The sequence below is a fragment of the Caloenas nicobarica genome, chromosome 1, assembly GCF_036013445.1.
Source record: "Caloenas nicobarica isolate bCalNic1 chromosome 1, bCalNic1.hap1, whole genome shotgun sequence".
Taxonomy (NCBI): domain Eukaryota; kingdom Metazoa; phylum Chordata; class Aves; order Columbiformes; family Columbidae; genus Caloenas; species Caloenas nicobarica.
This window is the reverse complement of record NC_088245.1, coordinates 125231399-125375577: the sequence shown is the minus strand read 5'-3', so window position 1 is coordinate 125375577 and position 144179 is coordinate 125231399. Positions and strand designations below refer to the sequence as shown.

General features: G+C 44.4%; 1 protein-coding gene across 2 annotated transcripts; it reads right to left on the bottom strand.

Moving 5' to 3' along the window:
* Positions 1–53209: 53209 nt before the first annotated feature.
* TIAM1 (TIAM Rac1 associated GEF 1) lies at positions 53210–138549 on the bottom strand. Of its 2 annotated transcripts, none has more exons than XM_065630828.1 (25): positions 137575–138549; positions 121732–122179; positions 119192–119364; positions 114865–115089; positions 112949–113134; positions 110347–110493; positions 108168–108242; positions 106980–107150; positions 101053–101157; positions 96815–96896; positions 91922–92008; positions 88301–88525; positions 77650–77753; positions 69401–69580; positions 68888–68956; positions 68449–68574; positions 66731–66839; positions 64478–64657; positions 64240–64358; positions 62328–62436; positions 60719–60777; positions 59651–59753; positions 58825–58912; positions 57550–57722; positions 53210–55583 (listed from the first exon to the last, which is right to left on the bottom strand). In XM_065630828.1, exons 1-25 carry the CDS (start codon positions 138541–138543, stop codon positions 55096–55098), a joined length of 4800 nt encoding a protein of 1599 aa, XP_065486900.1. In that variant the 5' UTR covers positions 138544–138549; the 3' UTR covers positions 53210–55095. The 2 variants fall into 2 exon arrangements, with proteins under 2 accessions (XP_065486900.1, XP_065486891.1); XM_065630819.1 differs by having other exon boundaries at positions 77650–77756; positions 137575–138546.
* Between the last annotated feature and the right edge of the window lie 5630 nt (positions 138550–144179).

Genomic DNA, 144179 nt, shown 5'->3' with positions numbered 1-144179 from the left:
ATATATTTAAATATATTTTGTATATTTCAATATTTAAATATATTGTATTTATTTATATACCACATATGTAGTATTTAAACAAATGTACAATAAATTCTCTGCAAGATATTTTAGCAAAGGTGATCACCACATTCAAAGCAAAGTCATTTGCTCACCAAAAGGCATTTAAAAAAAAAAAAAAAAGTTGTACTTTGGGGCTAACCGAAGAGCTGGAAACAAAGACGAAAGGAAGGGAAGGGAAGGGAAGGGAAGGGAAGGGAAGGGAAGGGAAGGGAAGGGAAGGGAAGGGAAGGGAAGGGAAGGGAAGGGAAGGGAAGGGAAGGGAAGAAAGGTATCTGGGGAGGCTGAATTGTGCTGGGTTGTAATTTTTTTCTCTTGAATTACAGTGGGGAAGTCATTGGCTTTCAGGGAGCTCCCCTCTTGGTGAGCTTACAAGCTTACAAGCCCTGGCTCCTTGAGAGATGCAGCTCCTTGAGAGATGCAGCTCCTTGGATTTCCATTCCTACCTGTCCAAACCCTTTTCTCTTTCTAAGACATCTGCAGGTACATACCCAAACTACCATTCACCTCACTCATGTTTCAATATACAGCTGTTGCCCCCACACCCTACATATGCGCACCGACTGCTACATGTTGAGAGCTTCCCATCTCCCCTATTCCCTGGTCTGCTTGCTCTCTGTGTACCGAGCTGGAAAGGACACTCTGCCTGAGGCGAGAGCCTCTTCCCAAATTCGTCTTTGTTTCCTCTTGGTGTGAGTCAGACCTGTGATATTACAGAGCATGGCCAACAGCTCAAGGGAGGTGATTCTGTCCCTCTGCTCTGCTCTGACCTCACCTGCAGTTCTGTGTCCAGCTCTGGAGCCCTCAGTACAGGAAAGACATGGACCTGTTGGAGCAGGGTCAGAGGAGGCCACAAAAATGATCAGAAGGCTGGAACACCTCTCCTATGTGGACAGGCTGAGAGATTTGGGGTTGTTCAGCCTGGAGTAGAAAAGGCTCCAGGGAGATCTTACGATCTTACTGTGGCTTTTAGTACTTAAAGGAGGCTTATAATAAAGATGGGGACAAACCTTTTATTACAGCCTGTTGCAATAGGACAAGGGGTAATGGTTTTAAACTAAAAGAGGGGAGATTTGGACCAGATGTAAGGAAGAATTTTTTTTACAATGAGTGTGTTGAAACACTGGCACAGTTTGCCCAGAGAGGTGGTAGATGCCCCATCCCTGGAGACATTCAAGGCCAGGCTGGACGGGGCTCTGATCTAGTTGAAGACGTCCCTGCTCATTGCAGAGGAGCGCGGGATTAAATGACCTTTAAAGATGTCTTCCAATCCAAACTATTCTATGATCCTGTCATCTACGAACAGCACTTTGGCAATGCAGAATGCCTCTGCATATTTGGTGACATTTTTTTATATTTGTTTCCAGCCTTCCCAATGGTGTATTTTAGATTACCTCCTTCTCCCAGATTTGTGCTAAAAGCTTATGCCAGCAAACTCACATTTGAATTTGGTCTATTAAAATGTAAACCATCAGATGGCATGGGTTCAGCTGGCACAATGCACTCATATTTTCATGAAAGTACTGAACAAAAATACTTTTCAAAGATATAGCAATCATCCTGAAACATTATCAGTGCTATGACACTGCACCTCTTCTGATAAGTTAAATTTATCCTCATTGGAAAAATGTTCAAATATCTCCAACATTTCTTTGTTTAGCTCTGTGACCTGTTCTGTTGGAGTGCAAGATTGGGATGCACACATGGAATGCAAGAAGAGCCGGGTGCAATTATTTCAAGGACAATATTTTTCAATCCAAGCAGGGTTTGGCTTTTAACAACAACATATGCTGCAGCAAATGTTCTTTTCTGTCAGTGTAATTCATTATCAGATGAAATTTCCAAATGAAATATTTAAACAATGACAGAAATTCTAAATATTTAATTTAGAATTTTCAAAAGTAAGTTAAAAAAGAAGTTGTTAAATAGAAAGCCACCATTTTTCTCCATGTGATCTATTTAAAAAGCTAAAACCTTTCTCTCTGCACACTGAGAAAAGTATTATTGAAGTGAATTTTGTATTAAAATTCCCATGAAAAACAAAAAAAAAAAAAAAACAAAAAAAAATTTTAAAGGGAGTAATTTGTAAAAATATATTTCTCCATCTATATTGCAGAGATACTTATCCTTTTCTCAAAGAGGTAAGCAATTTGCCACACACAGTGCTTTCCTTCCTTCTCCCCACATACTCATGTTTTTTCCTTTAGCAAGGCAGGCTTTAAGAGCTGCTGTCTCTTGGTTATGTCTGCAAAGGAAAAGGAAAGCAGGAACACATTGCCACAGCCATGTCCCTGCCTTGAGCAGCAGACCTGACTGAGAAAGCAACTGCCTTAGGCCTGAAACTATGGACTATTTATCTAATTCTGATCTGCCAGTAGGTATATGCATCTCCTGGGCTCTAAGTAAAAAAAAAAAAAAAAAAAAAAAAAAAAAAAAAAGCATTAATCTATTCCCTCCCCCTAGACCAGGGCAGTGGAGAAGTCACAGACTGAGCCTTCACTTGGTTTCAACCACCCAGAATCATCTGCAGTCACAGAGTGTTCTTTCTTCAGTATTAAAAACTTACGAGAAATCAGGAAAGGACGGCAAGAGACCACCATGGGTGAGTCAAGACCTGCTGGTCAAACTGAAGGGCAAGAAGAAAAGGCACAGGCAGTGGAAGCAGGGACAGGCATGCTGGGAAGAGCCTGGGGACACTGCCTGGTTGTACAGAGATGGGGTCAAGAAGGCCAAGGTGCAGCTGGAGCTGAACTTGGCAAAGGATGCAAAGAATAACAAGAAGGTCTTCTACAGGTATGTCAGTCAGAAAAGGAAGGTCAAAGAAAGTGTAGTCCCTGATGAGCAAGACTGGCAAACTGCTAACAATGGATGAGGAAAAGGCTGAGGTACTCAACAACATTTTTGCCTCAGTCTTCACTAGCAAGATCTCTTCCCACACCTCTCAAGTGGGTGGACCTCAAGGCAGGGACTGGGGGAGCAAAGTCCCTCCCACTGTAAGAGAAGATCAGGTTCAAGACCATCTAAGGAACCTGAATCTACATAATTCTAAGGGATCTGATGAGATGCATCCCAGAGTCTTGAGGGAATTGGCTGGTGTAGTTGCCAAGACACTCTCCATGATATTTGAAAAGTCATGGCAGTCAGGCGAAGTCCCTGGTGACTGGAAAAAGGGAAACATAGCACCCATTTTTAAAAAGGGTAGAAAAGGACCTTGGGAACTACTGACCTGCCAGCCTCACCTCTGTACCTGGGAAGATCATGGAACAGGTCCTCCTAGAAGTTGTGCTAAGGCACATGGAGGACTGATTTGAGACAGCCAGGGTGGCTTCACGAGGGTCAAGTACTGCCTGACCAACCTAGTGGCCTTCTACGAGTAACTACATCAGTGGACAAAGGAAGAGCTATGGATGTCATCTATCTGGACTTCTGTGAAGCCTTTGACACCGTTCCCCCACAACATCTTTCTTTCTAAAATGGAAGGATATGGATTTGATGGATAGACTGTTTGGTGGATGAGAAATTGGCTGGATGGTCGCATCAAAGGGTGAACGGCTCAATATTCAGATGGAGATCAATGACAAGTGTATTCCCTCAAAGGTCTGTACTTGGACCAGTACTGTTTAATATCTTCATCAATGACATAGTGGGATTGAGTGCACCCTCAGCAAGTTTGTGGTTGACACCAAGCTGAGTGGTGAGGTTGACACACCTGAGGGACGGGATGCCATGGACAAGCGTGAGAAGTGGGCTCATGTGAACCTCATGAGGTTCAACAAGGCCAAGTGTAAGTTCTACACTTGGGCTGGGGCAACCTCCGGTACCAATACAGGCTGGAGGATGAAGGGATTGAGAACAGCCCTGCTGAGAAGGACTTGGGGGTACTAGTGGATGAAAAGCTGGACATGAGCCAGCAATGTTCACTTGCAGCCCAGAAGGCCAATCGTATCCTGGGCTGCATAAAAAGGAACGCGGCCAACAGGTCAAGGGTAGTTATTCTGCCCCTCTACTCTGCCCTGGTGAGACCCCACCTGCAGTCCTGCATCCAGCTCTGGAGCCCTCAGTACAGGAAAGACATGGACCTGTTGGAGGGAGTCCAGAGGAGGCCACAAAAATGATCAGAGGGCTGGAACACCTCCCCTATGAGGACAGGCTGAGAGAGCTGGGGTTGCTCAGTCTGCAGAAGAGAAGGCTCTGAGGAGACCTTGTTGTGGCATTTCAGTACTTAAAAGGGGCTTATAAGAAAGATGGGGACAGATTTTTTACCAGGGCCTGTTGTGACAGGACAAGGAGTAATGGTTTTAAACTAAAAGAGGGGAGATTTGGGCTAGACGTATAAAAATTTTTTTACGATGAGGGTGGTGAAACGCTGGCACAGGTTGCCCACAGAGGTGGTAGGTGCCCCATCAAGGCCAGCCTGGATGTGACTCTGAGCAACCTGATCTAGTTGAAGATGTCCCTACTCATTGCAGGGGGGTTGGACTAGGTTCGACCTTTGCAGGTCCCTTCTAACCCAAACTATTCTATGATTCTGTTCTATAAAGCCAAAAGGCAGAAAAAATCTGTTAAAAACAAATGTTTGGAATACGTGTTCAGTCTATCTCTGCAACAGCGCAAGTGAAAATAAGCAGTAGATTTTCAATTAGAGTGTCAAATACAGCTTTACTGATCAGTTATTACAAAATTTCTCCACTACCAAGTGCCATGTGGGGTCCTGCTCCCACCCCTATTGAACATACATGCAAAATTCCCTAATTTAGTGCAAGCTGTCTCTGTTTCCGAAGAAAGTAAAACAAGTGGCCTCTCAAGTTCTAACCAGAGGACACACTGGACACACTGGATCATTTTTTGTCTTTGCACAACTTGCCTGGATATTATGGAGCTCCACGGAAACAAGTGATATGTGAGGGCATCTCCTCAAGCCTGACTGGGAACGGTACACCAGTGCTGGTACCCAGGAGTAGAGATGCATTCCATCCTCTGCAGCCCCCTGGACTCCTAAACTTAAATGCCCAGAGACTGCAGGGTTGTAGGGAAGTGGCCTCCAGCACAATGTCAGGGCAAGTACGAGCTTCCTCCAACACAGATGGTGAACTGTCACGGGGGGAAGTGATTTAGGGGCCTGCTTGCCTCAGTTTAGATCACTCAAAGAAAAGTGTGACTTAAAAGAGTTTGATGGCAAGGTTCACTCTATTATTTAATGCATGGAAGAAATATGCCAAGCTGAATCCTACTTGCTTTCACTCCAGGGGCCTGGTGTCAGGTCACTCCGAAGCATGGATCCTAGGACTCACGAAGCAAACTCTCAGGCATCAGAGTTCATAGAAATAAATAATTTAATGGAGTAGAATAGCAGGAGGGCTGGATCAAGATGGGTGCCAGCACAGAGGTCCCCTAAGCACAGAAATCCCTAGATTTTATGTCTTTACAGACTATTTAGTGAATGTAATTTAGGACTGGATTACACAGTTACATTTATCCAGTCCTAAAATTTATCCAGTCCTAAAATTACATTCGGCCCTTTGAAGGCAACCACAAGGCTGATGTGGCCCCTGGTGAAAATGAGTTTGACACCCCTGATTTAGCCGTTCCTCACACCATTATTCAGTCCAACAGCAATATTTGAGTCTGGGATCTTCTTGCTTCTCACTGGACCTTCTTCACTGATCTCGGATGGGTCTCTGTTTTGCTTAGCTGTAGATATTGTTTATAATCCATAGCCTTGAAGATGCTGTTCAGTCTGAATGAATCTTTTTCTTCCCAGCTAAGTGCAGAACAGGCCCTTTTTTGCAGGTGTCCATGATGCCTTGGCATTAGCCTTGAAATCATTATTTTCTCCCCAGTCAATTCTGTTCATCCCAGCAAAGTGCAAACTAGACCTTATCTCAGAGACGTTCTGTGTGGTTTTTAGCTGCTTTGGTAAATATGAGCAGAACTTTACAGCACACAGCTTACTGAGTAATACAAAGCAGGTAGTATATTAAAAATCACACAACCTTATAATTCTATGTGATTCATTATACCTAGTATGCATTTACTTAAGCTAAATGATTGATATGAAGCTTAAATTGGGCTCATTCAGTGATTTGTGAGTAGCAAAAAGCCATCGCCATACAGCCACACTTATTTAGTAGAGAGAGCTCAAAGAAGACTCACCCAGGCTGTCATATTTACAGAATAACATGGTTGACTTGTAGTCAAATCACACACAGTGGGAGAGGTATGCCCGAGACTCCCTTCACCCACAACTCATCAGTGTCCAGCAGGCCGTTCTGCTTCCTTGTGGGTTTCCTAACAGGAGTCCTTGGCCCAGCTGCAGCTCAGGCCTTTCCCTCATTTGAAGTCTGTACCAAACTGCTCCTGGTTTGGCTGGGGGGTGTCGAGCGCATCCGCCACGTGAACCCATAGCAAGGGCCATCCAAGTGGATGCTTTGTGTCTCTGTGCCTCCGGATGAAGAGAAAAGCCACCATGACACATGCACCAAGTGCTCTGCCACCACAACCCTGCTGAAGGGGAGCACTATAGGTAGATGCTGGTGATAGCCAGATACAGGTGCAGCTTTGCAGATGCCCACAGGAGCTATTTCAGCCCCAGGATGGTGATATTCTGGTGCTTGTACCAGCATAGAGAGAGAAGGGATGAATACACCCCTGATCAATATAATTTTGCTAGAGTGGACATTTATCAACCAGTGTTCCAAGAGCTGAAGGTGAAGGATTTCTGAATCCATCGACTGCTGTCCCAGAAGTGTTCCTGCCCTCAGTCCTGCCTGGATTCACCACCTCTCTGTTGGCTGCTGTTTCTCTCCCCTCCCAGCCAGGGATACAAGGATGAGCCCTTAGATTATCACCCAATATCTGGTGTTAGGGTATATCTCTGCTACACACCAGCCCACAGCGCAGGGCCAATGGAGTGCCAAATGAGGGAAGCTGGGTGTCCCAACAGCTCCAGGTGAGCTGATTTCTGTTGTGACTTGGCTGCTTCGTCTGCTGGGCACCCAAAATTATCTCCATGTGGTCTGTCACTCTGCAGGCTACACACATGCTTCAGGACATGTGCTCCTTCAAATCTACTGACAAATAAATGGAAGGGCCTGTACAGTATTGTGGGATTTAATTAATGTGATATTTCTTATAGCCAAATTCTTAAGTCTGCCCTTGGAAACATGTAAGGCAAGAGAGCTGGGTAAGGCCGCACTCAGTAATAGGTTACCCCTTCTAATCAATATCAAACCAGAAAAATAGAGTTTATAGGCATAAACGGTTGCCTAAATGTGCAGTTCAGCAATATTTAAGTGATAGCAATCTGTCCAGCCGCTTCACACAGTTCTCACCTCACTAGTATCTGAGCATCTTCCAGTTTATGGCTATAATGTCAGGTACCCCTCAATTAAGTGTGACAATACCTAGTTCCTGTCAACAGCACCTGTCAGCTGGTAAGTACATAACAATTATTAATTAGGCTTTGCAATATCTATCAGATGCAGGTTGCTAAGTACAGTATGGTTATCTCTGTTCAGTAAGAAACAGCCACTAATGCAGCTACAGCTGTGCAGCCATCGGAGAATTATGTATGTGGTTCACTCCTCAAAATTTCAGTGCTCTGTTACATCGTGGTTATCATCCTTTTCAAGGATTGAGAAGTCTCTTCTCTTCTGTGCTTTCCTCAAATACAGACCTGCACTGTCAGCATTTCCAGCTCATTTTGCCTACACATTAAATCATCATCAGTTCAGAAGCCATTAGAATATAAAAATTGCTTACCGGCTGCCTGGTTTCTGAACACATTGGTGAAACAGACTTTCAAGCCCATGCACAGAGGGAGGGAGCTGGGCTGTGCTACTCTTAAAAGTTTCTGCTAATTTAGGTTTGAAATGCTACATGGTGCCTGTAAACCAGAGTTAGTGGTTGCTGAGCTCCTTCTTTATGGACCGGCAAATGGGGAGTGCACCTAAAGAGTAGGAGAGCATACATCTAAAGGTAATAGCTAGCATCTCTTCAGAAAACTAATGGGCCAAAAAGTCTGCACACATGTCAGCCCATAAATGTGCAGTGTAAACCTCTGGGACATGCACTTCAGCAACAATCAAGTTGTTTTTGAATAGGCATTCAACAGGGCAAGAGTCAAGCAACCCAAGCCATTCAGGGTAAAATCGGAGGCATCACTTGATTCCTGCTTTTCTGCACAGAAGCACTGGTGGAATTTGTTGTGGGTTGGGATTTTTTTTGTTTCCATTTCTTCTGGTTTTGGGGCATAGGGGAAAAAAAGTCTTAAAAACTGTGCTGAGATGTCTCCAGATTTGGAATACCTCCCCTGTTTCGACTGTTATGAGGCACCCAGCAGCTTCAGGACAATGCAAGGTTATACATTGGATCATTTAGAGAAGTCAAACTTGAAAAGACATAAGTCTTTACTTTTATCTAAGGCGGAATAGCGTTCTCTTACAATCCCGAAGACAGGAGACTGAAGAGTATGCCTGCAGCAGTGATTTAAGCTGACCTTTTGCCTTTGCTCTACAACAGCCTAGAAGGTATCACGCAGTCACTTACAGCTGTTCCTGGCATCCCACTGCAGACCAAGCTTCCCGTAACTGAGAGAGAAGGGGTTCACTTGAGCCTGCAAGCACAGAGATGATATTCTTCTGCTGAGGAAGGGGCAGGGTGAGGTGAAGAAAATCCCTGGAGAGCGAGCACACCTGCTCCTGCTGCTTCCAGGCATGGGCAAGGAGCCCAGCAGTTCCCTCCAGCTCTGGGACCTGCCACTGCTGGAGTCACCACAGGGCATTTGGCTATCCCCACCATCCCACTGATGGCCACCAGCAGCTTTGCCAAGAACTGTCCTCCAGCCAAAATATCCAGTGTTCTCTCTGTGAATGTCCAGGCAGCAAAAACGGTGCTGGCAGGTCCCCCAAGAGCTTCCCCACTGATGTCCTTAACCCGGGGCCGGGAGCTGCCCTGTGCCAGGGCACCTGGCGTGCAGGTGTGCTTGGCGGCCACCAGCTCAGGGCCAGGACCAGCTTGGCTGGGCCCATGGGGCTTGGGACCTCATAGGGATTAAGGGCCTGATTATACTAAGTGCTACTGCCATGGCAATGAACTGCTTTGCCAGCAGAAATAATTGACCTTGTTAAAAAAAATATGGTAACTTAGTTACCAGGTTCAGACACTGTGTCTTTGGGAAGGATTGGTTTGAAGCATGAGCAAATACTTCCAGGATCTACTCTATGCACACTAAACTACATTGTGTACTTACGCCTGATAATCAAGACTTTTGCATCAGGTTTGGATTTAAAGCCTCTAGTAACTGCACCCATTTGTACTATATATAAACAACCATTTAATACAAAATAAATCTTCTATCAGGGCTCTTGCTGAGCTCTTGGAAGATGTTATACTGCAGCTGTAAAAATTACTATTAGCTTTCAAGTGGGACCATCAGGTTAGTGTCTTACAAATGACAGCTCCTTTGCCTTGGAATATTACTTCCCACATATTACAGCCATTTACTATAAAATAACAATGATAAGGTCACTTCTGGCAACACCAACAAACTCAATTCGAATTATTATTATTATTAAAAAAAAAGAAAGTAATACCCCTAAAGTCACATTCCCATACAATTTAAAAAATATTATGTAACTTTTGACCAAAATCCTTAGACAAAATCAATAGGCTTGGCTTCCCTTCAGAAATTAAAGATGCAATACGTAATGGCTGGAAAACATACTACAAAGCTGCCTGGTCCCAGTGGCACTGAAGGCAAACTCTCATCTAGCTTGGTTTTGGATTTCTACAATAAATGTACGATACACACATTGCTAAACTAGAATTTACCCTTACTGGAAAGGAGTGTGCAATGATGACTCTTCTTTCTTGCGAAAAACAACCCAGGTCAGACTTGTTTGCAATGGTGTGTTCTGCAGCACTGTCCTTACCAAGTGACAGACACTATGTTAGCTGTAAGGAGAGACTAAGCAAACAAATGTGATACAGATGTATGAAGAGGAATGAGAAACAGGGGGAAGAATTCAGTGCGATGACAAGCAGAGCTCTTCAGTTCTAATCCCTTCTCTTCCCTCCTCTGCAGTGTCTCAAATAATCCTTATCTAAATATTTTATTCTGAAACTATGTTGTCTTTTATCTTTTTAAACCATGTTTTTGTATTTGATCTTAATCTTCTATTTAGCTTGTACCAGCCTTGGGCGTTTTCACATTTAAGGATTTTCTTTCTGCAGAAATTTCATATTAGAAGTAGAAAAAACAATAAGTATTTATGTGGGTAAAAAAGCACATAGGATCTAATGTTATATGTAAGGAAAAAAAGATATGGACATTTTAGCATGAATTCATTTTCTAAAAGTTAAAGACAATTCACATCGGTTTTTTTAATAATATTTTCTATAGGATGAAGGCATGCTGAAGGCAGTGCAGTGAAATTACACCAATTCACAATATTGCAATGCATCAGATCTCCAGCCTACTGTCTCAGGAGTGTGCCTCTAGCTCCCATAAACAGTTCTGGAGTTCTTTGGAGGAAACATTTGCTTTATAATTTCACCACAAACTAGAAAGTCAACATCAGCTATAGTGTTGTTAAATTATTCCCCCTTCACAAAAGCAGCTGTGAAAGAACATTATCATTACAGACCTCAAACACACTTTTAAATTTTTTTGTTAAAAATTCTCATTTAAGGATGTCGATGAATATTAATTCTCATTATCCCAAAATACCGCTGAATGTGCATTCAGTCATAAATTCCTCATAAGACAATCAAGACTTCATATTTTCTATTGCCACTTGAGTTTTTTCTGGTGGATGAAGAACTCCTTTTCAGAGCTGGAGTCTGAATATTGGTGGTAATTCATTGCTACACCTTTCGAAGCAGAAACAGAATGCTGGTTCTTGTGGTTTCCTGACTGCTGTAAGGCCATTGCCAAGAGAGCCTGCATATCAAACCAGCTTTCCTTTTCCTCACACATTCCAGAGCAGGGAGCGGGATAAATAAAAATAAGCACTAAAACCCACTTTTCTTTAGCAATTATGTATTTATTCTGACCTTATCGTGCTGCAAAAAAGAGATGGACTTGGAATATAGCTCCACTGCCACAAAGCTGCAGCTACAGAGCACGGATGTTGACCCTGGCTGCCACAGGTAACAACCAAAATGCAAGCACGTCCTTGGCTATGGGATGTGTAGGTTCAGCAGGGGCCTCAGATTCAGTTTGGGAGCTCATTCTGCAGCTCAAGCCACTGATGGGCCATTACTGCCATTACTTTTGCTAGCTAAGTGAAAAATCAGGATGTGTCCTAGTGCTTTAATCACATTTCTGTTTGAGTAGAGATGGCAATTATTGTACAGAATTATCTGCGAAAGCTGTGCAAAATATTTACAGGGAGTGATGAGTCCGCGGGCTTATGTTTCCAGGAACTTGGCCTCAGGTTTACTGGCTTCATAATTATGACAGAAACCTCCTCCCACTCAGCCACCCTCACACCATGCTGCCTGAAGTTTTCTAAACTCAGATAGAAAATGAAGACACCAGGGTCAGGCAGAGCTGAGAGAGAAAAAGAAAATCTGCTGTAATGAATTCATCCTGGATATTTATTAATTTTCCTCTTGCTAAACACCCAAACAAACCCACACAGGATGTTTGCTTTCAACCAGTGCAGACTGCTGGGCTTAATTAGCTGAAAGCTCCACAAATTGAGCCCTGCTGAGTTTGCAGTGCTGTGGTTATAACCCAAGTTCTAATGGAGACAGAAATGGCCGTAGGGTATCTAATTATGTCCTGGGTCAAAGTGAAATGGTGAACACCCAAGTTCAGGTGATAATATCATCATTTTTTTTTTTCTTTTTCATGCCACAAAAACTATCATTGTTGTCCCAGGGTGTCTTTGAAGCTGCTGAAGTGTTGCACTCCTGGAGAGCAGCAGAGACATGCAGCTACCCTAGAAGTAAGCATGGAGTATAGTCAAGGTGAGGCAGCGTGTCACATTCTTAAGACTTTTTTTGTTGCTTTTTAAAAAATATAATATCTTGGCAAGCTCAGTTAACAGTTACCTTTGTTTCCCTTTCTTGTATGAAAAATGAATATAGAAGTCTCAGAAGTAGTGCTGCTGCATGAACAGTTTTAATAAACAGGACTTCACGTTGCCCAGTGTGGCTTGTAGGACTTAACATTTCTTTAGATTTAATAATATGGTTATTTTTACCAGTCTGTTCTTAAAACACACAGTCACATACTGGTTCAGGGTGGGAATGCAATCCTGATCCCTCATTAATATGATGAAATATTGCACCATTGTTTGGAAAAGACAAAATGAGTCAACCCCACAGCTTTGCTTTTCCTGAAGCCAGCCCTTGCAGGTAAGCCTACTTCCAGGAATCATTCCCTCTGCTCACTGACGGCCTTGCTCTCTTCTCCCTGAAAATAGCCTCAGATTTTCCTGTGTGGCTCTCTGCAGTCCTGGGTGCTGTGTTGCCCTGTCACTCCCAATGATGCACTGGGCTGAAGCCATGAGTGCAAGGGCTCTTGCTTTGGGAAAGCTCTCTGGAAGCCATCTTTTCCCAGAAAATAAGACTCCCAAAGCCTGTCTCAAAAGAGGCATACTGCTTTGTTTACTTGTTTTGGCTTCTCCTGGCTTGCTTCCTCAGGGAACCAACTTATAGCCTCTTAGCTCTTGGGAATTCAGCTGTCTCTTAATTACAACACTGGCTGTCCTCCTAATTTCCCAATGCACTATTTGTCCTCTCTCTGCTGCTTTGAACAGCATCACTCACTCCCCAGTTTGGTTTGCATAGAGGTTCAGTACATGGAAGGAGAAATTCCTACCTGGGACCTGAAAGATCTGCTCTGGGAACTTCTGCCTCCAGAACCCACACTGTCACCCTATTACTTTGTGTTCTTACTATATATATTTTTTTAATTATCATTTGTTATGTTCTGTCTTTTCTTTCAAATAGCCTTAACTTGCGAAAAACTTCTCCAGCTCAGCCAAAGGTTGGAAAGGATCACTTACAAAGCTAAGTTAAGAACTGAGGGGTCCCTAGATTTCAGCCCTGGGCTATAACCTGACTAAATGATCTCCAAGTGAATGGCAGCTCAAGAAGTTGAGGCTAATTCCCATCTGTGTATGTCTCAAGTTTTAACACAGACTCTTATGGAAGGTTAATGCCTGACTATGGCACTGCATCATGCAAGCTATTACTAGATTTGCTTCAGTGAAACCACAGAATTTGTACTGAGGTAGAGTTAGCATAACATAAGGGAAAATGAGGTACATGATTGCTGATGTTCTGGTCAGTACTGTGATTCTTAACAAACTCTGTTTTGATTAATTGATCCTGGCAACAACCTATCCATTATTTCTGGATTTTTCTCCCAGTGCTTTGCATTTTGAGCACTCATAGCTATCTGTGCCAACTACATGCCACTCATGTCCTGTCATCATTTCACATCCACTTTGCATAAAAGTCAGCAGCTAGACAGAGGGATGGCAGGGAGGAGCAGTCCATTTGAAAACAGCCTCCACACCTGTTCCCCTGACACCACCAGACTGAAGGTCCCAGGTGACTGAATCTTACTCAGGCCTTGGGGGCAGGGGGAGAGATGGGATGGTCCCTTGTCCAGCTTCATCCTTCCTATAGCTGTGGGACCAGCAGCACTGGAGATAGCAGAGGGGCTGCCCTCACCATTTTCCTGGAAAACCTTCTCTCTCCAAAGAGACCTTAACCAAAGCCCAGCCAAAGGCATCCAGCTGTGTCTACCCTGTGAGCATCCAGCAGAGCTCGTGGTGGGACAGAGAGAAAATCAGCCTGCCATGTGGCAGCAGATTCTGGTTTAGGCCATAAAGGCTGAAGCCATGAGAAGAAAAAAGCCCCCCTGTGGAGCAGCACAGGGCTGAGCATGGGCCTGAGCTACGTGGACCATTGTGTCAAATGCCGCTTAGAAAAGCTGTCAGGGGAGGTTGTCTTGCTGCAGGGTGGAATAAAGGTGTGTGTATGCTGGGAAGTTAAAACCAACTCCAAGCCTAATGAGTGTTTTAGTGGTGACCTGGAGCTCACATGAAAGCCGGGAAAGCACGCTGAATGTGCTCTCTGGTTGATTACCACCCATTGTCTAAAATAAAGCAAGTCAAAAAGATTGTTAAACCCTGCTGTGGTCTTAAGGACTGAATCAGCCAAACAAATAATTCCTCTGCTTGTTGTTAACACGTCCCAGAAATGTGAAACAAAAAGTACAAGCGATATGTTGCTCCCCTCTCTAATTTTAAACGCAGTTCTGCAGACAAGATGTTCCTTACCACAAATACATTACAAAGCAGCAACAACAGAGAGGCAAAGCGAAATAAAAACTCCCCATCTCCCTGGGGAAGTACAATCCATTTCTAACCCTTTTTATTTTTTCTTTTGTGTAGACAACCAGCATTGGATGGTAAACAGACATAACATACATGCTATCACCAAGCTGTGGTTAAAAGAAGAAAGGCTGATGTGAGGTTACACTGTTCTCCAGTTCACCGTGCAAGAGAGGGAAAGAATGACAGCAGAGCTGGGAAGAGTTACCATTGCTTTCATAAAAGATGGACAGTTGGTTCTCTGAATTACAGAAAGATCCAGCTTAAATATAATAATTATCACAGGATGGAAATAGAAGTTTCTTTCATAACAAATGCAATTACAAAGGGCACCTGACTTTAGAAGCTAATGTGAGTTTATCATGAATAAGGAGCTACAGAGTAGATGTACAGAGAGCAATTTAATCAGCCAAGGGATATAAGGGGCCATGGTCAGCTCTAGTAAGCATGGTGGAATATAAAGCACATATATTAAAATACCAGTAAAGGAAACAATGAAACCATTCAAACTATAGGCTGTTAGTCACTGTGTATTTCTCCAGACTGCATGGTGCTGACGAATCAAAACCTATTCATTCCACTCACCTAGGAAGTCAAAATGAAAAGAAATGCATTGTCCATGTACTGTAAATACAGGGAGGCCTGAAGTCCTCTGTAAGGATGACAGTCACCCTAAATTGCCCAGCCCTGTAGGGACATGGCGGGGGGTGGGGCAGGGGGTGGCACATACTATGCAGCTTCTGGAACTGCAACAGAAAAGAACAAAAGGAAAAAAAAAATTACCACTTGAGAAAAACTAGAAATGAATGAATTCAGAATTAGAAATGCAGGAATTTCTAAGGCAAACAGAGAAAAACAAGTGGTAAGGGAAGGCAAGGACATGAGTGGGAAGGAGGCAAGGCTTTGTAGAAAGGGAGGAGAGGGTTAAATCTTCAAGGGAAGAGCAGAAGAGCAAAGAAAGCAGCAAAAAAACAAAGTCCCACTGAGGGGGAGGAGGACAGTGGTTCTCTCAAATGTTCCAAAATCCCGACAACTGAATTAGTCTTGCCCTGAGATTTTTGGACTCAGTCCATCTGTCTCTTAATACTTATCAGCTATATATCATCTTCAAGCACCTGCAGAAACATTAATCCTAACACCAGGCTTCTCAGGTAGATCTGTAATGTTATTGTCCTCACCTATAAACAGGACTGCAGAAAGATGAGAAATGAGACCAGGCAGAAGGTCTTAAATTGTGTCCAAACAAGGTGTCAAGTGGTGTTTTAATTCATATTAGGCAACACTGGGGGGTTTCTGCACATTTTCTCCCAGTAGGAACAAGTCCAGGCAAGCCATATTTTCCCCTCTGTCTTCTCAGTATAAACTGAATATAGACCAAAATGGCAATTAATAGTAGAGGAGGAGGGATCAGCCTTTATAATTTAAAGGTAAGCAGGGAACGTAATGAAGGAGTATCAATCTGATTGAGGGCAAGTACCAAAGAAAAGTGGGGAATATTGCTGCAGAGCCACAGGTGCGTGACATGAGGCTATTGTAGACCAGATCCCATTCGAGGAAAGGGAGAATTAGGAGCCGCCCCTCAATTGCAGTGGCACATCTTTGCAATTCAAGGCCCGCTGCAACATCGCTTATGCAGGAGCTGCTGATGAGGAAGACTGACTGCCCTGCTCACAGCTGAGATGTGGGCAGCAGTGGAACTCACACTTTCATCCAAATATTTCACTGAATTTCCCTCAAGTGTTTTTAATATCTCATCACTTTCATTGTGAGTTGATTTGATTTTCTTTTAGTGCCACCAGCTGCTCCACACACACACACAAAAAAAGCAGTTGGCTGTGAACTTCAAAGTTTAACACTGATTTGCACTGCAGTTTTCACGGCCAGAATTCCTGTGGTAGAAGGTGGAGAAGGGAAAGTAGCTTGTTAGGGACACATTTCTCTTCCATCTGTCCTGGAAAGGTGTCCTTGAGGTACAATTCATTCTTCTGCATGAATAACCACAGGTCCACTTAGTCAACTGCCTGTTTCCAAAGCAGCTAGCAGCCAAGTGGTGTAGTTGTATAACAGTGTGCCAAGCGTTGTCCTTCCCCAAAATATTCCCAGAAGTTCTCCTCATGCTGTTTTCAGCTTAGAGTCTTTTCAGTAACATTGTATTTAATAGCCCTCCGTGGATTGTGATCCCAATCATTTGCCCAATAACACTCTGAGCCGATGTAGCCAGCTGTAATGCTGTGCAGCTCGAAGTCCCACACCGGAACTGCACCCCGTGTGAAGGATTATCTCCTGCAGAGAGCTCCAGGGGCGGCTGTCTCATTTGACCCCCTCTAGCTCTTTTGTTGGAAGAGTCAATAAAGAACCATTGCCTGTTCACCCTCTCCTTGTCACTAGTAATTTAATGCACCTCTCCCATATTCCTTTGTTCTCATTTGTTTCCCAACCTGGAGAACCATTACTCATACAGAAACTATTCCATACATCTGATTATCCTTGCCCTTCGTATTTTTCTGTCAGCTGCATCCCCTCTGATCTGAGAGGGCCAGATGTGAACACACATTTAGGATGCAGACACAGCATGAGCTTGTATGATGGTGACATGCTGCTTTCTGTTTTGATCTTCACGCCTTCCCTAGCAATTCCTAATTTTCATTGTGTTAGTGTGATCAATAACAAGCGCCGTGATGATGTTTTCACACAACAAGCTATTAGAAACCTAAGAGCTCATTCTTGTAAGGTAGCAATCACCTCAGAGGACAACATTTTATGTGTGAAATTAGGCTTGTTTTTCCCATGTACACTGTTCTATGTTTCCCTACAATGAATTTCACTGACCACTTCATCATCTCATCGTTCACTCTTATAACGTCCTTCTGCAGTTCTCTCAATCGGCCTTGCATTCACTGCTCTGAATAACTTAGTATGATCAGTGAATACCGTCACCTCATTTTTTCCATTTTCAGATCATTTAGGAACACATTGAACAGTATGAGCTCCCCCCACAAATCCCTGCAGGACTCCACTCATTACCTTCTTCCATTATGAAAGCTGGCCATTAATTTTTGCCTTCTGTTTCCTTTTAATTATCCATGCGCAGACCTTCCTCCTCACCCATGGCTGTTCAGAGCTGCAACAGCTGATGGTGAGGGACCTTGTAAAAACAATCTTAGAAAGTCATCAATGAAATGAATCACCCTTATCTTGTAAATAAGTGTGTAAGTATAATAGATGTTTTTTCAGTCTTCTTGAATGTGAAGCCACATCCCAAGGCAGTGAAATCACTAGCAGTGATACACCAAATGTCAACAGCAAGGTTGTCTCTGTCCTCACATGGAGCTTTATAGCTGAGTAATTCTGTAATTGCAGAATGAATCCCTGACTTTCAGCCCAGTTTATGCTGATCCGGGAACTTCCAAAGAACTGCTTTTACAAGAAACACAAGAATAAACCGTGAGATAACTGAGAACGGGTGTTGTAACCTGCAAATAAAATTTTATGCCACAGTTGATATTTGGTATTTCAGTTTGAATTTGGCATTCCCATTTGGCAAAACATTATATCTTCACAGTTATCTAAACACACATATATCACAGCCTTCTCACTGCACTGAGAGTGGTTCATTCATTTTTTAATTAACTGATCGTTTCTATTTGTTCAATAAAACTATTGTAAAGTCTAGGTTCATGTATTGTAATCAACTACCTCTTTTTAACCAACTTTGGGCAAATTGCAAGTAAAAGTAATATATCAGTTCTCTAAAGCACATAAGTAGGTGATTTGTGGTCCCAGCACTTTGAGGATTTGAAAGCCAGTACCTTGCAAACTTTAGGGCAAAGCTTCTACCCGTTACTTAAAGAGTGGAAAACAAGCTTTTCTGCTTCTTCCGATGCCAACTGGCTGCCACATTGTGAGTGAACCAGGCACTGACCTGAACTAGCTGAATAAACTAAAATGAAAACATAATCCCCCTACTGTCAGAAAAGGCCACTCCTGTCAGTATTTATTAGGTACCTCAGTGAGTCAGTAACCATCCACCAGCTCAGCAGTCTGCCTTTTGTTTAAAACATTGGCACCAAAAATATGCTACTTTATGTTATCACCTTGTAATCTAGTCTGACATTGTGGAATAATTTTTTTTAAATATTCCTTAAACTTCACCTTGTCATTGATTTTTAAAGTGTGTCTCAAAGAAGGAAACAGTTAAATTTAAGGAATCATTTTTTGCAGTAGATGTCAAATTATATCTACTGTGAAATCTCTACTACCTCATGCTGAGAGGATAAATATTGCAATTGTGTGGGGAAAGTTTAAGGGGTATGAAAATTTCTTGCAAAGCAAGAGAAGATCAAATTGCGCAAAAAGCTTTTTCAATTAATCCATAGAAAACCAGCCACCTCTGATGGCACAGTATGTCTCTGTCCTCAGGACTGAGATCCCAGTCTGTGCTGTAAGAGGATTCCAAAGGGTGGGAAATGAACATAATTTGGTTAAACAACGCATCTTGTCCCTCCACGCAAATGGCTTGGCAGCAAGTCTGACCCCGTGGTTGTGAGCGTGGCACATGTGGCTGAGGAACAGGGGTGCACCACACAAGCCCCATCAGATGCAAGTGGGGTGGGCTCACACGTGCCAAAAGGGCATTCGACTTCTCCACTCCTGCTGTTACGGTTCTTGTTGTGTCCAGTGAGACTGGAAGAGAACCGGTGCTGTAAATAGCAACAGGCAAGTGTATAAATGTTGCAGAAAACACAGACAATTGCTTCTGACTGCTTATTTCAGGCTAGAGAACATTTAAAAAATGTTCTTGCTTTAAATAAATACTGAGCAAGACCAGGAGAGGTGATGACTGGACATGGAGCGCTCTCAGAGATGTTTAACAACATGCTGTCCCTTATGGTCCTCCATCATGGTATTTAAATATTTGATCTCTTTCCTGCCCTCAGGATTATGTATTAGGAGAAGGAAGGAAGGATCTGGAAGATTGTTTTCCTGTGTTCTTGTTAAGCTTCCCTCTCCCAAGCCTGGTGCCCATATGGCCTGTTAATAATGCAGCACCATCATTTAACACAGTTTGCCTTCAAATAAACCTTTAAGTAAGCGTGGTATAGGATAATGCTCACTTAATATGAAGTGCATGGTCCAAAGGGAACTGACAAGCAAAACAAACTGTAAGTGTGAAAAGACGGAGGAAAAATGCAAGCCATTCCAAGCACTTTAGAAGTTTGTAGTATTATTATTATTATTATTATTATTATCCTCTTTAGATTTCATCCTGTCAGCTTAAATGAAAAAGGGTTAGATCGTAATATTTTTCTGCAGTTCCAGTGACTTCCAGTAAGGTGCAAAGTTTTAATCAGAATGATAATTGGTTTTTTTTAAGGAAAAGCTTGAAATTTCATTCTAATGCAATCAGGTAGGCTGCCTCAAGATGAAGGAAGGAAGGAAGGAAGGAAGGAAGGAAGGAAGGAAGGAAGGAAGGAAGGAAGGAAGGAAGGAAGGAAGGAAGGAAGGAAGGAAAGAAGGAAGGAAGGAAGGAAGGAAGGAGTTGGACCAGCAGTTTAGCTTTGTGTTAGCAAAGCCAGGGGTGAACCAAGAAGATGCCACGGCAGTGAGTATCAGTGTGACACAGATGCAGGACTCACTGGTTTCAGGTCAGGTGACAGGGATGGGTACGTTCCCTTGATTGATGCAGGGCCACCCAGCTGTGCAATGGCTGCTCTTAGAGTGACACAGGAGGAAAGAGGAGCACTTTGGACAATGGTTATGTGACAACCATAATCCCAGACACTGTCCCACACTCAACACACCTTTGGGCTTTGAGACACAACCATTATTTCTTCTGCTGAAGGCTTAAGGAAAGATGATGAGCCAAAGAGTAAGCGAGACATTCAGGCTTGAGAAAAACTGTGTCATCTGCACTGTGTCATGACTGTGATTAAGCCGTGCTTTTTCAATAGCAACCACAGCGTTTATCCACACAGGCCCAGCTTAAAGAGGACAAACAGAAAGCAAAGAAAAGGTGGCCACATGATTCTGCCAGTACATTTAATTTTACCGCACCTCTCTAAATTGTGCCCTGCAAGGTCAGAGAAAGGCCTGGGCCAGCAGCTGCTAGAAGTCTATTAAGACAAATGGAAGAATTTGTAGTGTTCATACGGTTATTTTCGCTGCCAAGAGCTGGCCTGGCCAGCAGGACAAGGGCAGCTCTTGCGCAAGGACGTTCCCTCCAGCAGCCTCGTGTGGCCTGTGCCGCCTGCTCTCACCACCGGGCACAGCCGCCCTCGGGATGCAGGCCCCGCTCAAGTCCACAGGGTTTGGCACACCAGGGCTGTCAAAAGACCTCTGTTTTTTCGAAGGAGAAAGTAAAAAGTTTTACTAAGTGGGGAATTCAATTCACTTAATGTGTTTCCAGTGATTATTCACCAACAGTTACACTTCTTATTTGATTTCTACCTGCAGCCCCCAGCTAACTTAAAGCTTAAGTGTCCAGATGAGACAAAAACAATTATGTAACTTCGTGATATCTAAGCAATAATAATGAAAAAAACCTCCATTTCTATTACAGTTATAGAAAAACAAGACCTACTACTCACATAAGTTAACTCGATTTCAATATGGCAGTACAGTTCTTTTGTCTCAAAGCATTCATAAAATATAAGTGCACCGTACATGCTGTTGAGAAAGCAGATTTCCAGATATTTACTAAAATATCTGAAGCTTTCTGCTGAAGTATGAATAGGTAACTGAAATATCATTCCAACAATGAAACTAATGGCTTTCAAAAAAAAGCTCTTCCCAAAGTGCACATGTTGCCTGAAAAATAGATAGAGATAGATAGATAGATAGATAGATAGATAGATAGATAGATAGATAGATAGATAGATAAATATGAGGTTGAGAAAAGCAATATCAGTTTCAGTTCCTGTTCTAGAGAAATCGAGGGGATTTCTCTGCCACATTACACATGTAAGGAAATTCACCAGGTTTTTGTCCTTCTAATACCTCTCTTTATAAAGGGAGTTTGAAGATCACAGAAGCAAAACAAAGCACATTCCTTCATATGCATCAGCAGCATCTGTCAAGTTGTATTCTGCACTGGTTGGCGTGCCTGAAACCCATAATGTTGGCATGGGCAGGAATTGGAAAGGAGAGATGAAACACCCAGTAGAAAATGAGGAGTTGCTGGCTACACAGGAAAGCTGGCTGCCAGAAAAGATGACAAACCATTCACTAGTCAATAATGTGACGCGGTTTCTGAAAGAGGAAATGTTCTCCTGGCATGCATTTACAGGATTATTGTCCATGAGACTTGAGAAGAAGATTACTGTTTCTACCTGCACTGGTGAGGCCTCAGCTATGCAGAAGGTACATACCTTTGGGAACTGCATTCCAGGAGTGCCATAGGAAAGATGGAGAGAGTGCAGAGGCAATCCTTGTAATAGGTCATTTGATCTAAAAGTCTTCATGAGGAAACAGTAAATGAACAGACTTCTGAAAATATTTTTTAAAAATTTATATCCATACACACACTCACATGTAAATATTTTCTAAGGAGATACCGTGAAAGTCAATGTCAGTACTATATAGATCAACTTTGGTGTCTTACGAATCCCACAGAACAGCTTACACCCTAATGAAACAGTCCAGCACAACACCTAACTGCAAATTTCGTGATGAACCATTTACTGTATTGATTACATGACAAGCTAAATAAAACCCACATTAGCTATCCACAGAAAAGCTTAGATTTTGACTAAGGATTAATCTAAGAGTTTTTATGTGATACAGGCAAATCTACTTTAGCTTTGCAAGACTATAACATTCCCAGGTTTGAGAGAATTTACTGTACAAAAATCCGCTTTTCCCCATACTTAAAGTGTGTACGAGAATATTATAAAGCATAATTCTTCATGATCTACTCAATGCTATCATGACCCAGTTATACCAGCTTTTGTAGATTTTGACTTTGTAGTTCTAACGTTGCCAATAGATATATTTATTTCTGTTTCAAACTTACCTAAAAGTTATTCTCTAAGTTTTATTTATCTTTGCAAGTTTCTTCTAAAAGAAGAAATAGCAACACAGCATCTAGACAGATGACTAGAGAAGGAAGCAGCTTATGAACAGATACAAAGGATTTGCACCCTTAGCGTTTTCACGACTGCTGACTTTTTAAATCTTACTTTGTGATTTTCACAGTTTAGACTTTAACTCACTGAACTGGAAGAACTTGGGGACATGATGGTTTGATACAGATGCTGAACTTTTTTTGCTGAGCACAATCTGCAGAGAAAAGCAGAGATGCATTTAAAATACTTACAAATCTGTATGCGGTTTTCAAATGGAACTATATATCACAAAGACTTCCTGCACTGCATCTACATTGCAAAGCAGTTGAATCAAGTTTAGATGTACATAATGAAACACTTGTGAAGTACAAAGGACATTTCACACAAGACAACTACCAGATGCATCTTTCTATTAACTACATATCTATCTAGTAATGACTTACAGTCTGAAATATTTGTTTGCTTGTTTGTGTTAATATCTGATGGCTGTAAACAGCAGAAGTTACACCACAGCTAGAATAAGCGACTTTTCTGGAATACATCCACGCCAGTTCTGAGAGGTTCAGCAGCTCTATGCGACCATCCCTCGCACCCTGCAGGTGGGCTGCAGCTGCACCAGCAGGAATCTCTCTAGCACTGGTTCCTGCATCCCTTGCACATCCTTCCTCCGCCAGCCCCCTTCTGCTTTCCCCAAAGGCAAGACACATCCTGCCTGTGCCATCATCCCGTAGCTTGATCCAGAGCCTTTAATACCTGGTTAGGGCCAGGATGGGAAAAAGCCGCTCTCATCTGTTTATCCAGTGCTGAGAGCCCAGGGGAAAGCAAGGAGATCATCCTCCTTATGGTAATTACTTTTACATTTCTTGTTTGCGTCTTATTTGTGAAATTTCTACCAGCATCGCTAGGACATTTGAACGGCTGCCATTTTAGGAAGCGTGTATGAGAGATGGTTTGTCAGTTACCTTTAATTTTCTAAGCCAGATCCAAAAGACTGGTCAGCTGTCAATGACCCTAGGGGTGTCCTCATGCACAAAACCTGCACTTCACTCAGGAAAGCATGGGAGCAATGCTAGATTATTTTTCAGTGCACATTATCCCAATTTGTAGTAGAGCAGGTTAAATCCTAGCACGCGTTCAGCAAAATGGATCCCACTTCTTGCTATACTTTTATCTATTCCAAGTCCTCAATTTGTGTGTGAATTATGGGTGGTTTTCAATTCTCTCCTGTGCATACAGTGTTCTCCTCAAACATATGTTTCTGCTAGATCTGTGTGGAGGCTTTGTTAGTGGGCATAAAGATGCTTGTATTACACAGTTTACAGTGTGTAGGTGTTGCATTGGTAATGCATCCGCTCATTTATGTTTATGGTACATTTAGTTTATGCCTCTAGTAAAGCATTTCTGAAGTGCCCTTCTCTTTTCACAGGGCGCATTGAAAACAGCGTGTCACTATTTGCAAGTTTTCTGAAGTCCTGTTACATTGATCATTATGTATTCACAATAAATAGCACTGTATTTTAATTGAATTGGAGGACAGCTGGTTTTTGGTTTTGGGGGTTTTTTTTCCATGTCAGAAAGCAAATTTAATATAGAAGTTCATTAAAGGCATGAAGCCAGGGCATGTTGAGGATGGTGCCAACTGCTTGTTGCGGGTTAAATTGAGGCAAAGGACATGGCAAAAATACAGAAGATTGCCTCATATGCGTACACCTGTGAAGAACTGCTGCTTCTCTCAAATCCTGACTGGCACACAGTATTGGTATGCAGGACCCAGCAATTTCACCACTCCTTACAACTCCAGCCTAAAATTTTCTGTTGTTCAGGGCATGCCTGAGTTGCATTCACCTATGGTTTTGAAACAGCTAAGAAAAAATTATGGCTGTGGGTTTCTGAAGCTGCTTTCTCCATGAAACACTAATGATGGGTTATTTGCTCTGCCCTTTTATTTTATTAAGAGGAGTGCATGTGGATTCTCATGCACTTTCCTTCTTCATGCTGCACAGCTCTACAAAAGTGTAAAAATCCTAACTCAAAGGAGACTAAATTAGATTTGGGAAATGACAACTCCCCAAAAAGAAAAGAAAACAAAAACTCTAATCAGTGTATTGTGATCATGGAAGACAGTCTAAAGAAATTTAATGCCATGTAATACATATTTAAGAGGCAGCTTTTTACAGCCGTACATTTTTTCCTGTTTGCTTATGCATAGTAACAAGTAGCACTGAGACACAAAATGCATTAGAAACCACCAGACAGCACAGCCACCGGCAGAATCAGCAAGTTAATTTCACATCAGTTTCTTGTGGTTTTAGACAGAGATGCAAACGGCAGATTCTAGTAGTACCAGGCTGATGCAGCTGATTGTCCTCTGTCCTTTCTCTTAGCCCTTTGAGAAAGCAACCTTGCAGCTGCTCCACTTGGTTGTCGCTCTGATGCATTCACTTAGTTATCTGCAATTTTCTTTCTTTATGCTGAGAAAATGATGGTTGTTACAGGATCCATCTTCTGCAACAAGGCAACCATTGGGATGCAAAGGTAGTTTCTTCCATGACTCAGGGAACTCTTTCTGTTTGTGGCTGTTAAGAGAGGACTGACCAAGGGATGACTCGACCAAAGGATGTTGCTGAAACAATTCTGCGGTGGCTGACCCAGTCTCACGGGTTCCTGCCTCAGTCAATGAACTCACAACCCAGGGTGAGTCCCATGAGCACCCTATTCAACCTCAGGGAAAGGAGTACATATATTGCACTTGGATCCGTGGACATGCTTCCTAATAAAGGGTCAGACCAAGCACAATTATGTACTTCAGGATGGCACCTAATGTACTTGGCCACTAAATGGTATTCAGTTTATGGGACCAGGCTCACATTAATCTGACGTAGTCCTTCCAAAATGCATATAGTGTGGATATCAAGTCCCCAGCACCAAGTGTTTTCAACTGCACATCTGTTCCCACTGGACCACAATACTCACTGATGCAGACAAAAGCATCAACATGATAACCCAAGCTGTTCAGCTGCATTATCCTCCCTCTGAGATTCAGAAACTCTGAGCTTCTTCCTACACGGGCACCTTTGCTCATGAATCACTGGCACAGACAGAGATGTGAAACAGCCACAGACCTTACAGCATCTTTCTCCTAAAAACCCCAGTGAGCACTGAGAAAACAGAGGTACAGAGAAACTTCGGATCTGTCTCCCCACCCCCAAAGGTGAGCAAGGATTTCGAAGACTTATTTTTATCAATTCACAGATCTGTTTCTAACACAGCAGCCTCCTTCACTCTCCAAAGTGAACTTTCCCTTCTGGTACTTAATACCACTGGTATGTGTTCAGTTCTGGGAGATGTTATACTCTCTCCAAAAGACAAGACCATTCTGCTTACAGTAAACAATATTTCCAAAGGAAGTTCAAGCTGTTTCTGAAACTGGGATTGAACAGGGTTGACGTTCATCCAGTGAACTGTGTTATACTCTGCCTGTGCAGAGCTTTGCCTAAACAGGTAAAAGACTATACTAGAAATTCATTTCAGTATGTACATTCACTGCTAGTGAGAATCACAAAAGTCATGCTTTTGCAATTTTGAGGACTTCCATTGAATTACTTACTGCTGCCAAATGCATAGAACAACTTAATTAAGGTTGAAAAAAAAAAAGACCATCACATGCAATCAGGATCCTATTATTACAAGAGAAAAATCATTATTCCAGTGACCCTTCAGGAGAAGATACCAAATTGTTTCTGCAGACAGATGGAAAAGTACTCTTTAATGAGTCACCTTTTGACAATAAAGAATGAAACCTGTCTGGATTTCAAGAATTCCAAAAATTTTTTGAAAAATGTTTTAGTATAAGAGAGTGTAAGACTTAGACATGTTACACATATTGGCTTTTTAAAGCAACGGGGTGAAAGTGAATGAGTAGGCTAGTGGCAAATAAGGTTCTGTGGTACCTCTCCAGGTTCGTTTCAAGAAGCCTTGACTGTTTTTGTTACAGACAGATTGCAGCCAGAATAGACTGTTTGGGAAAAGCTTGCACCCTGAAAATGTAAAAGGACAATAAAACAAAGGATGCATCATCAGATACTAAATCAGATCTCATAGGTAAATTATAGCCTTAGGTCTTATAACTTTCACTTAAGAATCCCTCAATAAATGTATTGATGTAAGGGCACAGAAAACATACATTTTATTATCTGTTATGATCTCAGATAAATCTTTGTATTTATCCTTAACTAAAGCAGGAACCGCTTCAGTGTGTGTTGCCTGTTTCTCTTGTCCTCTTCTGTAACTCTGTGTTGGAAAAGGAAAATGGTGCAGTGAACTGAGCTCCTAACAGTGGTCTTGCTCCCTGTTTGAACTCTACTCTTCCCTTCCTTCAGGACTGAGGTTATAGATCGTAATAAAGAAAATCAATGATTCCTGATGAATCCTTGCATTTCAGCTTCAGCCAGATACAATTTTGGGGAGAAGAGTGCCAGCAGGGGTTGACTGGCTCAAGAACCTGGGAGCCCCCTGGCCTTGGATGGCCCTTCCCATGCTGTGCAGATCAGCAGAGACTGTAAGATCACCTCCATGGCCTCAGCATGAAGCAGTGATTCATGGTTTCTGGAGGCCAGATGTCCCCATGAGGAAGCCCCTGATCAGCACTGGGCTTTCTTTGAGATGATATGGAGAACAGATAACTTACAGACTCCCACTGTTGCGAGGTTTCCCCTTTTTAAAAAAATACTTTGTTACATAATTCGCTTTGTCAGATGCCATTTCTCACCATTATGCTTTAGAGATACGTTAAAAAGCAGCAACCTTTACTTTTCTGCCTTTTGCGGTAGATACGCATTCCTGGAAAAGAAGCAACGGAAATCTTGACAAAAAATGTGAATCAGAGATGACAGTTGTCTTCCTTTAAAAAAAAAAAAAAAAAAAAAAAGAGAGCTGAAGAGGCAACTGAGGCTCCTGCATGGTTCCAGCATAGTGGAAACTCTCCTGCTGATCCAGAGATTAATAGCCAAAGGAGGCTGGCTGCATAAATTTCCTCTTTCATGGGATCTCTGCTCAGAACACAGTGTCTGCTCCAAAATCTGATAAGATTTTGGAATTTTTCCCTTTGATTCAGTTGGCGTTTTCAAGAAGTGTCTCTCTATAGTTCTACTTCAGGTTTTGGATGTGACATTGTGTCGATTCTAAAAAGTTTCCAGAAAATAGTGCAAGCTTTGAGTGATCCTTTGTGACTTTCCTCAGTGCAGAGCTTCAGAAAATATATTGTGAAAATATTCAAAAACAGTAACAGTTGTAAATCTTCTCCAGTTCACCTCCCTGCTATTTATAGCTGAGGAACCAAGAAAGTTTATTGGATCAAATAACCTAGGTCAGACTCTTTCTGCACTCAGCATCTCAGCAGGGTTAATCAGATCTCCAGGATGTAGTTGAGAGCAGAGGTTAGGATTAGAGCACTGCTGCTGCCGTCAGAAACAGAAACCCAGTCCTTCTCCAGAAAGAAAAAATTCTCCATTTCACAGAATTTAACACTCTGCTATGTAGTTAGTGTTACAGGTTTCTTTTGTTCATCCCAGAGTAAAGAACTTACTGTGACAAGTCAGATTCCTGTTAATTCACTTCCTGAGCATTTGTCCTGCAATATTCTTGCTCCTTGTTTACAGAGAAAAAGTCATAGGATTCCACCATGTAGGTATAAAAATATTATCTCAGATGGCTTATTATTTTAGAGCATCCTGTTTCCCACCCACAATATAAATTCTTACTTGCACATTACTCAAACATTAGCAGCAACTACTTAATATTGACATCTGTCCATTATTGCTCTTCTCTTTTCCCCAAGGAAACGAGGTGATGTGGTTGCACTGTCTATCCATCCATCTGCTGGTCTGACAGTTTCCCCAGCACCCCCTGAACAAGTGCTGGTTCTTGGCCAGTTGCAGTGACACTCGACAGAAACATTTAAACCCCCAAATTAACAAGCTCTGTGAAAACGAAAGTCAGGCAAAGGAGACAGACCCAAATTACTGTCACCACTGTGGGAAAGGCAGGCAGAGTGCAATCATCCTCCACCTGGCAGCAGCTACATCGTCGATGAGCCAATGTGTCCTCACCTGCCCATCAGTGTAGAGGGGTCCCTGCCTGACCTCTGCCTCCACTGTCCCTTGCCCTTCCTGGTGGCATAGGAGTATCTGCAGGGAAGAGAGGTTATTGTCACAAAGAAAGGGTCTTAAGGACACAAACCTACAAGAAACTCAGCTACTGAAGCTAGAGGTTTCATTAGTTCCGCAGCTCACGGGACAACTTCTGTCTTATTTATGTGGTGGCTGTGCCTAAAAACCCCTTTTCTGTATCAGACCCCAGTTTTCTCAGCACTATACAAATACAGCATACAAAAGCAGTATCTCCTTCTTCCTGCAAAAGCTTTAGTCATTCTTATGGTAGTTTCTCTCTCCTGATTGTGTGTCAAAAAAAAAAAAAGACAATAAAATTATAGAATAAAGATAATAAAGATAATATAGAGTGGCGGGTGAAACACGTAAAAAATATATAATGAAGCCAAACCATTGCTAGTGCAAAGTCTCAAGTACAATTATTAACTTTGAATATGCCACTAGATTTATTTTGTATCCTCACTGGATATGTCACTGATGATGCCTTCAGAGGGCCTGATTTCTCAGGCGTAGTTGCTCAGTGCTGTGAAATAAAGTGAAAGCTGTGTATAAAGTTCATGCAGCTGCTGATCCAATGTGAATGGCTGAAATTATTGCTCCCTCAGCCAGAAGTTCCCTCCCTGAAGATGTGGTGAGATGAGTGAACTGACCATATGCATGCTCTTTTATAATGTGAAATAGATTAGGTAGCTTTTATCACACTTGGTCTATTTCTGGCTCAAATAAATGAAAATAAATCTGTCCTGTCACCTTAGCAGGCATGATTTTCCCTCTTTCTCATGGGCACTAAGAGCTTTTGACAAGAAAAGTATCTTTTATTTGAGGAAAATGGGATGTAAGCAAAAATAAACATAATGCAATTTCTCAAAAATTCAGTCAACTGCGTAATTCCAAATTAACCAGGGAGCAGCAAAGCCCTTCACCCCTGGCCAACCCAAAATCCTCCCCAAGGCACTGTGAGACACAGGGGAATCGTAAGGGTGCCCACCCCATGAGTTAGCCTCCAGCCAGGATACATCAGCCCAGCTGGCCCATCCAGGCTCAGATATAATGCTAATTTTTCACATCCCTAAATCTAACCATGTTCCTCCTCAAAGTCAGCTTGATGCTGTTTCTGATTCCGGCCCTGCCTGGTCAGGGTTATCCTGTCACAAAAGGGACACCCAGTGCCAGTAAACATCCCTTGCTGGGCTGGTTTCCCTCATCAAAATACCCCACCAGCTCAGGTGACCTGTGTAAGGTAGGTCCCCTCCCACCTGACTTCCGTGCCCTGTCCTGAGGCAACCGGAGCTGCACAAAATAGGAACTCAGGCATTAAAAGCCACTCAGGCTCTGGGGAAAGTGATGAAAACCATGTCTGAAGGACTACAGCAGCTCACTGGTGGCTACTGGATCCCTTCAGCTGTTTATCACAACAAATGCAGTCTGTTCTAAAGCACAAATAAAAAAACCCAAATCAAAACAAACATGGGGTAAGGAAGGTTATGCTTTACGTAAAGAAAATAAGACTGTGAAAGTTGGGTCACCCACTTTTTTCCACATAGAAGCATAGAAAATAATCTCCAAATCCAATGGTTACAGTGTTTGCAGTTACACAAACTAATCTGATCTTGGTCAAGAGGATAGTATTCCCCTAAAATTGTTTTGTCGTGTTTTGTTTTAATTTTACTCCCTCCTTTCTCTGCCCTTCGAGCAGTTCAAGAAATCACATGAGGTGCTGAAGAGTTTCAGTGCTCTATGTCACTCCATGTCAGCATAAATTTCAGAGACAAAACATGCAGGAACAGAAAACTGTCTCTTTTAACCCAAAAAAGGGTTAAGCCCCTTTCACCTACCCACAAATCAGGAAAAATGGGAATGACTTTGAGATATCTTTGCCCTAATCCTTGCTGCTAAGGAAGAGAGCTGTCTGCATCAAGTCACCATAGCGCCTCATACCAAAGGACTCTCTTTTTAAGGAAAAAGAAAATTCCATATTCTTGTTCTTATTCACAGTTTCTGCCAAAACTATTTGTAGGCTCTTTCTGTGGGTGAAGATGAAGAGCTCTTTCATCCACATGTGGTTACTTTGACTTAATTTCCTTCAATTCATTCTATCAGCTGCTGCAATTATTTCTCTTCATAGAAACTCTTTGCCGTCTGTTATCAAACTCCCAGCGCTGTGCAGCTGAGTACCTGCAGCAATACTTACCCCTGGTGTGAGCACCAGCGCCAGCATATCTTCTTCTGAAGGACAGATTAGTAAATAGGCTCTGTTTACTTCTGACACTTTCCTTCCCCATGGCAATAGCACAAGTGAGTCCAACTGGAAAAGAAAGGAAACACCATTCACGCACATATGCTTTATTTTGAACTTAGGGGAAAAAAGCCACAGAGAGAAAGAAATAGGAGTTTCCCTGCAAGATGTGTTTTCCTGTTGCAATTATCCAGTGTGCTATTCTGTGGTATATTTCCAAATTGACTAGGCAACATGTTGTGGCAATGTAAATTGAACAGCAAAGATAAGAGTCTTCCCAGAAAATATCTGGGTAATGCAGGTCAGTCTGTAGTTACTGACTCACAGAATGGTTGAGGTTGGAAGGGACCTCTGGAGATCATCTAGTCCAACCCCTCTGCTAAAGCAGGTTCACGTGGACAGGCTGTGCCCTACATTGCTTAATAAATGCATAAATGCAAATCATCATTTTCTTGGACACAAGTGCAAAAGTCTGATGGTTCTTCCTAATCTTAAAGGTCCCTGTTCGGTCTGGGGAGCGCTGTCTGGAAGGCTACACAGCCTGGCCAACTTTTGTATTAGCAGGTTTCATGTCCTGACTCCATAGAAATCCTCTGCATTGCAAACCTTGCGCTTCTCAGCTGGATTTTGCAGGCTGTTCACCACCAGCAGCGTTCACTGCTCTCCACTCCAGCTCCTTTCTTTGTTCCTGGGGACGTTCAGAAAAGTGGTCGGTAGCAGCAGTGTTGGCCCTGGCCGAGTGCTTTCTGTACCCACAAATCCTGTCTGTAGGCAGGTCTGACAGGTTTGTGGGAAGAACACTTTCACCTTTGCAAGCAGGGGTCTGTGGGAGCATATGGTCTGCATCAGTAGCACCTTGCACATGACAAAAAGCCATGGGAACTGTAAAACTTAATGTATTCTTTGTGTACCTCTTATGAGCACTAATGCCTCTGGGCTATTGACTCTTCGTTTTCCTTCATGTTCTCTTTTACACTCATGGCATTTTATCAGGTTGATAATTCAGCTATATAAGAATCCCCTGGTATCAGCATTAGTTTTGTCAAATCCCTGATCCACTCCATGAAAACAGACAGGCGTTTTGTTGAAACAATAAATCCATTATGTCAACACAATTAATTCTGTTCACTGACTAAAACATTCTGTTGAGGAACAAAAGGCATTAACCTAATATCTTTATCTAGTTGACAAAAACCAAATTAGTTCAGTCTTTGATGTCATTGTGGTTTACGCCCAGGAAAATCCTTCTTGTTGACATACCATTTTATCATCATTTTGTGGGGAGTCAGGACTTTACTAGGGCTCTGCCGACTGACACAGGAAGAGTTATTGCATCTGCTTGTGCCTGTATTTCCCTGTGTTTGTCTGGACCGGGGCTTCTGCAGAGAACCATTTCTAATTATGTACTTGTACCATGATGGTCTGTTCCCTGGGTCAGGGACCATCATTTCTCTGTGTTTATTTTTATAACACAAAAGGAAAGGAATGAGTTCCCTCTCCACTCTTGCAGCACCAACAATAACTGCTTGATTTCTCTTGGCACTTCTTAATGCTATTATAGACCAAATAACTTTCAAAGTCACTGGTGACCACAGGGGGTTTAGGGGCTCCAAGTTTCTAAATGAGATCAGCTATCCATGTATGTCTCCATATGCCTTAAGGAAAGTCCTTCTTTTCTCACATGTATGTTTCTTCCTACAGCCATTGAAAAATAGAGGTTCAAGTTTCACATTATTGCTTCAGGGAATTATTTCACTTCAGAGACCTCAAGTTTCACTGAAGCCCTTAAGAGTGGGCTGCATATGCACAGAGAAAGGAAGTTTTACACTGGGGCAATGTTCTTTTTTTTCACTCTTCTCCTCAGAAGAGGTGAATTAAGCTATTATATGAGTTTTTAAATCAGCAAAGTAGTCAGTCCTGCCTCCCTGGAGGCTAAAGTGCAGCAGTGTTTTCCCTCAGCTCTTCCTGGCACGGGGATGGCTCCTCTGCAGTGGGCCTGGGACTGGAAAGTATGAGAGCAGATGATGCAGACAAACCCACCTTGTTGCAGAGGATGGCCTCCATGAGCTTGGGTGGGGCTGGGATGCAGATAGAGGGCAGAACCACCACCGGCAGCACTGCAGGAATTTAGTTACCACCCATAGGTGCATATATCAGGACAGCAGCCCTTCTGGCCCTGGAAGCAACCCACATGCAGAAGTTCAGATTTGTTTTCCAACCAGCACAAGGTTTGTGCAGCACCTCCAGCATCCCATTTGGCCATGTCTCATAAAGTCAGGGGCTCCTTTGTTCATTCTCTGAGGAAGTTCGTCCTTTAGAGATGCCCATTTTATTGGCGCTAACAACAGTATACACAAGCATGCAGATTGGCATCGCCCTTTTGCTGAATGGAAAGGCTGTTACAGAAAGGACTCTGGCTGAGATTTATCAAACCTGAGATTTACCAAATCAAAGCTAAATCTCTAATCTGCCAGGAAAAAAAAAAAACAAAACTGTACGTGTTCCAGGTTTCCTTTTCTTCAGTGTCCATCTGGAAAAGGCCATAGTGGCATTTCTTTACCTCCCAGTGAGAATAAAGATGTCTCTTGAAGGCGGAGAGGTTTGTGAAGTGCTACTGACTGCAGTAATCTGAGTTAGAACTAAGCACAAATATACTTTTAGAAGATGGACAGTTTGCAGGGATCACTTGGCAGTCCACTCCAGCTTCTTTACACACCCTGAAAGCAGCAGCTTGCCATCACTCTTTAAAGTGCTGTAGGTCCCACACAGAAGACTTCAAACACAGGTCAGGGCACAGGGCTGTGTGACATTCATCCTAGCTACTTGCTTACTAGGAAGCTACACTTGCCTTGTTTCTGGGACTAACATTTGGTAGCAGATTTAAGAGGTTCATTTTAAAAGAAAAAATAGAAATAATTTTAAAGATGCTTACAATAAACATTCAAAGAAAATCCTTAAATTATACTTCATCATATGTAAACCTCCTTCAGACTGCATGGCTAAATTTATTTTTCAAACTCCTGGTAGCTAGGTTTTTCTCCTTACACTGCCTAAAAGACAACAGTGTATCTCCACGCAATGTAGATAGAATGATTGTGAATTGTGTGGTTATCAATAGATTCCTGATTAGCAATTTTTCTTCCATTTATGCCTGCAGTGATTAAGAAATATCCAGCTCCTTCTTTCATTTTTAAGAAACCTTTTATTTTGTTCTATTCTGCAGGAAAATAATCTGTTTGAGTTGATCTGTGATTTGGCCCTCTGCTGTGGCCAGGCATTGTTTTAGAGTAGCTTATGAATCACAGTCGTGAGCTGAATTTCTAATGTACTTATGCATATGGTTACCTTTAAGCTGGCAAGTGATCCCTGCAAGATCAATAATGCTATGTTTAAGTACGTGCTTAGGGGCTTTGCTGGACTGAGATTGAAGTGATCAGAATCTACAATGTTGAACTCCTGGTGGATAAGTTCTGTAATCTATAGATTTTTCATAGTTTTAATTTAAAAGTCAAGACTTTCTCATTTATTAGGTAGCTGCTGTCCCCTAAGCATATTTGCTATGACTTTTTTTTGAGTGATTGTCTCAATGTTCCCACAGACCTCACCTGTTGTATCAGCTAAGGTAGTCTGCTCTCTGAACTTCAGAGGTAGTAGAGAAGTTAGCAGCAGGATCAAATTATGTGGTAGCTACTTTGCTGATTTGGTTAATGAGATACTTTTCCAGTGTGAAACAGATGTTGCCTATACACACAGGCATGGAGAGAAACCTAGATCTCTGGAAATAGAATTACTGTCTTCGGGAAATATTCTGCTCAACATATTTGCAAATGCTCGTGGGAAGCCATCCTGTTTTACTTAGCTGAACTAAGATAATTGGCTAGGGATTTTCCATCTCCAGTTTCAAACTTTCCTGATACTATCTGGAATGCCTCACTACTCGGTCTCTGAGGTTTTGCTGTGATTCCTAAGCTACGCTCACTGAAATCAGCTGCAAAATCTTATTAAAATCTTGCTTGAAATCATTTCACGGTCAAAGCCAATCTGTCTAATGTACTGTCATAATATTACAGATAGCATCTGTCCAGAGGTCCCTTAAAAAGGAATAGCCTTAATTGTGTATTGTTCCTCTGTTATCATTTTCCACCTACTTGCCCAGTATATTAAATCTGCTGTACACAAACAATTCATTCATCCTAAGCAGAAAAAAAAAAAAAAAAGTTAAACTTTCAACACAAAACATTGCCCTTCCAGTCACAGAAACACCTCTTGCTTTGTAGCAAAAATGTTAGAAGATAACACAAAAGTGTGCAGATTCTTACAGTCCGGTAGGACAGAACCAAAAGGTGTTAACACCACATTGAGCTGCTATTAATAAGTGGCACTGGAAGATGAAATATAGATTCATTGAATCACAGGAGAACGGTTGAGGTTAGAAAGGACCTCTGGAGACTGCCTAGTCCAAGCCCCTGTTCAGGACAGGGTCACACACAGCAGGCTGTCAGGGCTGTGTCCAGCTGGGGTTTGAATATCTCCAAGCATGGAGACTCTATAACCTTTCTGGGCGACCGGTTCCAGTGTTCAATCAACCTCAAAGTAAAAAACTATTTTCCCTATTTTCTAAACAGAATGCTGTACGTTGGAAAAACACCCAGCGGCGGTCTTTCACAGGGGGCTGCAGAACTGCCCTCAGGCCACCATCAAGGCAGGAAAATAGTGGCAGGCCCAACTGCAGTGTCACAAAAAGGCATCAGGGTGAGAGACACCCAAAATTGCAGCGAAGCGAGATGGTGTCAGTGGTCTTCGTGAAACAGAGCGGCATTATCACAGAAACGAACTATTGCCACAGGATTAGTACATGGTCCTGTTTTGTGTTCTCCCAGGCTTTGGCAGATCAGTTCAGGCAAGTCTCCTGTTGGTACCTTAAAGTGCCCCCACACTGGCCATGCCCCACTGAAGGATGCTCAGCCCAGAGCAGATGGTTCTGTGGGCTGGCCCACTGCCACACAGTGTGACAGGCTCAAGAAACTTTCTTTCTTCTGCGGTTTATACTAAGATGGGTGGAGGAAGGGCCTGCTGATGAATACGCTCCCCCGCTGACTGTGTTGTGGCAAATGCAGCTGTGCACGGACAGGCAGGCCAAAGGGGTGACAGCAGTAACATTTTAAAGCCATTTAGCAAATATGATTAGGGCTTGTCTGTCAACTCCCATATTTAAAATAGCACCATAAGTGAGAGACCACGTAGCACAGTGTCTGTAGGCCACACGTAGGAGAAGATGGGACAGTGCACTTGTGGAAGGGCACAAGTAAAGTAAAACAAAGTTTGGGGTTGACAAGAGGTGCTCAGTTGCTCAATATAAATACATGATGTGGAAAGAGGGGGAACGGAAACTGCTGACTGATGAGTGGTGCTGCAGTGCCAGGCCTCTGAACCCCCTTGCAACTCCAGCTTTGGTCACCAGTGCCATGCATGTCCCCTTGAGAGACACAGCAGGCTTACTCACATAGCTGAGGCAGACACATCAGGACAGCCCACCAGATAGACCATCACTAGCCTTAATGGATATTCTGGTGGCTGAGAAGAAAGGTAAAGCAATGACTTTCTCTGGGTCCTTGCACTGCCTCTGGTCAGCCTGAGTTCCTGAGCATGGAGGACCCCATCGTTCTTGAGACATGGATGGCAATATGTCAAGCATGGAGGGGCACAACAAAGGCATAAGATGTTGCTCCAACTTCTTCGTTGCCAGAAGTTATTTCAGGAGCCCATACATGCATTCAGGAAGGTAGCTATTGCCCTCTGAAGACTCATGACTTCCCTACACCCACCAGTCAGTGGCCAACCATTTTGGGGTGGCAATTCCATGGTGCACCTGACATAGGTCTCCACAGCTTTCCTCCAGACTCTTAGATTAAGTGACTAACAAGTACCAACAAAATCACCTGATCCTCTGCTTTCCAGGGTTTCCCAACCCAAATTAGCTGTGATTACACAGGCCACACACACAGCACTTGTCCCACCAGTCCTGCAGGAGGTGTTAGGTGGAACGTGCCTCCAGCTCTTACTGAGGACGGCAGGCGAAGGGCTGGAATCAGTCCTGCAAACACTGTCCTGCGCAGCCGCTACGAGCCTTTCCATGGTGACCATAGCAGCAAGGACTGGGTTTTTTGGCAGCTGCAAGCCCTGCTCTCCATCCCCACAGAACAAAGTCAGGCCACCCACACTTTGGCTACCACTAGAGAGGAGCATGGCTGCGCTGGGTGCACAGGAATAGATGGACCACAGGAGGACACAGATTCCTCTGCAAGGTGGCAAATGTCAGAAGATGAACGAAAAGCACCAGATGGTTTGTCAGGTTTATCTTTCCACCCACTTCTCTTGCTCTTCAGCAGCATTTGACCATGATATCTTCTGGGCAAGCACATTTCCTTTGCTTACATGTCCTCGGGCCCTCTCTGCCCCCTATCAAACACCATGGTGTGCCCATGAGCATGGCTTCCACCACTCCCAGGAGATCTCACAGGCCTCAGGATGGTGGCTGGGTGTGGAAAAACACATCATGAAGCGGCTGTACAGAGAATGGCGGGAAGGAAGTTTGGGAGGTGGCTTTCTCCCCATTTCCCAGGGTAAAGGCAGGGAATTTGAGGGCTGTGGGTAAAGGAAGATGGATGAGCAGCTCAGGGGGAGTGAGAGAACCACAGCTATGGGGAAGCACACATGTTCAGGGCACAGCAAAACTCTCCTCAGGGAGATGAGCAGGGCTGGTGGGGAGACCCAAGATCTTTTGAGATAGTGCAAGACTGATCCGGAAAGCAGGCAGGGAGGGAAGAGGGCAAACCAGGACAAGAGCACCAGCATCACATCCCAGTGGCAACTAGCAGGAGTAAACCCTGGCCACGCCACCTGAAGCGGCAGGCATGATGCTCCACCATTGAGAAGAGATGGCTCCAGCTGCCCCCCTGTGAAAAGAGCCTGGGGGTGATGTGGGCCATCGCTGAGGCCCAGGGACGTGGCAGAGCCAAGAGAAGGCATGGTTGCACTTCAGGAGCAGGGCATCCTTCCTGTCCTTCCTCCACCTTAATGCAGGAGGCTAAGAGCAAACCTGAAGGTATAATTGGCCTCTCCATTGTGTGAGAAGCACTGCAGAGTGCCGTGCAACCTCTTGGTGTCTCCAGAGCCTCTGTTAGTGCATGCATCCACAGCAAGTCCTGGAGGTCTCTACAGCTGCATAGCCGAGTCATTGGTTCAGACTCTCATGTCCCCATTCAAGGCTGGAGTGCACGAGGTGTGTTCCTGGAGCACATCCTCCAGTTTCACTCAATCCAAAAGGACACCAGGTCGCTGGCACCAAAATCTCCCTGCAATGTGAACCGAGGTAGGGTCAGTGGGAGTGACTGGGATGGTCATATGGAAAGCACATCCAGAGACAGCTATAACATTAATGCAAATGTGCACTGAGGGCTCTGCTCTGCACCTGTTTCTTGGCTGATCTAGTATCCCAGCTCATAAGCAAAATGGGACTTCTATATGGACCAAAAGCATTGATTGACTGGTCATAGAATCATAGAATTGTTTGGCTCAGAATGAACCTTATAGATCATCTCGTTCCAGTCCCCCTGCCATGGGCAGGAACACCTTCCACTAGACCAGGTTGCTGAAAGCCCCGTCCAACCTGGCCTTGAACAATTCCAGGGATGGGGCACCCACAGCTTCTCTGGACAGCCTGTTCCAGTAACTCACCATCCTCATGGCGGTCCGCAACAGAGATTTTGTTGTGGAGTCTGTTAGGATGGTGTATTTCTCACATATTTTTGAAACTCAGAGTTGAATCAAAGTCCAGAGGGAAAACGAAAAGGCCACCAGATCAGAGTGAGGATGTTGATGAGGCCTTCTACGGGCAGCTGAGCATGGCCTCACAGTCACAGGCTCTGGTTGTTATGGGGGATTTTAACTACCCTGATGTTTGCTGGAAGGACTACTCAGCCAGCCAGCCTCAGTCTAGGAGGTTCCTCCAGTGCATTGACGATAACTTTCTGATGCAAATGGTGGAGCAGCCGACTAGGAGAGGTGCGCTGCTGGATCTCGTTCTCGCTAACAAGGAGGGTCTGGTTGAAGCAGTAAAGGTAGGGGGCTGCCTTGATTGCAGTGACCATGAGATGGTGGAGTTCAGAATCTCCTGTGGTGGGAGCAGAATACCGAGCAGAATTGCAACCCTGGACTTCAGCAGGGCCGACTTTGGCCTTTTCAAACAATTGCTGGAGGAAATCCCGTGGGCAAGGCTGCTTGAAGGTAAAGGGGCCCAAGATAGTTGGTTAACATTCAGGGACTGCTTCTACCAAGCTCAAGATCAGTGCATCCCGACGCGCAGGAAGTCAAGGAAGGGAGCCAGGAGACCTGCGTGGTTAAACAGGGAACTGCTGGGCAAACTCAAGTGGAAGAGGAGGGTTTACAAATCATGGAAGGAGGGGCTGGCCACTTGGGAAGAATATAAGGCTGTTGTTAGAGGATGTAGGGAGGCAACTAGGAAAGCTAAGGCCTCCTTAGAGTTAAACCTGGCGAGAGGGGTCAAGGACAACAGGAAGAGCTTCTTCAAATACATGGCAGATAAAACTAACACCAGAGGCAATGTAGGCCCACTGATGAACAGGGTGGGTGCCCTGGTGACAGAAGATACAGAGAAGGCAGAATTTCTGAATGCCTTCTTTGTCTCTGTCTATTCTGCCGGAGACTGTCCTGAGGAGCCCCGTACCCCTGAGACCCCAGAGGAAGGCAGGGCAATGGAGGAGTTTGCCTCAGTTGATGAGGACTGGGTTAGGGACCAGTTAAGCAATCTGGACATCCATAAATCCATGGGTCCAGATGGGATGCACCCGCGGGTGCTGAGGGAGCTGGCTGAAGTCATTGCTGGACCGCTCTCCATCATCTTTGCCAAGTCTTGGGAAATGGGAGAGGTGCCTGAGGACTGGAGGAAAGCAAATGTCACTCCGGTCTTCAAAAAGGGCAAGAAGGAGGACCCGGGCAACTATAGACCGGTCAGCCTCACCTCCATCCCTGGGAAAGTGATGGAACACCTTATCCTTGGTGCCATCTTAAGACATATCAAGGATAAGAGGGTCATCAGGGACAGTCAACATGGCTTCACCAAGGGGAAGTCGTGTTTCACCAACCTCATAGCCTTTTATGAAGACGTAACAAGGTGGATTGACGATGGCAGAGCAGTGGATGTGGTCTACCTTGACTTCAGCAAAGCATTTGACACCGTCTCCCACAGCATCCTCACGGCAAAACTGAGGAAGTGTGGACTGGATGATCAGGTAGTGAGGTGGACTGCAAACTGGCTGAAGGAAAGAAGCCAGAGAGTCGTGATCAATGGGGCAGAGTCTGGTTGGAGGCCTGTATCTAGTGGAGTGCCTCAAGGGTCAGTTCTGGGACCAATACTGTTCAATATATTCATCAATGACTTGGATGAGGGAATTGAGTGTACTATCAGCAAGTTTGCTGATGACACCAAGCTGGGAGGAGTGGCTGACACGCCAGAGGGCTGTGCTGCCATCCAGCGAGATCTGGACAGGCTAGAGAGTTGGGCGGGGAAAAATTTAATGAAATATAACAAGGGAAAATGTAGAGTCTTGCATCTGGGCAGGAACAACCCCAGGTTCCGGTACAGGTTGGGGAATGACCTATTAGAGAGCAGTGTAGGGGAAAGGGACCTGGGGGTCCTGGTGGACAGCAGGATGACCATGAGCCAGCACTGTGCCCTTGCGGCCAAGAAGGCCAATGGCATCCTGGGGTGTATTAGAAGGGGGGTGGTTAGTAGGTCGAGAGAGGTTCTCCTTCCCCTCTACTCTGCCCTGGTGAGACCTCATCTGGAATATTGTGTCCAGTTCTGGGCCCCTCAGTTCAAGAAGGACAGGGAACTGCTGGAGAGAGTCCAGCGCAGGGCCACAAAGATGATGAAGGGAGTGGAGCATCTCCCTTATGAGGAAAGGCTGAGGGAGCTGGGTCTCTTTAGCTTGGAGAAGAGGAGACTGAGGGGTGACCTCATCAATGTTTATAAATATATAAAGGGTGGGTGTCACGAGGATGGAGCCAGGCTCTTCTCGGTGACAACCAACAGTAAGACAAGGGGTAATGGGTTCAAGCTGGAACACAAGAGGTTCCACTTAAATTTGAGAAGAAACTTCTTCTCAGTGAGGGTGACAGAGCACTGGAACAGGCTGCCCAGGGAAGTTGTGGATTCTCCTTCTCTGGAGACATTCAAAACCCGCCTGGACGCCTTCCTGTGTAACCTCACCTAGGTGTTCCTGCTCCGGCAGGGGGATTGGACTAGATGATCTTTCGAGGTCCCTTCCAATCCCTAACATTCTGTGATTCTGTGAAAAGAAGGAAAGATGGAGGGGTATTTTACAACCTGTTAATCTTTATTATTTGAAGTCAGTCTTTTCAAAGACAAGAGCCTGATATTTGACTATGAAATCTATTGTCACATGGCACAGCCAACAGTCACCAATTGTTTTCTTGAAACTTTCATAAATGAAAACTGCAAGGCTCATCTTCCTAACTAAATATGTAGTGCAATGCCACAACACAGCAAAGACAGACAGATGAAAATGCTAAAACCCACTAATGCAATGCAACAAGACACACAGAAGTGTGGTATGATGTGCCATAAGATGCAGGGCTTTGTGCTCAGAATTAAAAAGATCATACATTGGCACCGTTGTGATAACAAGGCTTTTTCTCCTTTGTTCCGCTTGTGTTAGCAGCCCACAGAGCCCTGGTGCCACCAGGAGAACTGATGTGGAACCGCCTTCATTAGCAGGAGAGAAAGATATTCAGGGGGTGCAGAGCTTACTGTCAAGCAGGTACATCCACACCTCTTTAATAAGCAATTATAGGAAACAAATACAACCCAGGTCCCATTTTATTTGAAGGCACAACAAGGCTCCGTCAGAAATTCAGAGCCATGTATCATGTCACTGTGGGCCGAGCTGCATTTGTTCAGCAAAGCAACTGAGTCGTACCTAGTTCCTATGTGTCCACTGATTTTTCTCTGCAAGAAGTGAAAGTTAAACTTAGGATCAGGAAAGACAAATTTGTATTACAAGAAATTAGTAATTTTCATAAGTACCAAACCAGACAAAATACTGGAATCCCCTGCTACACTGAAGAAAAGGTGTATTTGTTGGAAAAGTAGCCTCATGCAAACTGTAACACATCTCTTTTTCGTGTTCTGTCTTTAAAGGAGAAAAGTAAGCCTCTTTTCTCTCTGCATTGAAGAGACTTGCACATCCCAGGCTCCAAAACTGTCTCATGCAGGTGAACACCTTCTCGCTTGAACAGGATATGTTTATTTTTGCTCTCTGTGGAGAAGCTACAGTGGAAAGAACCTTCCCCATCCACGAGTAGGCCTGAGCAAATTGAGCTACCAGTATCATTCGATTTTGACTTATTTCTTTTTAAATTGGGGTTGTCAGGGACATACTGAGCCTGCTGACTTTTAATGGTGTTTCCCAGCCCCTGTCACCATGGTGTGACAACAGTTTTCACAGTGCAATAGGCTAGAGCATCCCCACTGAGCAACCAAGAGAATGTGAGCTTGCCCAGGAGGGCAGCCTGAAATTACCTTGGGGAGCCCCAGCTGAAAGCAGTTAATGCAAAACTTCCTCATCACCTTAAACCCCATCACTGCTCCTGGAAAGATTCTTCTGCTGTAACCAAAATAACAGAGAGCCACCAAGGGAAATGGTTGTAATGGGCTTTTAACATCCAGTGCATGAGCACAAGAGATGTTTACATGTGCGCAAGATTGTTTTGTCAGCATTTCTGTCTCGCCCTTAAACTCTACTGTATTAACAGTCCCTTCAGGCTCAAATTCAGCAAAATTGAATTATTTTAGCAAAGGGACATCGCCCCTTTGCATGACTAACATCGGTAGTTTTCAGAATATATATCGCATAGAATGTCACAAAGATGTTCAATTAATAGCCTGCAAGTAAGGCTGGATCTATTTGCTTGGACAGTGATGGAGAAGCTGTAGGAAGAAAACGCTCCATCAAAACCAGACATCACAAGTCAACTGGTACAGCTCCCTCATTTGTGAAACTGTTTGGGGTTTGTTTGAGTTTGGTTTGGGTTGATTGTTTGTTTTGTGGTTTGTTTTTTTTTTTTTACCTCCAGACAATTCCAGTTCTTTATGAAACTGGAAAGAAGCCCTTTCCCAGCCATAAAAGCCACACGGATAGTTAAATTTTGGGATGATCCTTCCTCATTTCTTCTTCATTTCATTGCTTTCAGGACCGAGAGCAAGAACCCAAGAGAAAGCTTAATCATTATACTATGCTTCCCACAAACAAATCCATTTTGCCATTTGAGGTGTAACTTCAATTAATGACAACAGAGAGAATGTTTGGCATGAGGTAGGACCAGCCAGAGATCAATATTGCACACCGATGCAGTTTTATACACACAGCTGTGGAGATTACTTGTCTATGTCACAATACTACTCTAAAACTCTGCATGTTAGGGATCAAAGTTTTATTATTGTGCAAGTTTCTTCCTCATTCTCCAGTATTAGTCTCTCCAGGGATGGGACATCTTTGTGGACTCATGAAGTACTCGGCATAATAGTTTTGCAAAGTGTTAATTCCTCCAATTCATGCTGAGCACACCCTTTGCCTACTCCTGTTGTATATTTTTTTAATTTATTTATTAGCGTAGAGCCATAAGGCAGCACTTTAAAGTGTGTGCAGTTTTCAAAAGCAAATACAGGTGTAGAAGAAGGGAACTGTTACCCAGCTGGTACCAAAATATGTTCTTTGTTTGGAGCCCAGTCGTAAAACCAGCCAGGTAAAAGCAGCAGCATCCTTGCAGATTTTCAACATCAGAACAGAGATCTCACCTTGTGCTCCAGACCTCAGCCTAACACAGGGTTAAAATATGGAATTGTGAGACCCTGGCATAGCAACCAAAAATGGAAAGCCCCTCTGGAGCAGGGGAGCCCCCTTGCCAGCACAGACTGGCTCTGTATAGGGGGGTTGTGCTGCTGTGCCCCACAGCCCTCACTGCGCTTCAGGGCAGCTTTCTGCAGGTTGAAGCTAGTCAGCCTAAATATCCTAAATAAAAAAGCCCTCCCCTGTAGTAACTATTCCACAGCTGAATAAGATTGCACTGCATTGTTTCCTTTCTCCTGAAATTCTCTTTTCATTTCTCTCTTCAGTTCCCAGCAACATTGTTTCACTGCTCCCCCTCCCACCCCTGATCTTAAGTCTCCATATTGATGTTTATGACCTTTCAGACCCTGCTCTTGCCCGAACATACTAAAATATCTTCTTGGGCCATCTTCGGGAATAATGCCAAGTGCAGCTCGCTCCTAGGGGACTTTCCCTGCAGCTCCTGGAAATCAGCTCTTGCAGCCCCCTGGGGAAATGCAGAGAGATGAGTCCTGCAGCTCCAACTTGCCTATACCACACTGGGGTGAATCTTCCTAAACTCATCTACTGTTTTCAAAATGCATTTGCTGTGCGAATGTGCAATTCTTATTTTTAACAACAGCTCTTTCTTTACCTTTTGAACAGGAGGCACGGAAGAAGGGTCATTTAAAAATCATTTCATTACCAACTGCTCATGTTCTCATGCTTCGTGAGGTTTTGAGAGGGCAGAGGATTGGATTTTCTTATCTTTTTAAGTTACTTTTTTTTTGCTGTCTTTATCTCCTTCTCCTGGAGTATTCCAGTGTATAATTCAACTAATAACTTGCTACTGCAGTGACCTCAAAGAAAGCTGATACTCTTCCTTTAGTTCAGTTTTTTTAGTTCCTTACTAGAGATCTAATGGGCTTTTTTTTTCATGCCATATTAGGAATCTGCGGGAGAGGATGAAGCAGATTCTTCTGAACTGCATTTCTACCAAGGCTTGCTTCCGCATCCATCTGCCTTCTCCAGCAGCAGGGTTTTTCCCAAAACTCTCTAGTGTCACGGAGGACTCTTGAATGCTCTCCCCTTGCCATTTTTAAGCACGGTGCTGCAGCTCTCAAAGCAAACCTCAGTGATGAGAGGCCCTTGCCTTGACCTGCCCAGCCAGGGCATGCCAGGAGGACTCAGTACAAAGCTGTGAAAGGTCTTGGCGCACGGCTGCTGGCTCCCACACTGCCTCACAGACCCTGCAAAAGTAGCAGGGGAGGCGGGATGTATATGTCGCTTTCAAGATTTGCAGGTACAAAATCTGTTTCTCCTTTGTGCATTATAAGCCTATCATCCGCAACACTAACACAGGCCTCATGATGGTGCTGAGCAGCTGGCCGTCTTCGACAATTTTGCCTGTTAGAAGATGTTACTCCCATCCCTTCCCTCCTTCCTAAATGCTGGTGGGATCCTTCAGTCCCTTTGGAGACTTAGTACAAAACAGTGGACAAAGATTGAGGGAGAATCTGCCCTCCGTCATTGTGGGAGATGATACTTATCAGGAGCATCAGTCCCAGCATCATTAATGCTTGAACGACTGCAAAGCTACTAAATTCTTTAATACCTCTTGAGGAGTCAATTAAAGGGCTTTAATCTCTGATGAGAAGAAACGAATCTGAATCTATCCCTGGAAATTACTTTATCTGATGGAATGACATAAATCCCAGCTCGGCGGCCGCCCCGCAGCTGCGCGGGACGCCCTGTGCGATGCGGGCGAAGAGCACGCTGCGCCCCTCCAGCGCGCCCGCTTCCAATTTATTTCCTGTTTATTTGTTTTATTAAAGCGGAAATCCCCGGTTTCCACAGGAGCTGACGAGCCGGGCACTGCGGCATCCGCAGGGTAAGAGCGACCCCCGCTGGCCGCCGCCCGCAGCATCCCCGGCCCGGCGCCCCCGCCCCTCCGGCTGCACCTCCCACCCGAACGCGGTGCCGAGGAGGAGGCGGCTGTGGCACATCGGCGTCCCTCTCTGCTCTCTGCGCACCCCCTCCCCCGCTCCCCTGCAGAAAAACCGCCCGGCTACTCATCGCTGAGCCTTTCCCAGAGCAGGCTCAGTGATTTTTGGCGGCGGAGTGTGCCCCGGAGTTTTACCCTGGGGAAGCACTAGGAGGGGGCTATTGCCATTGCACCGTCTGCAGAAGCACCTCCTCAGCCTCTGCTCTTCCCTGCGGAGCATAAGCAGCCCAGCCACCTGCCAGCAGCGATCGTGGAATCATAGAACATCCTGAGTTGGAAGGGACCCACAAGGATCATAGAGTCCAACTCCTGTCCCTGCATATCACAACCGCACAGTTCACACCATGTGTCTGAGGCCTTGTCCAGTCTCTTCTTGAACACTGTCAGGCTTGGGGCCGTGACACCTCCCTGGGGAGCCTGTTCCAGTGCTCCACCACCCTCTGGGGGTGGAACCTTTTCCTCATGTCCAACCTAAATTTCCCCTGGCACATCTTCCTGCCATTCCCTCGGGTTCTGTCCCTGGTCACCAGAGAGAAGAGCTCAGTGCCTGCCCCTCCTGCTCCCCTTGTGAGGAAGCTGTAGCCCCATGAGGTCTCCCCTCAGTCTCCTCCAGGCTGAACAAACCAAGTGACTTCAGCCACTCCTCATACGGCTTCCCCTCCAAACCCTTCACCAACTTTGTAGCCCTCTTCTGGACACTCTCCAGTAGCTTTTTATCCTTTTTATCCTGTGTTGCCCAGAACCGCACCCAGTGCTGCAGGTGAGGCCGCACCAGTGCAGAGCAGAGCGGGACAATCCCCTCCCTGCCCGGCTGGCCATGCTGTGCTGGGTGCACCCAGGACACGGGTGGCTCTGTTGGCTGCCAGGGCACACTGCTGGCTCATGTTCAACTTGCCATCGACCAGAACCCCCAGATCGCTCTCCATGGAGCTGCTCTCCAGCATCTCATCCTCCAGTCTGTATGTACAGCCAGGTGCAAAATTCGGCACTTGCTTTTGTTGAACTTCATGTCATTGGTGATTGCTCAGTTCTCCAGTTTGTCCAGATCCTTCTGCAGGGCCTCTCTGCCCTCAAGAGTGTCAACAGCTCCTCCCGATTCTGTATCATCAGCAAACTTACTTAGTATTCCATCAAGTCCTGTGTCCAAGTCATTTATGAAGACATGGAAGAGTGCCGGCCCTAAGATGGATCCCTGCAGAACCCCACTAGTCACCAGCCCGACATAACCCCATTTACTAGAACCGCTTGAGCCCGGCCTGTCAGACAATTACTCACCCACTGCAATGCTGCACTACCCAGAGGGTGGGGCAGAGAAGTCATCTGGGGCTCTGGCTCCATGTTGAAGCTGAGGTTGGAGCCAACATCCTCCCAGACAGCCCTGCCCACCACCAACAGACAAGGCTCACATCGGGGTCATCAGAAACAAAACTGCTCCCGTCACTCCAGCAAACAAGCCATGGGCTCCTGCACAATTACTGTCTGTCAGCTCAGCTTCTCGCCAGCAGTCCATCACAAAAAAACTTGGGGCACATTAGGCATGGCAGAGACATCTGAGCTGAAATATCAGCCTGAAGGACCAGGCAGGTGTGCTGTACTGCACAGTGCCTCAGCTGAGTGGGGCAAATCCTTCAGCATGGCTGGGGAAGCCACGCAGGGCTGGCCCCACGCCGCCGAATGGCAGCCTCAAAGCTCACTGAATCTCCATGAAGGAAACCTGAGGAGCAATGACCTGTCCTAGACCAACCCAGCAACTGTACAAAACAATAGGCATTTTCTCTAGCAATTGAAAAGAACACTGCTGGAACTATGGCTGTGCAATTAGATTTGAAATGTAGCACCAGAGACCGCTCTGTGGTGCTGGCAATGCTGATCCGGAGCAGTCTGTGTCTGGTGCTATGGACCTCCCATAGCCATCCCGAATGTTCGCCACAGGCAAAGTGTTCCTGTGGCCACATACTACCCTATGAATTAACATGGACGATCCTAGGGGGCCAGAGAAGCATGAGAGCATCTGGTGCAAGATGGTACCTGGAGCAATTCTTGTAGATAACAGTGAGCACAAAGGTTCATCCAGCACTTTTTTAAAAAACACATAGCTGCATCTTGACCCTTGGCTTTTTCCTTGCCACATTCCAAGCACCCCAGCTGTTGATTTGCAGCTCCCTCTCCTCATGGAGACACTGTAGCACTTACTTAATATTCTATTCACACCTCTCTGCAGCTTTGTGAATCTCAGTTTCTGGCTTTGATCTGGTTCCTGCAACATTAATTAATTTCAGGCCCTCTTGCTCCCTCTTTTTTTCAATACACTATTTCTAATTATTTCTTATTTCCTCAGGTTACCTATTTCATTTCAAACACTTTTTCCCCAAGAGCAGATTACTTGGCTGTTGCAATGATGTGTGATTGCATATGGGTCATCAGCTAATTGCGTAGATGTAGAATAGGGATCTAGCACACCTACCTCTCTAGTACACAGTCTACTACACTCAAAAACGGTATCAGTATTAGCCTTTCCAAACCTTGCACAGGCTTGCGGGAGGAACTGTAGGAGGATGTTTCTGTCTCTCTTCCTCTGTTTCATGCAGAGACATTTGGCTCATGACAGCACAGAGTTTTTAAGCCAAAGCAGCGGGAAGGATTTCAGATCTGGTGTGGTGAAGTGCGCAGTGAGCTGGCATACACGAGCCGCTTGTCACCTCTTGTCTGTGTGCTCTTCTAGTTGTGTGCTGCTTTCTGCTCGATGCCCCGACTCTCTTGATTTCACTCCCTCACTGAGTTCCTGAAGGTTTTGCATTAGTCTGGTAGTATTACAAGCTGAAAATAATCCTGCCATAAGCAGCAAACATTTATTTGCCACTGCTGTAGGAACTGCTGCATAGATCACACCCCATATTTTGATGCCATTTCCTTTCTGTGCCTTTTATTGTCATCCCCTAGAGAGACATGGAGTTCTGCAGAACTTAACCAAAGAATCCCTGTCAGACTGGCTGGCAACATATTCAAGATGTTTGATTTCTACTGCCTTTCACTGTCACACCTTCGTACTTCTAATTATCTTTTTGGTGGAGAAAAACAGTCCCGTGGCATCAGTGAGCAGAATTAATGGCTCTTTGATTACCAGAAAGGGCTCAGTCTGGAAAACAAGCTGACTAATGAGGAATATGACAAAGGTTTCTAAAGTTATGGATGATGCAGAGAAAGTTAGTAGAGATTGACTCTCCACAGTTTCCTCCAATGTAAAAGGTTGGTGGGTGTCAAATGGAAGTAGTGTGGTCAAAATTCAGAATGAACAGAAGCAGGTGGCACATCCCTGCCCGGGTACCAGACCTCTAAACCTCCTTGCCAAAGGATGTTTGGATGCAAAATGCTTACCTGGATTCAAGGGCACACAGGGCAGCCTCCGGGAGCAGAAGTCATTGGGTGGGATTCAGTTGACTTTAATGCCACCTGAGCTGCCCCAGGATTGCCCCGCAGACTCCAGCTGCCCCTCCATTAACAGCACAGCTCCCCTGAAACGCCCGTATCCTCCTGCACCCCCACGCAGATAGATGTCTTGGACCTCTTAGACGCCTGAAGTGTTACTCCTGACTACGTGTGGACAGCTGAATTGACCTTGGGATCTTTTGCATTGCCTTAAGCTACTACACCATGAGACAGCGCTCTCTGCCTGCGCACGTGTAGACATCGAAGTATCACAAATGCTCTTCTTCTTCCGCAGACATACGTCTGTGGGTGCTGTTTGAGGCAGGACACTGGGCAGGTCTGTAGGAGAGCCAGAGGCACATCCGACTCTCCATTGCCCCTTGCAGTCAGCCTTTCCCAAGGGCTGCCGCCTTTAGAACAGCCGCATTTGGGGCTGGATGGTGACTTCAAACAACTACCGGGCTCCTGGAGGAGGGGGAACAGTACCTTTAACTGTGATGTGCCAAAACAGGGGGTTAAAGGGAGATTTTCTCATTTCAAATATTTTGCTTCAACTGGGAGAAGACAGGGAGATAGAAAACATGATTCTGTATATCCAAACACAGTTTTGATAAAAGTCCGGTTATGTTTTTGCAGCAATGACCCAAGGATTAGTGGTAAACAGGCACTTCTGCCATTTACTGTGTGTAGTAGACCTGGGGCATCCCAGGAAATACATCTACACCTGCGCCACACATTTCTGACTGAGGGTGAGAGGATTAGGAGAAGGTGACTTTATGGCCTCTTCATTTGTCCCACTCCCACAGTAAATCTGTGCCCCTGCGGTCTCCTGCGGAAGAATGTCACCAAGCTTTATCTCCTGAGAGTTTGTCTGTTTGGTTTAATTGCAATATTTTCATCTTTTGATACAAAATTCAAGACACATTTTGCAGCTTCTTCCTGACAGGAAAACAAAAAAAACAAAACAAAACAAACAAATAAAACCCCAAAGAAAACCCAGCAACAACAATAAAAAACCCCATCACTGAAACATGTGCTGTGTGACCGGGTACAGAGGGGTGTGTGTGGAGGAGAAGTCACAGCATCAGGGGATAATGCAGGTGGAAGGCCCCTCAGCAAGGTCTCCAGTGCAAGCCCCTGCCCTGAGCAGCACCAGCTCCAGGATCAGACCAGGCTGCTCAGGGCTTTCTCCACATGGTTCCTGACTCCCCCCCCAAGGATGGAGCCTGCACAACCTTGTTCTCCTTCCAGGGCGCCGAGGTGCATTCCCCTGCGGCTCTGTGCAGTCAGCATCCCCTGTAACATCAGTGCCTGGGGGGAACAGCCACAGAAACCAGGGTTCATTGGTTACAATTACTCCCTGACTCATCAGCATCCCTCCCCCTCTTATTAAATTGGTTGGAAACATAGAATTGAAAGGAGAAAGCAACCTCAATACCACAGCTGTACGTCACAGACAAACAAACCCCACTGCCCGGGCAGTCCGTGTGATTTTTCTGATCACTTTATTACTCTGCCACATGAAAAGATTCCTTACTACAGCTAATTACTTCTTCACATTAATGAAAAGGAAACATCATCCAGACTAATGGCTAAACAGCCTTTGGTAAGCCTTTCACGGCACCACAGGCCTGCTGCATGACCTTGTGTGTACTTCTCCACCTGCCTTCATTTGTCAGGCTTAAAATGGGAACAATTTACCCAGGCCCTAAGGCTGCTTTAAGATTTCATTATTGCAAAAAGCTACTCGAGCTCATGCCCACGTACAATGCAGAGGTATTATGTATTATTAACAGGATGTGGCCAAAGGAAAAGAGAAAGAGAGGAAGGGATTTTTCAAAGGATTTCTTTCCCCAGAAAAAGGCAGAGCTGCAGCAAGCTTCTCCAAAAATGCTGGGCAAGATGAATTCAGTGATACTGACACAGTGACAGTCTTCAATCAACATGCACGACAGCTCTTGTAAATGAAAAGATTAAAAAAAGTCTAATGTTCAGCAGAAGTACTATAGCAATTGTTGAGAATAAAATTAAAAGGAAAGCAAGTTGCAGGGAAGCTGATGATGCTGGCAGGGGGAACACGAGCTGTGGGAAGTGGCAGCGCTGTTTGGTGTTCCCACAATTATCCGGCCACATTTAAAATAGCTGCACACAAGGAGCAGGGGTTATCTGCAGAGACAATAGCGTCAGAAACAAAATATTTCCTGTGTTGTCTCGAAGCTGGCGCAAGCAAAGCAGGTCTGCTAGAGAACACAACAACAAAAAACCACAGTTGAGTGGTAAAACTAGAGTTAAAAAAAGCACTTCCCAAATCTCAGTGCTACGCGGTGCCTGTGCTCTCCCCGTGGAAGACCACTGCTGTTCTGCTGCCGCAGGCAAGCCCAAGGGGCTGTGCAAGGCTCTTCTCTCACCACTGGTGATAACACCTTGTTTTCTAATAAACCAGCTGCCTAATGTCCACAAGCCCACCTTTTAGGGACAAGCTGCCGGGATCCACGCACATAACCAAACTGCCCGTACATGAGTAGTACTACTTGCTCTAAAGAAAAAATGGTGGGAGTGAGGGTCTCACCCATGGGCCACCAAAGCTCCTGCCCAAGCTGCACAAAACACCAACCTATGGTGTGCTCCACATTTGGACTAAAATTCAGCACCTCGAAGAGACGAGGTTTGGCTAAACAAATGGCCATGGACTGGGTGAGCTTTTCCAACTTAACTGAGATTCTTCTGGAATTTGCTGCTTTTCTCCTCTTTCTTTTTAAAATACACACTAAATGTTCCTTGTGACCAGCACAGAAAAAGAAACAGGCATGACTGGTCATGGACGTAAAAAGGAAAATGGTAACTCTCACTTCTGCAAAATATAAGCTGAGCCCTACCCGCGGGCTCTTTCCTAAGCTACAGTGACTGGTAGGTGAGAATACAAGAACTGCTCCATATCATTACACTTTCCACCTACCACACCTTCTGCAAAAGGCTTGATATGTGAGAAATGAGCTACATAACATGAATTTCTAATGCAAGGCATGGTGTTCTTGCAGTAGGACAGGCTCTTTAAGCAGCTTTGTATACAATCTGAAAGCTGAAGTCGATTGCTGGAAAACATTGCAGTGGCTGGTAAAATCTAATCTGTGAACTGTGGGGTTGTCCTATACAGGGACAGGAGTTGGACTCAATGATCCTTGTGGGTCCCTTCCAACTCAGGACATTCTATGATTCTATAAACTGCTGGGCAGATGAACATGTGAACACATCTAAAGAAAGGTGGCATTTAAAACAGACATTCACACTTGTTCACTTTTGTTCTCTGCTGAGCGCACAAGCAAGGATTAGCACGTTAGCTTTGCACTCATGTTTCAGTGGAGGTTGATGCAGTTCCACAGATTTGGGGAACAGCGTTGCTAGTTACAGACTTGAATATACCATTTCAAAGTTAGCGATCCCACTAAAGTAAAGCTTCGTTTTGTGCCAAGATGCCTGTCAAATGGGCACACTGTGGGCAAATACTTGCATTTGATCTTCTTGTCTGTCTTGTTTTCCTTCTAACAGGCAGGGCTCCAGGCTTGGACCTTCCATTGGGGAAATAAATACATTAAAATGAGGTTTCACTAGGAGAGAAGGGAGGCCGAGCAGCTCGCGCCGGCCTTTCACGTGGGACAGATTGTAGCTCAGCACATGCTGGCCAAAGCAGCTGCTATTTACCCCAGCGCTCAGACCCCACCAAAAAGCAGAGCCAAGGCAGGATGAACCCGTTCTAAGCGCACGCGCTGCTCGGGGTGGAAACATTATTAAGCAGACTCGCTGCAGGTTATTAAAGCCAGGAGAGCAAACCCAACAGCTTCATGTGCTGTAGGACCTGCTCCCTTGCTTGCCTCTACTGAGAGAGGCACTTGCCTTGGAGGCAACACACACATGCACGCACCACTCCCTTGTATTTTTTTTTTCCAGTATTTTATTTCTGACAGGCATTTACAACGTTCCATTCATAGAACTAAAAACATAAAAATAGACCTTCTTTCAGCTTATAAAAGAAATATATAAGAACCTTTGACATAGACATGTCATGACACTATGTACAAGAACAACGGTACCTTCCCAGTACCAGCCTTCCGGTATTTCAGCGCTGACTGTTCCGCTGGCTACGGCATGGGACAGCTAAAACCTCCGCTTCTCTTAACACGCTGCGACACAACTGACAGGTAGATGATATAAAACAATGATGTGATAATACAAAGGGTATAGAAACCTTTCTAAAGCTTTTACGAAAAGAAAATCAGAAGATAGCAAAAAAGTTAATAGAGAAAGCTTTCATAAGATCAAGTATAGTGCACCAGAAACCAGAAACGGGAGTGGCGAGAGGGGAATGCTAGCTGGGACACAAAGACAGTGATGGATTTTTGGGGGGAATAATTTTTGTTATGTTTTAAAATATAGTCAGAGTGGATTTTATAAAATATAATCCTAAAGCTATTATAAAATTTCAGGTTTTCAAAGTACCTACTAATGTCTCAAACATCAATAGATACCAACCGAAAAAAAAAGAAAAATTTCATATAATCTTCCTTTTTCCTATAGGTGAAACCGAAATGAGAAAAGCTATATAAATCTTAAAAAAAAGTGCTGTTTTGTGTTTCGTATTTGGAAGTCTACTTAAAAACCACAAGATTTTAGTCACATTTACCCTGTTTTAGATGTTCAAATGAAAGATTTAAAATGTTAAAGAGGTTCGCTTGTGTAGAACAGTGGAAAAGCTTTTATAAAGGAATTAAAATACACTAGTTTCACCCACAGTAGGAGAGTGGATGAGGTCAGTTTTTTGGCCATGAATTCCCTGTCCCCTAAGCCCAAACTCTGCCAGAGAGAGGGGACCAAACTGATCTGTGATGTTGCTGCACTGGCTCCAGTGAGGTCACACCATGGATCGGTTTGCTCCGCTACAGTTCAGTCATGTCATTTTATTTTATTTTATTTTATTCTTTTTATTATCTAACTAAACTCCAGTCTCAAACATATACAATAATCCTTTTCCAGAAGAAAGTTATACCTAAATAAGAGTTTCCAGTTCTTATTTTAATATAAAACCACCATTCCTAACCCTCTGCAAAAAGCTAGCCTTGTATCCTAGACATGGAGCTACGCTTACACCGTAAAACTCTTATCCCTTTGTGCCCCTGCATCTCAGGTAAAATACAAAAAAATATTTCTTCAAGTGTTAAATTTGGATCTCTTTTTTAAGAGTTTGGCATCTTTACAATATTATGTAAAACTAGAGCTTCCAATATTGACAGTAAAATTAGACCAGCCACAGACCAAGAGGACTTAACACAACATAAATCCCAAACCTTTCCTCACACATTCCTAAAATACATGTATATTCTCTTACATTTAAAGAGGGAAAAGTAATAAGAATACTGCGACTGTACACATTAAAAAGGCAGTTTCCTCATTAAGGAGATGAACCTACGACTGACGTTGTACGGCTATAAAACCCTCTTTCCATTGTGCTATTGTTTAAGCTAGTTTGCTGCACATAGGTTAAGACATCCAGAGTAATTTGTTTTCCAGTGATGATATTCTCCCCATACTTAATTTCAGCCCCTGATTATTTTAGAATAAATAAAATAGTGTGAAAGCCCTTGGTAACGTACGACAGGACCTTAAGCTTATTCCGTTCCAGTTTTGAGCGTTTTACAGTTGCCTGAAGTGTGGCCGCATGGCTTCGGACCGATTCAGCTGCCGAAATGGTGTGTGCAAGTGTGCAATCTATGGGGATCAGCTCCCCGCAGTGTGCGGGGCCACAAGGGAGGGAGGGAGCGGGGGAGCCAAGGAGGGAGGGATGGGGAGACCTACGCATCCAGGTGGGGAAAGGGACCGGTTCAGAGCTCCGTGTTTAGTTTTCTGCTGGGGACAAAGTCTTCGCGCCTGACCCAGATGACCTCCTCGCCGTGGCCCTCCACGTCGCCGTTGATGCCGGAGAAGGCCGCCTGCTTCTTCAGCTGGGTCATCCTGGAGGCGTGCGTGTCCGTGGGTGGGCGCGGGCGGTCTCCCCGGCACAGCTGCTGGCTGCTGGTGATGGAGGCCGCCTGCAGCCGCTCCCGAAGGTCTCGGTCGGCCACGGCGCCTCGCACGGCCTCGCAGTACTCATCGTCATCGCTGAGGATGTCCGTTTCCTTGATGTCCTCCTGCTCCTCATACTGAGCAAGGTCAAACTGTTCCTCTACCCAGCGGTCAGTGTCCCCACTGTGGGTGGGCTGCTGGGGCTCTTTTTCGGGGCTGCTCGTGTAGACGGCATCTGAGTCAATGGTAAACCTGTTTCGGGCCAGCCGCCTCCTCCTCCTCCCAAGAGACTTGCTTGGGGCTGACACTGCACACACACAAAGATAAAACCCCACAGGCTTTTTACACACGGTACAACTCTCTTTAAAAAGTTAGTCTTCCAGGGGCCCTTTATTTAACACCGCTAGGCACAAAGCAGGCAGACTCCCACGAATGACCTAGTCATTCAGCATCCTCCCTGCGGGCAAGTCACACTTCACTCAGCTTCTCAGCACAGGTCTCTCTCCAGCTGAAAAAGGAGTTTCTGCTACTCAGATCCGCAGTTGGGATAATGGCCCACAATTACTGTTCCTCCTCAGCGGTAGGCAGCCAGCCAGCCAGCACAGAGTGCATCTGCTCAGCTCAGCTTCTCACATGCGGTGTCCTGCTGTCAGCACACTGCAAAAATCAACTAGCCTTACGCCTCGGTACGGGGAATTGCTTGCTCTGGGGTAAGAGCAACGCTACAGGCTTCCAAGTAGCTACCACAGTGCTGAAGATGCTGCAATTGTTGCATTATTTATGGGGAAGTAAGTTACTCATCCAGGCTCTGCTACTCCCTTCCCTGCTCCCTCTCTACTGGAGGGGAGGGACGGGAAAAAGCAACACCCCAAAACCTGAAAAACTTTCTGAAGTTCCTTACTCAGCATCAGCTGGTCTACTAGCTTTTGCAACTGGCCTAATTAGCAAATTCACATCTTCCATGTTGGAACATCTTCGTGAGAGGCTTGGGAGAGAAAGCAGGGGACAAATCCTGCAGCCAAAGGACCTGCAGGCATTCCAGTGCTTTACGTGCACACACACATAGCTCCATCACAAGCAGGAGAACTCCAAGATTATAGTTTGTCTCCCTCTACTGAAGAGCATCTTAGCACTTTCAGTATGTATTTATTAAGCTCTAGCAGCCTGGGGGTGGGGATTACATTTTAATATCCCTGAGCCTCAAAACATGAATTAAGTACAACAGCTCAGCAGTTGCAAATTTTAACTGTAGTGAGAGGTCTGGGCTCTTAGGAGGAGATTTTAATCTCCACAGAATTCATCACACAAATGCATCAACTGAAACTGCAAGAAGGGTTGGTATCTACAGCAGATTAGCCCCACAGGCTGATTGAAGAAGCACTGTGGTAAAACAGTCGCATTTTGGCCCTCCTTTGACTCTTCTTCCTTATGATTTTAAGTGTCTCTGAGGCAGATGGCTGGCAACAACCCCAGTGAGAAGACAAGTTGCTTTATTGGTCTGGCCTGCCCATTACAGAAGAGGAACAGAAAGCCTGGTTGTCTACATTGCTGGATCTAAAGAGCAGAAAAAGAAAATAATAACAGACCAGAACAAAACAGGCAGTGGTGCCAAGTACTTTTCAGTTGGGAGCGTTTCCTCCCTCCATCATCTAGTGTTCTGAAAATGAAAACCTGCTTTTCCTTGGGATATTCTCACTGCTTTTGCCTGAAGTCAACTGAAAAGGAAAATCCACGGTTTAGGATAGACCATTACAAAAATAATAGTATCAAGCGCATGCCTCTCAAAATGTGAGAAGTAGAAGCATGTGCCCTTTAGCAATAGAGCTGAACAGGCTGAGATGGAGGACATCCAAAGCTATCTCTTCAAACCAAGCCACTCACTCGGGGGGAGCCGACTTTTCCTGTGCATTTTAGTTTAAAAGTGCTAATGTTAGCTCAAAATTCTGTACATGCTCTAAGAAATACGCAGCGGGTTTCTGCTTTGTTCACCCGAAACCCATTTCCAGATTAAAGTGCACAGCCAATTGGTATTGACAGGAACCTCATTTCTTCCTTCCATGCCAGAAGGACTGCTCTGAAGCTGAGCCTCGAGTGCAAAGCAAGGTAAATAGAGGCAATTTAAGGCTCTCAAGGAGGTGAAGCATGGAAAACCAGCAGTTTTTACATACACAGGAGAGAATACTAATTCTAATATACAAGTAACAGACACCATCACATGTCCTACAACGGTGCTGGGGTTACTGGGATCTTGAAAGTCTGTAGCCCTACAGTACCTGCCCTGTTCATGGCTGGCCTTGCACCTTTTAGAGCACACAATCTTTTTCCACCAAAAGGAACATATTGCTGGGATGAGGGCAAACTTTCGGTTTTAAGAAGCTGTCTTCTGTGTTTATCCCGCAGAATCGAGTGCACTGCCTTCAGGAAGTCCTTCCTGTGTTCTGGTGAACTGAAAAATAGGTGAGAATGCAAAAGGCAGTGTTATCTCTTGGGAAATGCTAACATCTCGCCATAAGTGAGTTAAATAATGGCCAGTTCTGTAATTTAAGACAGTGCAAACTGACTGGCACACCCTTCCCCCAGAGAAGACTCAATTTAATACAGTATTTCCAAAGCAAAAGTACATCTCTAATCATTGCAATGGACATCCAAGGAAACAAATACACTGCTCATTAACAAAACATTTAGCCATTCACCCCTCTTGAGGCTTCCTTTTTCTCGAATAGCAGCCACGCGATTCTCTTTGTCTGATAAACATCAAGTTGACCTATGGTGGCTAATTAAATCGCAGTTTGTCTCCTGTAAACACACACCAAGCATGAGTCCTGCAACTCTCTACTACCTACCCTGTTTCCCTGAAAATAAAACCTACCCTGAAAATAAGCCCTAACATGACTTTTCAGGATTTTTGAGGATGCTCGAAACATAAGCCCTACTCCAAAAATAAGCCCTAGTTAAAGTTCATTTAAAAAGTCAATTTAGATAGTGTCTGTGCAGCTATACATGTAAGAAAGTAATAAGTTTTGGAGCAAAAATTAATATAAAACCCTGTCTTACTTTGGGGGAAACAGGGTAGTAGTAGGAACTGGCTTGGTATCAGCTCCATTAGACTCTGGTTAACTTGTGTACCAAGTTCTTGTTTGAACTCTAAAACACATCGAGGCAACCGCCACAGCAAAGAAGGACAAGGTTTACTTAAGGAAAGGCAAATGCCCTAAGAGCAGAGGTTGGAACTTGGTGGCATGAAAGGTACCAGCTGAACAAGACACATGAACAACTACTTGGCATAAAGATCCAAAGCTGGAGATTAACTGCATGTAAAATTGTGAAAGACAAATTGTAATAAGGATATTCCCATGAAGGTGTAAGGCTGATCAAATATATGCCTTTATTTTAAGACATTTTCCAAAATTCTGCCTGCCAGAAGTAGGGTTTTAATGCCACCTCCCACTTCCCCTATAGGCTTTTCCCAGATTGCCTGAAAGGGAAGGCAATAGGCAAACTGGGACCCAGTGATGCAGCTGCCATTGAAAATATGGAAATGCACTTACCTACAGCAAAGGTGAAACGTTCTTTCTGGCCTGCCTTCAGACTCAGATTTAACATGGACAATCTCACATACAGAATTCGTCTCTGCATCTAAAGTGAAAAGCAAGCACCACTTCATACAACAGTTTCTCATATTTAATCTCCATTAGAGTATACATTCCATAATCCTGAAAAAATGGTTTAAGACCATCTGGGACAAAATACACTGCAAGTAAAATTAACTCATGGCTGAAAGGCAGCAGTGGGCAAGTGACTAATGAAACAGCAGACACTTAAACTTTCCCAAATCTAGTAGCATTTTATATGCATTCGGTCCCATAAAAATACAAAAAGAAACAAACAAACAGCTTTTCAGGTATTCCATGGAGTATTGTCACATTTTACAGCTACCTCCTACATTCTTTCCACTTTCATTTATGCATTAGAAAGGAAGCAAATTGTTCAAACTTTGAAATTTTTAATATAATAAGGTTCACATGAAGCCATCACCCACAAGAACAAAAATTTACTAGCTCTGTTGTCTCACAGCTGCAAGATTGCTTTCTAGTCTCCAGAAGAGGAACAGAGCGAACCAGAATCAACAACAACTTTGTCTTGTTCTTCCAGAACCCCAAGTGGCTTCAAAAAACTACTGACAAGCTGTAGATACACAACTGGAGCCTCTGCCCCTTCATTTGCCTGCAGGGCTATTATGGATGTTGAGGTCGTGTGTTCCTTTCTTGGGACCCAGAAACTGCACACACACATACTGAGGACAGATATTGGTTGGTGAACGCACCTAAACCAAATATTAAGAACCCTGCCAAATTAATGCAGCTGCAACGTTACCTGCACTTGCCAAGGCTCGGACCTGCAGTGCTTCTAAAGGTATCATGTGGCGGAAGCGGAACGGATCCCAGTCTTCATAAATTGAAGCTCTATGTGATCCTCCCTGGAAGAATTTCAAAATACTGTTAGGAAATGAGACACCTTGGGATAGTCAGACACAAAAGTCTCCTGTGCTTTGTACTGAGAACGGTCAGCTAGAAACTTGTTGCAATGCTTGCTTTCTCATGACAACATCTTAGCAACCAGAGCCACTAAAGTGCCTGTCTACGAAGGTCTGGCTAAAATCTAGACAAAAGTAATCATTAGGCCAATCACCTCTTATCAATGTCTTCAAGTCATTTCAGACCAATGCTGCATTCTCTCCTCCAAGTGCACATACAGTCATAAACATGCATTGGTTTTGCTTTAGCCACTCCAAAGTCACTTTGTGGCCAGCTGACTTCAGAAAACAACCATACAAGCATTTCTAATCACACTTTTGGTTTATGCCGTAAGTGGGAATACTATAATACTGTAATACTATAAACTGTATTGCTTATTGTAGCAAGGCATTTGTCTACCATCAAGCTTAGCTTTACCTTTTGATCCCAGACTCCAGCAGGATCCCGAACACATAGTGCAGACACACCTAATTTAGCTGAGAGCAGCCAGCACTTGCTCAGTGTCATGCAACAGCCAGAACTGAGGGCATTGTGTCTCACTGAGAAAAAGCTGACAGACATCAGCTCTCATATTTGATTCACATACGCTGATCAAAGAGCCAAGAGATACGTGAGGTGATACCTCATTTCATTAAATTCCACTCCGCAGCATGGACTGGATGTGGCAGGCAACAGGAATGACTAGTCCAGCAGAGAGCAAAGGATTAACTCAATGAGCACTGGCAGAGCGCTGCCCCCAGGCTGATCATCAGGCCACTCGGAATTACCCGAAACCTCAGTTGTGTGGCCAGGTACAAGGATCACATACGCAAAAGCACGCTCGAGCACCACAGCTTTATGGAAAGCAAATCTGGATCGCAGCACCACAAATGCACACAGCGTCACCGAAATAGTTCACGCAACTTACAAGTTTCTTCTTCTGTTTGGAACCATCCTTGTACACAAGGACCACAGCAGTTTTGAAAACTAGAAGAGAAAGTTAGAAACAAAAGCCATGTAGTCAATAAGGCTGGGAAACAGGTCTCCTCTACGCCCAAGCACACTGAATTTTCAGTTCCTCAGAGAGCCCTCAGCTGAGTCACGGAGGGAACACAGGAGTAAAACTACCAGCCCTCTTGCATACTCTTCCCAAAAAACCCAAGCTTAACCACTTTTAGCACACAAAACCAGGTTAATTCACAGTCACTTCAAACTTAAGAGTTTAAGTTACTGATTACCGGCACAACTATACAAGCAGCAACAGTCCCATACGAAAATTTAGAAAACTTTATTCCCCCTGCCTAAGTTCACCTCAGACGAACGAGCAGCATCCAGTTACACACAGCCAGGCAGGAGATGAGGCCGCGCTTGGACAGAATCTGAACCCCTCCCAGGTGGGACAGTGGTCTCTGCTAATCCAACAGCGAGCAGCCCTGGCAGGCAGAGGTGTAATCCAATTCCTCTTTTGCCACGTAACATCCACATGGAGCCGGAATTTGCCATTCAAGACTCCAGTTTTCCTCGTGATCTCTTTCTTCGTGCCTCAAATGCACCCTTTGATTTAGGATCGAATTGCATGGACACTTAATTTTAGACATTTTATGAAACCAATTTAAAGCTTTTTGGAGTAATTAAGAGTTGCTGCACATTCCTAGCAGCTTTCATGAGGCCTCTCAGCTTCAGGGTGTGACCAGATGCTTTCCCAACTTACAGGAAAGCAGTCAATCTTTATATGCTCTTCCAGAGCAAAGCTGAAAAGAAACTTCATTCAGTATCTGTTTGGTATAAAACAAAAATAAAAATCATTGGCTTCCTAACTGGCATTGCTTTCTGGAAACAACAAGGAAAAAGCCTTGTTGCGTGTAAAGAAATTTAGGAACAAATACAGAAAACCCAGCACATTCTGCATTAATTGATATAATTGTGAAAGAGAGAAGATTCAGCCAATATAAGCAATCATGTACCTTTCCAAGGGACTCTACTCTGATGCAGTGGACAGACCGTGAGACCTATGCCAACAGCAGTCTCAATTTCTAGCTTCACCACCCAAGATACACAACTCAGAGGGAGGTAGACCACTCCAAAACAACTCACTGGAAGTCCTGGCTTAGCTCTTAATCACTTTTTAAAGCTTACATATACAAATCCTTTCTGGCAAAAGGCACAGAGAAGAAAGGCAAAGCCTCTTCAAGTCCCCAACTCCATCCTACAGGATGTGAAGCAGAGTTACTTGGCATCGGTCAGACTACCAAACTGTACCTTTTCAGAGACAAATATCTTTCTAGATAGCTCTCAATTCATAGCCTTGGATATCGGTTTAAGAAACTCTTGCACTATTACAGCAGCCACCACCAAATTCTTCACCAGATTTAGACCAACACAGAACAGAATTTGGCCATTGCAGCAAAAAGACAAATACAGTTTTAGGTTCCAGCCAGTCTTGTGGAAGGCAATGGCCAATTGCCTTCAACAAGTATCTGCTAAGGCGCAGTCTACAGTCTTTTAGGCATCCAAAAGAAAATTACAAGGATACAAACCAAATGCTGCCAGCTCAGGTTCCTTCTTCCATTTCCCCAGTGAAGCAGGAGGATTCAGCCATATCACTGTATTATGCAAGAGCAGGTCCCCCATTGAAAGGTCTGCAACCTGCCAACACAAACACACACACAAAGGCACAATGTGTAATCATCAGTTCGAGAAAGCTTCCTTACTTTTCAGTTCAAGAAAACTTGCTTGAACTTTATTCTTCAACAAAGAAACAAACACCCCATTAGCAAACTTTTGGAATATTTAAACAGATGACTGCAAGCATGTGCAAACACACTGTGACAATTGGCAATACATGCGTGTAAATCCTTAACTGGTGAGCATAAATTAGGAAAAGCCAAACTCAGAGTCCAGCTCTCGTAATCTGGTGGGAAGTCAGGTCAAAACCCAGATGTTTTCCTGGCATTTTTTTCTCCTTTGTCTATCTTTCTCCCTTCCAGTTTCTTTCTATTTTGTTTGAACATTTAAGCATAGCCGTCCTCACACACATAGAGTTTGGGGTAAAATTTAGAGACAGCACCACCCAAAGCAGTCAAAGCACCTCCTCCCCACAGCTGCCATGGCTCTTGATTTCACCCAAAGGCACATCTGTGGAAACTGCATTGCTGGAGATGGACTAATAAAGGAGTTCATAACAGCTGTTGGGAGATGCCTACTCTTATTTCAGCAGCTGGATCTTTTACTTTGACTTACAGTCTCCCAGAGTGACAAATTGAGGGCTATCCCCAATTAGGGGCCTTATCATCCCATTCTTCCACCCTCCTCTCGGCAAAGTCTGGCTTTTGCCAAAGGATGCCACGGATACCATCGGCACAGCAACCTGAGGTCTCCCGATAACAAAAGCAACACTAAGATATGTGTCTACTGTCTTCTCTCTCAAATTAACACCAAAGCACAACTGCAATCCCAGGCTCTCTGACAGGTTCTCTCCACCACTGCTTGCCAAGACCAATCCTTGTCTCTGCCCTCTACTCACCACCTGGTCCTCCATCCCCACTGCTGCTATCCAGTTCTTGCACTCAAAACTTCCTCAACACTGCTCAATCCCAGACATCCTTTGCCTTGCAGCCCAAAGCCCCTTATCTTTGTTCTTCATCCTGGCTGTTGGCAAAACCCCATAACCATTACTTTCATATGGTCACCTCTGTCTCCAGCCTTCACCCACATCACTGCTCCCATTGGCCCTTTGGCGTGTCTCTACCTCTTCTTTGAGCCCCCCTTGACCTTACTCCATTCCCCCCTTACTGCCCACCGCTCTCTTTCCCTGCACCACCAGACTGCAGCCCACATTTTATCAGTAAATGGAGAGTCCGGGTCCCTGTGTGAAATTTCAAGACGCCTTCCCAAGGTCTATGAGATGCTCGGCCAGGACCGAGCCACACTAAATTTTCACGTGTTTCCATATGACAGATCTAGACCAAAGCCCGAGGCTCTCTCAGGTATCAAGCCCACTAACATACTTTCTAAAAGGGCAACAGCAGTTTCTCACACACTGTACCTCACACTTTGGATTCTTTAAAGTGATTAAAGAGCTAAGCACAGACTTGCCTCAGCATGACAGTCCGCTCAGACTGGCAGGGTGAGATTATTTATGTGGAACCAGGAGAGCCAAGATATGGACATCAAAGTAGCAAACTGCAGGTTGGACTGGGATTTTGAGCCACAAAACGTTCAAGGTGAACTTCTTTACATTTACATTCTTTACACTACTTCTTTACATTGGTCTCACTCAGTGAACCATACATGGAAAAGCAGTTTCTGAACTGGGCTGGGATTTATCTGTTTGCACAAGAATCCACTTAAATGACACAGCATGAAAGGTAAATACTTGATACAATTTAACATTCATGCTACAAGCACCAAAAAAACCACCTTTTTCTCTTAAATTTGATCATCTGTTACCTCCTTTTTCTCCCCTGTTTGTTCTGCTATGAGTTGATCAAACACTGCCCCGTATTCTTCATGGATTTTCTGCATTTCATTAATGTGGCTGGCAACCTTGTTCATTGTTTTTATGGCCACTAGAAGAAAGAGAGAAATACAGGGGAAGAGATAAAAGGTATTTTTAAGCCTCTGAGAGGAAGGGGGAGGAGGAGATCAGAGGTTAAACAGGGAAGAGCAATGTTGGTTAGCTCCTTACCATCAAGGTGATAATGTTCTTCACTGTCTACGTCAGTCAGAGCAAAAAGCTCCTTCAGCAGGAGAGGGTACTTCAGTATCCGCTGGATGGGTTTGATGAGGTAAGACTCCAGCGTGGAGGAGTGCTGCCGCCGGGGATTCTGAGCATCCAGAAATGCCTTGAAAGCAGTGTCTGTCTTGGCTGGAAGATATAAATGAAGCGATCGAATAAACCAAAGATCATTACAGCTGCCCTGATAAAGTGGCTTTTCCAGCTTTAAATTCGTTTATCCAGAGACACTTTGCAAGGAAGTGAAGATTTATTAGGTCCACAGTATTAGATCTATGCACTTCAGGTTTTGAGTTGCTGACACTTTGCCACAGATATGCTGTTTATGATTTAACATTAGGCACCCACCTACCATTCCAACACATGCAGTTTTTAATTTCACTATCCACAGTATTTTTGGGCTTGCGACTATTTAAGAGCACCATAAATTGTTTTAATCATGTTTCCTTTAAGAAAAGGCTCAAATAGGTTATTTGTAAGAAGCCACTACTCATTAGTCTAGTCTGACTGGTACACCTATAATATTGGCGAGTGGTTATTGTTACCTCATTAAACCTCAAAATGCAGCACTGAACAACAACAACTAAGATCAAGAGCTACTTAGTGGGTAGGAAGCAGTAAACTTAGGATAGTACACCATATTTTGGGAGCACAGGCAGACTGGACACCTGATTGCTATCATCTTTTCCACCTAATGGCTAGTCAATTTATAACAATACAGCTTTCTCTGTTGCTCTCTCTATTAGAACATAAATTCGTACAGAGAGGGAAGTATGGAAAGGGTGGCATTTTTAGACGTACAAGTTATTCAGCGCAGAAACAAGTTCACACAATTGCTTTTATTAGAGCCATGTCCCCTGCTGAGATTGGGTGGGTTTTTTGCAGACAGTCACCTGATTTCAATAAAGCAACTTCAGTTTCAAATCCAAAACCACCTGCATCTCAATTGAGGACACCAAATTACACTTGAAATATGCTCCTAGGCTTTTGAAGAGATTTATCACTGGAATAAAATTTTAAGTTTTGTTTGTGCCATGATTGAAGCACAACCATTTCTCATTTATAAAAGCAGTCAGCAATGAAAAAGCGAAACAAAACAACCAGATCTACTTAGTCTATGGCCTTAATATTGAGGCCTAACAAAATGATGCCAAAAGAAAGAATGGATGTGACCAGCAACGAATCATTTATTCATGTATTCCACGGAGCTGCCAAGTATTCTTTGCAGCATGATAAATCAGAGTTTACAAATAGAAATGCAAAAAAATGTCCACAGCCAAAAAAACCCACAACACACACAAAACCCCCAAAACTTTTGATTGTCAGACATCCAGATGTTCTTTGAAAAATAAGAGCTCGTCCCTTACTGGCACTGCTCCTACAACTAGAACCATTTGTTTATTTAACATCTTGGCCAAAAATGAATTGCATGAAGCACTGCTAACTCTAAGAGATTAACACTTTCACAGAGGGAAAAACATCACTGCAAGGCAAGGAGGCCTATGAGCATTTTTAAGCCAGACCACAGTTCATTTATCTCCATCTCAGCAAGGCAAGCTCTGCTTGGAATCCATGCATGGAAACTTCTCAGGCAAATTGGAATGATGGTGAGAGGAGGAAGAGAGGCAAGAGAAAGCACAGTGAAGTTAAACTATTTAGACAGCTTCCATAAAACATTCTCCCAGGTTGATTCCTTCCTAGTGGCTGTAAGCCTTCAACCACATTGGCCAGAGCTTCTGTGGGATTGCCACTATCAAGGATTCAAGGCATCAACTCTAGGAGGATCCAGAGGTCATTACAAGTGTCACTACTCCTGGTTCCAAAGTACACAGCGATCCACTAGCACACGCCACATCGCCTGTTTATGAACTCTTTCCACTCCCCACATGACTGAAAAGAAAGCAAACGTGTCAGGGGAGAATAAATTAAGTGTGTGGGGAAAAACTACATGTGAGGTGAATAACCTCTTGTAATGAGCTACTCGGGTATCATTACATTGAGGGTGGTCCAAGAAAGAACACCCACAGCACAGAGCTCTCTGTGAGCCTCTAAGGCCAGATGGGCCAAAGGCTCCTGCAGAGCAACCGGGCCCACGTGTGCCCCCATTCCTCCACCAAGGCTTGGGGTGCAGCGGCCACCTACATGTCGCTGTGACCTCTCTCTCTCTGCATGCCCAGGTCTGTTAGTCCAGCACATGGCTCTTACCTTTCACCAGGACTTTGGGGACTTTTGTGTGGCTGGCACAGAAGGCACTGTACAGCTTGAACCGGTCAGCGTAGTAAAGAAAGGATCCACCCAAGGAAAACAACACTTTCTAGGATTTAAAAAACAAAGCAAAACAAACACATTAGGAAAAAAAACATCTGAAAGCCAATTAGTTATTTTCCCTTCTGCTAGGTCAACAGGTCACGTCCATTTAGCTTCTGGATGACAGGATACTGCATTTTTTGAGTGTTTTCACACCATCTAGCAAAAACCAGACCAAGACTTGGTGTCTGGATTCAAGCTATGTGATTAACATCATTAGCCAAGTTCCAGTTAGGACGACCTGGACATCACTGACTATAGAGGGAATTAGGTTCACAGCTCCAGAACTGTATTTAAATGCCTGAACTTAAAACCTTATTGATCCAAGTAATGACCAGAGGCCACAGAAAGGCCTGGATGTATCTGACTTCGTAATGGATCAAAACACTAAGGAGCTGCAAGCAAGACACAAACACCAAGGTCTTCACTTCCTTGAAAATGCGTTTGTGTTAAAGGCCAAACTCAATCTTTCCCTAAGATGTCTACGCCACAGTCAAGCGTTTAATCCACTAACCGCTTAGCAACATGACAACATGGGGTGGGGTGGCTGAGACAAGAGACAGGCAGTTTGCCTCCAGCCAGCAGAGGGATGCAAGCTGCAGACCTGAAACCATGAAGCCCTCAAGCGCCATTTTGCACCCTGCTTTCAGACTACGCCCATAGGACAGTGCACTTCTAATGGAAAAAGGTGGATGCAGCAGCACTCAGAAGACAGAGTTCTCTCCATAAGGAGGCTTCTTCCACACTCCTCTCTTACAACTCAGAGCACACAGTGGTCACAGAGGCTTCCTCTACTAAAAAAAGCATCTCTGTGCTCCCTGTTAAGGGGACATTTCCTACAAAACAAAAGCTGTGCTCTAGTTACGCGAGGGCAGTGTTCACAACTGATGCTTATTTTAAACAAGCACCTGATGGCAAAGCCACACATGCATGAAAAGACAAATTCTTTCAGTAGTTCTTCCAGGGCTGTACGTTAGCTGAAGAGCAATCCCAGCAGAATTATTATTATTCATCAAGACATCCTGTCCTCCACCAAGGTGAGTGTTTGAAGCAAGAGTAAAATTCCCCAAAGACAAAACATTGTATTAGCTACCTGCCATATATCCAGTACATGACTGCATTAGAAATAAACCAAAATTTCTGTTTCCACATTTTCCTGTTTTTTTAAAATGAAGTTTATACATCTTTAGTTTACATTTCTGCCTTTGATGCACATCTGCTGATAGCTGGAAGTATTTGCAATATAGTTCTGCTATGCATCAAAAGCCCAAATACAGCATTCAATTTACAGTCCTGATCTGTAAGCCTAGCGGGCTTCTGAACTGCTATACTAGACTTGTCAGAACAAAGGTATTATGTAACTTTCCATTTCTAGCTTTTCCTGACAGCCTGAGACAAGGAATCTGGCAGAAGGGCAAGAATAGCATCTAAAAGCACATGGCGTTACAGATTTCTAGTGCTCCATACAGCTAAATGTAACATAAACTACAATTGTAGCAGGATGTTTTTCAAACAGCTCCCAGTATTACCTAAAAATGAATCTCGAGTGTAAGTAGATGTAGATTTTTATATGAACAGTGACAGTAGTTGGACGAATATGATGAAGAAGGTATTACCTTAAATTGCTCAACTTTTTCAAGCTTTTCCAGGTCTGGAACCAGCCTTACTCCATCTTCAAGAGTTTTCAGGAACTCTACCTGGAATGCTACCATCTCAGTCAGATTCCCAAAGAGAACATCCAGCTAATAAGAGAAAGAAAAAAAAAAGGCAGCAAGATGCTGAAAATATCACTTTGCAGCTAAATCGCATTTTCTAGAACTTCAGTAATTCTCAGTCCAATTAGATGATCAGTGTGACATGAGGAAAAAAAACCCTACAGACTGTACATCATTGAGCCATACCTTTATACTCTACTCAATTCATTATTTTAAAAGAAATGGAATTTAAGATATCTCCATAGCCCTTGCTCAGACAAGTAAGTCAAGCTGGAGTTTAGGTGGAACAGACGGGTGTGTGTGAGTTATCTAGCAAAACAATCAGCAACAGTTAACATACCTCATCTGGTGTGAGGAACGTTTCTTTTTGTAGAGGCTTCAGGTATCTCTCCATTAGACAATTTAAGTCCTGAAAATTCAGAAGAAGATTCCCATGTTGGTTCCTCAAACTGCCTTCGAATATGTATTGAAGTGGCAAAGATCACCGTTTATCTAGTCTATGAATTTTTCCCTTTCATGCATAAGACAAAATAGTTCGATTTCACAGAATTTAAGATAGTAAAAAGAAACATTTACACCATTTTACTTACAAAATCAATACTGCATCTCATTGAGCACTGTTCCTCTGCACACCAGCTAAGTAATTTCAAAATGACAGCATAAGAATTTGTAAAGCCTACTTATTTCAGAGGTTTAAGTTACTATTCTAGGGACAGACTGCAGAATTGAATGTAAGTTAACTATGAGACACATGCATGCAACATAATTTGAAGTATTAGGGAAGAAACTAACAAAATTTTCCAGAAGAAGCAGAAATATTAGTAGACTGAAACAAAACATGGAGACCCCTTACTTTGACATAGGTGCGTTCTGTCTCGAGAAGTTCACAGATGACCTTTCGCAGTTTATCTGCATCTGTGAGTTGTCTCATGGTGGCCAGCTGGGGTCCTATAAATTCCTGAGGATGAGCACTTGAATCAGAAGGGTTCATTTCATGCAGACTGCGACAGAAAGCAGCGACCTGCTCTGTACTCTTTAAAAAGAAGGAAGAGGAAAGACCAGCAGTAATATTTTAAGTAAGAGCTATAGGAACGATGGAGCTGAGAAGACTTTGCGGTTCAGCAGTTGCAGCTTGGGGGCTTTGTAACAGGCACCGAAGTGCAGAAGTGCACGCATCACTTCATATATCTGTCTGTCCTATCTCTCAGTGACTGGATATATGGGGGGCAAAAAAAAAAAAAAGAAAGAGTTACACTATTCAAGTTAATTGAAGTGCTGTTCAATAACATTCCTGGTTTCAGATAAGCACGGTCTTTAATTAAAATAGGCTTCTGATTGAAAAACAGACCAAAAGACCCAAGAATCGGGAAGCGAAATCGCCTGTGCAAACAAAACACACATCCCAGCACTCTGCCAGTTCCCTAATCTAGTTTGCAACACTCCTGTGAATTGCTGTGCCAACAAGGAGACAACAGGGAGACAGAAGCTGTTTAAGCTGTTTTTCAGGGAAGCAGAGCCATCTGGAGAACCAAAGCCTCTCAAGACTTCAAATGCAAGCTCTTTGGGAAGGAAACTGTATATCTGGTCTGCGTCTGAAAACATGCCTTGCGGGGAGAATTTCTTCCCCATAAGTCATTTTTTTCAGAGCTGCTACATCTAGCTGGTTTCTTCAATGTTTAATCAGCTGTCTATATATAAAGACAGTTATCCTCTCTTCACCTCCTCATGTTAGACCGTCTTCTCGCATCTTTTGTTACACTGAAAAGTCTGGAGCAGGTACAGTCTCTGGTGTCAGTGACGACAGCCCCAGGCTTCTAGGGTTGCCAAAGCAGCGGTGTGCCCCGTCTCCATCCCTCCCAGAGACCTGGAGGGGGCACGGGAGGGAAAAGAGCTGCTGCACTTGACCACACCTCTCCAACCTCCTGCGTCTAATTCCACCATGGTATCTTAACCCAGATTTAGTGACTTCCCAGCACTGCCTCTATAGCCCTCTAGTCCATACTGAAACAACTCATGCAAAATTCTCAAACAGAGAATATGCAAAGATCAGACATAAAAAAAAAAAAAAGAAGCAAGCACATCACCACCTTGCAGTCTGGAGATGGTGCTCTGTCCCTTGGGAGGTCACTTCATTCCCACCAGTCGGTAGCAACAACATCACCCGGAGCCTTCACTACCCCACACCTTCCTGATGAGCCAGTGCTGAAAAATGCTGCATTTGTTAAGCTGCACAGTCTGCTCACACACAGCTGTTTTTTCCCTCTCAGTGCACCTACAGCACTACACATCCACAAAGCCCAAGAGGAGCGTTAACCAGGCTAGTGACAAGCAAGGGATTCCCTTCCACAATACAGATGCTTTTCCTAAAGGTATCTTACGGCTGTAAATGCTCACCTGAGCGTACCACTGCCAGGCATATTAGTAAAGATGCTTGTTATGCACAGCATAATTTTCTTCAGGACACAAGTGTAAGCAACAAACTAATTGTAACTGATCGTCTATACAAAAATGCCTCTTGGACACAGCTTATTACAGGAAAAACATTCATCTTCAGTATCTGGGGTTTCACTTGGACGAGGAAGAACAGAAAAACGTTGCAAGTTGAGGGCAGGGAGAAGCAGTGGGTTGAACAAATCTATTTCCAACTAACTCAGCTTCTGCTAATGGCACATGTCAGAGAGTTTGATTTATTAGTCAAAGTAATTCCTTTTATTTCTCAGCAACGTTCCACCTGTACTCACTGTACTCTTAAGTATATCCAAAGTATTCCCAAACTTTTAGATTAAGTTTGCATGAGATTTCAACAGGTGTGGTCTTGATCCCAACAGCCCCAAATCCCCTAAGTGCCGCAGGTGAGATCCTGGCTTCAGCGCAGGCAAAAAAACCTGCCTGAATTACCTGCTCTGCTGGAAAAGGACAAAACTGACAATTAACAGATCTTAACCTGAGTCTGCGCAGTCCCAGGAATGGCAGGGTTTTCCTCAGAAACCTTTAGCTTTATTAAGACTATTTCGTGAAAGAATATTTGAGGAAGGCATATCCAGTGATATTTTGTTATAAGAGCCCAACGTACAATTAAAAATAGTTATAATGTGTAAATCGAGCATGGAATCAAACTCCAAAAATATACCAAGTGTTGTAAGCAGCTCATGTTTGACACTCTGCAGACAGCTCACCATCCTGTTCCTGCACTTGCAATAAGTTGCAGGGAAAGATGGGTCACCCAGAAAGGGAGCACAAAAATCCATTTACACCATGAAGCACCAGCTAAACGCTAACAAGTAGCTGAAAATCGGATAACTGTCATACAGGCATGCCGTCTGCCCCAGAAGGAATAGTTACACCCATATGCCAAAAAGGAAGCGTAAAAGACTTTTGAAAGCTTTATCTCTGCTTGTGCACAGGTCCCAAGCCGCTTGCTGACTTCAGGCGTGCCCAGCTCCAGCCAGCAGCAGGGCTGAGGTCAAATCCCATCTTTTATGTACTTCCCCAGTATCATTCACCCCACAGTCTTTGGACAGACAAAAAGTCTCAAGCGCAATAACGTCTGCAAACCTGTTTTTCTTGCTTGTTCATTGAACAAACTGTCTTGTTTCATTCCTGGATGTCATCTTTTCTACCTTATATTTAGTATAAAAGAAAATTCCAGACAGGCAGCAGATTCACATTGTACCCAGGGAGGTTCAAAACACAGCTATATTGCTGAAAACTCTCAAAGTATTAATGAAAGCCTCTCTGTCTCCATTTTCCTAGAGAAAGTTGATAGACTAGGGAAGGTCTGGAACAGAAATACATCCCTTTATCTCTCAACACCAGCTCTGTTTGCCAGCTGCTACAATGATAGCACCAAGCCAGGATTTGTCTCGGAGAATGACCGCATCACACTTCAGGCACAATTCTGCAAGAAATCCCATCTAACAACCTTAAAATGAGAGGAAGGGCTAGCACAACTGGGCTGTAAAGTGAAGTCTACTGTGCAAGTACATTAACCCCTCCTCTGCGGGGGGCATAGCAGAAGAGCTAAGCTCACATCCTTCCCACACAGGAGGAGCAAGTCCTTAAACTCACCAAGCACGTTGATGCTGCCCACAGTGGGGAGTTTTGGCTGCCAGCCCCATAGTTGTGAGAGCAGAGTGCCATTTCTTCTTGTGCTCACTGTAAAAAGACATAGGGGTGCCTGGGCATCAGGCAGATTGCCCCCTTGAACGGCACGCAGCACCTCTGTTCCGCTACAGACAGCAAACTCTAAGCAGTACTGATCTCCCAAACAAAACTCACACAAATTGCATCCTTTCATGTATTGCCAGGACTGCTAATGACACTGCACAACAACAAAAAGCCTCTGCAGGGTGTATACATTACAGCCCAGCCTCGAATTTATAACCTGAAAATTAAAACAGCATGGAAATTCGTCTAACTGCTAATTACTTAGACTAGTCGCGTTGCACAGTAGATCTGCTCACCAAATACAGCATACGGTACAGAGGGTCGCCGGCTCTCCCAGCACTTTCGTTCTTGAGTTTACGGTTACCTCTCCAAAGAGCCGACATCGCTGCAAAGGCAGTATTGCCAGAGTTGTCACTCTGCTAGGAGGAAAATCCCAGTTCTGTACATATTCAGCTGATACGAAAGGCTTTCCCGCTCCAGACAGATCCTCCGTGCTGCTTACTCGGCATGCAACACAGAAGGCGGCTGCATTTTAATAAGGAAGCGCAGTGACCATCTTCCCCTAAGCAAAGCCTTTCTGCATGTCTCATTTGCCGCCAGCCTCATTCACTCACCACATCAGCTGGAATTAAGAGCCAGCTACCAGTCGAAGCTGAGAGCTCAACACTGCTTTTCATAGACGCGTTAAGAGGAAAACTTCAGCAGCAAGGCTGAAATGCAGCAAAGCAGAGGTGAAGGCAGCCCAGGAATATAAATGTCTGTTGCCTGTGGCTGAGCACAAGCCGATTGGCTACGAACGGCACTAGCGAAGAATATTAAGCATCTGAAGGGACAGAGGCACAGAATTAAAAGAACTTAAAAAGCCAGTTACGCTACTGGAAAATCTACCCCTCAAATCCCTGTTTTAATTCCTTCACGTCTATTGCAACACATTGAAGGTTTTGAGAATTAATTCTGGTCTTGAATAATGCTGCAGAGGGAAGCTGACCTATTTTCTCTGAAAAAATATCTCTAAATGGTATAAGCATGTACACACACAGCCCATTACAGCACAGTTCCCTAAGCATAAGTGCTGCAAGGTAATTAGCTTTCCTTTCAAGAGGCAGATGTTTTTAATTAGAAACATGGAGAAATGAGTGTCCTGCAGTATTTAAACTGATAACAGTTTTTAAAACACATCCTCAATTAAATTCAAAGGACCACTACAGGAAAAAGTATGCACTAAGACTGATCTTGAGATGCACCACAACACCCATCTTAGCCTTCGGTAACCTGCAACATTAAGAACTCACACATATACTGAGTTTTCAGGGTACCTCCTTTGAACCTCAGTTTATTCCACAATATTTCAAAGGCCAAAACAGTCAGGTCACCAGAGAGGCAAGTAACCATTTAAGAAATTACTCTGGTATGAAATGTTCCCAATATTCTGTTGAACTGGAGACTGACTGAGGGGCATCACTTAGATTTCATAAAGAGCCTGAAACTTGAATTCACATGCTAGATGAGAACAAGCCTGAAGAGGTGGCAGAGAGCACACTTTGCTTTCCCCCTCTCTTCTCCCTCCCAGCTCTCTCCTCCTCTTGGCTCCCACACAAAATGGGGAGAGAAGGGAAAGTCAGGAGCCCACCTCAGAGCAGAAGCAACTGGGAGCACAACTCAGGCCACTGACAACTGCATGGCTTAAAGGAGAAGAGTTACACCCAGAAAATGAACCTGCTTGCTACTGTTTGCATAGATTTCAACCTAAGACATACTGTACTTAAGAAGGCTGATTGACACAGGGGAAGGCATCATGAAATGAAACACGGAGCAAGTCCAGAGAACAACAGCTATCCCATACCATGGCACTGCCAACGCCTCGACCCACCTTGGAAACGGGTTTCTAGTATTTCATCAGAATAATTCTACAGACATTTCATTTTTGTTTATTATTATAATGATTCCTTTGACAATAGCGATGGAGAAGTAAACTCCATGTTATCAGGTCTATCTACATACGATTTTCAGAAGAGGGAGGAATCCTCAGAGCTAGTGGTGTACCCTCCAAATCCTTCACCACCGTCAACAGCTTGGAGGCTTTTGCAGCTTAAGAGACAAATGTACCACTACTGAGAAAATACACACCCACGTGCACACATGCTGGGCTGGGGGAAGGGAAAGAGACAGCTGGGAGGGAGGAGGAGAGGAAGGGAAGACACACTTGAGTACCTCCCGTGTTATAAATCCACCTATCACCTACATGAGAAACCTACAGGTAAATCAGAAGGGACCCAAGCCCAACTTTTGGCAGGATTTCACACAGCTTACCTTCATAAAAAGCCTACCCAGCCCGTGCCACAAGAGCAGATGAAGGAGAGCTGCGGCGCTGCTTTCCTCTCCTCTTCCCCGTGAATTATTAACTCTCCCCTGGGATCGCTTTGCTGGCTGGAGAGCTGAGAAGGTTCCTCAGAGAAGCCAGGAGCTCGCCTCCTCTGCAGCGCGCTGTGGGCACCAGCACCACAGCGCAGGGCGCTGGTGTCTGCAGGGCTAAGCTTTGCCTCAGGATCATGCTATTGCAAGGCAAAAGGAGGACCCAAACGCTATTTTTGGATCTTCAGCTGCTAATGCTGTATCTGTACTAAAAGAAGGAGAACTCTGCATTTAGCTGGGAGGCTCCAGAACAGTTAAAATGGATTTCCTCTGCTGCCCAGCGGTTAATGGGTAAGAGTGATCCAGTCCTGCTCTTGCCAAGAAGGGCAGAAAATAAGCTCTCCCCGGTCCTCCGGGTTCCAAGGAAGACTGGAAACTGTGGCAATAATGGTGATAAGGGGAACATGCCCCTCCTGGTGGTACAAGGGCAGAGTGTTTCCCTTCCCATGGGCAAAAATAACCTGGGTAAAACAGCGCTGAGGGCATCAGCTTAATCTTCTGCGCCATAATCCTAGGAGCATGGAAAGGTGTGGCAGTGCATGGGCAGGGAAACACCTTTGCTTTCTTCTTCACCGTACCAGCTGGGAGATGACTTTCCATGGAAAAACATGTGTTGCAGACTCCTTACTCCCCACATAAATCAGCTCTCCCAAGAACACAGAAAAGCAAAGGGATTAGGAAAACCCTCCCATTAACTGAGTCTTTTTTTCCTCCCCTCTACCACATACTGGAATTCTCTACAGGCATTGCAGAATAATTTGGGGGTTACTGTAGCTTTCATTACAGACGAACCACAAAGACAGCCGACCTAGTATAGAGCTCTTCTACATGAGCAGGGACAGCAGCATCCAGGAATTCGCCAAATTGAGCACACTGAATATATATGTACACGTGTCCTTCCTTTTTTATGGAAGTCCATTTCAAGCAGTTTGTCCCATAACAAACAGAATGCAAAGAAAAATGCCTCACTCCCCTCTATATCACACAAACAAACCAAGACATATTCCTGAGTTTTAAAATAAAACATGTACTGATGTCAACAATTCCTTTACAGAAAGACAGTTTTTACTCTCATTAGAAACCGAGGCTTGTTAGTTACTCTTCCAATATATGAATATCAAGCATTAGAGCTGCTAAAGCACATTTCTCAGTTTAACTAAATCTGCTGAGCCACAGGGTTAATCGTGTAATCCTTACGCCTTCCTTCAGGCAATTACAGCTCTGAAGATCCAGGAGGCAAGATGCAAAATGGAACCCCACAGCCTGTCGCACAGTTCAGAAATAGAAAGCTACGGAAAACACAGCGAGAACGTTTATTCCCCAAGCAGATATGTGTTATGCTCGGTGCTGTTCCATTGCTTCAGTGTTTAACAGAAGAGGCTCTTCTCAGAGCATATGAAAATCCCACATATTTACAGTTAAAAATTCCAAAGTATCAACAAACACTTCCACTTACTGAAGAAGAAAGTCTTTGTACTTACAAGAAGTTCCGTAATAAAACCTGGAAACAAACTGTACGAATAATCACCTTCTCTGCATGCAAGCTCTGCATATATTTCATGCATAGGAATGGTTTATCTGACTTCCACTGTCTGCCTATCACAGACAAAACTACAGGATAGCATGACACAAGAGATCAGGAAACAAGAGGCCAGGGTCTTTTCCTTCCTTTTGCTACAATGACGAGTAGAGGAGCACAGGGACCAGTTCAAAACTAACTATAGTACATTTTAGTTAAAAGAAGAGCTGAGAAAAAACACACCTGTGTGGAAGCACAAACTGAGTGAGATCTGATTCTCTTTAGATCATTAATTCTGTAGAAAAATAGCTGTAAGCTATTGCCGTCACTTATGCAACAAATACCTAAAAGCAACCAGTCTAAAATAATCTCACTTGATTCTGCCTCAAAAGCCACTAATCATCACACCTAATGTAGCGTAAACCTCCCCAGCACCAGTGCAAGTGCAAACTACGAACCACTGCACACCCATCCCTTAATAGATGGCAATTAGCAATCCCTTTGCACAACCTCTTAGCTATAATTGGAGTTTTGCTTCAATTTAAGGTAGATTGGCTATAATTAGTTCGCATTTAAAAACTAATATGCGCACTATGCTATTGACTTAAGGAAATACTGTCTAACTTACATTCCTCCTCAGCCTAGAAATCAAGAAAGAATAAGAAGTCATAATAACCCACCCGATCTTTCGGTTTAGCTGACCTGCTCTGGTGAAGAAGGTGATAAACCAGCCCATTTAAACACTATGTGGGAATATTCTCACAAGATACTGAAGATGTGAGTCAATCCTGGGAAAAGGGCACAAGTGTTGCTTAAGAGGTAGTGATGTGCCATAATCAGAGCTGTAATTTGTTACATTCAATATCATCCGTAAACATCTCAAAAGTAAGATGAACATTTTCCCAGGAAAGATGCTCTAATAGCATGCAGCTGTGAAGCCAGCACATCAGCCGTGACAGTGCTGTGTTTTCACTCCCTGTCATGTGAAAATGAAACGTTCTCACCTTGCTCATCTTATCAGCCTCATCAGATGACTCCAGGTCTTGCACTTCTGCCTCCTCTGGAGCTGTCTCAACAGAGCTGTCCGGGTCGCCGCAAAGCGAGTGCCCTGCTGAAATTGAGATTTGTGTGAGAACTCAACAATAATTTCCAAAAATTCAAAAAGCTGGGCGCAACACACACGGAGTTCTCATGGTAGCCCAGGCCCCATCCTGCATACAAGTACATGCCAACAAGATGTTATGCCAGAGGTGCTCAGTGACCTCAAAGGATACCTCCATTTACAGCAGGGCCCAGGTTTAACTACATGTGTAAAAATAAACAGGTTATGGCCAGACACACTATTTAGCTGGAAACTACGAAAGCTGATTCAGAGATAAGGCTAAAATACCACACTGAAATTCTTATGTTCAGGATTAATTTCTTGGCTGGTGAGCAATTGCCTACCTTTACACTTCAGTGGTTTCAAATGGAAACTGCAGCATGTGAACGGGCAGGCCGTGCCAACAAGCAAGCCTTGGTCAGCCTCTCCTCCCAGTTAAGTCAAACATGATGGTTTTAAATTGCTTGTAGTTTTGGCCCAACACACCCGCTACTTTCAATGTTGATTTTTAAGGAAACAAGCCTGGGATTAGCAGTTTTAGGAGTCTATTACATTAACTGAAAACTAAATTTCATTTCCATCAGTACGTGGCCACAGCTATGCACCCCTATTCCTGAACACTCTTCTGGAGACTATGTTGTTGATACAGCTAATAACTCCTTTGCGACTTCTTCTAAGTAAATGATGAATTACCTGCAAGTGACAAAAGAAAGAAGAGAACTAATCCCAGCCTGAGAGCTCTGTGCACAAATATCGTTTTTGGGGATCTCATTCTCCAACTCAAATAGCTGTAGGAAGCAGGATTATTACACCTTAGCCAGTCTTCACAGAAAAACAGATTTCATATACGTTCAGCTTCTAGCTATGGCAAATTACAGTGACCAGTGATGGACTGAACTCTGCCAGGAAACTCCTGCATGCCTCAATTGACCTTCAAGTCAGCATGAAGAGATACTTTACAGCAGCTGATCCAGACACTAATTCCTTTTACCTTTCCCCTTTACCCCACAAGGAAGAGTTTTTTCTGTGATGCCACTTCTGCGGCTGGATGGGGAAGAGCGGTTTCTGAGTAGACCTCCCTGCCTGCATCCTACCACATGAACAGGACAGTGGATGTCCCACCAGGGATTATACCTTTTATTCCATTTACATTTATTCTTCAGGTAACGCAGAAAAACCTCATCAAAGTTCAATGGATGCGGCAACACAGAAAATCCCTGCTTTTTAAAACCCAAGACTCAACAGACTACATTAATATATTTTTTGGTTGTATTGTTAACACATAGCCTTTAAATGTTTTAGTGGAAAATTGACACTTTTCTGTAGCAGAACAGAATTTTTTTCAAACTGATGGGTTTTTTGTTTGGGTTTTTTTGCTACCCCTACAAATAGAAGTAGCCCAACAACACACTATCATGTCAGCACCTGGTAGTCCAGCAGCCATACCCTCCTATGCAATACTAGGTTGAAACATGGACGTTTTACAAAGATTAAGAGTGATTTAGCACATTGGATGCAGCACCACTTCTGTGTTAGTCCCATGCTGACTCTCATGTTACTTGCCATTTTTCAATTAGACATTTCAATTTAGGTAAGTCATGTGTATTTGTCCATAAGGAACGTTTACCTTGATAGCAATGCTGTGAGTAAAAAGGCCACAGCGATGATAACATACATCTGTTATACTGATGTATTTCGGTTCAACACTGTGTGGTTTGGCCAAAAAGGCTATAAAAGCGTGGATGGTCTTTCTAATTCAGACAAAATGGCAAGCTGCTTTAAAATCAAGATATTTTGGAAAAACAAACCCTGATTACACACATCTAGCATATTTGTTTATATTCATACTGGAATGAAATATAGGTCATGGTATAGAAATTATAATATCTAAGAAATGTGTTTTCTAAATGAATAAGAAAAATTCTGCTGCCCCTTTGCTGCAATTGGAAAGCCACTGCTCTTCCTTCAAGGAGTTTTAAGTTAACACAAAATGTTGGTTTGCAAACACATCCTAAGTAAGGTTCCCTACATCAAGACTGAGGGCAGAGATCCAGGTCTGGGTTCCTCAGTACCCAACATGCAGTTGCTGTTCTTGCAGGCTTTCAGCCACTATTACCAAAACCAATTTGCACGACTGTACAAGATTTCCACTTTGTTGAGTCTGGAAATAACTGGGAAAAATTGGAGTTTAGAAATCTGAAAATAAATTCAGAACATATTCTGCATACTGGCATGGAGCTAAATCTGACATCAGATGAAATCAGGAGGACATTAAAAGGTAGTTCATAGCCGAGCTTTTGGAAGACATGCATCTCTTCTGAAAAGACAGGGTTTACCTTTTAAAAACATGTGCCTGTAGGGGTTGTTTGGTAACATAAAAACTATTTGAAGAAGTGCTTTTTCTGTAAGAAGTTAAAATCTGGGCTAGGCTCAGAAAACCTATCAACTTGGACTATCAGCTTTCTGGTCTTTCTATTAATTTGTGAAAAAATTCTTAAAACCCTTAAGCTATCCATTAAAAATTAAGAGAAAAAATGTGCTATGCGTCAATTTGTTTTGGGCAGTCTGTGTTTTTTCACTGCAATTAATTTCCTATTATAAACTGTGTGAAATACATCGTACAGCTGTTTCTCACCCTAAGCCAAGGCAAATAACGTTTCTTTGGGGGGTTTCATTTTTGCTTTTAAGCTACTGCTTTTTCTTTTCCTGTATATTAAAACACCACTTAATCTGTTTCCTGCAGTATAAACACTTTTACCCAGCAGACAGCAATCTTTCACTTATGCCTTAATGAGCAGTCACATAGCACATGTGCTCAGGGTATTTCTAATGTCTTAAGCTGCCAAAGCCAACGTTAACTTTAGCAGGTTTATCTGCTGGTTGTTAAACGCCGGCAATCAGTTCAATAACGCTGCACGTTCCTGCCTTTTAATACCTTCCAGTTACCATCCCATTTCTGTCAGGTTCATTACATCACTTTATTTTTGCCTTGTAAATCTGTGTTTAGCTCTGCAAGGAGCTCTGAGGACAATGTGCTCATTTCCTTCCGCAGCACCTGAAGGCTGCCCAACCAGTACCATGTGCTGGGGACAAGAATGCATGGGCTTCACTTGACCTTACGGAATTAGAAAGGGAAATCCAAAAAGCAGCAGGAAAAGGGTGACAAATCCATGTGGCCACCAGCACAGGTGGAGGTCACACAAGCTCCCGAGTTGCCTCAGCAGCGTAATATCCGTGACATTATGAGTAATGCCCATTAAATAACTCCTACATATGGCTAGAACTAACAAAATAAAAAGAAGTCCTATATCACTGAAGCAAAGGTGCTGAGGCTTAAAGGCCTGGAGAATCACGTAAAGCTTAAGCACCATGCCAACACTTGGATAAAATTTTCCACAGCTGCTGCTTCCAATTTGTAGGGTTGCTGTCGCTTGAGATTTTAATGAGACTTCCATGATATTTGGTACTGCTCTTAAAGCCTGCTTCTTGGTGCCAGATTATTTTTTTTAATGCAGTAGAAATAAATATTCTCAGCCAAGCTCTGTCAGCTGTGGCGCAAAGCTCAGAAGTGCACATCCTACTAACACAAAAAGCAGCATATAAATCGGGAAACGCTGCATCTCGCTGCTTTACTCCCAAGTATGTGGAACGGGCAATACTGAATTTAGTCCTCCCAGTGGCAGCAACAGGGAGGTGCTGGCAAGGGCAGCCATCTGCCAGTGTGTTACGTGCTGTGGGGCAGAAGCAACAAAAGGATCAGAACCATAGAATCATAGAATGTCCTGAGTTGGAAAGGACCCACAAGGATCATCGAGTCCAACTCCTGTCCCTGCATATGACAACCCCACAGTTCACACCATGTGTCTGAGGGCCTTGTCCAGTCTCTTCTTGAACACTGTCAGGCTTGGGGCCGTGACACCTCCCTGGGGAGCCTGTTCCAGTGCTCCACCACCCTCTGGGGGAAGAACCTTTTCCTAATGTCCAACCTGAACCTCCCCTGGCACATCTTCCTGCCATTCCCTCGGGTTCTGTCCCTGGTCACCAGAGAGAAGAGCTCAGCGCCTGCCCCTCCTGCTCCCCTTGTGAGGAAGCTGGAGCCCCATGAGGTCTCCCCTCAGTCTCCTCTTCTCCAGGCTGAACAAACCAAGTGACTTTAGCTGCTCTTCATACGGCTTCCCATCCAAACCCTTCAACAACTTTATAGCCCTCTTCTGGACACTCTCTAGAAGGTCCAAAGCTTTGGTTTGTAACTTTAAGGTGCCTCAGTCTGCTAAGCAAGTTTTTTTACACATATCAGCGCCACACACAACACCTTGCCATGTTAGCTGTAGGTCTGCTGCAGCCAGCCAGCAAGTTTCAGGGACTGAGGAGCTCAGTCCCGTGTCTGTCCCTGCCCACCTGCCACCACTCGCTCCCTGCAAAAGGTGCATCATGCTCCTCCGTCCCTTCACCCATAAAACTCCGTGATACTGGAAGTCAAACGCAGCGATTGCTTAATCACTGTGCTTAATAATCCCACGTGAGAAGGAAATAAGAGCTAAAACCGCTGAAGAAATAGGGACCAGGCAGAACGTGGCTATCCTGGGTGAATCCCAGCCCAGACACTTGTGTGTCTGGGCTCCTGCAGGAAGGGCTGCGGAGGCTCCTGTGGCCAAGGGCTTCCAGCAGTTCGTGTTTGATCTTGTCTTAAAAGAAAAGGGTATCACTGACTTGGACTGTTCAACAGCAGCTTCCTGAAACAGAAAGTATCATTTCTAAAGGCTGCTGGTGAACGGCCCCGTTATGACAACAGAGCACCTTCCAAAAGAGAATCTGTCATAAACGAAACAATTTTAAAACAAATTGTTAGGGAATTATATCACAGATTAAATTTTTGTCTGACACAAAATTTCACCTATAAATCTACAATTAAAAAGGTAAGTATGCATTTTTTTTCCGTTTCAGAAGAATTCTGGTTAGCTTTGAAACACAAAAGAAGAAAACATCATTTTTACACTGGGGTATTCTGTCCAATTGGGAAGACCCACAGAGTTGATAACCTCTTCAAAGACCTGTAAAACCTAGCTACAACTATCCCAGTTACAGCCAACTGCACAACCAAAGAACAGTACAGAAACAAACTGGGGAATTCTGCCTTTCCCGGAGAGCTGCAGAAGAAGCCCCATAAATCTCTTTTCCTTTTGAAAGAACTCTGTTGCTTCCCTTTCCATTTTAAGTAGGTAATAAATTGCACAAATATAGAAAAATCTATGCTGAATGTCATTCAATTCGTTCACTCTTCTAGGGAAAAATACAGATTCAATCAAACCTTCCCTGTACCAACTGCACTGCGGCCACTTTTCACCCTTCCCAGGTCAAGAGGCTGGTGGAACACCTGTAATATGCTTGAGTAACCCCTTTGGAATAAACGGGAGTTTTCATAGACGTAAAAATGAAGCTTGTGCTCACGGACCTTGGAAACGGAGGACCTTGCGATCAGATGAAACAACCTTTTTTTCTGCAAATGCCGTGCTGGGGCTGCGGAGCCGGCAGGGGGAGCGGCAAGACAGCCAAAATGTGAACATCAGAAATCTGAGAGAGTAAAGGAGCAGGTATGCTTACTGCAGCCGAAATGGGAAGGGTGAAAAACCCAAAGCTGCAGTGCCAAAACTCACGTGTTAATGGCCACGCTGCTTATTTCAACTGCAGCTCAGGCAGTCCTTAGAAAAGCCAGGAGCAATGAGACCCCTGAACGCAGCTCTGACTGAAGCAACAATCCCTGAGCTTTGGCTTTTAAGCTCTTAGAAAATAGACCTCGTGAACAACAGTTCTGCATGTCTCTAATTAATTACATGCAAGACCCTCGGATTGCTGCTGCAGTAAATGCCTCTGGAACTGTTAAATCAAGCACTGAATGATAACAATATTTTTTTAACATGCTGCAAAAGGTATGAAATTAAGTAATCTGCCCCAGGAAAATAACCATAAAGAAATTAAGGTTACTGTTAGCCTCAGCTTGTTCTGAAATCCAAATTACTTCGCCTAAGGGGACCTGTGACAGGACGAGGATGGAATGAAAAATAATGGCCATTCTTATAGTGCAAGTTTGTTTCAGTTTTATACCATAGCCTTTACAGTGTGTGTTAACTTCAGCCTCTGGTCTTCCTGCTTTCTGAATGACAAAATAACACACTCCGTAAAAATACCTACCCACTTCACATCTAAAATATTAATATACCCATTCAAAACAGGGGTGTACTTTCTTTTTTATCATTTATACGTTCTGCATGGCGATTTATATGGCTCTCAGTTATCCCTGCAGAGTTATCCCTCATGGTAGAGGTCTCCAAAATACAGCAGCATGCAAAGCCTAAACCTTGGAAACTCTATCCCTGAGTAAAAAAAGGTAATGGATTGCAGGGAGACCACAAAACAATATGGATACTGCTCCCCACTTCCATTCTCAAATCCCCTTCTAATAACAAAATATCTCCTTTATGATTCTGGGTAGACGTGAGGCTGCATTTTCACCTTTCAAGCTCTTATTCCTTGGACTGAGTGGGCCGGGTTGGGGAGACAAAACACTTCTTGTGGGGAGAGGAGATAGTTCTCACTGATCTTTTTAGGTAACAAGGAAAACGTGCTGCAGGGCTCCAGACAGAAAGAGAGTTAGTCTTTCTCAACCAGATTTATGCAGGCTGCATTAGCAGGAGAGAAGACTGAAAGCCAGCAAAAACGATCCTAGATGAAAGGAACAAAACTTGTGGCTCTGCAAGCTTGATGCAGCACAAATTCCTAGGGGAAGGTATATATCATACCTAAGATGACATTTTGCACATCAATTAGAGATATAAAATCCAAGGTCATTTCAAGAATAACCTGTTAAGGAAACACAATGAAGTAACCGCTGCCAAAGAGCTGATTTGCAGCTCTAGCCCCAACCTCAGCATATACGAGGCAGTTCCAGATAATGGAACAGCTGTAAAGAGACATCGTATTGAACAGGAGCAGTGGCAGTCACTTCAGGGAGGTCGACTCCCAGAAACACAGCCCCTGCTTTGCTCCTGGAAGACCTCCCACTGAGTAATAAGGCACTGGGAAAGCTTCCTTAAAAAAAAAAAAAAAAAAAAGAAAAAAAAAGAAAAAAAATACACAGCATCTTTCTGTTGAAAACACACAACATAATTTGCCTCACACAAAAACTCTACCCCCTGCTGCCTTCATAGCCGATGAAGAATTGCCAGTGAAGAAGATAATGATAGGACGTCAGCGTGATCAGTCAACCAGACCCTGAATTTCTGGAGAACGGATGCGCCTACAGGTGATTTATACCTGCTGGCATTCTGGCCCAGTCACGTTTCACTCCCCTGCTGAAAGGGGGACTACACTACTGCAGGACCGAAGACAAAAATCCGCATGCTATAAATAAAGCATATAACAGAAATCACTGAGCTGATTTGCCTAGCGAGCCAAACTGCCAGTAATCAACAAGGACACAAATAAATGGGTCAGTGGGTATTTCATACTTGATTGCTCTCTACAAGAAGCTGCAGAGCCAAGACCAAAAATCTAAGATACAGCCAATATCTCCCAAATAAAAGCATGTACCCCTTTTAAAAATCTCTCATGGATCTCATTTAGGTAACAAATACCTGAAAAAGCACAGGGCCAGAAGAAGAAAGGCTTCAGTAAAACATTATGTTCTACAAACACCTAGACAGAGATAAATTGATGGGGAAGATCAAAACACCTGCCTTCTAATCACACACTTGGGTGCAGATCCTTGATTTCACTCCCACCTCAGGCTAAATCATCCCAAATTAGCGCATCAGCATTGTTTAGCTTGAAACACTGTCTTAGCGTCATTCTTCAGAGGCATATTTCATATGGCAACTACAGATGCTTTCAGAAGTTGCCAGACACCTGCACATCTGCTGATGTGCTGTTGTGTTGCTTCTGTTGATTAAAGAAGTAATCCTCCCTCTTTGAGGAGGAACGAAGGCAATTCCCAGCTCAAAGTTTGCTGCGTTTTGAAGAAAAGCGCATGTCAAGAGAGCTCGAGCTCCTGTGTCACCTGTCATGTAAAATAAAGAGGGAAGGATCTGCCTACAGCCCACCAAAAGTCATGGGCAGCTGTACCAGGAGAAATCTGATGGGAAAAGGAAGTCCTGAAACTTAGCCACAGTCCTGGGGAGCTACTTAAGAAGGAGGGGCTTTGGCCCACCAGACAGTTCACATGCTTACCACAGGACATGGGAAAACAAGCAGCCGTTCCACACCGCTGCGATAAGCACAAAAACCCAGCTCGGGAGAAGCTTACAAAGGAGCACAGACGTGACTCGAGTTGGGAGCAGCACAAAGGAAGTCATGTGTACAAAGCGGCAGAGGTGGGAGGTCTGATTTTGCCGTGACGTGTCCATCAGCCACATCTTATGTCTTCATTTCACATGGTGTTATTACTGGACAACGTTAAAAGGCAAATGCTAGGCTCTTCAGCCACATTTGCAAACCGTGCACTATTTCACCCTCAGCAAGGCAAAGGACCTCTCAAAAAACATCAAAATAATGATGCAGAGAACTGACATCGGCAAAGAAATTGCTTTTTGAGACCCTGTGTTACGAAATGTGATTGATCTGCCCTAGAAATCACTATGTTGCATAAATACAAAAGTCCCATTTCCCAATTATATGCACCCAAGGCAGACACTCACTCCAGTGAAAAGTTGGGGTATGAGGGCTCAGCACTTGGGGTTTCAGCGAAAAAGCCCAAGCAAGGACAAAAGGATGCAGCCTGCGAAAAGCTGGTGTTCAGCAGGAAATGGGGGCATCTTGTGGCCAGCTATAAAAATGTACAACACGGGCTTGATTTTTCAGCACAAAAGCCTAACAGGGAAAAGTTTAATGAAAATAAAAATGGGAAAATCTCCTTCTGAAAATGTTTAACTGCCTTTGGGGGCTTATCTCATATCTTACATGAGGTTTCTTTTATCAGTCCCCTCAGAAGCATTTGTAATAAACTGTTTTTAAGCGTTCTTGTTCGTGCTATTCCACTTGCTATGAATATCACACTCCCCAAACTCAGACTGGGGTCCAGCTTTCCGTTTCCCCGCTACCTGTTCCTGTCACCTGAACAATGACATTTTTGCCAGATCACTTTCAGGAAACATTTTAAGCAAAGCCAGAGCAGCATCCAGAAATGTTGAAAGGCAGGCTGTACCTCCCTGACCCTTTGCAGGCAGAGATGAGTCAACTTGGTCCTGAGCCCAAGCAAACTGTCTGTCACTGTCGCTCATTTGCTCCAGCTCAGCATCACGCTAATGCACTCACACTGCTCTTGGGTGAGCTCCAGTTTGCACCCAGATTCATCCCAGGAGCCCCTACACCGAGTGATGGCAGCAATCAGACGGACACGTTCTGGGAGGAAGCTGACTTCAACCCCAATGAAGTGCACTAAGAGCTCCCCTTCCACTCCTTTATATTCCAAATGCCCAAATCAAAACCGTTTTGTAGTTGCCAAAACAGTTATTTTGACCTTTCTGAAACCTTTACTTTGGGCAGAAAACAAAGTATTTTGACATATTCAGACACTTTTTACTTTTGACTGGAAGTCAAAATTCACCTCAGCTCGAAATAGTTTTGATTATCTAGGAACTACTTCTGTTTGGCCATTCCATTCCTTTTTCATGTACTTTAAATTATTCTAAAAAACTAAGTCAAGCAGGTACAAACAGTATCATCTTCTGGTTTTGGGTACAGGGGACACTTAGAAGCCTGCAAGTAAGACTTGACTAAGCAGGCAACTAAGAGAAGACACGGTGCAGGAGCTTTCCTGCTACCCCAGTGCAATTCCCAACATTGCTGTCTTACAGAGGTAGTGGCTACCAGCTGCCAATGAGGCGGTACTGCTCTTCTGCAGCCATTTATCGTAACCCAGAACAGGTGCGTGTCCTCAGCTGGTTCAGGATGCTAAACTAGTGGCTAACAATTCCCATTTGCTAGGGATTAATTTTCTGCCGGTTCAGCTCTCAGTGTGGTGGGCAGGAATGCCCCTTCCCACTGCAGTGAGCTGTGGGATCAGTTAAATATGTTTGGCTGTAAGGTCAATCTCTACCTTTAGGTGTTTTGAACTGTCCTTGTGAATTATTTATGCATCTCGTCAAACACATAGGACTCCTCCACTCCTGGCTAATCCAAGTGGGTGAATGCTTATCCCCTCTCCCCTCCCTGCTGGAAGTTTATCCTGTGGGCAAACCCAGAGGTAGAAGCACCTCCTGAACAGCCCAGAAGGGAGCAATTAGTTCTGCAATTCGCTGTAGGCACAGCCAGATGATGTGACATGCATTTGGCAATGACACACGTTTCACAGCCTAACCGTGCGCCCAGGCCTCCTTTGTTGCTACCGCAGACTATACCTTACAGCTTCCAGAGCTCCCACTTATTATCTGCCCAGCGCATTGAGGCTGTAATTCCTCTTACTTCTACCATAGAAGTTACATGCAGGGATCAATGGCAATACACCAGCATATTCTAAGTGTGAATGCTCCTCTTGGTAATTTCTATACTGAATGCAATACCTTGGTTGCTCCCAGCAAATGCCAGTGTGCTGTCACTCAAGTCAGATGGGTTTTCCAAGCGACGTGGTGGTGGCTGCATTAGTTTCTGCCCTTCCTCTATCTCTGGATAGGTGCGCACAGTAAGACACAGTGAAGACTGAACAAGGGCATCTTTCAGCAAAGCTGAGTCCAGATCCTCAGCAGCTTTCTTGTTAATCTCCACAATTTCATCGCCAGCTTTCAGGCCTGCAACACAGAAAGGAACAGGTAAGACTTGCACAGTAACGTTTCTGTTACCCACAGACATCAAGGAGCTTAGCTTGGTATTTATGAAGTGCCAGACAGTGTCATGTCTAGACATAAAGTAAACATTTATGACTGCAAATGATACTGAAATTTGATGGACTTCTGCAAGATCTGTTGTCAGACTGGTACTCCAGTGCCATCCCTAAGAGTGCAGTGCCCAGGAAGTACCTCACAACGTACCAGCAACAAATATTCCCTTTTTCTCCACATCACTCTGCAAGCGAACAGCTGCTGCACAGCTCACCACCTTGCACAACATATTGCTTATAAATAAATATATACTGAAGGACAATGTCAGACTTCTGAGGCACCGCACACAGGACAGGGAAAGGGTGGCGTAGCTGGGCAGGGCTGATTCTTGCTTTTAATTTTCCACACAAGTGAAGGCTTTTATTGGAAGTGGTCCTCTACCCAAACCCCTGGGAGGAGAGAAAACGTTTCCCACTCAGCCGGGGCATATGTTATAGGACTTCAGATCTCTGGCCCTCCTCTCTGGCCCTGTCTGAATTAACGTCCTAGCACATAGATCTTCAAAAGGCGAATTTTAGCACTTGGCAAGTTAGTCATGCTTTTTTTTAAATCTGATTTCAGGAGCTATTTACAGCAGTAGCGCCCAAGGGAAAAGGGGATCTGCAGAGGAAACAGCTGACTCCTGCTTGCTTCAGGGGTGACGCAGCGATGCCAACAGAGGACATGTGGCCCTCTGAGATGCTGCAGGAAACCTGACCTTCCCCTTGGCCAACCAGGCCTGCTCTCCAACCGACAACAGCAAGCTGGGCCAGGGTTTAATCCCAAATAACCTTTAGGGTCAGACAGGCAGCAGTGCACCAGGGCACGCCAGTGCTGACAGCCCTGATTGTCAGGGGCTTTTTCTCCACTTGCGGGTGATGCTGGTGGTCCTCTGCAAGCATCCCCCCAGGAGCTGGCCCGCTGGGCACAGCTGGTGGGAAAGCATACTCTGCAATGGCCATCGGCCCACCAATGGGACCACCGTGGCATCCCAGTCACCCTCCTGGCACTTACAGGGGTGAAAGCTGGAATTTACAGTGTCGAAAGAGCTGTTTCCATCTGTGGGGGTGACCTGCCTCAGTGCTGTGCACTCCTCTGGCTGGGTGGTCATGCAGAGGATAAGTCTTGCCACACTTGAGCCTGGGTGAAAGGCCTGACTCGATGAGCCTGAGCTGCGAGCAGAGCTCAGCTGCACCCTCCAGGAAAGAGATTACCTACCCACATTCAAGAAAGAAAAGCGGCAGGGAGGAGGCTAGAGAGCTTCAGTTTTCTTTAGGAAAATTGAGATCTTCCTAAATGCTTGTAATTGTGCCCAGAAACTGCAGTGTGGCGTGCAGTTTCAGAGAGAATAAAATGAACTAGATAGAATAGCTACGAAGTAAATGAACCACAAAATCATATTTGAAACAAGGACAAGACAAAGCAAATCAAGCATTTCACATTATTTCATTTATTCTACTTAGTGATGCCATGCCACAATAGTAACACATTAATATGCCTGTAACCATAAATATCATATCTGGGGCTTCATTTAGTCTTTGTAATCCTTGTTTTGAATCATTTGGGACTGAAGCATCATGTCTATCTCTGTACAATCACGTGCCTCAAATTCCAAGAGTGGTCTACTTAATGCGGACGAACAGAAAAAAAAAAAAAGATAATAATAAAAATTATTAGGAAAAAATAAGATTTAAGTTTTTATAATTGGAGAAAAGATTGACAATGAAATACTGTATCTCTTCTGGTTAGACTTACTATAGGAAGTGCAGTTAAATGCAAATATGAATGTAAATAATGGGAGGAAGAGTTTTCTTCCCTGCTTTCTGCTAACTATGGGTATCTTGTCATAATATCCTGCTAAATAGGCTTCATACACAAATGGCTTTTAATCTCTATTATGAAGAGAAATATATCACTGGAAGTGTGTTTTAGGATTGCAGCCCCGCAGGAGGCAGTCTGTGTTCATGCATTCATTTAAACTGTCGCTCAGTCATTTTCTAAAGGCAAAATAAGGAAACTCTGCTGTAGCCCACCCCCATCAATATTCTCTTGGCAGCCCACAAGAAGCCTGCAGAATTTTATTTCTCTGTGGCAGGCTGGCAGAGAGCAGCCCCCGTTCAGGGCTTTTGGTAGAAGCCCCATCCTGTCTGTCAGCGAATCATGTGAGGTGGGGTAAGAAGAGAAAGATGGCCTTTCAAGCCCAATAGATATATGCAACAGCCTCCAGAACCACCTATGGGGGTTTTCTTAAGTTAGGGTTAGAGGTTACAGGTCAGCAAAACTCCAGGCTCCCTGCAGCCAGAACTGTTCCCCCTCCTGTGCCCTCTGATTCTTCCTTCCCAGTTTCTCCTCTGCACAGTTCTGCCCCTCCACCGTGCCACTTCTGCCACTTGCTTCACTGCAACACAAGCCAACTCCATCTGCTAGCGGGTCAGAAAACCAGCCACACGTTTCTGCCACGGCAGTTTTCTATCAAGACGATGAGCTGGATCAGCTCAGCTAAGAGTGCCAGTCTCAGCACAAGGCAAAGGGCTGAAGCAGTTTTGGAGACACCGGCCCCCATTGCTTTCGGCGACAGCCAAATAAGCTCTGCATGACCATGTAACCACTCACCAATAAAACTCTGCAGGTGTTTTTGAGGACTCTGCATACACTGACAGGTTATGACGAGATGAGAGTCTTGTCACTCTTCATGCTCCCCATGTTAGACTTTAAAATCCTGTTAGGTTTCAGCTGCTCAGCTCCCTGACCAGCCCATCATGTGCCTGCGTGAGCAGCAGTGCCAGCACATCGGAAAGGGCAACAGCTGGGAAAAGCAGCAAGGGCACGGCAGTGTCAGGGTTGATCTCAGCTTGGGCAAACTGCAGTTAAACCATCTCCTGCTCTGCCTTTGGATGAGCCCAGCAGCCCGGTTATCTCTGCTGGTTTCTGGTCCAAGTGCTCTCATGCTTCCTGCAAAGGCTGGAAGCAAAACTAGAGGCAGTAATCCCAGCCACAGAGAGCACTGTGATGACTTCTACTGTACCCATTTATCTTGCAGTGACTGATTTGAGAAGGCCCCTGCTCCTCTTTCTAGCTGCCAGGGACACGCTGACCCTGCTACATATATAGCAAATCAAAATTTTAAAAGGTTGACTATATAGCATAGCTGTTCCCAAGAGCAGAACAGCCACATATTCAGTACCTCAGGTTCTTCCCTAAAGACCATGCTCTCTTTTGGACTAGGACCCTGGTTTGGTGTGTTCATAAAGCTCTCCACCCAACAAGCTCATGGTCTATACCAAGATTAAACAAACAATAAGAAAAGCACTTTAAAAAGTCTTTTACCTTTCTTGAAAGCTAGGCCTGTCTCTTTGACGCCATTCACATACAGGCGACGAATCCCTTCTTCTTCCACGGAGGACAGAGAGAAACCTAGGGAGATACCCAGTGAGATGGTTAGAAAAAGCCAACCACTTCCAGCGTGTCCTAACAGCTGCATGTACTACAGGTACGTCTGTGCTGTCCCTGCAGTGAGCAGTAGGGAATTCCTCCCTTCTCCTTTCCTACACACCTTTATAAACATAAAGGCAAAGTTAAAAAATGAAAGTGGCTTTAACAAACACCTGAACTGCATTTCTGAGTTTATACATAATTCATCTACAGCTTTATTTGAGGATACCACAGCTGCAAAATGTTGGAACAGACTTCCATTCCTCTTGCCACAAAAGGTCACTTCAAGAAGTTTTGGTGCAGACAAAAGCTGCACAGAGCTGTGGTTTGTGACCCAAACCGACAGACAAAAGCCAGGAAACAGAGACCTCTGGCTGACATGGCATCCTGAACTCAGACAAACCTTAACAGTTCCTGCTAAAGCACAATGCCAACTTTTATTTTTTGAAATTCCTGGACTGGATGAGTTTGTAAAAATGCCACTTTCCCTTTTCCCTTTTCTTTTCTCAGCTGCTCCTGGCGCAACCTGTTATTTGCCAAGTCTCAGCTCAGAGCACATTTCATAGTTGCATTAAAAGACTCACAGAACAGCTTTACAGTGGAAGTACTGACACAGCCTTAATTTAAACAGTGCAAATGGTATCATTAGGTCTGGTTTTGGTGATTTTCTTGCCATTTGTGTTTGACACCATGTAAGATAACAATGTGTAAAGGAAATACAATGTGGTTGGTTAAATAGGGTTTGTTTGTTTACTGTTGAGAAGTTATCTAAAGCAGAACATTTGCCTTTCTGAAACATCATTACTCCCTAAATGGGTGTAGGCAACCATTTGCTCTCTCTTTTCCCAACTAGAAAAACATTTACAAACCTCTGGGGGAAGATGCTTTTTTGACACGGAATCAGCCACCAGCCAAGAGGAAGCAGATGTGCAGGGAGCCTATTCTGACTTTAGGACTCCCTTTGAGTTGATTCTTGTGGATAAGTTATTTTTTCATCCGTCATTTAAAAAAAAAGGGAAGAGAAGAATGTGGCAGCAAGCGAGGATCACAGGGCCCTTCAAGACTTACTGAGCTACTTGGAATCCGTATGTGAGCTCTTCAGCCTGAATAAGATGAAATTTGTGAAGCTCATTCAACACACCAACTTTGGCAGAAAGAAAACTCTCAACTAAACAAAAGAGTAGTTGCAAAATGTAGTAGTTATTGGTTGTCATCACCACAAAGCCTACCTGGAAAACCCTTAACCAGAAGCACAGTGGAACATGCCCAAGACTGCGGTCTGAGTCAGCACACATCATTGGTTCCTAATATCATCACCCTTTTGCAACCGAAATGCTGCTTTGCAGCCAACTACCATACAGTTAAAACAAGGCTGAGTTGCATCTCACGTTCTCCCTGTGGCTAACTGTGAAGAGATTAGCACCCCCAAGCAGTCCCATGCTCCCATTCTCCTCTGTGAGAAGATCTCTGCCTCCTCCAACCTGTCAGGGCTAAGTGCATGTGTAGTTGCTTTTTAATTATCTTTCAGTCAAAAAAACAAACCCATAAAACCTAAGCAATAATTACTAGCAGAACGGGTGTAAGGACCAATTATACGTTGTCATCAGCTTTAAGAGATGAGAGATGGTCAACTGGCAACAGCCTCAAAATGGTCATCTCACAAATACACTTAACCTCTCTGCAGACAGAGTATGTGACCATACCCCAAACATGAATAAACTGTTTTATTTCCATAGTTGTGATCGTGTGTGGACCTCATAAACAATTTGAAGCAGCATGCCTGTCCCACTGCAGTGCCGGCGCCAGTGCTTTCACTGCCATGCAGTGAAGCAGAGCAAGGAACTCACCCAGATGAGAAATACCTCAGTCAAGTGTGTGTGTATACATATGTATGTGGAGCTTGTATATACACGTGTATAATACGAATGTACAGTTTCCATCTGGCTGAATTCTGCAGGTGTTCCACACAAACACGTGTACTAGCATCGCATGAGAGGAAGGGCAGGAGTGGGTGGAAGTGACAGCGATTGCATAAGCTGGCATCACTGCCAAAAAGATTATTATCAAACTGTGCCTGGACTCTGAAACACAGGTGTGAAGAGATGGGTGGTGACCCAGACAGAGCCTTTTCTTCACTGCAAAGTTTTGATGACAGGAGAACAAAAGTCTGCATTTATGAGTGCACATGGCCTCACCGAACTGGCACAACACCTGAACAAATCCACCTCCATACAATTACCTCGGCCCCCTGTGATAGAGAGTTGCTAACAAAAATACCAGTATGTTCCCAGTACATGCTGGAGCTGGAAGCAATAGGTTGTTGCTGCTGGTGTGACCTGATTTCTGCCCACACAACCTTTGCAAAGAGGCTGGTATCAGTGAAAGCGCAAGAATGAATGTGCTCAGACATCACCAACAGCATCACATTGACAGATCTAACGCTGACAAGGTCCACCACGCTGGCCAGACACTCCAGGAGTGTCTCTTACCACAGGCACACTGGTGGGAGTAGAAACAGTGCAAAATGTTCCCAGGTGAGCTTTCCCTGAAACATGCTGCTCTATCCTCTTTACGTCACTGGAACTCAGGCACGATGGCGAAGCTGCTCCAAGAGCCTCCTAACACCTCCTCCCTGGCAGCAGGATCCCTTAGCTGGCCCAAAACAGCTTGCAAAGCCAGCAGACAGCTATTAACTCCTGTTATTATCTTCCTGTCAAGCTAGTGAGCTGAACTGGCCTGTCTTAATTGCACCCTCAGTGAAAGCATTTCACCTCCCTACCTTTGATACCATGTCTGTTAAATGGAGATAACAGCACTATGTCTACACTGTTGGGATTAATGAATAGCTGCTTGTGAAAATTCAAGGTGATTTACAAGTATTATTATTTCTATAGCTGGGATGCTAGCAACAGCAACAGGTAATGTCACTAATGATTCTCATAATCTCATTCATTTTCAAAATGAAGATTTTTCTAGTTCTTTTGAAGGAATCCAGGCACAGGGCATTTGGATGTATGTTTTTTAAACAGGCAGGAAGTATGAGAAGGCTTGAACAAAGCTGCATAGAAAAAACAAGTAATCATCAGAGTAAAATGTCCCTTAGCACCCTAGACGTCGGTTGCAGTGATCCCCCACACACATGTATTTCAGTACATGCTTGTCACTGTATGGACACATTGTGCTGTTTCTGTAAGACACACACAGACTACAGAAATTCTGCTGCCATTTAGAGTCAATGTAGCATTCAATCCCTGCAGGGTTGGAGCCACTGAACAGATGCAGCCCATGTCTCAGACAGCTGATCTAATTTCACAGGCCGCAACAGTGCATTTCACGGTCTTTCCCATCTATCACTTAAAAAAAAAAGAGAGAGAAGAAAAAGAAATAAACAGGAAATGCCACAATACCTCTCACTCTTAGAATCATAGAATCGTTTCAGTTGGAAGAGATCCTCAGGATCATTGACTCCAAACGTAACCTAACTCTAGCACTAAACCATGTCCCTAAGAACCTCATCTAAACGTCTTTTAAACACCTCCAGGGATGGCGACTCCACCACTTCCCTGGGCAGCCTGTTCCAGTGCTTCACAACCCTTTCCATGAAGAATTTTTTCCATATTTTTCTATCTTTTCCACCTTTTCCATCTTTTTCCATCTTTTCTTGCAGTGGCTTCAGGCACAGCATAATTGTCGAAGCCAGGATCATCGCTGTGCTAGTTAATATTTTCTTACGCCTTCAATATTCAAACCACAGTCAGTACCACTGCTTTGTAGCAGAGCTCAATATTCAAATGGCCTGCAGCTGTATAATAAGCAGTTTGGGGATTCGCAATTATTCTAGTCATTAAAAGAGAATATTTAGATAAATAGTAAAAAAGATGCAGATTGTCTTCCCGCAGGGTAGGTTGCATAAATAACTTTAAAATATACTATACAACTGTAATTGCCAGATGAAAGGGTAAACTTGCCAGGCTGGAGGTCTGTAACTTGAAATACTTGAAAGATAAGAAATATGATCACCCCCATGTAAAGATTAGAGATTTTGCTGAAATTACACACACTTCCCCTGCCCTGTGTTTTACACACAGACCTGTACGACATATCATGTTCTGGCTCCATGGGGCATCCTCAAGGGCTGTGTGTGCAGTAGGGCCAGGCTCCCCCAGCCTCAGGAACACTGAAGTGAGACAGGAACCCACCTCGTGTGTCCCCAGCAGGCGGGGAAAGGGACCAAACAGCCTCTCCTGGGACAGCTGCCCAGCCGCAGACCTCGAGGTGCCTCCCACCCACAGCGATGCTCCTGGCTGCATCCTTGCCATCACGCTTGGTAGAAGCAGTAAGGAGGGGGAAGGCTTTCCAGCCCGCAGCAGCCCCTTCCCAAGCCCCACAAGCACCGCGATACAGGCATTCCTACAAGATATGACAACCGGCAAAGGGTGCTGTTTTCCGCTGGTGTTCAGTCACATAACCTCTGTGGGTGGTGTTTTGAGAAACTACAAAAACAAGAAAACGTTTGTCCTTTCCTCCACCGTAGCTCTTGTCAAAGAGCTACGCATCCACATCCCACAGCTCGAGCACCAGGAAAGGCAGCGTTCAGTGCACTACAAATAAAAGCCTCCTGCTTCAGGGCAGCAGAGCGAGCTTTCTGCGGATGGCACGAGAATCAGATGTGCTTTTCTTATTGTGTTCAACAGGCCTTTTGGGTACATCGATGAATAGCAAGAAAGAACCTGCTCACACTAGGACTGACTTGGTAGAAAAGTAAAAACAAATCAAGGAGAAACTCACCATAAATATCAGAGGATGCATCAGACTTCTCTATTTGAATGTGCTGTGTAATCTTCTGACATATTTCTATTTCTTTGTACAGCTGAAGAGAAAAACAAAACAAAAAACCACAAACGTAATATGTTACAGTGGGAGGACACATCAATTATAATAATTTTGAACATTTTGGTTTTAATTACAGGCAGAAGAAATAGACTGTGGTCATTATTTATCAAACAGCTTTTCTCTGCATGTGTGAGACATATTAGTAGTGTCCCTAAGCTTTACTGTTAGCACACAGCTAAAGAGGAGCAAGCAGTGTTTTACTACCACCATCATAAAAGCAAGGATACATCTATTTCACTCGGTCAATATGATTTTGAGTGCACAAGAAACAGAACTTCTATTCCTGTTTTTGTATTTTATGGGTGGTCATCATTTAATGTTTTTTATATTATTTTGATTAAGGCATTACAGGAATTCAATTATTTGATAGTATTAAAATCACAACAAGGGTTTTGTTTCTTAAATGCCTTTCTTAATTGTCAGAAGACTACCAGATTTGATATGCAGTTCCCTCTGAGCATGAAATTTCATCTTTAACACATTTATGTTTATTTGCACTGGGAAAAATCCCTCAGTCTTTGAAATGGTCATTAACATCCTTCCTGGGAGACCAGCACAAATTCATACCTAGGTAATAATCCAGAAGCAGGAGCAGTTCACCCTGCCTTTCAGGAGCCAAGCAAGCCCCCCACAGGCATACACCCCTCCACCAAAGCTCATGTATTTTGTGCTTTTAAATCACTTAGGTTCTCCTCCGGTCTTGTGTGGCTCACTACTGTACCCGAACGAAGGGCTCCTCACGCCATGCAGGGCAGGGAAATCCCACTTTTCCAGATGAAGTCACCAGGACTAGATATTTCGAGGCTCTGAGCCGACATCTTTAGGAGTCAGCCCTGACTTATTTCTTGTAAGACAGCCTTGACAGACTGGAAACTGCTGGCTCAGAACAGGTTTGAAGCTGTTTTTTTCATAGCGCAGGCTAGCACTTAAGTAACAAACCATCCTTTTGTCTTTCGAAAAAATCATACCCACAGGTGAATAAGAGTCAGCAGGTCAATATGAATTTTGTTTACATGCTGATATGAGTGTGTAAAAAAGCAATTCACAATAATTAACAGTTTGAAACTAAATGGCATCGGTGTTTGGACTGAAGTATTTAAACCATTTCTCTAAAAAAGAGAAGCCTAACTCATTAGGTTTCTTTAATAAAAACATCATTTTATGTCCTGCATATATCAGCACTTACACATCTGTTTAATTGCAAATATTAAGTATTACAGAACAGTTATATACCCATTTAAATGACAAAATATAGTAAAATTAAATGTAAAACTAAATAAGTATGCCACACTAACAATAGTTTTTAAATGCAGTTTCCAAATATAGGAACAAATTATTCACATCCTGAAAAAGAGTCAAATGACATTTACAAAAATCTCAGCTGATCTCTGTCTGATCCCTGCAGTCATCCAAACTGAGCATGCAAGACCATAATCAAGGAGGATGGCTGATGTGCTCTCACAGGGATACAGGAACCACATTCTGCCTGCATCCCAAAATGCTGTTTTCAAGCAAAAAAACCCCTCTATTGAATGGGACGCAAGTAACTGGGAAGCACAGACGGTGGCTGAGTTGCCCAAACCAGAGTGTCAGTCTGACATGAGCCCTGAGGTGCCGCTCACGCGTCTGTGCCCCACACCAGAGGCAGGCAGTGTTTTTGGGCCATGGAGGCTCACACCATGAAGATGCCAGCACCACATATGTGGGGCCATAAAATCATAGAATAGTTCGGGCTGGAAGGGACGTTCAAAGGTTGTCTAGTCCAACCCCGTGCCATGAGCAGGGACATCTGCAACCAGATCAGGTTGCTCAGAGCCCCGTCCAGCCTGGCCTGGAATGTCTCCAGGGATGGGGCATCCACTCCGGGCAACCTGTGCTGGTGTTTCACCACTCACATTGGAAAAAATTTCTTCCTCATGTCTGGCCTGAATCTCGACTTCTTTAGTTTAAAATCATTACCCCTTGTCCTGTCACAACAGGCCCTGCTAAAAATTCTGTCCCCATCTTTCTTACAGTCCCCTTTTAAGTACTGAAAGGCGGCAATAAGGTCTCCCTGGAGCCTTCTCTTCTCCAGGCCTAACAACCCCAGCTCTCTCAGCCTGTCTTTATGGGAGAGATGCTCCAGCCCTCTGATCATTTTTCGTGGGGAGCTCCCTCTCCGGACGCGGCACAGGGCCTGGGCTCTGCGTGGACGGGTTTGACGGCAATACCAGGAGCATCCCAGGGAGTTCACTGGGCAACGAGAGTGCCCAGGGACAGGATTTCTTCCTGACAGCAGCAGCGTTGCCCCTTTGAGCCACTTCAATTCCTCACAGTGCTTCTCATAGCACCTTGGGGATATTATTATCTGAAGATTTTGTCTTCCTTGCCCTTTTTTCCTCTACCACTTTTGGTCCTGTCCAAGCACCCTTTCCCAGGGTTACCTTTTCCAGCAGCCCCCATTGCCTTCACCCCAGCCTCATCCTACCTGCAAGGTTTTCAGGGAGGCCTCTGGTCTTGTGCTTCCATCTGTAAGTGCCACTTTACCCAAAGGAAAAGGTTTGGCATGCCAAGCTTCAGCCAACACTTAGTTCAGAATAAAAGGTGCTTAAAAGTATAACTGCCTGGTACAGCACCTAATGCTAAATACTCTCCCCTGAGCCCTTAGCAGCATTTTCAACACATAATAAACTGAGCTTGTGAATTTTTGAAAGACTATGTCAGAGCACAAAATATCACCATCAAAGTTTTGGAGAGGAATTAAATATGGATATTTAATCTCCATTTGTTATTTAAATACTTTTGATACATTTTGCAAGAAAAAGGAGTATCATCCTAAGAACTTACGTTTACCTTTTCTGCAGCAATGTTACATCTGTAAAAGTATTTTAGTAGATGGAAGATACCTCTAGCAAGGTGACAACAACATTAGACAATATTATAAACAGCTATTTGGGAGACTACAAAAATAGAGGCATTAGTTTTATCATATTGCACCAGAATAATTTAATTAAACACTTAAATAAAGTACCTCAAATTTTCTCATGAAACAAACACACACAAGCAAACATACAAATGGGTGTTGTTTTAATGTTACTACATTAGATATAACCCTGCAGCACCTATTTGCGTTATAATCTTTCAGTATGCACATAGTCCCACTGACTGTAAAGTTTTGGTTTAATTTCAGTTTTTCAGAATAAACAATAACTAATGACTACGTCAATCCTATCTGCTTTCAAGACAAGTCCCCTAAGTCCTGCCAAGCAATGAAAGCTAAAACCTGTCTCCTCTGAGTTTTAATTTTTCCCAGCTGTATTTCACTTCCGAGTCTTAGTACTTCGCTAGCACTTTCTTAAGTCTTTTTTTGTTGTTGACAGTGTTAATGGCAAACCCCAGAACTTATTTTCTAAATGAACAAAAGCATCCATAATTGGCAAAGTTTTACTTTTTATAAATAAAACAGCCACCAATGTAAAGGGCTTTAAAAGGCGTTATAGCATGCATGTATAAAATCACAGAGTTAAAGTATGACACTAATTCTGTTTGGTCTTTTTTTTTTAATCTCTCTTTTCAAAATTCCTTTGAAGTCTGCTTTTGAGATGAATGATATGAAAACATCCAACTGAAGCAATTAGAAGACTATATTCTCACACATAACTCTTTGTAACTTCAACATTTACCTTCCCATTTAGGAAAAAAAAAAACCCAGCCAGCCAAACAAATAACAAAGAAAGTACTTGTGCATTTCCCCTCCCTCTTTAAACATGAGGCAAAGTGATCCAAACAAGAAATACTCAGGCCTCAACACTATATCTTTAAAACCACCAGAGATGATATGAACAACAGAAAAAGGCGATCTTGAGAGAAGTTAAGCTTAAATGTATGTCACAGTGACTTTCACACATTACCTATGGTTGTTCCTTCTCTCCCTCTTCCACACAGACACATGCATGCACAAACATAAGCTAAACACTGTCTCCTCAAGATGAAAAGTTTGGAGAGACTATACTGTAGGCCAATTTGCTATGGTCTGCAAAGCACTGTAATTGCAAGTTAAAAAGCATAACTCTGCATATTACAAATGTCAGATAAACACTAATTAATAGCATCCTACTAAGTGACATTTAATTTTATTCAGTAGGTAGCATTACCAGTTCATAGATATCCTCTTCTGGCTTTGGTACATAAAATTGCATCTGGTTTTCAATCAGGAATTTAAGACGCAAGTAGTGAGCAGAGTGATCCAGCTGGTGTGTCTGCGAGAAACAGAGAAGAGGCTTTAGAAGTGAAAAGCAATGGTTAACATCACCTATACTTAGAGAATGACCTGATCCTCACCGGGAGAAAAAGGTGGGGATGCCCCAGCACCACCTTCCACAAGAGGCCTAAAATCTCCTAACCTGAACAAGAACCCGAACCTCCTCCTTTTCCCCAGGAATAAGTGTTCATTTACCCACTGACCAGGATGTCAAGGGCAGTGCGAGTGCTCTAAGCAGCCTCTTCGGTCCTGCTTATCTGGCAATTTTGCTCCACCCCATGCTATTGCAGAAATAAGCAAAGACTACTAGAGCAGAAGACTCAGAGCATCCCTTTGTATACAAAGGGCATTTAAAATCACAAGGAAGAAAATAAGCATTCTGCTAACAGAGAAAAATGTAACAAAGTTTTTTCTGTTTGTTTGGGGATTTTTAGCATCTTCATCATTTAGCAAGTAAGATGTGGTAAGTTTCAAGCAAGGTTATACAAAGGAAAAAATCTGTGTCCTCTAAGTTCAAAACAGCTCAGGATAGGCTGGCTTTATAAAGCTAAAAGAAGTGAAGAGCTGCATACTGGACTACATCCCAGTGGAAACAGGTCACACCATTTTAATGAAATAGTAATAACTAGCTGAGGATATGGCATTTGGTCTGGGAGATATTAACGACCTTTTCTCAGCACAATTAATAAGCTTGATTTAAGTAGAGGTTAATGCAGTGTGTAATCAAAACACATTAGAATGATGATAAACACAAAGGATGTCATTCAGAAGTTACTTTCATAGTTCGTAAACTGTTGACTAAAGCTAATGAAAAACCCCAAAGTGAGTCACAAATACAGGAGGTAAATTCTTCTCACTGTCACTTTTGAAATCCCATTATTATATGCTTTTATACATTGGCCTTTTCATTTTATACAAGCAAATTGCCAAAGTTTCCTAGGTTGTACCAAAAACAATAGCTCATGTGAAAATTCATGCAAGAACGTCATAATTGCCTGTTTATTTTGTTTTTTTAAAGGCTTGCTTATCCTGTTCAAGCCAAGATGATGATACATGGGGACTCAGCTGACAGATCATGCGGCACAGATTATGAGTAATATACACCGAGTGACCTGTGGAAAAGATCACACACTGACCTGGCCAACCTTTCAGCAAATACTCAGAGAAAGTCTAAGTTAGCCCATGAATAAAAAAGAGCTACCAAAAAGAAGAAAAAGACATCTATTGCTGCACTGTACATAGTGCTATGTTCAAATACGTCCAATTCAAAGACCAAACTATGCTTATATGAAATTGAATATCTGAAATGGGATAACCTCCATAATCCGGACAAACACCTGGTTAATTAAATAGGGAATTTGAAATCTACCAAAGGCCAAAATAAAAAGAGCTGAACATAGGAGATCCTTACCCTCTCCCCTCTTTTTTCTTTTTTTTGATAAACATTTTGCACACTTTGTTCATTGTTTCCTGACAGTTTTCACTAGTTTTCTCTCTTACATGCACACACAAACAAACACCCTAGAAATTAAAGGGAAGCAAAATTGGTTTTAATTGTTCAGAAATGATACCTAAGAGTCCTGTATTACTTTCTGGTCAGGTTAGTTTACTGTCCCTAGACAACAATTGAAGGGTGCCTTGCACAGCAATTAAACAATTTAACAAACATACAGAGAAGACATAAACCCCCAGACTGCACACCCCACGTCCGCAGGGAGAGGCCCATGGTAAGTCTCTCTGAAAGTCTGGAAAACGCTTGAGCCATTTACAGCGAAGCCAGTGGGGAAAAAAATTGTATGTGTAAAAACAATACTAGAGAGAGCCAGGCAACCTGGCAGCCTCCTCCTGCCACCACGGTGCACCTTCCCGTGGTCTCCTTCGCTGAAGCTCTTGTATGCAGCCTGCATTTCATGCAGCCTCAGGCAGAGCCGCTGTGCTAACCCTGGTCAGCCACAGCTCTGGTGACAAACTCCACGTCACCCACTAAAGCTCAGGGCTTGGAGAGGACGCCTGACCACAGCCAGGTGTTCGTGTCGCTTCCAACGCCGACTCTGAACACCCTGCCTTTGCAGAGGAGACCCAAAGGGCCGCTTTCCAGCCTGCCCCAAGCTGCCTCGGCCACAGCGGTGGGGCAGGGAGCCCACGCTCAGCGCCCCGGGCTCCCCGCGGGACCGGGGATGCCCCAGCTCTGCCGGTTCAGAGCCACCACCCGCCCTGGGCAGGGGCCGGGTGTGCTCACGCCTGCCTGCAACCCTGCCTGCAACCTGCCCGCCCTGATAGCATCTTAAAAGAGCGACCTTCCCCGCAGGCGGCGGCCTGATCTAGTGTGCCGGCGGTCCATGACAGGGCTTCTGCCCGCTTTGACACGGGCAGTGCATCGGTCGTGGAGGTGACGGGCGACGCTTCCGTTTTCACGCTTGTCTTTGCAGGGAGATTTGCTTACAAGAAAATCAGGTGTGCTGGCCTATTTCAGAGAGCAGGAGGGAGCCAAACACAAGATGACCAATGCTGCACTGAAGCCCTGAGCTATGCCAGAGCCCAGCATTGTCTGAAGAGCTCAGTGGATAAAACTCACACATATTTTGAGCCACCCAGTTCTTTCAAGAAACACAATCAAGAAACACAATCAAGAAACACAACCATTCATCCACTACCTTGTCATCCCATCTAAGGCAAACAGAGTCATCACCACTGAAGCTGTGACGGTGCAGCCACACCATTTCGTTAATTAACATTTGTATGGCTGCAGCAAGGCTTTGTCTACCTCAAAATTTTACATTAGTTAAACTGTTTCAAATAGGGGCATGATTTTCTACTGAAGCGAAAGGAAAATGCCCTCTTAAAGTGGACATAGCCAGCCTGCCCTAAAATCCATACCATTAACCCGCTCGTTGCTGATGGTCTAGCTGCTTCCATACACAGGAAGGTGGGAGGAGAAACAGTACAGCTTTAATGATATTAATATCCTTTTGAGACCACCCCAAATAGCTTTTAGCAGTCCAAATAAGCTTCTTTGTTTGTTTATTTCTCTTCTAATAATTCTGGCTATGTCTGGAGCAACTAATCCGATTTAAAGGACAAACCAACAGCTTAACCAACATGCTCTTGGAGAAAAATTTAGAGTCTGGGGTGTGATCTGATTCAACAGACTCCACGTGGTATAGTGGGTCAGCACACAACCCAAACAATCTATCCATTTCAGCTCCTTTCTAGTTAAAGCGAGGGACAGGCACCTCCAGAGGACCATTCGGCCTGATCCGAGACCCAACTGAGACAGCTGGGCTCGTCAATCCTCCAAGTGCCACCTGCATTTGTAGAGGACCAGGAGACAGAAGAAAAGGCATATTCTTTCAGCTTGGTGGGGGACACCTTCACTAGCACTGAAATGACAGCATCACAGAAACACGTTAGCCACCCCACTGTGTTACTCAGGCTTCGCACTTTAGTGTCCCAGACTTTTTTAGTAGAAAAACACCAGCTCAAAATCAAAGTAAGCCCACAGAGCTTCAGGCTTAAGTAACTTCTCAGAGACTTGGAGCACAGATCCAGAGACCTAAGGGAAATCTGCTTCTTGCCCCTCATGCAGGTCTGTTTGAAAAACGCAAATTCTGAGAAAACAGAACCTTTCTTGCTTCTCGCTTTTTATCCAGTTCAGTCAAAAGACTAAATGCCATGTAGTCTTCTGTGCTTGATTTCTGGTATTATTGTCTTCATACTGGCTCTGCCTAAATCCATATACAGTGTATTTTTCTCCCCAATTTGAAGACATACCATTATGCACATGTTAATAATACACACTTTCACAATGATCAGTCTTATCCATAGAAAACAATTTAAAGCATATACACTGACTTTTCCTGACTTCCAAGTGATGTTATTAGTTAAATCTTAGGAGAAATCGAGAAACAACTTTAAAATATGCTTTAAACTCTCCTCCCACCAATCTTGAATCACAGAAGTGTCACAAAGCAGTCTCCAAAACCTAACTTGCTGTATAATAACAAGCAGCAATGTTAGTGTAAGAACATATTTTCTACAATTACTTGAGTGCACTTGTAAAGTTCTCCAGCAGAATAATCAAGCTTGGCTTAATAGCACAGATAGATTTAACCACATCTACAAGCATGAAGAGGTTTATATGAAATGTAGATCTTGAAATGTTTACTATACCAGAACTTGACTGGTTCTCAGATGGCAGATGGCAAACTGATGTGAAATGATGTGGATCAGATATTAAAGGGGAAAAAATGAGCTGAATGCAAGAGACAGAAGAAAGAGATTGATTATTAAATGCTACAGCAAAGAAGGCATCCATCAGTGTTTTCCAGATCGAAAACTCTTACAGAAAGGAAAGAAACAGATAACAGCTCTACAAAAACAAATACTCACCCACCTCCCCTTCTCTTTATACAGCACCACCCCCAACAATCAAACACACAGTGAGAATCCAGATTCTCAGCAGGAACCTACTGGAACTGGTGGAGCTACACCAGTTTACTCCAGCTAAGGATTTGGCCCTCTGAGTTAATCACTCTTACCCAAAGAAAAATATAAATCCTAAAAATAAATAATTACTAATAATGTGTCGTCCAGATTCCCTATTATGTGTCTCTCCAAAAATGTAATCTTTTTTTTGTGAATACAATGAAGAGCTTTCACAAGCTGCAGCACTCTTAAAAAGTGCACCTGGCAGCGAGACGAGCGCATTGTATAATTATCGCAAACAAATGCCTTTCTCTCACCTTCCTTCTCTTTGGAAGCACATGCAACACGTTCTAAAAGTCCCCAAAGTTGAGCTCTTAATAGTAATAAATGTTTCCTTTTGCTGTTGCTGGTGTACAAAAGAGGACTCACTTTTCAGAAAGGCACATGACACAAGTTGGGTCTAGCTTGCAGCCAGCCGGTTAGTGGGAAACACACATTATGTAGCTGCCAGAACTCAAAGCTTGTATTTAATTTGTCAAAGCTTTCAGCTTCTCAGCTGAGATGTAACTCTTATTAATGGCCAAATGTCTCTGATAATATATCTTGAAAAGAAATCCAGGTGGTTTTTCTCCCACTCCCCCCAAATGCAGATGAAAGCTTTCTTCCTTCTTCCCTCCTGCCACCTACACGAGGCCAACCTGACTCTGCAGTGCAGACAACAAACACGGGCACCTTCTCCTGCTGCTGCTGTTCTCTCCATGCCCTCCTCCCCCACGCCAACTGGAGAGGAGGAAGCAGCAGGCGGAAGGAAGGAGGAACAGCACCTGGAAACAGGAGGACCTGGCACCTGGGAAAGGGTGAGATCACCCCGCTCTGCCTGGGGGAGGAGGGAATGGGTAGAGGTGGGGGAACCAGGGTGGTCGGGTGAGGACCGGGCGACTGCAACACCAGGTGATAGGGCATCCAGTGAAAGGAAGCGGGGTGGGGGCCAGGATGTTGTGGGGCAGATGGGGAGAGGAGAATGGTCCTGCACACAGCTTGGTCTCCAGTGGAGGGGGGCTGGGTGGGTGGGAGGAGGCAGCAGAGGCAGAGTCAGGGTATGAAGACACTTCAGAGGCTCATGCACAGCGGCCAAAGCAGAAAAGGCAAAAAACAGCCTGCCTTCCTCTCCCTACACCATGCCAAGTTTAGCTCCAGCTGTAGGAATTTTTCTTGTGTGGTGCTAGTGTGAAAATTTCAGTTATAACTCATGTGTTTCATCTCACATACAACAGATCCCCCAACACAACGCAGTCTGAACACTGGCATATGAGAAAAGCCACTATGAGGTTCAACTGAAAGGGCTCAGGGTTGTAGACACTTCACCCCACTCCAGGGCATGCTCGCAGCCTTTACCTTGCAAATCATTTCCAGCACGTCTCGTGTGGTGTCCCCGGGACGGATGACTGTCAGAGCAGGCTGGTTGTTCGGCAGACAGAACCAAGACGGCGTAAAATACTCGTGGACCCAAATATCACAGTCGGGATTGTGCTGATGGACACTGCTCAGTGCCACTTCTTTTTCCCTCTAAACAGACAAAATCCATTTTGAATCTACCAGCCAAATACAATCTCCCTCTTCATCAATAACAAGTGTAAGGAACATCATATCTGTACCAAAAAGCCCTCTTACTGTGAAGACGTTTTATTCACAGGCTCAGACTGAAGGCTTGTCTGGACAGGAAACTCTGCAGTTTTACCTGAGCAGTATAAAGTGTGCCTTCCCATGCCACCCACACAGCTACACTGGTGCAATGCGCTTTTCCTGGGATTTCACCCTATGGCTACTGGGAATGCTAGGAATGCAACAAAAAATAACAGTGATAAAAAGAGATTTAAAATCAAATGCACTGTGTTTCCTGGTAAACCAACATATGGCGAACAAAACTCTTGCAGGAGCTACAGTACTTAATACCTAGAAAAGGCAAAATAGCAAATTTCAGTATTTATTTTGAATTTACTGTATTTTGTACATCCGAGTTACACTCCAAGCTATAAAGCCCCAGGAAGTCATGGAGCTGCAGAATTCCTATTTGCTGCAAGTGGGCTCACGCAGCTAAACCCATATTCGCCACATGAAGAATGTGCCTCTTAGCACTGTCTTAATGCTGGTTTATAGCTGACTTTCTTTGGGGAAACAGAAAGCAGTTGTAATTGTGGCTGCAAACGCAGAAGCTCACAGAAGCACATGAGAACAAAACAACAGAACCCGCTGTGCTCCATAGTTCTGCTAAACCCTAAATTATGAAAACCCCATACGGCCATCACGAGGAGCCATTTTCCAAAACCAGCAGCATTCAGGTCCTCCTGTGGGGAGGCGTTGCCTTGGCATGCAGTGCTAACACCCCTCTGGGGCTGGCACCTCCAGCTGTGCTTGGGATGCCCCACACAGTAATAAGCTCTTTTGAGTGTGGGCAACCAGCTCAAACCCTCCCAGAGCCCTACAGCATGCAGAGGGTCCTCCTCTCCCTCTCCCTCTCCCTCTCCTCTTCCCTCCCCTCCCATCCACTCTCCTCTCCTCTCTCCTCTCCTCCCAGTGTTTTACCTTGCCGTCTGGGACCGTATCGTCAAAGATCCCTTCGAGAGATTTCTTTACTGAATCCACTCCTTCGCCAAACACCTGAGGAACAACAGAGCGACTCTGCTTTAAAACACAAATGTGTCTCCACGCCATCTGCAGGACATGCTAAGGTGGGAAACGTGTATCTAACATGTAGCATGGAAATTAAATGAAAAATGAAAACTCTCATCTCAAAACACAGAAAAAGGAAAAGAGTAGCTTGTAAAAAGGGAAGGCATGTTGAAGGACAAGCTGGTGATGGGGCACCATGCGCAAAGATTAGCGGCCAGTTCTGCTTAGCGGTCTGTCACTGACTTACTTGATGGAGCTCGACATATTTTATCTTCTTTTGTGTTCAGTTTCCCCACCTGGAAAGTGGGGGAAAGGAAGGCTTCTCCACCTCTGCTAAGGCTGAGAAATCAGAAGGGCTCCACTTCTGGCTGTTTTTGTAATAAACCACCTTCCAAAAAGTACTTAGCAAACATTCAAGTACCGCAAGTCAGCATAACCCTTCTCTAATGAAACAAGAGCTGGTAACCCAGCACAAACCAGAGAGCCAAAATCAACAGAACTCTGTGCAGGAGGAACGACAGAATGGGAATATTTACAGGATCCATCCGAAATCGTCACGGGACTGCATCAGACTGGCAAACAGGGCTGTTAATGCAGCAGAAGCTCATAATTAAAACTGAAAAGTTATGTTTTATAGCTCCACACCAGCACAGGTTTATGATCAAGTTGCTGGGTTTGGCTTTTAACTATTCTGTACCTAAAATGAAGCAGAGACCATGCAGGAGGGGAGAAGGTCACTGCCCTTTAGGGATTTACAGTTTACTGCTTCAACTTGGCAATACTTTGCAAGGTATTGCCACTACACAGGAGCAGGGGAAATGTGTTCAGACACAACATTCAGACACCCTGCTACTTGCTTAAAACTTTACTTGTTCTTTGACCCTCTCCAGTATGACTTTTCTTTAACCTGGAACGAAATCCCTTTTCACGTCTATTTTTACTGAGGAGTGAGGGGAGTAGGGGTAGGGACAGGGGGAGTTAGTGTGAAGAATGCATTCATCCCCACTGAAAGAAAAAAAAAAGGGTGAGTTCAGGAAAAAAAAAGTCTGAAGACGCAGTGTGGGCAGGATCCTACATCAGGACAAGGGATAGTGCTTGATTTGAGGAAAATAAGTACAAAACAACAGGGGTGCCGCAGCACCAGAGCAAAAAATTGGGAATGCACTCATGGAGGCATCTGCTGCTTCCTGGCAAAACCGTGAGCTTTTGCTCAGCCGCTAAATATTAGATGAACTTCTAATGTTTCACTAAAAACAAGCTGAACAATTCTGCAGTATTCATCCTCTGCTAAACAAAACAAACACCCACTGCTGCTTCAACAGAAGGAAGAAGAAATCACAGGGCACAGAACAACACTTGTCCCAAGCCTTTCTCCCTTCAAAAAGTGAAAGAAGAGAAAGAAGAACAAAGCCTACATTTCCTGCAATTAGATGAGGTATGGCTCTCAAAAATTGAAAGCTATAATTAGGGATGTTTGGAAAGAATAACAAGGAAGCACCTTCCTACCACACTGAAACACGTTTTCTAGACAAAGATCTGGGCAGTGACTGTGCAGAAATGTTGCAGCTTTTGGCTTTTTATAAAATCTGACGCAAAACAGGGACAGTCCCTACTAAGTACAAAGCTTTATGTTACTTTAGAAAGTTTTCCCTAAACTCAGCTACATTTAAAGTATTCTACAAACTCATAATTTTAATTTAAAGAAACAAAAGAGTCTGCACTTTTTATTTTCCTTCCAAAGTTGTATCTCTTTTACACTGCTGCTTTGGAACTCCTGAGTTTAGGGAAAGTACCTCCAGCAAAAGCAGAAGGAGCAGAAAAGCAACAACAGTAGAAATGTGACCAATCCAGCTAAAGAACGTAAGAACCCCAAATCTCATTTGAACAGGAGCTGCTATATAGTTATCTCTAATTACGGTCACTGATTTTTGAAGAGGATGTGGAATACGGTGACGATGAAAGGTTATAAATGGGCAAGTTTAGGGTTGCATGTGTAAGTGCTTGATGCAAGTGACTCTCTGCATGAGCTGCATTCTGCACTGTAACAAATAAGCCTTGAAAATAACAGTATCTCAAGCTCCCACACACTTACCTGATTAATGCTTGGCCTCCCTTGCTTTTTCTTCGAGGTAGTATCCAGTCCCCAAAGAGAAGAAAACCTGCTTCTCCGTTTACTGGCAGATCTGGACATGGCCTGTGTCCTTCTCCTCACTCCGGACTCCCCTGTGCGAGCCGCCACCTGTCAATGCCACATGGTTTCAAAATCAAAGGTTGCAGCATCCCACCGCACTGTGACTTACATAATCTAACAAACAGTGGAATCAGGTTTTAAAAAAACAAGGCAAATCCTATGGCAACATGTGTACTCACAACAGGGACAATGGTGATGCTGCCAGACTGCTTCCTTCTCACTGCAATTTAACTCGCTTCTTCCAACATCAAACATCAAAAATTAAAAGGGACAGTACCCTCCCCTTCCATTTGTTGGCATTTAATCTGAGATATTTTGAAGCAGCCTCATCATCACAGAGCAAAGCCTCAGCACCAGTGAAAGGTTTGGGGTTTTGTCTTTTTATCATCATCTCTTTTTTTTTTTTTTCCTAACAAGGCTTCAAAGCTGGACACACAAAACCTGAGATTTCCAAACTTATCTGGTGCTTCTGAGAAGCCTGGTCTTTCTCTTTGCTCTTTCCTGTGGAAGCACTCTGGGCATCCTGGAACTGACTCATAGCTGTTACAAGGCCAGATAAAGGCTTGCAAATAGGTCAAGGTATTTAAAACCTGCACTTCCTTAAAGATAGCAACATTTGAAGGAGTGAGCAAAACACAGGAAGAAAAAAAGTGAGCTGAAATGACCCTTTTGATCAGAGCAGTATTAACTGCTTGGGTATTTGAAAAATGGCCTGTGGGAACCCCTTTGGAGCAAGAAGAAATTTGCCTTTATTGAGACCAAATATTTGGGAAGCATTTCCCAGAGGGGGAAGCTCTGGTAGAATTTAGTGTGGTGTTAGTCAGAGGTGAAGCGTTTAGGCCAAAGTTTAAGCAGATTTCCCACATGGAGGTGGCCTCAGTAGAGCGAGCTCCTCTCTTGCAAAAAAGGGAGTGGTAGGAGATGGCAGGTATGAACGGGAGCACAAGGCAAAGCTAGACAGACAGACAGACAGACCCACCCCACCAGCTTGGCCGTACGCTTCCTGGAGCACTTTTGTACTGGATTCCCACAGCCGAAACTAGCAAAATGTGGTTGTCGTTTGGCAACCCCAGCGGGAACACCCAAATCTCTGAGTGACGCCCCAAGCTACGGAGCTGAGAAACTGGTTGTTTGGGTGCAGCAGAAACAAAAAAAACCAATATAAAGACAGGAGGAACAGAAGGCTGGCTTGTGTACCCAGGGAACCATCACTGTGTGAGTAATGGCGATTCTCCTTGGGAAATGTGGAGAGATCAAGGAAAAGGAGAACTTAAACACAACTGTGAGCGTCTCCATTTCCACAGCCTGGACTTGTGAGATGTTTCGTAGCTGTATCTGGGACATTCGTGCAGAGGCACATCCTCTGGCTAATGTGCTGAGGAACATCTTCAAGAAGAGTTAGGGATGCCACACTATCACCATGCAGCACCCAGCTTGAGTCTGAGACTCACTGCACAATTTCCACAGTATCGAGGGCAAAGAAGGACACGAGAGTTTGCTTAAAGGAGAAGAAAGCACGTGTCTTTTCCAGCACAACATATTCAAAACATTTTTTTTTTCACTTGGCTCTCAAGAGACACCAGCATGAAGAGGCAGACTGTTTTTCAGGCTAACGCTCAGTGCTTTGCTAGATGCAAAAAAATAAGCATAAATGCAAATTACAACCCGACACTTAAAAAAAAAATAAATCCACCAGCAATTATCAGGATGATGACGCTAATCTTTTCATACATAAAAGAATAAAACCGCCCCTGACTGAATTACAGCTCTGGATTCAACTGAAGAGTACAGCTGACATCTACAAGACAACAGTGGAGCTCTGCTATTTCTGTGAAGCTCCAGGAGTTCAAGCTGAAACTACAGGAACTTGATTTAACTTCATTAAAAAGCCACCATTTTCCAATACATTTCCCTGTATTTTTAAGAGCTGGGTTGTTATATTATTTAAAAAAACATTTTAAACATTATTTCCCGCACCATAAGTAGCAGCACAGAACATTTCCCCTCCTTTGTGGAGCATCAGGTGTTGATCACTGGAGACCGGGTATTAGACTAATTGGTCAGTAGATTAATCCATATGGTAGAAAGCAAGCCATGCCCAAGAAGGTCTAAGCCAACACGTGCTGAGGGCCTCAGAAAGACCCCCGTTGACTCCACTGGAGTTTTGGATCAAGCCCGTGTGCACGGACATTAGAGATGAGCCTGCCCTTGTAACAGGAAGATCTGTTTATGGAAAGCATGCTTATACTACAGATCTAGAAATTCGAAATCACATATTTAGGAGAAATATTGTTCTTCCACTTCCGTAAGACCACGGCTGGCAAGCATCTGCTTTTTAATCTATATCCAGGACACACACCCCTTTCAGGAAGCAGAATATTCTGCACGCTAAGGGCTCACTCCCCAGGCACGAACTGTTGTTTGTTGACGTGACCACTTCACTGGACACGTGAAACCATTTGCAGGTTGGCAAAGATGACCCCTGGCCTCTGGTCAAACTTACCAGCGCATGAAACGACGAGACTGAAAAGATTCCAAGACGGCCCATTGCAACTTTTGTTGGACGGCTGGCAAAAGCAAGCAGTCTTTTAGGGTTTGGGAGCTCCCCTCCCTGGAGACTAGCCAAGTAACAGCGGTACCGAAATAGGTCCATCTGGAACTGTTCAAGATTTTGTTCCCAAACGAAGATCTGTGTACAGCGAAGATTGAAGAGTGAGACACACAAGAAGAAAAGGGGAGAGGAGGAAGAACAGAGTGGTAAATACCTTAAGAAAATTCTACTGTTCCCAGTAAGACGCCTCTTTCACCAATGCTGATCTCATTCAAGAAACTTTGATTACCCTTCTTTGCCGCTCTCCCCTACCCTCCCAAACCCAAACAGGATACAAATAATAAAAAAGTTTTCATTAGACAGAAAACAACTTTTTTTATGTTTATGGTAGAAGTCTTCTCCTGGGACAACCACTCCTTTGATACAATGTTAATTAACAGGATTAAAATTCCATTTTAAATTTTCTTTTTATTCTAGGATTCTCTTCTGAGCAGTCCCTTAAGAGGCTTTTTTTCATGCATCAAGGGCATCTGAGAAACAAGAAGACCAAACCCCACCAAATTCCACATACAGAGCACACAGAATCAGCAGCCACAGCAGCAGCATTGCTGTAAGCATCAACAGAGCTCACAATACTTGAAAAAGTGTAGTACACTGGGGATAATTAATCTTATCAGTGGAAGAGCACTATAATCAGCCTATGTAAGGACTTACTTAAATAATTCAAATTGCTGATAGGAAACAGTTTCAAAGCATTTAGAAAAACTCAGTTACATAGAGAGATTGCTCTGCCCTCTTACTGTGACTGACAGCCTTTCAGTGGAGCCCTTTCAACAGAGGTGAGCATCTCCCCCCATCCCTCCCCCTTCTCAGGGGCTTCCAGGGGGTACGAAATCTCTTTAGCTTAGCACATTAGGGCCCTGGCCGCTCCCTACGGTTTGCATTACAGGCGTGTTTGACAGCCGTGGTAAAAGAGCTACAAACTAATGAAGCAGGAGCCATATGTTAGCTTCCCAAAATAAGGTGCCGCTGCAGCAGCAGGAGAGACATCTGCTCTCCGCTTCTGAAACACAACTACGTTGTCCACTTGAAGTCAGAAGGAGCAGTCCCATGAGCTCATGCAGCCATGAGGTCAAGGCAGACCCTTCTAACAAGCAGAAAGCAGGGATGGCTTCTTCAGCCCATCTGCTAGCAGAAGAACCAGACTCTTCCACACTTAAGACAACAGCAACAGCAGTATTTGTTGGTTGATGATCACCTCTTCCCTAAGGCACACTGCTGACATGGCCTGGTGGCCTCTTCACTCCCCTAATGCTCTGACTCAACCTCCGAGCAGACATCCAAATGTCTTGTATGGAGGCCAGGAGAGGACAGTCCATGCTGCACCTCAGTACATGTTGTTTGGAAAAAAGGTGCAACTAGGGCAGCCAGCACAGCTGTCTTCTCTTTAGTGATCAATGACAGAACCCAAAGGAATGGCAGGAAGATGTGCCAGGGGGGATTTAGGTTGGACATTAGGAAAAGGTTCTTCCCCCAGAGGGTGGTGGAGCACTGGAACAGGCTCCCCAGGGAGGTGTCACGGCCCCAAGCCTGACAGTGTTCAAGAAGAGACTGGACAAGGCCCTCAGACACATGGTGTGACCTGTGGGGTTGTCACATGCAGGGACAGGAGTTGGACTCGATGATCCTTGTGGGTCCCTTCCAACTCAGGACATTCTATAATTCTATGAGCTCTGCTGCCAACACACATCCCACCTGCTCTGGGCAGCTCTGCCAGCACACACGCAGTGGGGACAGAGGTACTGCTAATCTGAAGGTGGCCTTAAATACTTGCTAGGGCCTTATTTCACATAAGCAAGCAAGATTACTTGATCCAGTATGGTCTTCTTCTTTTTGGAGTCTGTTACTGAGGACAGCTGCATTTCACCCATTTTCTTCATCTTCTCATCCATATCAATCTTCTGCTCCAGCTTTTTTATCTCTGTTTTCAGTAGCTTGACAGTGTCCTCTTTGTGATGCTGCCTTGCCACTGCAGTTGCACAAGCTGAATGGATTGCGGTGATCCAGTTCTCCAGTTCAGTCTGGCTAGAGGTCTGAAGAGAGGGAAAGGGGGAAAAGAAGTCAGGATCCTCTTTAGAATTGATTGGAGATTAACAAATGCAATTCCAAGCAGTTCCTTTCCTTTTGATCTTAAGATTCAAAGCTTTAAATCCACTTAGAAGAGAAGTAATAAAAACCCCATCATTCTTAAGCAGGCCATTTTTAACTTAGCACTAGGCATTCAGCACTTAGAATTACACCTATATCTGTGCTTTGCAGCTGTACAGTGTTACCCAGTAAGGTTTTAGGAATTACTTTCCTTGTTCAATGCAATGCTGCCAGAATTTGTAGCTCAACACTTAAAGATGTTTTCTAAACTCCTATTTCCTTCGGACAGGGAATGTGCCAGCCTCTGTGCTCTTCACAGTATGGAGAGCTTTTTTGGCATACAACAGTTAGTAATAAATTAATGGCATAAAATGTGACCATGATATCTACAAGTAGCTTTATTGTATTATTTATTGTATTTAGCTGTATTGTATAGACAATCAAGCTTTCCACTTCTAAAGGTCCTAAAGCACTCTGAAGACTGTTATCATTAAAGGCAAGTTCATTGTAATTTTTACAGCTCTGGTACTGTCCCTTCCCAAGCATGTGTGTGACAGCTTGGGAAAAGGGAACATTTCCCCTCCCTGGAAGTGTTCAAGGCCAGGCTGGATGGGGCTTTGAGCAATCTGGTCTAGTGGAAGGTGTCCCTGCCCATGGCAGGGGGGTTGGACTAGATGATCTTTAAAGTCCCTTCCAACCCAAACCATTCTATGATTCAAAATATTAGGCTGAGGCATGGGACACTTTTCTGGTACATTTTTCTGGACGAGCACTATTCTGATTAGAGGCTTTTGAAACAGAAAGAACAATATTTCAAAGCGTCCCTTTTCCAGACTTTCAAAATAAAAAGTACATCTTCTTAGCCTTCTTATTAAACTTCATTCCCTTTACAGCAGGTAATAAAACAAAATTTACAGCCAACTCAGGGTTGCAGCGGACTTTCTCAGAGTCTCAGCCTTTAGCCGTAATCACACTGGTATTTGGCTCATGCCTGAAAAAGTAGCATGGTGCCAAACCACCTTGTTCTAATTAAACTTTCTGATTATACCTGATCTATTAATAGGCAGCACAGTATGACTTCTCCAGTTGCTAGCATAGATGAAGAAGGTCATCCTCACTGCTGTCCTGGCGGTCACAACTAACAGCAAAGGACGTGGCTAACCGAAGCCAAGGAGAGATGCCCACAGAATCCCGACTCTGGAAATCATGTATGCACAGGCAGGACTTCAGGCTGATACTCCCAAAAATTCTATGGTGCTGAAGCAGGTCAGACACACATGTCCCAGAATGACATCACTTTCCTTAGCTCAGGTTAGAAGTCCTAAGGAGAAGACAGGGTCTGCACCGCAAAGACCGATCTCTTACTCCCAATTTTCTTGTCTTCAGTAGGCACTGTACAAAGTATATTGCTTAAACTGGTCGGGCTCTCTGCCCAGGTAATGATATTAACAAGCTCTCATTCATAGACAAGGGCTTATGATGTCTTATTGCCACTGCTGAAGACATGTTGAGCATCCCTTGCTGAGGAGTTTCTGCTGAAAATAGAGAAATCACTTGCAAAATGAGAGACACTTTGCCTACAGTCAGGTGGTGAAATCTAGCCCCCAGTAGAGAGCACTGGACTTATAATGAGATGGTATGTTTCGTTAATTCCTAGCAAAATCGTAACAGAAAAAATTCATATTTTTATCTTATTCAATTATAAAATATCTGTATACCATTAGATTCAGTTTTCTTTTTGGTTTCCTGGGGAGAGGGAGGGGAAATAAAAGAATCTGGAATGGATTTGAGGAGCTGAAGACTTCTCGTAGGTGAGTAGGCAAGGGAAATCACTCCACTTCTAAACGAAAGGACCACATAAACAAGCTACAAACATCTGATACATAAGTATGTGGTGTCACAAGCTGCTCTGAGCTCCCGGAAAACGCATGTGACATCTGCAAGTACTGGATTTGTGTAGGCATGATAAGAACTGACTGAGCAAGGAATCATCGTGTAGGAGGTATGTGATGTCTCTAGGTGCAATGCAGTGGGAAGGCTTGTTACAAGATGTCCAACCCTATTTTTCTCCCTAAGTACACAGTCTCCAGAGGACAGAAATAGTCTCCTGCGGGTCTGTGGTTTCTTCTTATCAAAGCCGCTACTACGGCACTGTGCTACGTGTGGACTGACGTGTGTGACACGAGCAGTTAAGTCACGCTGCTGAACAGCCATACACAGTGTCGGCTGCTCCGAGCGCAGCAGAACAAGCCCTACAGCGCAGTCACTCGCACATTCCTTCCACCACTGCAGCTGGTCTCCTTCCCTTCGCCCCAAACCCATCCCTTCTTTCTCTTCTGCTTCACTAGTGATGCCTGGGTTCTACGGCAGGAGAGATACATCAAGGAAAAATTTCTGCAAGGCAGTATAAATTATTGTCTTCCATTTGAAAAGGCTCATTTTGCTTTTCCCACCAAAGTTACATGAAAATCTACCCGTGGCATAATGATGCAGGGCTTTTAATGACTAAGGCCCTGTGTTGCCATGAAAAGAAATGTACTGAATGTGACCTTTTCAGTATTTAGCATCCACTGGCATTAATTTTACGAGAATGAATGTTTTTCCTTAGAAAACTGCATGGAAAAGATTTTACAGCTCATATGGTGCTCCACAACCTTTCAAGCATGCACTGAGACCATAAGCACCACACTTATGTCCTGGATGAAGCTCTCCAGGTGGCAAAATACGTGTACCCTGCCCAGGAAAGGCATAAAGTAGAAAGGGGCAGGCAGTATTACACTACGAGCTGAGGAAAAATGAGGCTGAGGTGGCAGAGAAGCTAGTCCACCAAAAAAGTTTGGGTTTCTTTTTTTGGTTTGGTTTGATTTGGTTTGCTTTGGCTTGTTTTTTTTCAGTACGCAATCAGATACTCGGTCTCTTCAAGATGTAAGCCAACACTACTTCCTTTGAGTCAATAAAGCTTTTTTATTTTGCGCTAGTTTGAGAATATAGCCCCTCATCTAGGAGAGCTGCAAGGACCTATGAGACAGTGTAATTTTAAAGATTTATTCTGGAGTACAGGGGAGTGATGATGTGGGGGCATTTCCTACCACGGAGTAGCTTCTGGTTTAAGAAGGCAAGAAACTCCGAATACATTGTCACTGGAAAGTGAAATAAATAAGGGATTCCTCTGGTGAGGAAAACTGATTCAACAGAGGAGGAAATGGCACCACCTTAGCACAGGCTGGCGATTACAAATAAAACAGCGTCACGCCTTGATTAGTGACAACTTACAATAAGAAAGTGGAATGTCCACCTAAAAATAAATCAGGGAAGCAGTAGTTGCCAAACCACAGAAATCTTTTTCAGTGAAATGCATCAACTTTGATAGAAGTACTGGATTTTTATTAAATGTAACTTGTGAAATTCAGACATTTCTATTTTCTGCTTAGAAAAACTAAACATGCACTTTCAACCACCTCTCAGGCAACAGCAGGATGTTGGCTCAGGTCTGTATGAACAAGGGGCCACTGAATTCTGCAACACCATTGAGGAAAGCACCTGCAGGTCAAAGCACTCTCTTGCAATTCAAGTTCCTCTTGGTCTTGTAAACCCCTTAAGCCTCTCCGCAAGGTGCCATCTTTCATATATGTCCCTTATGAAAGGCAGATAGTGTTACGGCACATTTAATGCACTACTGTATACCCTATATATAACTGGCCTGGTCTGTGTGTTATAAGTACACTGTCAAATCACGCAGAATTCCCAGTTTTTACAGGGATGTAAGAATATTTCTTAATTCTTACTTTGCTCCAACCACCTACGCAAAGAGGGCCCGCTCAGTCAAAAAAAGCAGCAGATCTGACAGTGATTCACATGTGCTGGTGGGTCTCTCGAGTGGCATTTACCAAATATATCGTGTCCTTCCTCTAGCGTTGCCAGAGGAAAATCCCAGACCTTCTGGAGTCTGCAGGATTTTTCCATTGATTTCAACCAGAGCTAAGATCTCCTCCTTGGCTGGAGACAGAAAAAGAGAATGACTTGGTAAAACCTTTGAACCGGACCAACCTGAAAGAGGAAAGCATCCCCAAGGGAGTTGCTGAGACAGAAGACAAAGTCCTTCTTGGGGTGTTCGGGCACCGCTTGCACTATGCTGTTTTCCACCCAGACAGCGTGCTTTGGGATGCTGTTGTGGTCAATGCCCGATCTGCCATCGGTCTCATAAAAAAACAACGTGCATCCTAAAAGAGATGATCGTACATTAGCAAGCAACACATTTAAATGCAACTGCCGCCCTGCATCTATTCAGCGCTAACAGTCGGGACTATAAATCATCCGTAAAACTGTCAGAGGGATGAGAGAGGATTTGCCAGGGATTGTTCAGGTTTTCAGCCCCATAGCAGAAAGCACCAGCAGCGGCCCAGTTTTAGCCTGACGAGGTGGTGGTTTCCATGCCATGGGGGCACACCACAAGCTGTATGGCACACCAAGCCACGGCCCAGCGCTCCGTTTCACCCCAGGATTGCTATAACAGAGCCGTCAACACGAGCCGAGAAAGCCACAGAAAGTGAATTAGAATCCCAGATGAGAAACATCATTGGTAAGTGCCAAAGTGAGGATCCTTCACAGCCACCCCATCCCACTGAGGGGACCAAAAGGAAGATGCAGGTGTGAGGGTGTCTCCCCTGGCAATGCCAGGCAGCTGCCAAGCACACAGACCCCCAGGCAAACCTCCCCGGCCCTGCCTCAGCCTCCTGCAGCTGTAGCTGCTGCAGTCCCTGCAAGGCAAAGATCAAGCGATTTAATTACTGGATGCAGATGAGTAACTGGAAGAAAAATGGACCAGAATGAGCTGCGCTTGCTGAAAGACCGACATACAAAAAAAACCCCAACAAACAAACAAAAAGCATAAACCAAATTTTTGTTCCACTATTACATTACATTTCAGTGCTGACTCATGTCAATACAGCCAAAAAAAAAAAAAAGGCATTTTAACTGGGGACAGCAACCAACCTGCTTGGTTTTACAAAATAATCTTTACAATTCTCTATGGGAAAAAAGAAAAGGTATAACAAGTCTGCAATTTGGGAGACACCAAAAAAAGGATCTCCTCTTCCACCTTCCCACATTATCTACAGTTTATTTAAATTAAAACTAGCACATTGTTTATCTGCTGCTGGAACTAGTCCTCTCGGTGCTAAGGGATGCCCTGTTACCCAGCCTCTCAGAAAACTATTTGCAGCCAAACAATAGCAGCTGTTAACTTCAAAGCCTCACTTAAACACTAACATTATTAAGGCACAGCAATCTAAGGAGCAAACACTCCACTTGAGTCAAAACACTTCAAAATAACATTGCCTCTGTGCTCATCCTTTCCTTTTTTCCTCCCAGATGGCCCTTTGTTTGCCTGCTCCTCACAGCAAGACCTTCCTGCCACAGGACCCCCCTCCCAGGAGATGAGGGCTCTCCCCTGCCCCGGAGCCCTCCCTCTCTCCTCTTGCATTTCCCCAATCTCTCTGACCACCCCAAGGAAGAGCTGGCACCTAACTTTGCTGTTGGTTTTAAAATAGTGCTGCAAATAAGAAAAAAAAAAAATATATATATATATATAGCTATAAAAATAGTGCTCTGCAGGCAGAACAGGACTTTAATTGTTCTGAGCTTTTTGGTAAACCCACCAACAGCAGGAGATGCAGCTCTGCCTCCCCTGGCTCATAGACGAGGCAGGTTGCAGCGGAGGAGAGCGAGGCCAGCCCCAAAACCCTGCAAGCGTTGCTTTCCGCTTTGCTGCTGATGCAACTGTATGAAGATTAATTCGAGGTCGCTCAAGGAGGCCAGCTCCCGAGTTTCACTGCTCTGTTAACATTTATGTGCATTTATAAGCACTCAGACCCTGAACGGGGCTGGAGCACACACTTAGTGGGACCTGCAAAAATTCAGAGGCCAAGGAGGCCACAGGGCAGCTGGGTGCCGAGGGCTGCCCACCACAAGACGGGTGACACGGCCAGAGCCAACATCTGCCATGTCACAAGCCAGCCCCGATGTGCAGACCACATCTCCCTGACCACACCACGAACGTGTGGCAACTCACTGGGTGTTTTTGCTTTTGAAGCACATCTCAAAGGAGAGGCCAATGGCGCTAAGCACAAGAGGAATACACACAAAGATGGAGCCCCTGCTTGAACGCACGCCAGCTGTCAGCATCGTCTCCAGCAAACTTCCACTGCCGCATGCCTGTGGCTACACACAGGTATTTACTTTGTCAGCAAGCCATAGATGTTCTGCTTAAAGGAAACACCCAGTGCTTGGAGAAGCCACCCTAGATAATGCCAGCAGGACTCCAAGCAGGGTATGAACCCCACTTTGGTGCAGCACAGTCATGTATCTTTGATGTACGCCATGATGTGAGCATATCAACAACCATCAGATAAAAGCCCCCTCTGAAAAACATCAGGACTACTTCCTCATGCTTGAGGTTAATTATACTGAGGTTCACAGCAGCTTTTATTAAGAGTCTAGGCTATTGGTTTCTTCACCTGCAGCAATACCCAGCCCACAGGACACCACGGACACACATCTGGACAAACCCTTGCATGCTCGCTCTGTACCTTTCAAGGAAACCCAGTAATGCTTCCATTTCCTGCGGGTGGCCGACTCCACTTTCTTGTTCTTTTTGTGCACCAGGAAATTTTTCACCGCCAGAGCACCAGCTTTCCGTACCGTGCCCTGGGCAGCCGTCAGGAGGATGTCGGACTGCCCCGGGGAGCTGAGGGTGCCGCTGCTCTGCTCGTCGCTGAGGGCAGAGCCGGCCTCCTCCAGGTTCTCGCTGTTGGCGGTGCTCATCTCCAGCTCCCGGCGAAAGTTCTCGTACACTCCTTGGCGAAGCCCGTCGCCCGTCGAGCTGCTCCCGCTGTCGCTGCCGATGAAAGCCCGACTGGCCGTCGGGGAGTAACTTGAGTTGGTCGCATTGGAGCGTCTAGAAAGGAGGTCGGTGTCGGTGGCTGCTCCCTCGATCCCACTGTCGGTGAATTCGCTCCCTTCGCCTGCGTTGACGTCCTAGTTGGAAGAGAGACACAGTGTGAGATGAAGAGTCTGGCCCAGCCTGGCCTTCTGGAGACACCAACAGAACCCCAAACGCCCAGGTGGGACCACATTTCTTCACACCTCTGTTTTGTCTGGCATTGGAAATCCCCCATCTCTTTTTCTTCTGAAGACAAACAACTGGAAGAAAAGCTGGGGTAGGCAGAACTTCCAGTACAGCTTAGGAAAGACCAGTCATACATACACAACAATTTCAGGTGGTGCCTCTACAGCCTTAGTGTTTTGGAATATAAGATGCAGCATCATCTGTTTACATTAAGCTAAGTTAACAGTGCTAAAGGTTTTGCAAAAGGAGAACATATGGTTGCAATAACTGGCAGTGTCAAGAAAAGCAGCAATCAACCTACTCATTTTGAAAAGAAAACATAGATATTGTACATTCACACCTACAGTTGAAGATAGATTTTAGACATCCCAAGACTGTAATTTGCAAATTATATAACTAAAAAGGTACCTTTTTTTTTCTCCTAAGCAGTTGAAGTATTTGAGATTGTTTTCTGTTATTTCTACATCACAAACGCTAATGATGGGCCACGTGATACCCCCTGCCAAATCCCACGGTGACAGACCCTGCCAATATATTGCAACAGCAGAAGACCCTCCCTGGTGCCCAGGAACTTGCAGCTGAAGGAGCAGAAGAGACAAGAATACAGCTGGCTTGAGCAAGACAGGAAACAACACGACCGAATTCAGGTTTTGAAGGCTTAGTGGCTCAGCTTGCCCCCTGCAACAAGGCTAGTGCCCAAAGAGGGCTAACCAAAGGCATCTGTGGCAGTTCTTGAAGGAGGACAGATAAAGGCCAAACCCTGTCAGCAGACACAAATATGTTAAATACTCGGGAGATGAGGGGGTCAAGGCAGAAGATGCAAAGAGGTGAAAAATATGGCCAAAACAACAGGAATGTCAGCCGCTACTTCTCCTGCGAGAGCAGCTGGTGCTTGATTTACAAGTTAAAAAAAAGTAAGGAGATTCTGAGAAGAGGTGGCAGAATGCAGTATTTATTTTGAGAGAAAACAAGCTGCTAGGTGTTGGTTCAAGCACCAGATTTCTATGCATCCAAGAGCAGCTGTGCAACAACCAAGAAACCCTCCGCTGAGCTCTGTTTGAAACCTCCCTCCTGTGGAGCAAGAGCTGGATGAGAAAACCTGAGGGGTAGGGAAGGGGTGTTGCTGAATTTGACTAACTTTTAAGGCATTAATTCATAATGGATGGGCTCATTCTTTATAAACACCACCTCTCAAGGGAGATTTGGAGTCCAGCTGGAAGAATAGGCACTTCCTTCCCCGCTCAGTGAGCACAGTTATCCTAGTCAGTCTGATTATTTAATGCAACACACAGTGATAGACAAGCTGTTCTGGACAGGCCAATATTCCTCCCACCACATGTGAATGAGCTGAGCAGGGCTTCCTGTAAGTGCAGTCATCTACCCCTGCAGAGCGGTTTTCTCAACCGCACATTTTTTCCTGCTGCTCCAATACACTTGTTTTTTTAGAAGCCAATTATCTCTCCTTTTCTTCCAGCACTGCAAAGGAGGGATTTCTGGAGAGGAGAACTGCTGCTGCTCAGAAACCGGTGTTTACAAAACACTGCCCCATATGAGTTTTTGTGCTGCATCACGAAAAGCTGGATGGTGCGAGTTCTGATGACAGCTCTCCATTCGAGACCCCATGCGTCGGGGAGCCAGGATGGGCACAGCCGCTCGATGCTCACACGCCTGAGACGCTGCCTCTCCGCCAGCACCGCTATGTCGGCATGAAACCGGAGCTCCAAAGAACCGAACCGCATCCCCGTGTTTGCTGGGACAGTCACTCCTGTAGGATGACCAGGGTTTGCATTTGTTTTCTGGGGCCTTCTTCCTCCATGTTTTTTTTTAAAGCAAAAAAGTGTGTCACTCATGCAGCATAAACAAATCTGCATTCTGCAGTGAACATTATGTAACGGTGGCAACAGAAATTACTTGAGGGTTTGCGATTTTTATTTTAGGTTAATGATTTAATAAATATACAATCTGTCTTGTAATTATTTTATCCATGCAGTACAAAAAATACAGAGCCAATTCCAAAATTTTAGCTGATATAACTTTTAGGAAGCATATCTCATGCTTTAACTAGAATTAGTCACTTTAAAAAAATAAAGAGCTACTAGAACAGACCACCAACCTGAGGGAGATCAGATTTGTAATTTTGCCAGCCAGTATACACACAAAACTTTCTTGGTGCTTTTTAGCAGATGGAGTATTTTTTCAAAAACAGGAGCGCACCCAGAGATGTTCAAGCACAGTGCTGCAATGTAGGCTCTCAAGGTTCCTCATGCCCAGCGTGACACAGCCTTCTTGTGTAACCTTGATGAGACACAGCATTAATTGTCTCAGTTTCCCCATCCATAAATGGGGATTATACTCCATAACTGATACATAGGCATAACAGCTAACTATTTATGAAAAAATGAAAGGATTGAAAACGTGAGTGATAGTTATATACGCTCATGAGGTAAAACCGTAACACACATCTTTATAATCTTTACCCCAATGCAAGTGATAGGCTGGATGGGTCAAAAGATCTTTTCAGCATAATGCTGCAGCCCTGCCCCTAATCACCCTCTGCTCCCTGCCCTCCCTTTTCCTCTCTTAAATATCCCGTATCAAAGCCTTCTTGCCAACCGATGCAAGCCCTTTGGCGGGAGGAGGGTCTGAGCACACGAAGGTCAGAACGGTTCAAAACCTACAGCCTGTTAATATTGTTCACGCTCATGAATTATGAAATGTAGCATTGAGCGCGCTGAGCACTTTCGGAAGTCTGCTGTATGGGAAGCTCGGTCCCAGGGTTAGCGGGGTTAAGAGCCTTCATTGCACAGGTCTCTGACTTCTGAGTTCCTGCTGCAATGTCAGCTCGTTCTCATCGCAGGGTATGAAAAGCTCTCAAGAAGTAACCGGCATCTGCTCTGGCCGTCTCACAGTGCTATAATCTGTACACTGAAGGGCATTCAATTAAGAGTTCAGCAGAAGGTGCAGAGGTTTAGTATTGTGCTTCAGCGGAAATGTGCCGAGGCTGAAGGGGTAATACTCCCAAGCCAAGCAACTAACTAGCAGAGCTCGTTGAGCACGTCACTAGGGGCACAGAAAAACTCCCACAAATTTTCAAATCGGGATGCTGAAAATTAAGCACCCCGACTCGCACCATGAGCAGCATGGCTCCCCACTGACGAGATCCATGTGGATACACAGGCCTCTGGCTTTGGCGTCCAGCTTCAAAGTACCCACTGACATGCCCACCACGGGCTACTGCCCAGACGCAAAGTGAACATTGCATAACCTTGATGAGAGCTATTTAAAAGTTATTCACATTTCCTGCTCAGTTTCTCAAAGAGCCCCATGGGCAACAGCAACATCTTTCTCTTCCGAGAAAGACTTATTACCGACCCAGGTCCATGACGGGATGTGCCACAGAGGCTTGCTAATGAAACAGGCATTTCGCTCCTCGGCAGAAGGAGTTGCCAGGCAAAGGTGCTTGAGGCCGGGAGTGAACTACGGACACGGCTCAGCCTTCACTGCTCATCCGTCTGACTGCAGCCCGGCATCCCTGCGGCTCTCCGTCAGGACACCGATGGCATGTGCCAGGCACATCGTGGAAGCTGGGAGACAGCTGAAGGCTGCAGAATGCATGTTTCTGAAGCCCGCGGTTTGGGACATTATACACACATTATAATAAATCACCAGCACATTACTCTGGACTTGTAATTGCTGTCATCAAGGGGCTCTGTTTTATTTCACTGGTTAAAAAACCCAAAAGTTTCATTCAGCTCTGTGCAACGTTCAGGACACTGCACCTGATATTTTGCGCCTTTCCAGAGATCTTGTGTTTTGTATTTTCAGGCTGGCAAACAGCTGCCTCCACACAGAGGAATATTTTTTGCCCAGACAGACCATCCCAGGAAGCAAATGCAAGACTGGAACTAAAAATCTGTGCTGCCACACTTAGCCTTCCCGCTGGTGTTTACCTAGCTTCAGGTCTGGGAGGACAAGAGGGCAAAGCGAGAGGGAGGTGGAAATCATTAATTTGGTCACACCAAGTACAAAGCACATAGCAAAGAAAAGAAAGCCTATTTCCTCCAAGGCAGAGAGATGGTAGAAGTCGTAGGAATAGCGGTTCTTGGCATTTTGCAAGCACAACAGGTCTTACTCCACAGAGACAATAAACTGAATAAACGAGGGGCTTTGTCCCTTTGATTTAAGATTGCTCTGTGGAAAGCGGGGAGAAAGTCACACAAAGCTCACTGCCTGAAGAAGGGAACTAAACAGACTGTGCTGCACTGTGTTCCTCGATGGGGAGGCAGTGAGCAGTGGCACAGATCCCGCCGGGATCTGGGATCCCTGCCGCTGCTGAGGAGGATGGAGAAGCAGCACTGGTTCTTACACTGGCAGTGCTACCAAACTGGTTGTAAAAGGCCAGGATTTATGAAAGGAGGTTCAGCAGACAGTAATGAATCATAGAATCATTTCAGTTCGAAGAGAGCCTCAGGATCCTCAAGTTCAACGATAACCTAACTCAGCACTAAACCATGTCCACAAGAACGTCGTCTAAACACCTTTTAAACACCCCCAGGGATGGTCACTCCACCACTTCCCTGGGCAGCCTGTTCCAGTGCCCGACAACCCTTTCCGTGAGGAATTTTTTCCTAATATCCAATCTAAACCTCCTCTGCCACAACTTGAGGCCAAATAGAGGGAAAGAGGAGGGAAAAGTGGAATGTCCAACACCAGAGAGATAAGCCACGGAATGAGAAACCAGGGACAGACTGAACAGTGCTGCTGTTACCAACAAGAACGCAGTGAGGCCCAGCAAGCAGGCCATGGGCCAGGACAGCCCCAAAAGCACTGATAGCGTTAGAGTGTAATGAAGTGGAATTCTCACAGCCCCATCGAATGCAGACAACAATTTAACTGATGAACCAATTGGGTAAAATACTAGTGAAAGTATTAACGACCCACTTAAATATATGTTTTTTCCTCACGTGAACACTGGCTTTCATGCAAAGCAAGCCAGTGGGGAATAAAGCTGTAATGCAAGCTACATCAAGCTAGTGTACTTGGTCCTGTAGCTTTTGCATACTCACATGGTATGCATACCTCTGTACGTCCACTGTAGCCACATTTGTTATAAAATTCTTGCTAGATTTAGAAGATATACAGAAAAAACCTTTTTGCTTTAGAAAAAACATCTACTTTTAGCTCACGAGGATCAGGCAGGAAGTTTTGGAGTGGGTTCCAAGTGTCTTTGTCTCCTTGTTGAAACATTTGGTACTGGCCTCTGCTAGCAAGAGACCACCAGATGGGATAAGCCTTGCCCAACTCTCGGGCTCACAACTGGACACAATCAGAGCACTTGCAATAATGATGCACTTACAAACTTCCCACCAACAGCCCTGTTTACTGACACTAATAAAATGGCTCGGTGAATCACTTTCTCCTGCTTGACTGACAGCAGTGATTCATGGGCACTTTAGGCACATGGGACTCATTTAGCAGGAGAACTCTGACTTCCCTAATATAAACAGTTCCTTATGTGGTTAATACTTCTTTCTAAAATAGCCATTAGATTAAAAGTATTCTTTAGTAAAAGACAACTGAGTGGGTTTTTTTTCTTGGAAGGGGCTCCCTCCAAGAGAATGCAAATCCTCTGTTCCCCATCATGTTCAGCAACAGAGCAATAAGGTGTTCACATTCAGTAACAGCCTGAAATTGCACATAACCTGTCTGCTTGCTAGTTAGGCAAGCACCACACAATACATTTAAAATAGATAGGTAAGCAGCCTGATAGTTTGCATGCTTTTATGTGGCTGGTATCTCTTTGAAGCTCCTGTGTAGAAAAAGATTGGCCTAAGAAGTGTTCTCCCTTTCTTTTCAGTACTGACTCTACCATCTCTTGATGGTTGAGGTGGTCTGTTAAGGTACGACTTGTTCCAAATCAAAACGAAATCCTTTCTCCAGACTAACCCAAACACCTGGTAATGAATGCATTAGAAGATTTAACTGTCTTGAAATAGAGTCACAACATTCCAAGAAGCAAAGATAAATCATAAATTGCATTTGAAACCAGAGTGGGAGAAATAGTTTCAAACCTGCAATGGAGAAATACAAAAGCAACTCCATGGCCCATTCTGACCGGGAGTAATACAGTTTTGAAGACTGTTATAAACATACTGAATCATGTCCACATAACTTACTGTAAAGTCAGAGATATTATAACAATGACATGAAGAAGAACTGCCACCGTAGCTAGCAAAAAAGTCCCTCAAGCAGATGCTGGGAGCTGATAGGAAAGAAGGTTTTGAAGATTCCTACAGGCCTGCATCCAACAGGACAGCACTATATGAGAACCAGCCAGGATGCACTGGATTGACAGCAGGCTTTGGACAACCAAACCGACAACCACAAACCAACACAGGCCGACTCTAGTATTCTGTTGGATTGTTTGGGTCTTGTTTACACCTCCTAGGAGGGCTCCCAAGTCCAGTGAGGCACAGTTACATACCAACTGCAATTTGTATGGGCATACTAGACTGAGATGCTGGGTTTGTTACCTTAGGAATTCAAAGAGATCAGATACTGATATGTACGAGCAGCTTTGGTTCCTGCTTCCGTGCACTGACCACACTGGTACAACTGTTCTTCAGATGTCTGAAAGAGCCAAAATTAAAAAAAAAAAAACAAAAAAACAAAAACAAAACCCAAACACCTTATATGTGTTATTAAAGCTGCTCAGAGTGGTTTAACAAGCAACTAGGTTTTGGCCATGGTTCTCTGAAATCAAATTTCCTCTCAACAAAAAAGGTATTACTCTAGATTTCCAGATATTTCTCCTAGCAGCAAGCTTCACTCTTATGAAAGGATGAATCACAGTCACAGGTTTCTGGGCAACAACCCTGGGAAAGTCTTCAGGCATGGATTTCAGTGGATTTGGGTTCCAAAATTCCTTTGTGAACCTGCCTTGGTGAATGTGGTACAGTGTAATTTGGCACCTTGGAAAGACAGACAAGGTGCCAGGCACCCAGAAGATGCTCGAATGTAGGAAGGAGATGTGCATCCACTTTGCTCCATTGGGACAGGCAGGTAGCAAACACCAATGTATCAAGCACCCATCAACTCCATTTCCTCTGCAGGCAACTCTGACTGATATATGTAGCTGTTATCTCAGTATTACACATGGCTCCTTCGCTCCACGTTGAGCTGTCACATTAACTTGGTGCCTCTAACACAGGAGTTGGGAACATTTTTGGTTCACTGACTGCCCAGACATTTTCCAGCTAATATTTTGGCCCTTCCAGAAAGATCATCTCTGTAGACCACCATGCTTCCCCAAGGAGCCTCGTTTTCTTAGCTTAGATGCCTTAAAGGCAAATTATGGACCCACAGGGACTCCTGTGGCAGTCTGGAAAGTACAGCCCTGGAGGACTTGTCAGCTATGAGATTAAAAAATGTTGAAAATGAAACTGTCCCCCATAAAGCTGCAGGGAAATGCATGAAACAGCTTTACGCTTTTCAGCAAGCTACTGTGCAGAGACTTTCACTGACTCAGGATGGTTGTAGCAACAGTTTGCGACCTGTTCATATTCAGAAACCTAGTTTTGCATCCCTAAAAGCTAAAGTATTGGGTAAAGGGAAGGGGGGGGATATTTCGATTTTGCTTTTTATTAATATGAGAGAAATCCAAGCCTGTGAGAGAATGCACAAAGGGCAACACGGCCCTTTACAGGAAACAGCATGAAGCACCACCATGGGACCTGAGCACACCCGCTTTTCCCTGGCTTTAGTACTAATGTCTGAGGGGTGCTAAAGGATATAATACCACGAATGAGAATTAACCCATAGTCCAGAAAAGCCTCTTGCAGTGTGGTCCCTGCACACAGCTATGGACACCCGTGCAGATCTGGGGTGGATGCCCACTTTCCATCCCCAGCAGTGGGAGGAAGTCTCAGTTCTCGAGCCCTGCAGTGTTTAATCTCTCTGTTCCCAAATGATATCCTGAGGATCCCCCAAAACTTACCTTGCTTTCATCCCAATGGACCACCCAGATGAAGAAAGTTTCTAGAGGGATTGAGCTAACCATAAACTAACGCAAGCAGCCTCACTGTGCTCGAGTTAAACAAATGGCAACGTGCCCAAATCCTCAAAGTAAAATACAGGGTTCGGTTACTTTTTGTTCGCTTGGTGCCAAGAAGAGGCAGTTCTTCCCCAGAAATATAACAGAGGGGATGGAAGTGGGGAAGGAGAAAAGCTGCTAGAACAGCAGCTTGAGACCAAAACATATCATCTGGGAGGTGTTCACCTGAATGATCACCTAACCTGAGGAGCAGGGAAATGTCTCCCATCTGGGATGACAGCTAGTCACAGGATCACACACTGAAGCTCTCTGAAAAGAAATGTTTCAATGGAACACTTCACTGGAAAGGATCACTACCGCAAATTGCATCCATCTAAGTAAGTGCAGCTCAGCAAACAAGCAGCTGAGGCAACCTGTCTGTGATTTTTAAGTGGAAAGTACTTGAAACTAAGAAGATGTAGTGTATATAGCTTTACGGAGAATACAATTATTGCCAATGGTACAAACACTTGAGATGTATAAATGACAAAGTCCTACTGTTTAATAAAAACCATGCCTGAATGGAGCTAGATCAGATATCAGGACTGCTGATTTGCCTTCCATTGGCTTCAGACCAAGAGCAAAGGAAGAAAAACAAATTAAGATCTTTTAAGAGTATCAAAATATTTGCCAGCAGAGACCAAAACATGCACTTTCACATGCTCCTTTCCCTGACAACATTGGGGTAGAGTTGTGTGCTCTGAATGGAGTGACTGCTATTTGCTTTATGAATATCCTGAATGGGCAATACCTGACCTAATCACATCCACTGCGGAAGGGCAGCCTTGTGACAGACCAGTGAAGCCCTGTGAGTTCAGGTCTGAAGCCCTCTGTTCAAGCTTTCCTCCAGGCTCCCCCTGAATCCACTTCCAGTTAGCCAGGCTATAAACAGCTCATTTGGCCCTGCCGTTAAATGGGTCTGGCCATTCAGACCCACTGAGATGTAGATTCACAGGCAGTTCACAGTGTTGCAAACTTGGGCTGCCACCACCAAAATGACTGGTTACCCCTTCCTCTTCAAGCCCATTTCCACCCCTTCCTTTAACTTGGTGCACTGTGGCTAGTAGCTGAAAACAGAGAATTTTGGGTTTAATGGGGTTGTTTGCCTGGAGGCTCAGCAAACTCATCGGCTCTCCAGTGGGATTCAGCCCCTTTGAGTCAGCCCAGCCAAGCCACTCAACTCAAGGATCTCCAGCTTTTGGAGATGTGGAGCATAGCTTGGGCTACATGCGAGACCTTGGGAACAGCCTCTGTCTGAAAGGCACTACGGGACTGTGTGAACAGGGGCCTGAATCAGTGAGACGTGCTCTACAGCTGGAAAGCAGTAACATATTACTTTTAGGCACTTACTAAACTATGTGTCATTAATTATAATTTAATGATAAATGACTTTGTCTTTGTCTTTCCTCTATTCCATCTCGAGTCAAACAGCTAAGACTAAAGGTCTGGATCAATATGATTAAGAATCATATTTAGGCTGAAAATAACTATGTTTTCCAGACTGCAAACTGAGATGTACACAATTACTTTAATAGGGGCAGAGCTTCAGCTGCTGAAGATTCTCTTGCCTGGAAAAGCGATGACTGAGGAGGGCTATAAGAACAGGCTGGGAGGTCACGAGTGTAATGTAGAGAGTGAACAGGATGTAGTGGAAGCCAGCAGCAGAAAGTGATTTCAGAAAAGAGAATTCATGGGGGACAGGTCAACTCAACATTCTTGGATGAACCCCTCACTCAGGAAGCCTCAAATTGCCAATTTTCTGGGATCGGGAAAAATGCCCTAAAGGCAAGTTCGCCTCATAATCTCCCTGTTTCTTTCTTTTGCCTGAGCACTTGGTATGTGGGGAACAAGGTACTGGGCTGGATGATGCTTTCATGTGGCTGACCCAGTGTGGTCCTGTTACATTTTGAGGCTACATCCTCGATACCACAAACCCATTTGTGAATAAGTTTAAAGCAACTTAAAACCAAGCATCAGCTCTCTGGAGTTTAGACATCCTACAGAGCATAATGAAACAACATAACCTGTTTTAAAATCCCCTGAGATGGTAAAAAAAAATATTGACTGGAAAGATATTTTATTTTTAGACTTTTTTGTGTATGTCCTGATCCACAAAAACCTTGGTTTCATCCCCTGCATATTCTGCAAAATTTTTTTATAAGGATTTTTTTTTTAAGGCTTGAGATCCCAAATTCCTTCAGGCTACCTAAAGAGGCCTAAAAGTAATAATAAACTTGAAAATCAGACAAAGGGGGATTTAGCGTGCCAAGGACATAGTCTGGGGCTGGCGCTGAAGGAGGAGCAGTTTCCAAGTCAGTTGGGCAGGAAGCTTGTTCACTCTCCTCCTGCTCGGTTTCACAACAAATGCTGGAGCGAAGATGCTGTAAAAAACCTTTGCTTTCCCTGCAGAGTTGAGGAACATCTTCTTGATGCTCCTTCTCAAAAGTTGTGTAAAAAACCTGGACTGCATCATTGTAACACCAACGCTGAAACTGAGTTTTCTGGAGGAAATCACAAATTGGGCTATAAACCTCAGAGAGGAATGAGCCATCCTTCTCATACGTGAGTGGATGACCAGCGGATGACCATGCAGAAATGCTTCGGCCACCACGTCGCCTTGAATTTTAATGCGCACAGGAGTCACACCATGCTCTAAATACTGCTTGTAAAACACCATCGCTCCCCTAGAAAGACCCATAGCTTCACATCTACAAGGAACTACTCCTAATGTCTTCCCCTACGATGCAAATCCCAGCACTGGAAGCCCATGGAGGTCTCTGGCGTCGATGATCATCAACACCTGAACAATCACAAAAAAGCAGAGGGGAGGAGCAGGACCTGCAGGGCTAGGGCAGCATCAGGCAGGGCTGGCTCACGCCGATCCGCAGCAGACACCCGTGGACAGACAAACTGCCAGCACCACAGCCTGGCAGGTAGATTTTGCCGTGTGACCAAAAAGTCTTCTGTACATTCAGGATATATTCAGATGACTGCCTTTGTAGTGCCCTTTGAAATGTCAAAAGAGGTCCACGCCCTACGCGAGGCTGTATCCCCTCATTTGATGGTCCAAAGAAAAGAGCAGCCAGAAATTATCCACAGAGGAGGAACAAGGAATAAGGAGGTGGCAAGATGGGCTTGGGGGTGGCACAGAATCCTATCTCAAGGTTTCCATTCCCTAATTCCCCCCTCTGAAGATTTCAGTTAGGATGCTTAAGAGCTGGAGAGCATGAGGTGACATTTGTCTCTGAACATTCACCAGGAGGAGGAGGAGGGAGTCTCCCGCAGGCAGAGGTTTGGCTACAAGCAGGACACAACAGAGCCCTTTCACAAAATCTGCATCCCAACAAGCAGGTTGTAGGATCCTGGGGATCTCACAACCCACGGCCAGAACAAGCTGTATCCAACCAGAGCTTGACTCTCTTCAAGCAAAAATGGGCGAAAATGTCAGCCAATTAAGCTTTTTCCACCTACATCATATCAGCTCCAAAAGCCAAACAGGATCCCAGTAGAGCTCTCCGGGAAGTCTCACTTCAGCAGATCTGAACCCTTAATGTTAAAATGTTATGAAAAACAGAACTGCTACGTGGGTGCCCCAAAGCCACCCTGTGAATATTAATCACTGTGCATATTGAATGTAATTGTCTCTCCAGTATTAAAAAGCTCTCCTTCTCAATTAGTGGAAAGTGACTCCCACAGTTCAATTTAAGGTTTAAATTTGGAAAGGAGAGATTTTATTTTTTTTCTTTCATGTAAACCACGTACTTGTAAAGAACCCATGGATAAGGCATCAGAACAAAATAGGTACAGCTGTGATTCTGGCACCTCCTTTCTGTGATACATTCAAGGATGCATTTTTCCAGTAGCAGGTCAACAAGGTCAAACAGCTTGAGACTCCAGGTCAACACATCACAAAAATTACAGCTACTGACAACTTCTAATAAGTTTAGCCCATATAGGAAATATGATGATGTATATAGATGTAGTTGAACATGCATGTAACAGTGGCTGGATTCAGGAATCAAACACAAGGGCACAAGCCCGTTGCTGTGGTCTCAAGACTTAGCCTGCACTTGGTGTCTTCTGCTTTCAGGGACCTCTTTAGGAACTAGACTAGCCAAAAGATGATATCTACCAGTGACCACTAGGACCTTCCAGCACTTCTAGCACCAGGCCAGGTGAGACTAAAAAAACCATGCGAATATCCCAACTACAGCTTTCCAAAAACTGAAAAAAAGCCACTGGCACATATGAACCCAAATTCTTCTGCAGATGGGCAACAGTGATCTGGGCAGAAACCTCACTCCTGGCTGTGAGGCTCACTTAGGTGACTTTGAACAGGGGAGCTACCTCTGCACTGTTAAATGACACAGAGGCAATGACAGGTCACTGGCCTGGAGGCCAACAAGGAAAATTGTGTACAAACCATATTATTCTTGGCCCTGGGTCACCTTTATGTGGTGCCCCTGTGGCCCTAAGACATATAACTATTATTTTGTGGGATTGGGACGGGGGGGGGCGCGCAGTTCAAAAGGCTGGAAAAACCATGAAAGTTTTGCCTCTAGTCCGCTAAATTGTTTTTATAGCATGGAATGTTTTACAGCCTGATGACACACATGGCAGGCTCTGGGGCAATGCTCAAGGTAGTCATCAAGAGTGTGAAGCCCATTGAGAAGGTGTTGACAGACTGGGAAAGGCAGAGGGAAACGAAATTCCCCAAACTGTGCCCAAGTACCAGCTGGCACAGACCAAAGCAGTGCCAAGGAACACGTGAACAGCAAAGCAGTAAGGCCATCAGCTCTACATCTCGGCTTCTACCATCTAAGGTAGGGTAACCATCACATTCAATTTCACACTAGGGGTGTCAAGTAAAGATGAGTGAAGTGCTGAGACATTGCTGGACTGGGGACCTGGTACAGAGACAGGTTGGCACCTTCTCTCCTCTCACCCCATCCAAAGCCATCTAATCAGTTGACCAGTCTTTTGTGTGCAAATTTGGCATTCCTTTTCACTCTATCTGTCAAACACATAATGATAGTAATTTCTCTAAGCTTGCTAAAGGTAGGCTTGGGTTAACATGTCTTCATTGCTGACAAGTATCTTATACTTACTGTATGGTGCTAGGATTAAAGACTTGGAAGGAATTTTGACCTTTCCAAAGCTTTAATTTTGTTGAATTTGTATGTGGTAATAATCACTGCTGAGACTCCTTAGAGCCATCATCTCCAGACTCAGGAGATACACCTAGTGTAACCAGCCCCACAAAGTGATTCCTCTGGGTATGGCTGAGGCTTTGCAAAATGCTACGCAAATTCGTGACTTTCACTATGTGCGTCAGAGGAATCTGCTTAATGCCAAGATAGGCACCAAGAAGAAAAACAAATGCTTCACTTTTCACCAGTGACGCTGTTCTCTTTTCTTAAATACACTTGAAAGGGGGCTAGAGGCAGCAGTTGCACCTAACAATCTCCATGAAAGCTGTTACGTTCAAGGCTGCCAAATACCATCTTTTTTTTTTTCTTGTTGTTGTTCTCTTCCTTTTTATCCTGCGCTGCCTTGATGGAGCACCAAAGGGTTTTTTGTGCTTGCGCCGTAAAAACACCTCCAAAAATAAAGAGCTGATTTTGAAGTACAAAGCTGCTGTTGTGGGACGCCGCAGCATCTGTTTTAACATGTCATTTTTATATTTAGAAGCAGCGTTATCTCCACAGATCAAGCACAGCCGGGAAGTCACTCAGCAGCCCCTTCCCATCAGCCCAAGTGAGTGCCGGCTGATGGGGGGGGACACAGGCTCCTCTCGCCCTCCAGCAGCTCTCCGCAGCTCCTCCGTGGCGGTGCTGCATCCCGCCTGACTCAGCTGCCCAGCCTGGCATCTCCAGCGCTGGTGTCCTGCCAGCAGCTCAGCCCGGCAGCAGAATGCGAGCCTGCTGGCCTCCGACCTTGACGCAACGTGCCGCTTTTTTCCTTTTCTGGGTCACGCGGCATGGTGTGCGTATGCTGCGCGGCATATGTAGTTAGAAACGATGCTATAAATTCAGGGGAGCTGCTGAAGCGTGCACAGTTCTGACCTGTGCCATCAGACGGTTCTGTCTGTGTCCCCCGGCCGTGTTTCCAAAGACCGTGCCCATGCCCACAGCTAGAAAATAGTGCATGCAAAAAAACGCCACAGCCAGCATCTTCTATTAGGCAGCTGGACCACTACCCTGAGAAAGTCCAGCAAGCCAGCTGCATGAACTTAAACAGAGTGCAATACGCCCGCAACATGTGCACCACACGCAGCTTGTACAGGTGGGCAGGATTTGTAGCTCCTTTATCTCACCTCTAAGAGTAGTCTGCAACTTATTGTACGCAGAATTGCTGTTTGCAGCGCAAGGCAGTGCTGTGTAACCTGATCAGGCAGAAAATGGCCAAGAAAAGCAGGGCAAAACAAAATAAAGACCCAACAGCAGCCGTCAAAGCAAAGGTCACAGGACTGGTGTTTGGAAGGTGGGAGGGGCACCAGATAGAAAAGCTCATCTTGGCTCTGTGCCGCCTGTTAAAAGATGAAGGATGAAGGGTATGACATCCTCCCTGGCTATAAGCAGCATCTTCTCCATACATCCCCCATCATTTTTCAGTTTACAGCAGGTGAACACCGCGGCTTGCAGGATGTTTCTGGGTGATGTTTTGCATAAATGTGAATGCTGGGTAATTAGAAGAGTGAAATTTCAGCCCAGCAAGTGTTTACCATGGAGAGCAGGGGAAACACTTGCAGGTTTCTTCTTTGCTTCCAGCCACTAGAGCTGAGGAGTGCTTGCACATGTGCAAGCAGGGGGGGGCAACGGGGCAGGGAGGGCAGAGAGGAGAGATACAACCGATGCACATGAGCTCCTTGAGTGGAGTGATGGGTTTTGGCAGCTATCCTGGAAAAAAAGGCACTGTCAGCACTGCAAAACACGCAGGAAAATCTTTAGCTGGCAAATGCAGACTTATCTTTTCCAGAGGCAGTGAAGAGTGGAAAAGGCCCAGAGATGCAGATAAGGAAGGGAGCAGTGATGCGATCAAGCCAGCTCCGGAGACCAATTAGTTCAGCTTTCTCCTGGATACAGCCCCCTCTTTGAAAAGGGGGTATTGAAGGAAAACAGAGTCTGGAAGAACCTGGAATATCTTTATCTACAGACATAGCTTAGCAAATGCACACAAGCTTCTGTTTTACATAGAATAAAACTGCCTTACCTGGGTAGTTTTCGCCCTTCTGCCTTGCATGCTGTTACTATGGCTAATTTGTGGGTTGGTGGCTCCTTCGGAAAGGCAGTGAGATTTCCTGCAGGGCAGCGTATTGTAATTACTGTAGGAAGGCGCATCCTCAGCAGTAACCGATGCCATCTTATGGCTCCCGAGGTCTGGGATGTCGGACACTAAATTCCGGCAGTACCCTCCAAAGGCATTTCGTGGACCTCCGTTGACAGCAGCTCTCGGGGTTTTGGGGGAATACAAGTCGCTCATAGAGTTTGCCCGTTGGCAGGCAACTAGCGTCTGGGGGCTGCCACTGGCCTCCATCACCCGGGTGGTCTCAGCATCCTTCTCCTCGGCCAAGCCCAGGATTTCCTCGTTGCTCGTCAAATGCTCCTGGCTGAGGTCAGAAAGTGAAAACTCCAAGCTGTCCTCGCGCCAGATGTCGGCTGACTTGGACCGCTTCTTCTTGAAGCTGGCTGTCTCCATGAAGTTTGTGCCGTTGGCTGCGTACCGATGTGACCTCCCGTCGCCCTCCGCCAGGAAGGGCGGCTCGTCCCCGTAGAGCCTGCTCTCCTCCGAGTCGGGCATGCTCTGCACGGAGGCGGCGGTGAGGACGGTGCTGCTGTCCACGCTGGGGGTGACGGAGGAGTCCGTGTGGTAGGAAACAGGCCGCAGGCCCATGTCCACGCGGTCCACCCAGATGGGGCTACCGAAGTCCTCAAGGTTGGCCTCCTGGGCGAAGGGCTCCAGGCCGTTCTCCGCCAGGGACTGGGGGATGCTGGGGGTGCTGCTGGAGCGGGTGCTCACTTCCGAGTTACGGTGGATAATTTTTCCCGAAGAAGCGTGCCGCGTCCGGCGAGAGGCTTTGTTGGAGAGACGAAGGGAGCGGGAGGTGTGCTTGCGGCCCAGGGCAGCGTGTTTGTCTCCATAGAAGGCGTGTTCCACGCTCTGGCTCTCCGCGTTCCCCATGGCGTCACAGTCTGCAAGGGGACAGAGCAGGAAACCTTAACCGTAGCAACCAAACGCACACGCAAGAAGACATACAGACACCCCAGTACACCCAAAATAGCTTTTTTTTTTTAATTTTCAATGAACCTGTCCCAAAACCTACACCACAGCTTTTACTAGGTCTCACAGGACGTGCTTGAACAGCAGCAACTAATCCCACAGAATTAATGAAGGGAGCCAGCGACCAATCCAGCAAATTTATAAATACAACTCAGTTAAATCGGTAAGTAGGAAAAAGCCAGGCAACAGCTATGCTGGTGTGAATGAAGAGTGTAGAAGAGGGAAGGACTGAATCTTGAAGCTTGGTTTGAGCTGAAGCCAGTTTGTCACCAAAGTGCACTGGCAATCTCAGCTCTGCACACACTCACTTGACTATTCGCATTAGCTTCACAATTCCAACTCAAAAAATCAACAGCTATCATTTATCTGCATGTAACAAGATGCCAAAAAGTAGATGTATATATGCCTTTATCTGAGATTTCAGTTTGTTGTGTTTTTTTTTTTTTTCTAGGAACCGCGAATTGAAGCACCAAATAGTAAAGTACAAATTCAACTGTTTTGCAGCAAGCTAATGATAGGTTCGATTTCTGGAACAAAAAAACAGTGCAACATTAAGCAGGTACAGAGAGCCCCACACAAGAAAGCCATATTATGAAAAATAAATTAGCATGAGTGACTCAGACTATACAAAAATAACCTTTCCTTCCTACTCACTCTGAAGCAGATAGCTAGACCTAAGTGCTTTAATCTAGCAAAGAGAAAACTGAGCTGGAACAGAGGGACTGGGTTTCTGTCCCCATCTCCGTACATAGCCTCCTGTATTATATAGTTGCGCACGTCCCACCATGAAACAGGTTTCTCATCCAGAAGATGGGAGTGATGATCTGGATTCAACCTTGGAAAACACTTTGAGGTCTATGATCTCACTCAACAAATGTCAGAAATATTTTATCAGTAGTATGGGCTCCTTCTGGCCAAAGATCAAGAAGAACGAGAAAAGTAAGTGTTAAAATGGCCATTCAAAATTAAATAGGAGATTCTGAATTAAACATACACAAGATAATTATATCCAGATAAATAGTCCATAAACCTTGAACAGAAATTCCAAGGCAAAACTTCCTTGTTTTGAGGTATTTGTTAGTCTTAGCTGAAAAAAAAAAGCTGCCCAGATAGTAAAATAATCTGGTTTTTTTCATTTCTTGGGGTTATTTCCTCTCTCTTATGCACCAATGGGTATTTGAGCCAGACGCTAGCAGAATGAATGTGACCATGTATTTTTCCCTCACTATCTAAATACACACTATTGCTGCTACACGGAACTGAATTAGCCCTACATAAATTACATAGAAAGTGAGGAATCGATTGTGCTAAATACAGGCACAGCACTTCTGCCGTAGGCTGCCCTGGGCGCATACGATAGAATGGAACTACTGCAATGATACTTCTGACCACAGAGGACTGCGCTTCTCTGTTCTTCTACCCACCTAAGTAGGTTGTGTCTGAGGCTAAAAATCTGCTCAGTGCTGGAGCAACAGGCACCTCCATAAATATTTGGACATTTCTGTATCTAAAATAAATATAATCGCATGTGAAGTAAACTATGCCAGGAAATACCCTACATCTACTGAAATTAATGGCTGAATTCCCATTGACTGTCATGAGACTTGGTTATCATGCACCATTTAGAAAAATAAATGCACTGAAGAGAGGGCAGGTTTTAATCTATAAAATATGACAGCATTATAAATCCCTAGACAGGGTTTATTATTCCTTAAAAGCTATGGCCCTTTGATAAGTACCGGACAACAAATGACAGCTAGCTTTTGCTTTTAAAACATTTTAAGGCACAAAAATTGTATTTTGTCTTCCACACTGATGTCTAAAACCAGACCTCAGTACTCCCCATCATGCAAAAGAAACCCTCTCGGACTAATGCTTTTAACTGCTTTGATTCTGAGATTCTTGCTAACTGCACTTTCATTCAACAGGATTTCCACCGGCTGCAAAGCCCACCAGAGTATGCAGCCATTTATCCCCAGTCTCCAGACCTGCAGCCATCACTTCAGTACCTATCTAAGGAGAAAGAACAGTTTTAAAGTCCTCTTGAAACCATGAATGATTGAAGAGCGGCTCTTTACCTTCAGAAACAGAGCTGCTGAAGGGCAGGAGCATCCCCCATACACCACTCAGTAAGGCACACTTGCTGATGGAAATGCCGGGCAGCGTGGCTACGGAGAGCAGTCCCGTGCCACCACCTCCATGTAGTCTCCACGCGCACCAGGAAAAAAATTCATCCAGCCAAAAAGTAACAGAACCACAAATGAATTGGCAAGCAAAGGAGCAGCAGCTCAGGCTGCATCCCGTGAGGAAATAACACTGCTAGAAACACTCCAATGGAAAGAGGAACGTCTTTCCTCCTTCTTCTCAGACGCAGGAATGTTTACTGAGTGATTTCACACAACGAGAAGTATCTGCTAGATACTGGCAAGAAGTGTCAGACTTCAAAGTAAAGAGCTGTCCCTTTTTAATTCTGTGGATTGGCGCTTTAGGTGAGGACGGGTTTGCAAATCCCTCAGACAGCTATCTATCTCACAGATGGCTATCTATCCCTTCCATTAGCCCACACCTCGCTCCTGCACCTGGACTGAAGAGGCCTCACCCTCATCCCGCTGACTTCCCTGGCATCACACTGCAGAGGTTTGCAGGTTCCGCACGGTGGGTGCGATGGGGCCGCAGGCAGGTACGGCGCAGCTGATCCTGCTGCAGCAACGCGAGACGGCACAGTTTGTCACCATCCCTCGTCAGAGCCCATCTCCCCGGGGAGATGCAGGGCACAACAGGCTGAGCCCACCCCGAGTGGGGACGGTCAACGCCAGTGGGTAAAGCTGAGGGTGGCTGCCTGTGGGGTGCCTGAGACAAATGGCTCCCCCAGGAAGGGACCCCCCTCCTACCTTCCTGCCCCCATTTTTGCCTCCCCTCTGCATTTCTGGCTGAGCACTTCCACCAACCAATTCATGTGCTCATGCAGCTGAGTCCACTAAAACAGCAGAAAATAAACCCCAGGGGGAAAACCAAAACCAACTGTTTATTAGTTTATTTTTGCTGGGATGACGAATTCAACTGGCACGTCCCAGAGGCAGCAGAAGGGTGCCTGTCTGGGGACAGAGCGTGGCGAGGACAGGGCAGCACGGCTGGAGGGTGACGCACAGGAGCTGAGGAAAAGGGGACAGCGAGCGGCATCTCCCCCATTTTCTAGCAGCAGTGAGCTGTTAGGTCAGCACAGGCAGAAGTGGAAAGGCATCCCTGAAAGCTGTGAATTCACACTGAAGCAGATGTTTGCATCCTCAGCTAGCAGGAGCATTGTGCAGGGGAGGGGAGCCCCAGCCACCCCCTCCCAGGGGCAGCAGCAGACACCCTGGGGCAGAAATGTCTTAAACTCTTCCAGCTCCGGCTGCCAGATGCTGCCTGTCTACAGCTTAACTGAATTTAGCACACTCAATGAAAAAAATCTGTATCAAATTAAGAAAATGAGTAATGTTGGTGGGAGTTGCACGCAAATGCTGGTAGGACAAAGACTCCCCTTGTTAGCTCACCCGCCGAATCCAAAGGTGACCATTAAAGACCTATCAAGGTACCACCAGGATACAACATAAATCAAGTGTGACATATCTTGATGCTTTAAACAGGTTTGTCGCGCTCAGCCAAGGATTGCGATGTGTCAAAAATCTGTTCTGAATTATTCTCTGAAGCTAGCAGAGATTAGTGCACACAGACCACGTGCTGCAAGCAGAACTAGTTGGAAGTTTTTCAGCAGAAAAACTTTTGATTCATCAAAACCCAAACTTTTTGTGGGAATAGACTGCTTTTGACGAAAGGCTCCTCTGCTCCAAGAGGCAGAGATTTGAAAACTGAAGCGGCGAGACAGGCACGTCTCCTGGGAGAGGCACTAGCTCAGTGACTCAATCGCTTGCCAAGGACGCGGAAGATCAAGATTCATATCTGCAGCCCAAGTCAGGTAAACTGAGGGGTGGGAACTTGTTCCTCCACATCTTCGAGAGGCAGCGTGGTCATCAAGCTATCACTGCTCTGGGAAAGGGCTCTCCCTCCCAGAAGATCTGTTCTTTACTGGTTCAGAGCAGGTAAAATGTCAAAATTGTGGAAGTCTTTGAAGGGGCCAGGAAAGACACCTTTTAGCCAGCTACCACATCAAGAGACAACATAGAAGTTTGCACTGGGGTTTATTGGTGGTGGTGGTGGTTTTTTGGTGGGGTTTTTTTTAAACAAGATTAATCTCAACATTAGGTTATCAGCAGGAACAACAGAAATTCTGCAAGAAAACTTTGGAAAAAATAATGGTCCCTACATCAGCTACTCCAGACAAGCAGACTGACCTCTACCTGAATGGCTGAGTTTTTGCCGGATGAGTCTTATATGACATGGATACACATAAAGACAATCACATTCTAGATGACCACTGATGATGGCTCTCTCAAAGAATATAATTTTCCTTTCTCTTCCTTTGCCCCTGATATTAAATATTTCTTAAAATAATTAAAAAACCAGTATGCCCATTTCAACTAAACGTAAGTTACCAACTCTCAAACTTGCAAAAAGTTGGGCCATTAGATTCCAGAAGAAAATGTGAAATATATTAACTTTCCAACCAAATTTGAAGCACCTCGCAAGACAACAGATTGCAAATTTAAAATTAGATTCTAGTGGGAGGCCCTGGTGACAAATCTGTATTTTTCTCCTGGAGCAGAGCTTGAAGGCTGTGAGAACCAGAACAATTATTAAATCCACAGCAAGCAATGAGCCTACAGAAATAAACTTTTGCTAAAATCTGCCAGCCAACAACAAAGATTTTTACAGAACTCACAAGAACCACATAGAAAAATGTACAAGACTAATAACCAAGTGCGAACATACACATTTTATTGTAATTAAAATGTGCTTTTTCAAAAGAGCAAGGGAGAGGTTGAAATTCCACAGTAAGCCTTTGAGTTTCTCGGAAACTCCAGCAGCATATTTAATTGTTTTCACATCAGAACCTCTTAACCAGCCATTTCTTTTTTGTAAGCCACTCTCGCATATGTTAAAGCATGGGATGGACTCCAAAAAGGCCCTGCAGGCAATTCAAATAAGAGGAGGAGGGAGGGAGGAAGGGATGTCATCTCTAGCTGCTTGATAGCCATTCAAATGCCTTTGTGTTGCTAAACGGGTGTAACCATAAACCACATGCAGCTTATCCAGTTTTTCCCCTCCCGCAAACTACTATACAGCACAGCAAACTCCTAAGGAAAAACATATGGACACACATGTACCTTCCGAGGCAGTACTGGTATCCAGCGCAACCTTCCCCAAGAGAGCTGTAGCATTTAGAGGTATAGAATTGCAAATGATAGCAAAATGAACAGTTACGGGGACTGCAGAAGCTGTCAGCACCTGCCACTCAGCGACTCCGTTACTCTCACGTCAGAGACTATGACTATATGCCAAAAACCTGGGGAGAAAGAGGGGAGAAAAAAAAAATCAGACAAAGGGTTAGAAGGAATGACTATACAGGAGGGCATCTTCTGCCAGGTCCTGTTATCACT

Bases quoted from the DNA above. Each gene is read 5' to 3' on its own strand.
- TIAM1 (XM_065630819.1), bottom strand. From the start codon at position 138,543: ATGGGGAACGCGGAGAGCCAGAGCGTGGAACACGCCTTCTATGGAGAC. The intron at 122,180-137,574 runs GTAAGGCAGTTT...TCTTCCAACTAG, and splicing joins GAAGGGCGAAAACTACCCAG to GACGTCAACGCAGGCGAAGG. The intron at 62,437-64,239 runs GTAACAGATGAT...TTGTGTTGGCAG, and splicing joins AAACAGGGGAGAAAAAGGAG to GTTGCAGACCTTTCAATGGG.